The 121,532-nt window shown below is 38.0% G+C and overlaps 7 protein-coding genes across 8 annotated transcripts; 5 read left to right on the top strand and 2 right to left on the bottom strand.

The window, feature by feature from the left end:
- Positions 1-2,054: 2,054 nt before the first annotated feature.
- Positions 2,055-15,226, top strand: LOC139949489 (O-acyltransferase like protein-like). Its single transcript, XM_071947855.1, has 15 exons — positions 2,055-2,578; positions 3,554-3,720; positions 4,283-4,361; positions 5,426-5,495; positions 7,831-7,963; positions 8,625-8,847; positions 9,254-9,421; positions 10,082-10,178; positions 10,544-10,817; positions 11,668-11,747; positions 12,540-12,644; positions 12,867-13,011; positions 13,652-13,832; positions 14,351-14,493; positions 15,084-15,226. Exons 1-15 carry the CDS (start codon positions 2,071-2,073, stop codon positions 15,210-15,212), a joined length of 2,502 nt encoding a protein of 833 aa, XP_071803956.1. The 5' UTR covers positions 2,055-2,070; the 3' UTR covers positions 15,213-15,226.
- Positions 15,227-19,805: 4,579 nt separating this feature from the next.
- LOC139949490 (uncharacterized) lies at positions 19,806-23,763 on the bottom strand. Its single transcript, XM_071947856.1, has 4 exons — positions 23,599-23,763; positions 22,524-22,613; positions 21,971-22,201; positions 19,806-20,912 (listed from the first exon to the last, which is right to left on the bottom strand). The coding sequence occupies exons 1-4, from the start codon at positions 23,614-23,616 to the stop codon at positions 19,806-19,808; spliced, it is 1,446 nt and encodes a 481-aa protein (XP_071803957.1). The 5' UTR covers positions 23,617-23,763.
- Positions 23,764-26,432: 2,669 nt separating this feature from the next.
- LOC139950107 (uncharacterized) lies at positions 26,433-32,099 on the top strand. Its single transcript, XM_071948735.1, has 5 exons — positions 26,433-27,015; positions 27,982-28,151; positions 29,535-29,610; positions 31,171-31,240; positions 31,772-32,099. Exons 1-5 carry the CDS (start codon positions 26,490-26,492, stop codon positions 32,097-32,099), a joined length of 1,170 nt encoding a protein of 389 aa, XP_071804836.1. The 5' UTR covers positions 26,433-26,489.
- A 354-nt stretch (positions 32,100-32,453) lies between these two features.
- LOC139950106 (nose resistant to fluoxetine protein 6-like) lies at positions 32,454-44,075 on the top strand. Its single transcript, XM_071948734.1, has 11 exons — positions 32,454-32,504; positions 33,825-34,029; positions 34,761-34,928; positions 35,517-35,613; positions 36,789-37,062; positions 38,153-38,232; positions 38,569-38,673; positions 39,294-39,447; positions 40,792-40,975; positions 41,647-41,789; positions 42,476-44,075. The coding sequence occupies exons 1-11, from the start codon at positions 32,454-32,456 to the stop codon at positions 42,593-42,595; spliced, it is 1,581 nt and encodes a 526-aa protein (XP_071804835.1). The 3' UTR covers positions 42,596-44,075.
- Positions 44,076-45,561: 1,486 nt separating this feature from the next.
- Positions 45,562-62,315, top strand: LOC139949650 (carbohydrate sulfotransferase 11-like). Its single transcript, XM_071948103.1, has 4 exons — positions 45,562-45,711; positions 48,624-48,715; positions 49,513-49,707; positions 61,289-62,315. Exons 1-4 carry the CDS (start codon positions 45,621-45,623, stop codon positions 61,958-61,960), a joined length of 1,050 nt encoding a protein of 349 aa, XP_071804204.1. The 5' UTR covers positions 45,562-45,620; the 3' UTR covers positions 61,961-62,315.
- A 119-nt stretch (positions 62,316-62,434) lies between these two features.
- On the bottom strand, positions 62,435-87,737 carry LOC139949647 (O-acyltransferase like protein-like). 2 transcript variants are annotated; one of them, XM_071948100.1, is made up of 17 exons: positions 87,672-87,737; positions 81,247-81,345; positions 79,707-80,429; positions 79,123-79,292; positions 76,872-76,947; positions 76,079-76,148; positions 75,509-75,644; positions 74,523-74,727; positions 73,892-74,059; positions 71,902-71,998; positions 69,704-69,977; positions 68,872-68,951; positions 67,839-67,943; positions 67,116-67,269; positions 65,787-65,970; positions 65,211-65,353; positions 62,435-63,832 (listed from the first exon to the last, which is right to left on the bottom strand). In XM_071948100.1, exons 3-17 carry the CDS (start codon positions 80,188-80,190, stop codon positions 63,701-63,703), a joined length of 2,478 nt encoding a protein of 825 aa, XP_071804201.1. In that variant the 5' UTR covers positions 80,191-80,429; positions 81,247-81,345; positions 87,672-87,737; the 3' UTR covers positions 62,435-63,700. The 2 variants fall into 2 exon arrangements, with proteins under 2 accessions (XP_071804201.1, XP_071804202.1); XM_071948101.1 differs by lacking the exon at positions 87,672-87,737 and adding an exon at positions 82,199-82,275.
- Positions 82,352-100,759, top strand: LOC139949648 (O-acyltransferase like protein-like). Its single transcript, XM_071948102.1, has 16 exons — positions 82,352-82,746; positions 83,128-83,291; positions 83,704-83,782; positions 86,802-86,871; positions 87,686-87,815; positions 88,400-88,592; positions 89,091-89,258; positions 89,921-90,017; positions 90,589-90,862; positions 92,763-92,842; positions 93,077-93,181; positions 94,028-94,181; positions 96,371-96,557; positions 97,717-97,859; positions 98,905-99,071; positions 99,905-100,759. Exons 1-15 carry the CDS (start codon positions 82,368-82,370, stop codon positions 99,061-99,063), a joined length of 2,382 nt encoding a protein of 793 aa, XP_071804203.1. The 5' UTR covers positions 82,352-82,367; the 3' UTR covers positions 99,064-99,071; positions 99,905-100,759.
- Positions 100,760-121,532: the final 20,773 nt, after the last annotated feature.

Genomic DNA, 121,532 nt, shown 5'->3' with positions numbered 1-121,532 from the left:
AAGCCATTGGACCCTTTCGGTAAACAGTACCGTCCAAGGCCCACACTTCGTGTATCACAACTTCTATATCAAATAACAAACCTGTGAAAATTTGGGCTTAATCGGTCATCGGAGTCGGGAGAAAATAACGGGAAAACCCACCCTTCCGCGCATTTCGCCCCACGTGTTTAAAATAAATCCGTAATTCACGAGAATTGATATTGTTTTATTGTTTTCTCAAAAAGTAAAACATTTCATGGAATAATATTTCAAGAGAAGTCTTTCACCACTACCTTCTGTAAACCCTGTGAGTTATTTGTAAATCTGTGAATTACCGAAAGGGTCCAATGGCTTTAAAAGTGCGGAGATCAGGTCGGCCGGGCTGCACATTTTTTCCCCTAGTTCCTTCTTCTTCTGTGTTCGAGTAGATGTCTTAACGATAATTATGGTTGGCAATAAATAGAATAAGGGGGATTTTGTGGGCGGAATTATTCGGATGGTCCGTCGGAAATAGTATTGACACCATAGAAAGGATCTATTCGCCCCGATGTCAGTAGTTTCAGATAAAACACAAAATTAAAAACTATTATTTTTTGTTATAATTAAGGGCATATCATTAATGTTTTTCATTTCTTCCTTGAGAGCATAAAATTAAGCTAAGCGTTATAGATTTAAACTTTCCCTTTTTTTAAACGATAGTCGGTTTAATGTCACTATAAGAGATTTTGATGACCAGTCAGCATGTGATATTTGCGAAAGAGGTCTAATACCTATAGTCGCTGTTTGATTAAACCAAGAGTGATGTCATGTAGGCACAATGCTCTGTGAGTTTTGGTTGTGCATGCTGCAGCTTTTGGGCATACAATGGCAACTTATTTGCTGGCAAACATTTAGAAGAAGGCAACCCTACTACAAACAGTATATCAGTTCGGCTTCAATGTGTTTAGAAGATAAAGGAAACACACGGTTCGACGCCGTAAGATTAATCTCAAAACCATGATTTTGAACAGAAGAATATTGACGCCAATTACTTTCTTTTAGATATCTTTAATATTATTGTTTGGGAAAAATAACGGCAAAAGAACGTAGAAGGTTTCTCTGGCGGTCACTCTCTTAATTTAAAAGAGTGACAATGCACTATGTGAAGAGCCATATGAAGGACAACTCTTTTTCGAGTGGTCTTCCACTCTTTTAGATTGAACTTTGCGTCTTTTTGAGTGATTTTTCACTCTGTCCTGGAGTGAAACCCCTCTATAAGAGTGAAATAACCACCACTCTTTTTGAAGAGACGTATGGAGGACAGGTATTTTTTAACTCTTTTACTGAGAGAGATTATAATCTTGTTGCTTCATGCAATTTTAGACTATACAGTACTTTACTAACTTATGAAAAAGAAGTGTATTTATTTTGAAGATTAATGAACAAATCTGTTTTACGGTGTAGGAACTACGCTCACAGAGAGAGGCGTTTGGAAACATTTCTGTGATAATAGATGACACTTTTTTGAGAAGTTAGTTGAAACCTGTCCTAAAATCTTGTTTGAAATCTCTGAAATAATACAAGTCAGGAAAGAACCTCGAATTAAAGGAATGTTAATAAAATGTAACACTTTACCCAGATAAGGCCAAATTTGAGTTGTGGGTGAGTAGGGGGGAGGGCGTGCCCCGTGTGCCACCCGTTTACGACTGCTATCAAACGGATAGTAGATGCATGTTGACTTAGTTCGGGATTTTACTACTACGTTTTAGAATCATATTTCTTGGTTTTACTGAGTCTAAGTGATTACTTAAAAAAAAATAGGACCCTACGGAATGATTGCGACAGGGGCGTGTCACGCCCACGAAAAAAAACTTTCCAGAGGAGTGGAAAAAATGACTCAATAAATTCAATGGGTATTCGACAAAAGCAAAAGACAGGTTCGTGTTGATTACGTAATCGCTATTTACTTTTCGGCTATTCTGTCTCACTACTAAAGAAATAATATGAACGTTCATGTGACATAGGCCCCATTGGCTTTTATGTAACTTTATATAAAAACCATTGGACGGAGACTGAACAAGCTGATGTGTGCGTTTTACTCGGTTGGAGTGTATGTGTTTCCGAATTCATAACTGCGCTCAAACATCAGAAATAATGGCCAAATTCCAAATTGCTTCAGCAGTTTTTATAGCATTGTTTTTAACTCTGGCTGGTCGGGCAGAATGCATGGATCCAGCGCTACAGATGCAAGTTCTGCAGCAACTAGGGATTGATGGCATTCCACAGCAGCTGTTGATAGATGCATTGCAATCAGTCGACGTCCCCGCTCTAAACGTGACCGAAATAGGGGAACTTGTGGTCGAGTTCCTCAGAGATGTAGCGGTCAACTCGACCGTCGTGGCTGACTTGCTTCGCTTGTATGATGACTTGGGTATCTCGAACCCTCTTCAGCCCGGAGGGTTGGATGTGGTGGGGCTGGACGTGATATTGCAACAGTTTGAAATTTTCGCGACGCAGTATCTCGCTAGCACCACGTTCAGGAATGTGTCGGCGCAGTGTCTGGATGATATGCAGTTGTTCTTGTCTGATCTGATTGAACAAGAAACCTATGCTAGTCAAAGTGAGTTTAAAATTCCCCTTTCTCTTTGATCATCATTGGTTTGCTAGTTTTCAGTTAACAAAAACAAACAAAAATTTGCAAAAAAAAAGAAAAAAAGAAAGACAATAACGCATTAGGTCGAAATTACGCATTAGGTCGAACTATTTTAGCAGCAAATTAACGACATCACTTTAGTCTAAGATTAAGCATGATTATTTTGTTCCCTAAACTATGGACAGATACACATTTTGATTGTCCAACCAAGGTATAGTCACTTGGATGTAAGAGAAATGAAGCAGACAAAGCAAATTGTTACAAATTACGCCTAAGTTTATGAAGGAACTGAGCTCTCAAGTTTTAGATGCTCCTTTAAATGCAGCTCAAAGTTTGCCCTAAAAGAAAACCGATGTCAAATCATTGTTTCGATTGGTTGTGTTGTTAGCAAAGCGGTCAACTGTATTGAGCATGATTAATACCATGCTGTGATATTATTTGTTGAAGGGGAATGAATCAAGTTTAAAGTATGATTTGGTTTTACTATATAACGACATAATAAACACTGTAAGGCCTTTACCCAGTGCTATTCGAGTATTGCAGTGGAAGCAGTTCACAGATGCCGACTGGATTCGAACCCATTACCGTCCGCATGCGGTAATGTCTAAACTTTTGCACTAACGGAGTAACTACGCGAAATGATTAAAGCTCAAATCCAATTAGCAGCTGGTATCGCAAAATGACTGAGGGACGATAATAAGCAACAGCAAGACAACGGCATTCTGCGAAATATATTTACACTTTTTTAGCGAGAAGCTTTTTTGCTAATTAGGAGCACAAGGATAACAATGTGGGGAATAAATAATGTTTTACACTGTAGTAAGTAATCTGACAACAACAGAACCAGCCATGATAAATTAATCAACAAGCGGCTATAACATTATTTCTCTAATATGCAAATTGTTCCACTATCCAATGGTTTCTTATTTCTTTTTTCCCCAGTGCTGAATTCCTACGGCAGTATTCCAACTCTCAATGATTTACAATTTTCCTACAATGTCAGACGGTATGGTAGTATTGAGCAGTGTCAATACGTCAAGGAATGGAACCCGACTGCACCGTTCGAAACGGTGTCTTGTACGGTCGGGTACCCTTTACCCGTTGGAGGGGTAAGTAATCAAGCTCATAGCAATATCAGCCCCCCTCCCCCTTCCAGGTGTTTTGATCAGAAATTTTCATTGGGGGTTGGTGGTCAGAAAGGGGCAAGTGAATTATTTGTAGGGAGTTGGGGATTGTAAACTCACTCATTTTTAGCTACAATTTGTAATGTTCCCCTATTGTGGGTATTAATAGCAACTTGTCTCGAAGTGGGTTTCAACAAATTATTAAAATCATGTTGTTTTTCTGAGAATTTTTGTTTTCTGGAGGAACAAAGCAATCCTATAATATGGAACTATAGTCGTACAATATTGATGAAGGAAACTCAACCTAGATAACACATTTTAGTATTAAAATATGAATCGTTTTAATGTATAAAATCATGGATGTACGATCGTTCTCATGTTTTAAATGAACTTAACATGTTCTGATTTTTTAATATTTGTTATTGTCTTTAAACAAACAGTTTTCAGTAAAGAATGTTGTGTCGAAGCGCTTGTTTTTCAAAATGATTTGAAAATTTCTTATGAACTAATCAAAAGTTGTCATAAATTCTTCCTTTCACTTTTTCAGACTTACGGTTATAATGGTATTTGTGTTCCTGCCTCATGCTCCAATGAAGACCTATTTGAGATGACCGAGGAAATCCCACGTAAGAAACATTCTTCGTTGTCATTTTAATCATAAAGTGTATTTGCCTACCTATCCAAAATTACAACTCTAGAAAGAGCACTTAAAGGAACACGTTGCCTTGGATCGGACGAGTTGGTATATAAAAAGCGTTTGAAACAGTTTGTTATGAAGTGTGGTTGGAAAGATGTTTTAAAAGTAGAATATAATGATCCACTCAAGTATCACTCAAAATTGTACGGTTTTCATTTTACGTCGCGAATTAACACGGTCGGCCATTAATGGGAGTCAACTTTTTGACTCCCATAAATGGCCGACCGTGTTAGTCGACGAGGTAAAACGAAAACCACGCAATTTTGAGGCATATTTGTGTAGATCATTGTATTATACGTTTACAACATCTTTCTAACCATATCAATTTTATAACAAACGGTTACAAACGCTTTTCAAAGACCAACTCGACCGATCCAAGGCAACGTGTTCCTTTAAGCATGGACACATGGGCAAACCTCTCTTTGACGTTGTGTTTTTTATGTGTACAATTTGCACCTGAAAGCGGGCCCGTAATTTTGTTCGTTACTATTGTAACTTGCACGCAACTACTAGTGAAACGAGGAGAAATTTGTAGTAACAAGTGTGGAAACAACCTTACATAGGAAAACACCAGCTGAAACCCATCCACGTGCGAGGCTTTGGTCCGAGCAGGGATTCGAACCGGGGTCATGAGAAGTAAAAGGGAATAAAAACAGAATCCAATAAGTAAACCTGTTCAGCAATATAACCCGATGAGTGTTTCCTATAAGAAGCAGTGGCCTGCTATGTGAAGAACCAGAGTTTGACATAGTAAGTAGGTCTCGACGTTTCGAACAGCATTCTGTCGTGGTCTTCATTTTGTTTGAGCCTTCACACAACTCAGTTTCGGTTCTTTTTCAGAAATGCCATTATTTATTCTTGTAATGTATTATAATTCGCTTGGTTATTTTCCATCAAACTAATAATTTCTTGCTTCATTCAACAATTTGTTGTCTTTCTCTATTTTTTTCAAAACAGTAATTAGAATTAATATTTTTATATTTTTGATTTTAGTGGTTGGTGAATATTTGAAGTATGAATGTATTGTCGACTATCCTTGGAACTTAGGTGCAATTGTTACAGTGTAAGTATACACAATTTATGTTTACCAAATAATTACTTTAAGATGTTTTCCCTTTGATTATTGGTGATGTTTACTTTTGTTATGTTTTGTATTTCATTGCCGTGCCTGTGAGACATGTATATACTTACTCATAATTAACTTCCAACTCTATTTGTTTTGTACAAAGCCCGCTCTGCCTACAAGCTTTCACGGTAATGGGCAACGTCTCATACATTCATTATTTGAAAAAAATGAAGTACTTTAACTCAGATTGAGAGCCGTTTCTAACAATGTTTTATTATTACCAGCTCTCCATTGCTCGTTACCAAATAAGTTTTTATGCTACAGAACAAAATGTTTTGAGAAATGACCAATAGTGTGCGGTACCTTTAAAGGGAAGGTACACGTTTGGTAATTACTCAGAGCAAATTAGTAACTTAAAAACTGACTTGGTAACGAGCATTGGAAAGCTGTTGATGGTATAAAAGATTGTGGGAAACGACTCCCTCTGAAATAACGTAGTTTTTGAAAAAGAGGTAATTTCTCACTAAAATTATTGTTAAAAGACTTCTAGCCAGAAGTCTTTCATTCCTATCTGAAAGCACCCAAATTCGCCCAGCAAGGGTGTTTTTTTTATTTGTCATTTTCTGTCCACCTCGATGACCGATTGAGCCCAAAATTTTACAGGCTTGTTATTTTATGTTTATGTTGGGATACACCAAGTGAAAACACTGGTCTTGGACAATTACCAATAGTGTCCAGTGCCGATTAGACAGAGTATCCAAATGGTTAAAGGCAGTGGACACTATTAGTAATTAGTAATGGGGAGAGGTTGATGGTCTAAAACATTGTGAGAAACGGCTCCCTCTGAAGTGCCATAGTTTTCGAGAAAGAAGTAATTTTCCACGAATTTGATTTCGAGACTTCAAATTTAGAACTTGAGGTCTCGAAATCAACCATCTAAACGCACACAACTTCGTGTGACAAGGGTGTTTTTTTTCTTTCATTATTATCTCGCAAGTTCCATGAATGATTGAGCTCAAATTTTCACAGGTTTGTTACTTTATGCATATGTTGAGATGATACACCAATATTGTGAAGGCTAGTCTTTGACAATTACCAACAGTGTCCACTGCCTTTAACGCATTGCACCCTATATCAGAACCTTGGTGGCGGCTATCTTGCGTCAGCATCATGTGGTCGTTGGTGTTTCTAATCACCTTGAGAACCAAATACTTCTGTCAATATTTGACAAGATCTATTACACAAGTACAAACGCAATGCATCTATTTGTTGTGTTTTATAATTAGATGAGGTTTGCGGTAGCACCGCTTTTGAGTATTGTTGGTTTCTGAAAAGAACCGTTGGTTGACAAATCAATGTTTCGATCGGTATGCTCTGAATCGGCGACGGAAGAATTTCATCCCCAGAAGATGATGTTACCGCATACCTCACGTGATTAAACCATTCAACGGTTCAACTCCTACTTGTTTGTTATGATTGTCCAGTGTTGACCATTGAGATTTGAGTTTTTAGCGGAAATCAAATACAAACAAATTTTGAGATTGGATCGCAAGGACTCGGGGGGGGGGGGGAAGGGGGGGAAGGGGGGGGAAGGGGGGGGGGGGGCTAATGAGGGCAAGCACCACTACTTAAGGTAAGTTAAAAGTCAAGAAGCATTGCAAGTAATCTGCTCTTTTTGGTATTCATGGTGAGTTCCGAAATGAATAAATAAGTAAAATACATACGAATGTATTTTTTTCGCAAAGTAGGCAAACCAACACATCTTAGCGATGGAATTTTCAGTGATCTCACCATTGAAATGACACGAATGATAGAGCATAATATAGTTAGTTTGTTCATGTTGTTTCTGTTTTAGCGAAGGTTAAAAAAATTACAGAAATTACATTTCCACAAGGCTCCAGTGACAACCTACAAACATCTAGTTTTCTGTGCTGCTTTTATTTCCAAATATTTAACTAATACAATTATTCGTATGGAGACTAGATACGACCAATTACAACGAAAGCTTGTAGGCGGGGATGCATTGTACAAAACAAAACAAAACATGGAAAGTAACTCTATAATAGTACTACTCCCCAAGGTACAGCAATTACATACAAGACAGCAAAAGTAAACACAGTTTCTTTTTTGGTACGCGAATTTTTCAATGTACAAATCTGCGATGGCCCGCTATAGTCAAATAATAAGCTGTAATTGCATCACAGTCGAACAGTATTTCTCATAACTCATTTGCATCTATACTTTCATCATCAATGTCATAAATCCACCATCTACCTCAGTAATTACGTGTTTTGGTGTAAAACATTTCTGACTTTACTGTTGATTATTACAGGTGTATTTGCTTCGCCTTTGTTATGCTGGTAACCATAGGAACCGCGTATCACATGTTGGCACACGGGAGCATTCAGGGTGTCATCTCCAAGACGGTTGAGATGTTAGAGAAGGCAAAGAGTCCCCCAGTAGTGGTAAGAAAAATAAGAATGGTCCCTATTCAAGACAGAACGAAAATACTGACAATTTCATTCCATCGTTACATCGTGAACTCACAAGCGTATAATAGACTTTTATTTATTGTGGTCATCTTAATTTTACTCCATTCCAACTCATTGTAACCATGGAGGAAGGAATCTATTTCCTTCCTCCATGTTGTAACCAAACTGAGGTTAGACGAACTAATAACATGGTGCCATGCACAATGGATGTTAGCATTCATTACTGTTATAAGGAACAGGGAACATGTCCAATATGGTGACAGCGTGATGAGGGTCTATAGGACTAACCCCACTTTATAACACAGTGCAATTATTGAACAATACATGAAACATACAAGTCTTACAGCTTTTTACGATGAAGGGCAAATTATTCATTAAACATTCATCCCCTGTACAATTTAATATGCGGAGTCCATGTGCCCGTCGAGATTATTCCCCATCCAAGACAAAACAAAACACCTCTACACTATATCTAGTGCAACTTTCCAAACATCTGAGCATCAATATTTAACATTGTCCCTACAACAAGTATGTGGTCTTCCTCAGACCATAAAGAGGATGTGGTAAAAAGTATTTCTTTTTTATCAATGATTTCAGTACTTCACAATGATTGCTATTTGTACCACATTTACAGCCCACTGTTTACCAGAAACATCTGACGTACGGCACGACCAACAAGGGATTTGAACCAATTGCTGAGGAAACCGTGGAGCTCGAGAAAGGACAGACAGAGGACAACGAAGACAGAGAATCGGTGAAGAAAGGAGGGATGAATCCCAGTGATAAGAAGCCCGCTGCGACTAACCCAGAAGACGATGATGAGGTCGCTGTATACAAAAACTATCTGAAGAGACTAGGTAGAGTAAAAACACACCCACAGTGACGGAAATGACTTCCAGAGGGATTTTGGTTCCAGAGGGGCCCAGACCCAATACCCTTTCTACTCTAACTAACCACTCCTCTATAGGTGTGGGTTCGAATCCCGCTTCACATCACCCAGGGGTATAAATGGGTATCTGCAAGGGTGATACCGAGTTGGAAAAGGCCACTGGAGCGCACGGCAGCTCGGGGCTTGTATACTCCACAGGGAGCTGAGAAAAATTACAGAAATGTTATGGCCCAACAACCAGGGGTGGATTTCACATTAGTCTTTGTGAAATCGACCCCAGGGAGCATTGATACGGTTATGGTAAAATTCACTATTTTATTATTGAAGTTTTGAAGGCTCATATTATTTATAATGCGGCACTTTATTTCTTACAGGTTTCGTTGACAGACTCCTGATGGGTTTTTCGTCCATCAGTAATGGGGCCAAGATCCTCAGCACCAAGGAACCTGCAGGGAGTCTAGGGGCACTCAATGGTATTCGTGTCATCAGTATGTTCTGGATCATTCTAGGACACACCTTACAGTTTCAACTTTCCTACATAGGTAAGCCGGGCTTCGGATGGGACGTTAAGCCGTTGGTCCCGTGTCTTTCTTAACAAGTAATATTAACACTTATCGCTAGAAGGGATTTGCCCCGGTGTTACTGGTTGTGGTTGCTGAATGCGCCGCAGCACCATGCTAACCATTATGAGGTGCTAAAAAATTGGGTCTCAGAATTTATAACATCAATGACATTTCTCCATCATCTTTCTGTAAAAATATATATATACTATCGCGCCTTGGTTATCTTGTTGGTAGATACGTGTGCTAAGATTTCGATTTATTTTTGATAATAAAGTTATAAACATGGTTCGTTTCGAAAATTATATCATTGACTTCAGCAACGTTTCCTCCACGAGGCACAACAAAGTTTTGATTGTGACCTCTGGCTGTAGAGGAGTTCAACTGAAGACGAGCAGAATATACTACTCGAAACGTCGATACCACACCGGTTCTTTTCAGAGCCAACACTCCCACAAAAGAGATTTACACAAAGTTGTACCCCAAGTTTACTATTTATTTGTACAGAAAAAGTCTATTTTTAGCATGTTTGCCCCATATGCTCGAAATGGATGCAAATTATGACTTTCAAGAAAAGACAAACAAGCCCGAAACATACTCCATGAGTTGATTGTTTTTTTATTACCATGTTATTTTTAACAGAAAACCCCCTGTACCCTCTAATGGAAGTTGTTCCCACCTTCATGTTTTCCATTGTTCTCAACGCTACACTATCCGTGGACACATTCTTCATGCTCAGGTAAGCATCAACACTTTCACTTATTTGTTTAGTTAAAAAATTGTGCACAAGCGACCATTCAATTAAACCAACGTTTATTTCGATATCGGTGAAAAAATGTTGATAATAAACAAATTAAATTCAGTTGTTCAAGTCAAAGACAGTCAAGAACAAACTTTTTGGTTGGGAACGTTGGGAATTCGGACAAATCATTCATTATTTGATCGACTTCTGAAGCTACTTCTTATAGCTTTTAAGAAAGTTCTCTTCACGTATATGAGTATTGCTCAGTCAAGTAAAAGTTTTTGATAAGCAATAGTAGTAAACCAATCAATATATCAATTTCTCCAGTATTTATACTATCAACATTTTGTTTTCACCCACAGTGGCCTACTCCTGACATACCACACCCTAAAACACCTGAAGAAAACCAAGGGCAGAATGAACTGGGCCATCTTCTACTTCCACAGAGTCTGGCGCATCACCCCAACCTACATGATATCATTGGCTATATTCGCCAGTCTCGCTATTCACTTCGGCACGGGACCAACCAAGAACTCTCTATTCGAGTACGTGGGGAAGACGTGTCAAGATTATTGGTGGACCAACCTGCTGTATATCAATAACTTATACCCGTTCCCTGGTACTCTGACGGCACAGGTAAAGTGCAGACTTTCCCTTGGCAATACCTTGAAAGACCAGTTGCAAAAAGTAGTTACGATTGAGACCTTTATAAAATTGTGGTTTACTGCATTTTTTAAATGTTTCAGTGCAATCACCTTTTTATATTGTATTATTATATTTTTATCGTTGGCAGGGGTCTGGTTTTACACATCTTTTGATGACAGTTTTATACTTTTGTTTTAACCTTGGCAGCCCCTGTACAACTTGTAACTATTGTTGATGTCTAAAGTTTTAAAATAAATTCACGGTATAAAAACACCCTTAAAAAACCCCAACACAAATCACCAATACAAATTTCATCACACTAATTGAAACTTTCTGTGGACACTAGGTGAAAGCAGACTCACAAGTCCATTTGATTTACGCACCTACTTTAGAACTGCTATTTACTGGATTCGGACTGCCTCTAGCTGCCGGGCAATCTCGGTGGTCTAGTTGGTATGACACTGCTCTAGAATTGCAAAGGTCGTGGGTTCGAATCCCACCCGAGTAAAAATGCCTGTGATTTTTTTCACAGGACTCGGGAAAGTACTGAGTATACAGTGCTACACACATCGGTGTATATGGGTAAAAACCAAAAATTAATATTCTTTATCCCCGATGCAAATTTAACATCTATTAAATGCTATTTACTGGATATGTTTCTTAGTAATGACACATTTTGTATGCTGAGCTAACACTGTTCCCGATGCTACTGGTATCATTTAGTTAAAATTCCATTTTGAATTTACTACAGTTGTACTTGTGGTAGTTTTCTCAGCACACGCAGTCTATATAATATTATGCCATTACTTTCAAACTGTTATTTGTTGATTTTTATTTACAGTGTATGGGCTGGTCATGGTACTTGGCAAATGATATGCAGTTCTTTGTCATCAGTCCATTTCTACTTTATCTCTTGTACAAGTGAGTAATATTGCTCCAAATGTTTGTAAAGTTGAATCGTTTAATCACATGACAAGTTGAGTCGTGTATAATAGGTTCCTTTCAGAATAACCAATAAGCCATGAGAGTGACTCGTAAAGTGAGTATATAGATACCAGCCCTGACCAGATGTCCGGATCCTAACATTGTACCTTTGACTTCGCTTCCGTTTCAGTCAAATCCTTCTAAACGTGTATACATAAAACAACTTTACATGCATGTACATGTACATTACAACCATTTTGCATGCTGCATTCAGACTACCAAAAGGGCAGCTAATAAAACAAACAACACCTCGGACCAATCAAAACCAAGATATGGAAAGCATACATCACTGCACGTTCATCCAATGAAATCTACGTATCCAATAAAATCGAGGGGCGTGCAAGACCATGCTTGTCATTATCTTTGCGGAAATAGAAAGACAGGGGACCAACCGTCGATTTCACCAAACTCTTCCTAACTTAGGATTAATCTTAGGACTTAGGACGGGTTCAGTTCCGTATCCAAATACGTAGGACGAATTGAACCCATCCTAAGTTAGGACGGGTTACCCGTCCTAACTCGAGTTAGGATTAATCCTAGCGTTTCGTGAAATCGGCCGCAGTCTATATTCTTTTGACCTCTAGCCGAGGGCGCCATATTAAAGTGAACACTGAGGGCGCACTTGTTATCTACACTAAACGGTTGTGTGACTATCTTCCTTTCCTGATGCATTAATTTGTACCAACAGCACCCCTTCAGCTATAAAAACACAATATATTTTTTTTCCAGGAACGCAAGAATTGGTCTTGGTGTGATTATTGTACTGTGTTTTGGTTCAATTGGTGTAACAGCGTACCTTGCTCTGTACTCCGGAACCCCAGTTGGAGTGCACCCGTAAGTCATTTAAATAAAAGAAAAAGAAATAACAATGATAGCAAGTTTAGTTTGGCTCTCAGCCTCAGGCGTGTATTGGAATGATGTGACACAGTTTACTGATAACAGCAATAATGGTGTCCGTTAGAAATAAAAAAATAAATAACAAATTGAGATGAAAGTATCACAGAGTAAAGTACAAGGCTTATAAAATGACTAACGTTTTCTTTATTGCCTCGTTAGATTTTATAACAACAATACCCTTGGCACCGAAGATGCGGACATCATCTATGGCAAGCCGTATTGCCGCATACAATCATACCTGGTTGGCATGATAGCTGGCTATGTGTTCTTCAAGATCGGTGGCAAGCCCTTTAAAATGAACAAGGTGCGTAAACAATAACCTTCCTTCGAGAGTAAAACCCCTTGCAAAGTAGGGGCAAGACAAGAAGACAAGTAAAGTCGCTTATTGAAAGTTTACATCTTAAGAAGGAGCTTGAGTTCATAGGGGTAATGGTTTTGGTGCTGTAGTGCAGTTTGCAGCCAATCAAACCAGGAACACCGGGGCAAACCCATACTCTTTTCGATAATTACACTGGTATGTGCGTTACACAGCACACGGGGCCATTGGCTGTACGTCCCATTCGAAGGATGAAGCATCCTGCTCAAGGACGCAGGTATCACCACTGGGACTCGAACCCATACTCTGCTGAACAGAAAGTTTAAAAGGGAGAGTTTGAGCAATACTACCACTAAGGGGTTAGACTTGTGGACAAGTCGTTAAATGGCTGTCGCTGTTATAGCGTTCGGACTCTCTCTGTGATTCAAACGACGACACTGGTGACATTTTCGGGTAACTGCTGGCTGTGCGAGACTAAAACTGCTCTCTCGCGTTGTGTAGTCTCGGAGTCTGCAGCCAGCAGCTTCGCGCAAGAGAGCAGTATTCGATCGCATAACAACATTTACGACTTGCCCAGCAGGCTACTGAGGGGTTAATTCAGCATATTTTTTGTTTTCTTGTTTTAAAGCGGATGAACGCTCTATTGTGGTTGACAGCTTTTGCTATCGGATTCAGTGTTGTTTTCGGACCATGGAGAGAGGATAACGATCTTCCACAATCACTAGCAGTCATTTACATTGCAACGAGTAGGTTTGCATTTGCAATTGCTGTGGCGTTGGTGGCGTTTGCTTGCGTTGTGGGATATGGAGGTAAGTATTGTGTGCAAGTCAACATTGTTTAAATGCACTGGGGTGGATTTCACAGAGGTAGTCCTAACTTAGGACTAGTCCTAAGCAATGCTAAGAGATAGGACCAGTCCTAAGTTAGGACCAGTAACTCATCTTAACTTAGGACTGGTCCTATCTCTTAGCATTGCCTAGGACTAGTCCTAAGTTAGGACAACCTTTGTGAAATCCACCCCTCTGGACATGTTTGGTTATATTATTGTCGAAGACTAGTTATGGTACTTGCTGTATCCCAACACTATACATAAAATAACAAACCTGTGAACATTGGGCTCAATTGGTCATCGAGTTTGCAGGAGAATGATGAAAAAAACCCCACCCTTTTTGCATTTTTTTTTCTGCCTTCAGACGCATAAAGTCTTCAGCTGAAGATTTGTATTATTTGAGTGAGAAATTACCCCTTTCTCAAAAACTACATCTTTTTTGGGGGGTTTATATGGCCCGATTTGATACTTATACTTGTGTTTATGTTTTGCTTTCAGGACCAATTAATGCCCTACTGAGTTGGCGCGCTTGGGCTCCCCTTGGCCGTCTGACCTTTGCCGCCTACCTTCTACATCCCATAATAATCTTCGTTGTCTACTTGACAAAAAACTCGTTGTATCACTTCACCTACATGCAGTATGTGAGTATACAGGGAAATTGAGAGACTTTAAATTTTCTTCCAGTTTTACAAGTACTCTATCTAATTAGGAAATGAGGGTTTCACGAGATGAATATGACATTTTATTTTGAGCCCCAATTTACCAAAATTATTTGTAAGCCCTGTCCCTTTCCCTAACGTTTTGATTAAAGGCAGTGGACACTATTGGTAATTGTCAAAAACTAGCCTTCACAGTATGTGTATCTCAACATATGCATAAAATAACAAACCTGTGAAAATGTGAGCTCAATCGGTCATCGAAGTTGCGAGATAATAATGAAAGAAAAATAACCCTTGTCACACGAAGTTGTGTGCGTTGAGATGGTTGATTTCGAGACCTCAAGTTCTAAATCTGAGGTCTCGAAATCAAATTCGTAGACAACTACTTCTTTCTCGAAAACTACGTCACTACAGAGGCAGCCATTTCTCACAATGTTTTATACAATCAACCTCTCCCCATTACTCGTTACCAAGAAAGGTTTTATGCTAATAATTATTTCGAGTAATTATCAATAGTGTCCATAACCTTTAAACGACAGTGTTGTCTACTTTCTTTCTTTTCTTCCCCACAGGCATATACGTTTGTTGCACATTGTGTTTTCTCGTACCTGGCTGCCTTTCTACTCTCCATCTTTGTAGAGGGACCGATGATGGGCCTAGAGAAGACTTTACTCGGCGGAGTAGCCGCCAAAAACAAATAAGTCAATATGGAGGTTTATCACGCGAACGGATACGCATACGCATTGTGACAGCTTATACGTGTAGCAAGCAGGAACTCAGTGACGTATGCACGTAAAGCGGATAGCTATAGTAGCGTATGACGCCATACTGATGCCGTATCCGTCGCACTAACAGTATCCGTTCGCATGCGAAACCCCCATTATGTGAGCATCGAAACGAGTATGTGACACTCATGGGATTGAGACGCTATTTTTCGAAATATTTTGTTTACCTGTCACAAGTATTTATAAAGGCTCGGCAATGAATGTGAACTCGTTATAGTTGTTCCGTGTTGTAATGCCACACCGAGGGCGTGTACAATATCTCGTAGGACTCTGAAGTAAGGTGTTCTTTAAGTAACTGTTGTAATTAGAATGTGCTCCACATTGTCTTATTTCTCATATTTTATAGAGCTATGATTGTTCACAGGAGTGGTTTCGCCGCCCTTGTTTTCTTTTGCGGTGATGAGTCTGGAGAAGGCTTAACTCGGCGGTGCAACCCCCCAAAATAAGTCAAGATTGAAAATTGACACGAGTGTTAAGTAGTTTCTTTAATATTGTTTGAGGTTTCCCTCTTGTGCGTTTTGAGCACCTGAATTTGGTGGATGTTGCATTGGCGCCATCTTTAGTAGAGGCTCGGCAAAATGCGAACTTGTAAGTAATTATTCTGTGTGGTCACACAAAATGATTGGACAAAATCTCGCTGGACTCTTAAATGAGGTTTCTTCACGCATTGGTGATGAACAGTTTTGTCTTTATTATCGTAATGCTAGAGTTTTTTTTTTGAAATAACTGATGTGAATAAACATCAGATAACACATAGAAAAACAATTATAAAGAGTAATAGAAGTTAAAGGCCCTGAACACGTTTGGTAATTGTCAAAGACCAGTCTTCTCACTTGGTATATCCAAACATATGCATAAAATAACAAGCTTGTGAACATTTGGCCTCAATTGGTCACTGAAGTTGCAAGAAAACTATAAAAAGAAAAAACATCCTTGTTGTAAAAAAAAAGTGTGCTTTCAGATAGGAATAAAAAAGCTTCTGGCCAGTAGTCTTTTATTTTTTTTTTTAGTGAGAAGTTATCTCTTTCTCAAAAACTACATTACTTCAGAGCGAGTCGTTTCCACAATGTTGTACTATCAATTCAGCTCTCCGTTGCTCGTTACCAAGTAATATTTTATGCTAATATATATTTTGAGTAATTACCAATCGTGTACAGTGCCTTAAATACAGTTGTTGTATTATTAATATGGGCTACAAAAAAAACAAAAAAAAAAACAGTATCAGCATGCAAAAATAATGGCTTCAGTAAAGGCATACAAATGCCAATAACAATCCGAATAATCTCCGGCCATTTACTTTCGTGATGATTGTATACTTTCACCCGTTTTAAATCAAAGAGGTTGTTTCAACTTTTGATACAAGTACACAGGGTGAGTCAAAGAGACGTTGACCGGGTTTTCTGATTTTTCCAAAAACAAATAAGACATTCAAAAGTTAATTAAAGCATACTTTTAACAATCATTCTCTCCTGCTTAATAGGACGGAAAACAATGCCAGATGACAGAAATTGATCCTTCCTATGAGGAGTTATGTCTATTTTAATTAAGGTACTCACTTTGCAAGCTGCCCATGGAATACTTTACAAAACAAAATAAAAGTAAGCATTTTAAGCTCTGAGATTCAGTCTTGCATTGCTATTCCATGGACAGCTAACCAACATGAGTGCTTTCAGTAAAACAGGCATTACTTCTCTTATAAAAGATCAATTTTGTTATTTTGTTTTGTTAAGATAAGCAGAAACGAATGCATGTTTTATGTGCTTCTCTGGGGGTTTAAGTGTCAGTTGTTAATTTGTTTTTAAATCCTAACCTTGGTCATTTTTTTTTTACTTACTCTGTTATGTACAAAATGTCTCAAAGTATTAAATACACTGTCAATGGTAGTTAGTGAGACAAAAATAAACTTTTTCAGCAATAACATCTTTTTCTTTACAAAGTAACTTGTGTCTGTACTCGTATTCTTTATCTATAAGTTTATACCAGCACGCGGATGGTAAAACAATTGACAGAGACTCGAGTTTAAAGGCACTGGACACCTTTGCCATTTTCCAAAGACCAGTATTCTCACTTGGTGTACCCAAACGTGTGAAAAGTTTGACTCAATTGGTCACCGAAGTTGCAAGGGAACAATGACAGAAAAACCCCGTGATGAACACATGTGTGTGCTTTCAGATGTCTACATAAATACTGCAACACATCAGGCCCGAAGCCTCTTAATATTTTGAGTAAGAAATTACTTTTTCTAGCTATTTCAGAGGGAGCCGTTTCTCACAATGTTTTATACTATCAATAGCTTTCTCGGTTGCTCGTTAACGAGTAAATTCCAATGCTAGAAACTACTTTGAGTAGTTGCCAATAGTGTCCAGTACCTTTAACAAAACGTAAACCGGTTATACTTAAAAACATCCTACTCCAATTTGACACTATTTGTTGGTAGTCCTGTTTTTATCAAGGAAGATAGTTTATGCTTAGCACATTTTTGTGCTTAGTATAGTTCTATGAAATTTTGCCCTGTTTCTATGCAGTTTTATGAAATTTGCGCCCTCTGCTGATACCGTGAGATAATGTAAGGTTCTAAACAATACTCAGTTGTATCTTTTAGCTTATTAGTAATTGCTGAGCGGATTCAGCAGTCAACCATCTCATATGAAATTTTGAGAAAAGCGAAATTGCTTACCATCCAAATAGATCTATGGTTTAAATGCAAATAGAAAGTCAACGGCATGATGTTTCGACCCTAGCAGAGTCTTTCTCGAAGGCTAACATGAGAGAAGCATTCGAAAAAGACTCTGCTATATGTTCGAGACGTCTGATCTTCAACTCTCGTTTGCAGATGAAATTTTATAACATCCTAAATAATGTGTGTCTTACAACAGACATTCAGTTTCATTAAAAAGTGAAAGGCAATAATCTCCTTCTTCAATCAATTAAAAATTGTTTTGAACGCTTATCATATTCAATGTATATTTGGGAGTAGGAGAGTGCCTGGCTGCCCAATTTGCATTGTTTTACAAGTGGGTATGGTGCAATATGCTGCCAATCTAAAAAGGTTCACCGGGGCGAACCCCTTATCTTTTCGATAAGTGCACTTGGTTCTTTTACGTGCGTTACATAACACACGGGACCAACGGCTTCACGTCCCTTCCGGGTACGACGCAATGGTTTAGTCTTGCTGAAGTGTCACGACTGGGACTCGAACCCACATTCTGCTGATCAGAAACACCAGGGTTTGAATTCGGTGCTCCTAACCGCTCGGCCACGACACTTACCAAATTTTTCGACCGAGACACTTCAAATAGCAATAACCTACAACCGACTGCGGCCACTCCCATCCCCTGGAGGGTTATTAGAGTGCATACTTAGGAGTCCTGGGATCGATTTCACAAACAACTTAGGACTAGTCCTAGAGGTTACAAACTTAAGTCAAGTCCTAGCTCGTCCTAACTCGACACACGACTAGTAATAACTCTTTGTGAAATCCAACCCATCTCCGGAATTGATGCATTAAATCAACACAACAGCTGGACTTTATCCTAGTGACATGTAAGTTTAACTATTAATCTACGTTTTAACTTTAATGGAAACTCATTAGGATCGGCACTCCATCGTCTGCTCAGGCTCAGGGATGTTCTTACACTCCGTATCTGCAACCCTTTGCCGAAGGTTTCCTCTCAGATGTAGACTTCAACACTGTCCTGCCTCTCTCGAAGTCTAGCTCTTCCATTACACGAGCCAACACCCTGAATCTACTCTGTGGCTCATTGGGAAAGCGCCTGTTTTCCTTTGTCATCAGACTTTCCATTTTACTCTTTTATCACTTGCTCCAACATGGTTATCAAGAAGTCAGCATGAAGTTGTTTCCTGCCAGCACTCCAGTACTTCCCAGGTTGCTCAAATATATATGTCTTTCCCTGGTGTTGTTCGTTTCCCTACTGCATGTTCTTGACTCAAGAAGCCCAGATTGACAGCTTGCCTTCTTGTACTGGTCAGCTTGGCTGTCTCGTGACCAGGTTGAGCCACTGGTGGTCTTCTCTTGGATACACCACTCTTCGTGTCGTATTCAGTAAACCATTCTGGTTTCGTTGGACGGGGTATATTTTGACAGGTTCAGCAACTGCATGTTCCTGCTGCTGGCGATCTGCTGTTAAAGAGTGACTATATCGCTCCTTCTTTAGATTGTCCTGATTCGGATAGGGGAACAGGACATCTGCAGATGCGAGCATACTGGCGTGAGCTTTCTCAATCTACTCTTTTGGACAGCCTGAAAGAGTCAGCATCTTCTGGAAATCTTTGAGCACTGGAAAGTCTTGGACATGGAAGAAAATGTTTTCCAGGTTGTCTGATGTCCTCACGTCCTTTAGCAGTTTGTCCTTCCTAAAGGTACTTGTTCGTTGACTCTTCGTCTGCTTCACTGCCATGGCAGATGATCGACTATTCACCAAAGGGCGACCAGCACTAATTGATATCCCTGCTGCTTTTACTTTAACTCTTCGGCAGTCAGCTCCTGTTTCACACCAGAGGTTTCAGAGCCTTTTCTTCCTCATCTTCAAAAGCCTTTTCGAGAGCCTCGAATTCCTCCAACTCTTCCAACTCTTTTAGTGCTGCTGGACTGAGGGCTATTTTTGCAACCTTTCCCTCAGAAATACCTTCAAGTTCCTCATTTTCCTTGGAGTTATTTCTCCGGATATTAACAACATCCTCACTCTTTTTCAAATCAGAACAACCGACCTTCGGTTTGTGCTTCTCTCGTCTTGTAGCAGAATCGAAGAAGGTACTTTCTTCTTGATGCCTAGTCCTACCACTAATCTTTGGTCTAGTAGCCATCTTAGATACACCTTGCTTGGTGTTGATTTCAGAACACCGCAGCTGTTTTGAGGTGTGGGATCTCCCAGAAACCTCAGGTGTTTTTGTGCTGGTACCTTCTTGCCTGGAGACGTTTTGTGACTTTTTGAGACTTCTCTTTCTGCTTGCTGCCAGTCTTATCAGGTTGGTCATGCCTTCACTCACATTCTCAGTCCTCTTCAAAGAGTCACACAGTGAGGACTGATCGTTCATTTTGGGGGATGCAGGATCAGATCGTATGCTTTCTTCTCTCGCCTGTTTTTCTTCATGCATAACATGGCTACTTACACGAGATGGTTTCGTATGAAGAAGAAAACCCGCTGTAGTGTTAGATTTACTGTCGCCACGACCAACGAATCTTGAATTACCACTCTTGGTGAGAGATTTACATTTCTTACTCTTACCAGTAAGAATCTTGTCTTCAGGTGTGCAATCCGGGTATTCTCCTTGTAAGATGTTACACCTTTCCTGGCTGCTCTGAAGACATTGGTTCTCGGGAGTAAGATCTTCTCCAATCACCTTACATTCAGATGTTGGGAGCTCTGTCTTTTTATTGGACAAACAATCATCCACCTCCAAGTCGTGAAGGATCAAATGTTGATCACCTGATTTATGTGCATCTGATTCATGTCTCGTGCAGGGAGTGACCTCTGAGTCAGGCATAGGGGCTACTTTACCCGTACGTCGTTTACTTCTGCAACAAGTAAATCTTTGAAAGAACGACCGTTTTTTCTTCGAAGGATCCACTGAAGATCCAAGAGCGTCAGATGTTTTCTGAGGTAGGAAAACGTAAAACATTGCATGAACATTGCGCCATTGCTTCAAGTCAAAATAATTGTTGTAATAGTATAAACCAAACAGGAAACAAACTAGGTACATTTAAACTGTTTTAAATGGAACAGAGAAAACTTGACTATATAGACCTGCGATCTAAAGACCTCGTCACACGAGGCAACTTTTACAGGCTACTTGGAGGCAACCAACTACAGTGCACGCTCCAAGACAACCTAACAGTATTATAACATTGTCTTACGATCCCCAAGCAAAATGTGAACATTCAAATGTGAGTGAATTATCTTCTTGGTGATGCCTGAAACTGGTTGCTTGAAATTTGACTCGGGTGTTACATTATGCAATTTACAGGCAAGAATACAGGCAACATATCCAAGAACAAAATAATATCATCATGTTAATTTCATTGTAATTTTCTTAGGTCAGGTAAGATAGCGTTAAAAAATGGTTTGGTGTAGAGCCGAAGTATTATTACTTTTTGCATACAATGATGTGAAATTGCCATGGGGCTTAAAGACAGTGGACACTATTGGTAATTGTCAAAGACTAGTCTTCTCACTGTTTTTATCTCAGCATGTGCATAAAATAACAAACCTGTGAAAATTTGAGCTCAATCGGTCGTCGAGTTTGCGAGATAATAATGAAAGAAAAAACACCCTTGTCACACGAAGTTGTGTGCTTTCTGATGCTTGATTTCGAGACCTTAAAATTCTAAAAATTCGTCTAAAATTACCTTTTTTTCTCAAAAACTGCGTCACTTTAGAGGGAGCTGTTTCTCACAATGTTTTATACCATCAACCTCTCCCCATTACTCGTAATCAAGAAAGGTTTTATGATGATAATTACTTTGAGTAACTATCAATAGTATCCACTGCCTTTAAGAGTTTAATAACGTGTCGGCGTTCTGCCGATTGATCTATAAAGCTTTATTATTTGTAATCAGTTCATTACAAGTTGTAAATGTTTTTTTTTATACAACAGTAAACAGTGGAAGTAAAAAAGAAAAATATAATATACCGATAAATGAAACATTAACTCACCATCGATCCATGTTGTTTGCAAGGTTCAACCAGCTCAGTGTTCATGGTTTTGCCGTTGACATCTCCTTCTCTCGCAGCAGGGAAACATTGCCCTGTTGTGCAGCCTTGCCCTGTACTAAGGCCTTGCACTTTAGGGACGCCTTGCCCTGTAGGGAAACTTTGCCCTGTAGACAGGGTGTTCCCTCGGGAGAATGGGTTGAACCAGGTCTCCCCCTTCGTGCCCGAAAGCACCTGATAAAGATAAAGACAAAGATACATTCATACAGTTCGACTGCGTTAGTATACTTTGTTTTGAATCTGTATTTAAGTAAACCAGATAAGATAAATGTTATTATTTGAGGAAGCGTCTCTATAGCAGAGCAGAGAGTGGGTTCGAATCTTCAGCCGTGACACCTGTGTCCCTAAGCAAGACACTTAACCATTGCTTCGTCCTTCGGATGGGACGTAAAGCCGTTGGTCCCATGTGTTGTGTAACGCATGTAAAAGAACCCAGTGCACTCATCGAAAAGAGTTCGATATCATCATTATTATTATTAAAGTTTACTGAGCTTACCTCTACTCTCGTATGGGTCACACGTGACGCAGCCGAAGGCCGCAAGTGTTCCCGAAGCCAGGCACATAAGCCTCGGCTGGGACCGGATTTCTGCGAGAAAACACGGGATTGTAATTACACAAAGGAATAAAATAGTGAGCATTCATGCAACAACAAGAATTATTGTGAACCAGTATTAAATACAGATTATACTAAAATATTTGAAACAATTCATGTACAGCAAGTTACAGAGTTTCAACAATCTTCAAAATATTGTATTTCACTGGCCAAAACCAACCCCTAGACATTTGAAACAAACAATATATCAATCATAGAAAAAAATGCAGTAGGCTTACTTGTCAATATACAGTAAATGACAACATATATACTATGCATAAGCATCAAGTTGCAGAATTTGCAACAATAATATTGTTGCATTTTCCATTTAACTCCATCTTTTACTTGTTGCACAATTAACAATGCACGATATACAGTTAATCATTTACACTCCTATTTAGAAACACAAACAGTAAATAATATACCACAATTAACTCATTGCGCAGGATAAAATGTACATGAACAAATAACGAAATGTTCCGAGGACAAGCCTGAATTGAAAACACATTATTACAATCAAAAGGTTCAACTTTCGGGTAGAAGAGAAAACATATCTCACAAAATCAAACTAACAGAAAAACAAATCAAACAATTTTACAACCCTACGAACTAACAAACAACAAACAGACACTAAACACCCTACAACACATTAAACATCAAACAGATCACAAAAAACTATGCAGAGAAATAGTAAACAGAAAAACAGTACAAAAGTCTACGCATAAAAGGAGCCAAAAACATTACATGTATAGTAATAAACTCAGTAAGAACCAATGAGAGAAGGAATCAAACGTGTTTTTTTTTCAATAATTAGTTTAAAACACACAAGAGGTGGAGGCAAACTTTATTTTGAAGGGGGCACCACAGGATCGTGGAATGACAAAGAATACTTTAATATAGGCCTAGTAAAACAATACACGACGAGATTAAGCTCGGCGAAATGATTTTTTATACAATTCGAGGCGAGATAGACACTTACCGGTTTGGGGTTGGACATATTCACCGATGATTTGGGTACAAGGGTGAAGTAGTTTTTCTCCCACAGAGAAAAACGATAACTCGTAGTAATAAACTCAATTCTCAAGAAAGATTCGCAATCGATGCTCGCTATTTGCTCACAAGATCAAAACTGTGAAGTATCTTGTTAAAGTATTGTTTACATTATAACATTGTAACTTAGGAAATTATGTGTGTGTTTCTTTCGCCGCGTCATCATGGGTGCGTCACAAAGGAATTAAGTGCAAGCACCTACTAGTTCGTAACAATGAAAACGCGCGTTGTGTGCCGATGCTTCGAATTGCGCATTCTCCTTGACTGTCCCATAGACCTTATCGCAAATACCAATGCGCAAGCGCAGATGGTTGAATGAGGTGCATTGTGGGATAGATATGAATCAAATTTTGCTACCAGCTAGACCACAATGCACCTAATTCAAAGCTTTACGCGCGCGCCCCAGTATTTGCGAAAAGGTCTATGAGAATGTTGAAATACATCGTATTATGACGTCACAAGACATTGTAAGTGCACGCGTCTAGACGTGGCGGGCAAACTCATCAGCAGGCATGGGAGTGTGCAACCTCGTCCCCATGGTTTACTTTATTGTCAACCATGTTTACAATAGTAAACCCTGGGATGGTCCTATCTCGCAGCGAACAGTACAGGTTGGGGATGCCGGCTGCCGCACAAACGTTTTCTGACGTTAGGCGAAGGGACTGAAAATAAAAGGTCTCTCACGGGATGTGGACTTAATTCAAGTTTAGCCAATGCAAGGACCGCAATCTCCCAACCTCGTTCCTACTGGTGTCCATCTCCCAGCGCAATTTGTCTAACTTTCCTAGAATGCCTTGTTTGATCCAATAGGAGACTTTCTGGGACGACAGGTGGCAGCAGACTTATCAGGTAGAGTCCATATTTCTAGGGAGGGGGGATCGTGCCCTCCGTGTCCCCCTTTTTGCTTCTACACTGGATGTTACCTAGTAATTTTAGCAAACTCCCATTGTTTCTACGTGTAATTAGTTTCTGTTCCTAGGCAACTTTTATTTTAAGAAGAGTTTTGATCCTGTCATTATGAATCTATAATCTAATAAAATCAACATAACGAATACTTTGCTTATCGCTTCTTACTGCCCAATCAACGCCCAGTGGGTCAGAGTTCGGTAATATATGTGGATTATGTAACAACTACATAACGGTTTTAAGAAAACATAGGATAGGAATATTGTTTGTCTTATTCATTTTATTCTATCAACTTAGTAACAACACAAAACAAAAAACAGTTACCACGGGCAATAGTTACCCAGTAGGGACTACAAAACAATGCACAAGAAATTTGAGTATCCAAACAATATAACTTAGTGTAGTCTATGACAGGTCGCAAGTTGTGTATCCTTGAAAAGAAGAAAAAAATACGCAAATTATTATGCAGGGTGACTGAACAAACAAATACTCTTAAAAATGTTCCCATAGATTTATTGGGTAGCAATAAAGCTAGCTAAAGCCCTGATGTGTTCGTGTATACTTTTAGATTCATAGTTTACACACAAAAAACCCCGAGCCATTTTAAAAGAGGTCACGCACTGCAGCTTTCAACAAACAAAAGAAGCCAATTTCATAGAGCACAAAAATAAGCCAACAAAACAAAACTATGATTACCAGAAAAAGGTTACCAGCCAATACACCATGTCTCATGTACAATCTGTGACTGGTGTCCTGCTTATTTTAATGTTTAGCAATATTTTTCTGCTTAAGCAGCTCTATGAAATTGGGCCCCGTTTAGAAACTCTGCTGCCACCAATATCCGTTGCAGAAAGCGCCAATGATGGTTTGTTTGGTTTGTGTTTCTATGCAACTGTGTTTTTGTTTAAATGAGAGATGATCTAGTATTTTTTTATGAAGCCATAATCTAAAAATCAACATGACGAATACCTGGCTTGTCTCTCCTAATACCACCTTGTCAACGCCCGGTGGGTCCAGTGGTAATTTGTTTCTTTTATAATTACGGAATGTGGAAGCTGTTTTGGAAAGAATTGATGATTGATTGTTTTTTTTTTTTTTTCATTCGAAAATTTAAATGGTATGTTTGAGTGGGTTTAAAACGAAATGTAAAGTGTTGTGTAGTTTTTTTCTGTAACTTACTAGAAAAGAGCCGGTTTGGTCTCGACGGTTCGATTGGTATACTCTGCTCGTCTTCAGGAGAATATTATACAATGTGGTTGTCAAACTGAACTGAAAAGTATCAGCACTAGAAGTATTACGAGTGGTAAAGTCATTCAAGAGAGTGGGTCCAGCATGAGAACAATGACTTATCGCACATTGATGTCCTATTCTAACAAGCAAGTATTAAAAGATCTAAGAGATCGCACAGGAGTATGGTTTTTAAAAGTATATAGGAGCGGAACCATGTACATAAATGTAATCAAATAGAAGGAACAGACGTTTAGAAGCAATACGAGATTGGATTGGTTGCCAGTAGAGTGGCTTTAGTACTAAACTCTAAACTCATAACTAAGTTCCAACTTTACGAAAACTTTTGAGGACTCACAATTTTTTGTTTTTTCTATTTGTAATACCCGAGGGCATTAGAATTCGGTTCCGATATTTACATGCCAAAAACAGATACTGTGACAATCCTTTGTGTCAACTTTAACAATTATTTCTGTGCATTGTTTCTATGGCATAGTTTTAGAAACAGGTAATGCTTTATAACATAAGTACATGATTAATAAAGATCATAACTGATTACATTGGGTTGGAACCTAGTCAGCTATACATGAGTCATCTGTTTCAATATTACATTGGCAATCGGGGGGACAGAGCACTGCGGTATAAAAAGCGGCGTAGGTTTGTAAATTGACATAAAGGTTTCAACTTATGGTGAAATATAAGTGGGCCGGCAAACTTCGTATTGCAACCATGAAGTTTACAATGGAATGGACATGCGTAATGCTTATGGTCCTCACTCTAATGCACCCGATAGCATGTACTGGAGTCAATGATGATGACTTCGCTGCTAAAATGGAGCTGGTGCAAAGAATGAGCAACTTCAATGGAATGCCAGACTTATACAATGCAAAGAGTGCTCAGAAAAGTGACACCCCAATTTGGGGCGTTGATGAAGTGGACGGTATCTTTGATACGTTGCTGGAGCGAGCCGCGGCAATCAAGTCTACAGCACTGGTGGATCTTCTGAAACACTTTCGTAACTTGTGGAAGCCAAGTCAAGAAGATGTATTCAGAGACAGTGAATTCAATCTGGAGGAGACGATACGTGATCTTGAGAAAGAGATTAAGATGTTGGTTGGGATCTGGGCCTTACAGAATGTTTCTGATACATGCCTGAATCACATGGAACGGTATCTGGAGGACTTTTCAAATAGAGCTACATACGCGCGGCAAAGTAAGAACCCGTATTAAACTTTTTTCTCTCATTCATTTGAAAAACTTTTAACATTACGCATCTTTTAAAACTAATAATAACAACGCGTCATTTGTGCAACGCACGTTAAGGAACCCGGTGCACTTTGATCGAAAACAGAGGAGGTTCGCCCCGGTGGTCCTGATCTGGTCGGAAGCATATTGCGCCATTGCACCGTTTCACACCGTGATTTAAGGGTTGTAATTCAGAAATAAGTTCCGACCTCTGTTTTCTTTCAACCTCGTCACAGTTATACGTCCACGGCTTTGGCTTTGGAGGTGGGTTCAGCCTATAGCTTGGCCCCGCGAGTGTTTTGATATTTTGCGCGTGGCTTGCGTATACGTGCTAAGGGCTTCAGACGAGATAAAGGAGTCTGAAGCCGAATTCAAAGCCGAAGCCGTGGTTTCGAAAATGGCCATCATTAATTTATAAGTGCCTAAATGAAATGAAAGGTTTGCCCAAAGGAGCTAAAGACACATACAAAATAAGTAAGTCATCGATAATAGGCCTCCTGAAACAAGTGGGCTTTCAAAAGAGAGTTGAACATGTTGAAAGATGTTGTGTCCCTGATGTGATTTGGGAGTTTTATAAAAGTTTTGGCCCATATACTTAGAAGGTTCTATCAGCAATACGGGTGGCACATCGACAAATCCAATTCAAATTTAATTGAATTCAAACGTACATTTATTTCTCTACCGCATGAAGTACAAACAATTTTGTTTAAAGGAATATATAACCAGCACACAATGCTATTTTACAAAGCAGATAAAAAATATATAAGTATGGATGCATCATCCAGAAGCCGAGGCTTGTGGTGAGATGCCTGGAGACATACGGAACATAAACAGGGACAAGAACGTACGGACAGACAATTACAACAAAGACAGAAATGATGAAGACAACAATATGATGAGAATAATACTAAATACAAATCTTTTTTGCCGACAGTGGTGCACGCTTATGGAAGTTTTCCTAATGCAGCAGACTTAGAGTTCTCGTACAGAACTGACACTATTGGAAACATAGAGGAGTGTCAGCTAACGAAGGAATGGAACCCAGAGGCACCGTTTGAGGCAGCGCACTGTGTAGTCACTTATCCAATATTTTCTACCGGTATTGTAAGTAACGTAATTAAACAGCCAATAAAGGATATGATCTCAAATATATAGATTTTACAGTTTTCTAATAGCTGGAGTCCATAGGAAACATACACAGAATAATATAACGAGTCTCTTACCGCGTTAAAACATGGTAAAAATGACTTTTCTCCAGAACGCTACAAGCCAAATTTCTGAAAAACGCGGGGTCAAACAAACCCGCGCGACAAAGGAATCGTGACGTCAGTGGCGGCTATTTGATGTGGAAAATAGCGCCCTCAGTTTGCCAAAGCTGGAGAACTGTGTTCAAATTCAAGTTAGGGGAATATCGTCACTGGCGTCAAGAGGTCATTATAATAGATAAGCCGTTTTTGACTCTCGGCTGAAAAAACCGCGCGGCCGGGTGCATTTTTGACTCGACTAAATGCAAATTTTGAGAGTACAATGGTTAATAACCGGTATCTACGATGTCTATTTGGCCATAAAAAGGTAATAGTTGAAATATTGAGATCATCCTTTATTGGCTCTCTAAAGACACTGGGCACTATTTGTAATTGTTAAAGACCAGTCTTCTCACTTGGTGTATCTCAACATAGGCCTATGCATAAAATAACAAACCTAGGAAAGTTTGAGCTCAATTGGTCGTCGAAGTTGCGAGATAATAATGAAAAAAAAAAGAAAAGAAAAAAAAAACACCCTTGTCACACGAGGTTGTGTGCTTTTAGATGCTTGATTTCGGGACCTTAAAATCTAATTCTGAGGTCTCGAAATCATATTCGTGGAAAGTTACTTTTTTCTCGACAACTACGTTACTTCAGAGGGAGTCGTTTCTCACAATGTTCTATATCATCAACCTCTCCCCATAACTGGTTACCAAGAAAGGTTTTATGCTAATAGTTATTTTGAGAAATTATCAATAGTGTCCACTGCCTCTAATACATGTTAATACCTTTGAAGGTCAAGTTTTCATCAAAAACAAGAATTCCTACTCACTGTAAATGAAGACATACCATGTAAAATGATTTACCTGTAGAATGTCAAGTTTTTGAGAGGAAAAAACACACAAAGCAATGTTTTCAGGAGAGACTCGTAGAATCCGTTGTACACGCTAAAATAGTTTTGTTCTCACGGAGATGAAAAATATGTTCCTGAAAGTGGTTTACTAATTTCCACAAAAAGTACGGACTTTAGTAAGTAACGTTGTAAGCGAACTACTATCATTATGTTTACACAAGTTTGATGTAAATCCATGAACGTTTGTGTCTTACAAAAAGTTCCCAAAACCTTTAATGTCAAATTAACAGTGTCTTCGCTCGAGATATCAATAACAAATAATCAAATTTATAACAAAATAAACTGTAAATGTTTTTTTAATGTTTAGTTTGTTTTTTGTCATTATTTTAGTATGTGAAAACTGGACTTTGTGTACCCGCCTCATGTAGTAATACTGATCTCTATCTGATGACCGAAGGAATCCCACGTGAGTATCAACAATATGAGACTTATGGAACGCTATAGGTGGCAGCAGACTTAATACCAGGTAAACTTTCATTGTTTACGTAGTTCTGAGCACACGTACATTACCAAGAATAACACATTTACCTGGTGAGTCTGCTGTCAACTAGCATCTCAAAATGTACACCATTAGTTAAATCAACAGTCTAGTAAATGCATAGTTTTCTAGACAGAAAAAATGAAACTATTTCACTCATTCATATAATACATTTTTTTCCGATTACAAAAACGAAAATATAGACGTGCAAAACATTGCTTTTTTTTAATTTTTGTATAGTGGTCTAACACAATGGGTTTACTTTCAGAAAACAACAGAAGTGACAAGTTATTAACTAAAACTCAAAGTTTCGTCGAGCCTCACACATTCTACGGCGGATCAAAATGTAATATTGGGATGAAATGTCTCCATGGCCGATTGCAAAGTTGTAAAGTAAAGTCTGTCGAGAGGCAAGATGGCTCACCAAGTCGATGTTTATATCCGGGCTCCTATGTATTAAACAACTGAGACTATTTTCTACCCCCCCCCCCCCCCACCACCGCCATCTGGACTGGATGCCAGTCCAGGTTTATTACACGCCGAAGTTCTCGCTAGTACCCATTTGTACTCCTGGGCGGAGGGAATCATATATGATCAGGACACAAGGACACAAAGTTTTACACGTCACCAGTATGCAAGCAACCAATAGCCTTTTGTTAATGTATGGAATACATTATAAGTGCACTGTTTGGTTTGGGTGTCTACAGACAAATTTACCCAAAGCCACTAATGTCATAATTATCGTGTCCACCATACCTCAAATTGGCTTATTTACATTAATAACCAGAAATTAAAACAATAAAAGAGGCACCAGAAATAAAAACATTCACAGAGGCAACTTTCGTTAAACTTACCCTATCTTTCTGACTTGCGTTGAGGTAGTTTTACACGAAGACATCTCGAATAATTAGGGGCCACTTTCTGAAATGTAACAAAGTGCGACATGCTGAAAAATTACGGTGTAATGTTGTGTATTTCCTAATATGTTGTTTGTTTGTTTGTTTGTCTGTTTGTTTAATTAGAAGTTCCCATCAAGTGAACTCGGCAAACTCCCACAAGGGGATATAAACGCCAAGCCGACAACAACGAATCTCTGTTATACAAACATTGGCTTTACGTCTATTATATGAATTGCACACAATAAATTGCGATTCACTAACTAGACGATAGTACTTCTAGTTTAACTAAGGGAATAAATGTGTTTTCAACTAGTGGTTTAATCCCAACGAGGCCTGGTTCTTGATAATTTTAGAGTACATTCACATAGGTTTGTACACCGAATATCAACGCTGCTTTTTCGATATGGGATATTCGCATTATACAACCCTATGTGAACGTCCGCTATCCAATATCATTATATCAACAATGTCACTGTTTTGCCCAAATTTGACAATGCCTCCCGCCCTGTCTTTGCTCTTTTGTAGAGGTTTAATAACGAATTTGGTGTTAAAAACATCTGCTGATTTATTGATAACGTTCTCATTCTAGTTCTCGGCCCGGAAATGATGTATGACTGTACGGTGCCGTACCCATGGAATGCTGGTGCTATCGCAACATTGTAAGTTTCAACATCTCTTCAGTTTTTATTACCAGGGGGTTGGGCAACAGATCCTGATGTTCCAATCATTTTCATTTAGTCATAACTGTCATTCATCTTTTTTAACTTTGTATTAAGACCAACGATATCTCTGTGGTACCGTTTAACCCCCCTTTTGTACGTTGTTTCTTTGAATTGGTGTGTTTTTATGTGAGCGAAAAAGGCCAAAGGAATTTCCCATGCAGGGAAGTTTAATGAATTGTAATGTACTATTGTTATGTATTTTATTTTATTTTATTGTGTTGTTTTGCATTGCATTGTATTTTATTGTTTTATTGCATTGTACTGCATTGGTTATGTTACATTGTATTGTATTGTATTCAATTCAGTTCAATTCAAAAATGGTTTATTAAAACATGTCTCGTAGTTAAAAACTGAATTGCACATGTCAACATCATAATATGTTTTAAAAACAAAATTATTGTAATGAATTGTGTTGTGTTGTATTGTTTACTTTGAAAGTTGATTATGTTGTATCATTTATGAATACAGGTGCATCTGCTGTAGTTTCCTGCTAATAGTTATAATCGGCACTCTGTACCATGTTACTGCCCACAAAAACATCCAATATACTATGTCGCTAACCATGGAAGTAATCAAGGAGGCAGTGCAGAAACAACAAGTTGAGGCTAGTATAAGAAGGAGAAGACAGGGTACCAGTCACCTCGGCACCTTGCCAACTCGTCACCATCATGAACTCGGCACCTTGAAAACTATGCACCCCCAAACTCGGCACCTCGACAATTTTGGTGCCGAGTGGGTGCTGAGTTTACGAGGTGCCGAGATTGCTGGGTGCCGAGTTTGCAACTTGCCGACATAACCAGACAGTGATTGTCATTTATTTTTTAAGCACGTCAGCCAATGCAATTATTGCACAGTAAATACATAGCATTAAACCAAATCTAATCTAATCTTATCTATTCTAATCTACACAGCTTCATAAATTACAAAGTTAATAATAATTGAGTATCTCACCTTTTGGACATGGTGAAACTAATATTCCATATTGAATCCTTTCGGCCTATGTCGACTGCTGTGGCACTCAAACCCAATCTTCTTTACCATTTTTGACCCTAGCTCAACGTACGAAATACCTCAAGCCCGCCTGACCACAAGGCCTTTTGTTACGCCGCTGCAGTGTTGTCTATGTTCACAACCCGTAACCAAGTTTACTATGGGTGTGTTCGATTCGATTCCCTCCGTCGACCCCGTGGTGCTCACTCGGGTGAGCCCCTGACAAGAGCTAATCGAACGACCACACACCCTCTCGTGGTGACGGCATGCACCTTGGGCCAGCCCCCAAGTGACCCACTCCACAAGCAGGGCACTTGGGGATGACCCGGGTGAGCCCCTGGATTGACGTCAAAGCTATTCGAACGTATCGGGGGCAGACTGGGATCGACCAAGGGAAGCTAATCGAACGCACCCTATGGTTGAAAAGAGAACGATCGGACTTGTGCAAAAACAGTACAGCTTTGTAAGGCTACTATTATGCAATACCTTCTCAGGTGGATAAAGTTCGTAAAAGGCTCGCCTCTCACCAATGTTGCCCTGGTTCGATTCCCGAGGCTAGACTTGATAACAAGTCGTTAGTCTACCAGCTATTACAAGCGACATGCATGATCAGAACACACACACTACCACTCATTTTGCGACATTTTACAGTCACAGTGCGATTATACAACATTGTGCAACGGTCGTATCTATAGAGTGACTCAAACACATTAGAAATTTGAGGATGTGTGCACGTCCCCGCAGCTGGGGGCGATATAAATAAGATCGCCCCCAACAATCAACGACTTGAATTCAAGACTAATATGCGGAAGGAGTTGTGCATTTGTTTTTCTCTTTTGCCTCATGACGTTTTAACTTAAAGGTTTCCGGTTTTGTTCTCCCTCCTGAAAAATCAAACAGTTTCGATTTCTGTAGTATCTAAAAGCACATAACTTGGGCGACAAAGGTGTTTTCGTTCTACTATTCTCTCGCAGCTTCGACGACCAATTGAGCTAAAATTTTCACGGGTTTGTTATTTATACATGTAAAGGTGTCCATGCATTAAAGTTCTATCCCCAGACACGCCTGATCTACATGGCATATTACCCATTGCTTAAGGGCTTGTAATCTTTAGTTTTCCTCTTTAAATGCAGTGGACACTGTTGGTAGTTACTCAAAATAATTAACTTGGTAACGAGTAATGGGGATAATATAAAACATTGCGAGAAACGGCTCCCTCTGAAGTAATGTAGTTTTCGAGAAAGAAGAGTAATTTTCAAAGAATTGATTTCGAGACCTCAGATTTAGAATTTGAGGTCTCGAAATCAACATCTGAAAGCACACAACTTCGTGTGTCAAGGTTTTTATTATTTTTTCATCATTATCTCGCAACTTCGACGACCGATTGAGCTCAAATTTTCACACGTTATTATTTTATGCATATTGTTGAGATACACCAAGTGAGCAGACTGGTCTTTGACAATTATTACCAATAGTGTCCAGTGTCTTTAATTATCCTCTTATTTTGTTTACTTTGCATGTCATATTACAGAACGTTTATGGGTCCGCTCTGACCACTGATGACGCTGAGGAGGTTAAAGGAGTCGATGTGGTCAAAAGCAAGGATCAGTCTGAACCAGAACTTCAAAATAGAAAGGGCGCCACCAATGGACATGCTATGCACGTTGAGATGGTTGAAAGCAACGAACACTTCATTGTTGATATAGATGCAGCCAGAAAAAGGTTGAAGAAATTAGGTAAAATGCGTGTTTTTACATCATAGAGAGAGAGAGAGAGAGAGAGATTTAAAGGATACGTGATGAACATTGAACATTATATTACAAGGGCTCGGCAACACACATATAAAATTAAGAAATTGTTAAAGAGGCTTTCCTCCTGCAGTTGAGTAAAATAGGCCAGAAAGCAAGAAGTAACACATTTCATTGATCAAAGTGTGTTTTTAAGGCACTATACAAAATTAATTTATCAACATAATTGTTAGCATAAAAACAGTGGTAACGGAGAGCTGTTGATTGGGTCAAACATTGTGAACAAAACGGTTCCCGGAGACAGAGGTAATTTCTCATTCAAACATTACAAAACTTCAGGCCCAAAGCCTCTTATTTAAGGTATCTTGAATCTAGTGCAACAAGGGTGTTTGTTTTCTTTCGTTATTCTCTTGCAACTGCGATGACAAATCGAGTCAAAATTTTCACAGCTTTGTTATTGTGTTGTAGGTACACCAAGTGAGAAGTGAGAATAACAGTCTTTGACAATAAAATCACCAAACATATCCAGCCGTGGATTTCACAAAAAGTTAAAAAGTAGGCTTAGCTCGAGTTAGGACGAGTTACTCGTGCTAACTTAGGACGTGCCATACGTTTTTAATATCTCGTAAGACTAGTAGGACTAGTCCTAACTCTTTGTGATATAGACCCAGTGCCTTTAACGTGCTCAAAACGAACATCAGTCATACTTTTTCTTTCAGGGTTTATCGACACACTCCTGATGGGTTTCTCGTCCATCAACAACGGCTCTAAGATCTTGAATACTAAACAGACTGCGGGAAGTCTAGCTTGTCTGAATGGTATTCGCGTCTTCAGTATGTTCTGGATTATTCTAGGACACTCCATCCAGTACCAATATGGATTAATAGGTAAGTCATCCTTTAAAGGCAGTGGACACTATTGGTAAATACTCAAAAACATAGCCAAAAAACTGACTTGGTTACAAGTAATGGAGAGCTGTTGATAGTAAAAAACATTGTGAGAAACGGCTCCCTCTGAAGTAACGTAATTTTCGAGAAAGAAGTAATTTTCCACGAATTTGATTTCGAGACCTCAGAATTAGAATTTGAGGTCTCGAAATCAAGCACCTGAAAGCACACGACTTCGTGTATAAACAAGGGTGTTTTTTTCTTTCATTATTATCTCGCAATTTCGACGACCAATTGAGCTCAAACTTTCACAGGTGGGTTATTTTATGCATATGTTGAGATACACCATGTGAGAAGACTGGTCTGTGACAATCACCATCAGTGTCCAGTGTAATATCAATGGCACATTGTTTCAAATAACAAAATAATACGGGCTTCTTTTACATAGCGCACGACTGGCGCTGTAATATACACTATTTTGTGCAAGATGTGAAGCTGCGTTTCAATTAAGGAGCCGCTTTTCTGAAATGTGGAAATAATATTTATAATAAACTAAAACAAGGTTGTTTCGACATCTCTTTACCACAGATGACGTAAGGTACACAGTCGATGTGATAATGCCATCGTTTGCGTTTTCATTCATCATCAATTCTACGGTCTCTGTTGACAGTTTCTTCATGCTAAGGTAATTATTTCGTATTTTGAAATGTATTTTTTAGGAATTAGTAAAACAACTCCACGAAAAACATTTTCGTCACGGTGTGAGCCAAAATTTGTTACAGCGGATTTACCCGAATCCCCCGTAAACATGCATCTGTTGATGTTCACTTGTTGTTGTTAAAAAAAACATGAAAACTAATGAAGCTGAAACTTCTACATACATCTTCATGCACAGTAAGTTGGGATTCATAACTTGCGCTACACTTCGTATCTTAATGTTTTTCTGTAGTTTTAAAAATAGTATATAGTATAATTGTCTTATGCACAGTAAGTTGGGATTCATAACTTGCGCTACACTTCGTATCTTAATGTTTTTCTGTAGTTTTAAAAATAGTATATATTATAATTGTCTTATGCACAGTAAGTTGGGATTCATAACTTGCGCTACACTTCGTATCTTGTTTTTCTGTAGTTTTAAAAATAGTATATATTATAATTGTCTTATGCTCTGTAATTTTAAACGCAATTCAGCCTCTGGATGCCAAGTTTGAATATATATATATATATTTTTGTTAATAAACAAATCAGTAATAATAATAATCTGTATTAATTCATTCCTAGAAGTATATAGGGGTGTCTGCGCATTTTCTGTTGCGGCCCTGGTGATATGGAACAGTCTTCCCAATACATCATCAAACGATCACCCACAATACAAATTTAATAAGTTGTCACTCAAATCTCACCTGTTTACGAGAGCGCAGTGTAACGGCACCATGGGCAATGATCGATTGAAAGTGGGGCCAGCCAAATTGTTACGACTGATTGAATGAACGATTGATTCAAAACAAGCACTCTATTCATTCACAAACTATACAGAATTTACATAAACATAGTAATGTAAAAAGTTATGTAAATATACCTGTTACAAATAACAAGTCGGTAGCTGGGATTGAAAAACTCCCATCAGAATTACCACTTAAGCAAATAAGGATGAGGAAAAAAATTGCAGAGTCCATTCAATGTCATTATCAGTGATCTGGTAACATGATCCAAATTCTTGATGACAAGGGGAACATTGTTCTGGAGCTGGTAGTAGTGGTACTCTAAATTGATTGATCGATTGGTTGATCAATTGATTGATTGACTGACTGATTGATTGATACAAAACCCCCTTTTATTGAATTTTGTTTGCATCAACAGTGGACTGCTTCTGACTTACCTAACACTGAAACACATGAAGAAAGTTAATGGAAAGGTGAACTGGTTCATCTTCTACTTCCATCGGCTTTGGCGAATCACCCCCACGTACATGATAGCATTGGCCATATGTGCTTCTCTGGCCATACATATGGGTGAGGGAGCGACCAAAGTGTCCTTCTTTGAGAGAGAGACGGATCTTTGCAGGGAGCAATGGTGGACAAATCTGCTGTACATCAACAACCTGTACCCATTCCCCGGTAATTTAGGTGCCCAGGTAAGAACAATGGCCGTGGAAACAACACTGTGGACGATCAGGGACTAATTTGATTTTGTTTAAACACACTGGCTGAATGCCACTTAAGGACGTTGGCTAAAATCCATTTTTTTTCCAGGGGCCGTTGCCACCTACTCCTGGGGTTTGAACAGGGTTCTCATGTGGGCTTGGTTACCCCCCCCCCCCCCCCTTTACAGTCAATGAGGATGTAGGCTTGGTTATCATCCATCAAAAGCCCGGCTGGTAGAGCAGAAAGCACTACCTCCACAACTTTATGAAGTAACCATCGTTAAGTGTCTTGCTTACTGGTTATAAGTGTCACGACCGGGACTCGAACCCTGCTGATCAAACACCAGAGCTTGAATCCGGTAGACCATGACATGCCAATTGATAAAGCATGTATAAGCACACAGGCACAATAGTATTGCTAAACAAGTTGCCAGCCAAAACTACAATTAGTTTTTGACTAGATGGAACTTTGCATTGGGGATAAGGCACTGCCCTGGAACTGCAAAGGTCTCGAAAACTACAGTACTCCAGAAGGAGCCGTTTCTCACAATTTATATATATTTTGTTTTACTATCAACAGCTCTCCATATCTAGTTAAAGGTTTTATGCAAGTAGTATTTTACCAAAAGTGTCCAGTACCTTAAATGCAGTGGACACTATTGGTAATTGTCAAAGACTAGCCCTCACAGTTGGTGTATCTCAACATATGCATAAAATAACTAACCTGTTAAAATTTGAGCTCAATCGGTCATCAAAGTTGCGAGATATTAATGAAAGAAAAAAACACCCTTGTCACACGAAGTTGTGTGCGTTTAGATGGTTGATTTCAAGACCTCAAGTTCTAAATCTGACGTCTCGAAATCAAACTCGTGGAAAATTACTTCTTTCTCGGAAACTACGTCACTTCAGAGGGAGCCGTTTCTCACAATGTTTTATACCATCAACCTCTCCCCATTACTCGTCACCAAGAAAGGTTTTAAGCTAATAATTATTGTGAGTAATTACCAATAGTGTCCACTGCCTTTAAATACCACATTTTTTGTTTAAACACTTATACTTATTTTTTTATTTTTGATAACAGTGTATGGGCTGGTCCTGGTACTTGGCTAATGACATGCAGTTCTTTATCATTAGTCCACCAATATTGTATATGTTGTATAAGTAAGTATACAGTGGCAGTTCCTACGATAATACAATGCTAACCCCACTCCTACATGTACCATCCAGCACCCTATCGTTTCAAGTTCATGCCAAACTCCTTTCAGGCGTAACTTCTCGCAGAAAATTATCATATTGTTTCCTTTTTTCCTTTTAGATAAAGCAGGAAAGTATGCTGGTTTATTATGTGCTTCACTGGGGTTTTGTTTTGTTTTTAAATGATAAATCGCTGTCAACTTTTGTTTTGATCAACCCCGTGAGGGTATCCGTAGGTATGTTAATCTATTAAACAAAACCAAGGAACTCAAGAGAACATTCTTTTTTTTCTTTTTTTTTCAGGAAGCCTAAGATTGGATTGGCAGTGATTGCTACTTTGTGCCTTGGATCCTTTGGCATAACGGCTTATATTGCTACGTACTATGGGGTGCCCGTATGGCTTCACCCGTAAGTATAAGAAGCGTTCGTACCGCTTCATTTAATACAAGCTCGTAAAAACCGGCTAGTGAGTAAAGCTAAGTGTTTTCATAAAAACAAAAACATCAAAATCGAACCCTCAAATTTCAAAGTCTTCCATTCTACAGACCGTGTGAGCTTTGTTTACAATAAGTGTGAACTTGTGCATTCCTTGGGTTTCCTGGCAGGCAAGATACTGCATTGGTCATTATGGGGAAGTTTACATTTTGTTTCATTATTTCTACATCAATCCAAGTGTTATGCAAGTAAAAGCTTGACAAGTTTTGAGATGTGCCCCGTCATATCAAGAGTTGATAAGAATTAGACAGTGTAATCTCCATAAAATATATGATTTTATGTTTTCTTCCGTTGAGCTGTGTACAAATCGTGCCTGCAGGAAGTCCAGGCTATGTGGCTCTTTTTTAAATATGTGATGTCACAGGTCTCATCGTCTATACTACGGACAAACAGTGTATTCGGAATATAATCCCTGCCCAGAAAACGGGTCTGGTCCTAAGAAAGAAAAAACTAAACTTTTCCCGGTAGATTCGGGCACATTATGGGTTTTGTACCAAGCATTGAAACTTTCTTTTATTTATCCCAATCTTTAGAGCCTACAACAACAACACCCTGGTTGTGTATGGAGATGTTGGAGCTGATATTATATACGGAAAACCATATTGCCGTATACCAACTTACTTGGTAGGCATGGTAGCCGGCTATATAATCTACAAACAGAATGGGAAACCAGTTAGGATAAGCAAGGTACGTAAGGTATCGTAAGGGAAGCAAGGTTTGTTTGTATGCAAATCGACAGACACACACCGCCTGGAGGGCAACTTCAAGATGTTGGCCCACAATCTGGGTTTTTTTTTTTCACGGGCAGTTGCCACCTACTAATGGGGCTACAACAGGATTACCCCATTTACAGTTCATAACACTCTTAAAACTAAAGAGTTGAATCCATCACTTGCATGAGTTCGGTGAGTGACTACACTTTGAAATCCAGCATTTTATATGTTAAACCCAGCATTTTAAAGTATTCGGTCAACAATTTAAGTACCAGTTAAACGTTGAAAAAGCTGATTAAACAATTCAAAGGAATTTCTTTTTGAGAAATGTTGAAATAACACTTCAATTGTTGAATAACCCTTTTCGCGTTGGCGTTGGATAAAATTTTTTTTAAAATGCTAGAGATAACAAACAAAACTTTCAAAGTGTAGCCACTCACCGAACTCATGCAAGTGTTGGGTTCAACTCTTTAGTTTTAAGATTGTACATATGAACTGTAAATGGGGTAACCCTGTTTCAGCCCCATTAGTAGGTGGCAACTGCCCATGAAAAAACCCAGATTTTAGGCCAACATGTGTATGTAGGCTTGAATATTATCCATTAAAAGGCTGGCAGGTAGAGCTGAAAGCACTACCTCCCCAACTTTACGAAGCAATCATGTTTAAGTGTCCTGAGGTGGATTTCACAAAGAGTTGAGACTAGTCCTTGTCTCGAGTTAGGACCAGTTACTTGTCCTAACTTAGGACTATCCATTTGTTTCCGGTTTTTCTAGTTTAACAAAAATAGTTTCCGGTATTTCTAGTTAAACAAAAATAACGTCGTGTTATTATATTTTGCTCGATATTGCAAGCTCAACCCCTAAGAAACATTTGCTGCGAAAACAGTAGTTTACGTCAAATTTCGCATCGCATTCGCATTCACAGAGAGTATGAACCGGGCTTAAGTTGACACTTTACTCAGCTATAGATGCCGAATCCAAAATGGATACAATAACGTCCTAAGATTTGTTATGATTTGTAATGGTTACGTCTGTTCTTGTGTGCTGCCGTCGATTTCACAAAACTCTTCCTAACTTAAGACTAATCTTAGGAGTTAGGACGAGTCTCAACCCTGCAATGTAGCATGTAAACCTTTCGATTAGTCCCAAGTTAGGACGAGTTACTCGTCCTAACTCGAGGTAAGACGAGTCCTAACTCTTTGTGAAATCGACGGCTGTATTGTCATGTAGCCTTCGAAAAAGACTCTGCAATGGTCAAACCGTCGGGCCATTAACTACCTTTTTGGATTTCTAATGGTGTCCTTTCTGTGTTTATACAGCTCCTCAATGGGATTTTATGGATACTGGCTATTGGTGTAGCACTGAGCGTATTATATGGCCCGTACAGACAACCTGGGAACGAGTTTCCACAGTACGCATCAGTCCTTTATAATGTCTTCGCCCGGTTTGCCTTTGCATCCTTTGTTGCATGGGTAGCGATTGCGTGTGTCTTCGGATATGGAGGTTAGTGTACTGTACAGACGTTACGAGTGCAGCTGCTGCGGAAAACACCACATGAAGCCATGGCTCACTCGTTACCTGTAATCTAAAAAAACAAAAAAACAAAGTCCCACATCTACACCTAGCCACTGGTAACATATCTTGTTACCATTTGGGGGGGAGGGGGGGGGGGAATCACTTCTACGCTTAATATGTCTTCTTTTGCATACTTGTACAATGGCTGTTAGCAGTGCCCTGGTTAAAGCAACCTGTACCCCACAAGGGCATTTTTTAGAAGGGGATTTGGTAGATCAACAACAGCAGAACCCCACAACGGATTCGTGTGAGGTTTTTGTGTCCGCAACCCTAGCTTGTCGACGCCCGTAACCGTGGACTAACTATTGAGCCCTCTTTTGTTTACACTAACTTTTTTTAACTAACCGCTCCCATTGTTTTTGTGCACGTTTTCCACTGAAGACCTTTCCCGAATTGTGGACTCCATTGTCTTTTTTTTGTTATAGGTCCCCGGTTTGAATGTGTATACCTACTCAAATGGCTTTAGACTTGCCCTCTCATCACCTACAATATGTTAATACTCTTACGCCGTTGCTCACTTAATAAAGTTATTAATCTCAAAAAGAAAATATATATATTGATGTTATAGGATTGATTTTAGTTTTGTTCCTCTTTGACAGGACCGGTGAATACTCTTCTGAGCTGGGGGCTTTGGGCTCCTCTTAGCCGCATAACCTTCGGTGCCTACCTCCTCCATCCGATGTTAATTTTTGTCATCTATCTGACAGCACACACTTTTTATCACGTCACCTACATGCAATGGGTAAGTACTATGCCGTTGTTGATTTTGTTCGTACCCTTTGCTCGGCCCAAGCGGCCAGGTCTGTCCAGGACCGCTGGAATGGGCTACAACTTCGCTCGGCCCTAGCGGCCTGCCAGATCCAGGACCGCTGGGATGGGCTAATCGCTTGCACAGATTCTTGTTCAGGAAGTACGTCATGCGTACAGTGCATATATAAAATGTGGTGCTGTGTGAGTGTGATGCATGATGGGTTGCGCATTATAAACCAATGACAGTGCATGATACGTTTGCCCATCCCAGCGCCTTTAGTTAAAGCAAGGCGCTGGGGACGAGCGAAGGCTACAACTTGGTCAGATTTATTGCCCAGGTAGTAGGCCTACGTCATGCGTGCTGTGTATTTCTATGGCGCTGTGTGATGAGTGTGGTGCATGATGGGGCTGAGCATTTTCTGGACAGACCAATTAGCGTGAACTGTTGAAGTAATAAACGTATGAAGAAAAAGAGAAGGAATACCTCTACCATAATCACATACTAAGTGTGTGACTTGGAATCTACCCCATGTTTAGACATGACAATCTGGAACGGGCAGACGTTTCAAAGAAACTGCCTAAAGAAAAGCGTTCGGTTAAGAGTAAACCGCCTACAGATGTTGTGACAGGTCAGGTTTGAATGTTGTTGTTTTTTTCTTCTCACAATTTTCTTTTCAGGCCCTGACCTTCATTTCTAATACTGTGGTGTCCTACTTTGCTGCCTTCCTGCTCTCACTGTTTGTGGAGGGACCGGTCATGAGCATCGAGAAAGTTTTGCTCGGTGGTTTAAAGAAATAATGAGAAAGCAAAATAATGAGTGATTCTTCTAGCTAAAAAATTTCCCGAAAAACATTATTTGACTCTTTCTCTTCATTTTGCTATAGTTTTGTTTTACCTTACTATCATTTCCAATAATTTATGACAACAGGCATTGCAGTTATTGCGCGTGTTAGAACATAATGTTCCTGACGATGACTAGAGCAAGCTAGTCGAAACGTTGAGACCAATTTCAGAACTGATTCCGCGGCAGTACAGTTAATTACGATCCTATAAGCTAAAGTAGTAGTCCAGTCTAGTTTCTATACCATCCGCCCTGGTAATAGTTAAAAAGCAGGACAGTTCTTTTCAGAACTGAGAAGTCTCCCGAACCTCCAATTATCTGCTCCACGGCAGTAGAATAAAGCAAAACAGTTCCCTAAGAACACTCTACCTGACAAGCAGATACACACATGGTGTTACCGTAAACCATTATACATTGATACCTCACCATGCAATGCCTCAAATCCTATAAACATAATGTGGATGGACTAATTTACTGTGTAAGAGACCCATGGTTTTCTAATTATGGGTTCCAAAGTTGACATGTGAAAGTTCTGAGTGTGCACAACATAACAAGGACAATGGATTTAGGAATTGAGTCTGCTGCCACCAAGCGTCCTTAATCGTATGCAAATCTATTTGCTCCTCACTGTTTGTGGAGGAACGTGATATCGAGATAGCTTGCTCGGTGGTTGCAATGAATACATTTTGTCATCACATAATCATGTGAAGTTTGTCATATTGATTACTAGTATTTTTTTCCAACACACAAAGAATAAGTGATACCAGTTACATTATGTTATACTAATCACGAAATTTAAAGACACAAGGATAATTGTGTGAGGATTGCGGTCTCCATAAGCATCAGCTTGTCTAGTTGAGAGACCCAAATTAATACAATAACAAAAACCAATACAACAATATAATTACATTATTAAAACTAAATTACAACTTATATATTAGTATAGCTAGTTTAAAGGGAAGGTACAGGTTTGTTAATTGTCAAAGACCAGTATTCTCTCTTGGTGTATCCCAACACAAGCATAAAATAACAAGCCTGCAAGAAGTCTTTTATTATTTTTCACTTAGTTACCTGTTCATGTTTGTTGTGTTGTCATTTAGCCTTCGAGAAGGACTCTGCTAGGGTCGAAACGTCAGGCCATTAATTTTTTTTTGCATTTATACTCTTGGTCCATTTGGTTGGTAAGTTGTTTGCAACAGCTGATTCTATTTTCTCATCTTTTATGATTTTAGTGAGAAATTACCTCTTTCTCAAAATCTATGCTACTTCAGAGGGAGCCGTTTCTCACAATGTTTTATACTATCAACAGCTCAGCTCTCCAATGCTCATTACCAAGTCAGTTTTTAAGTTTATATTTGTTTTGGGTAAATACCAAACGTGTACCTTCCCTTTAAAGTAAATTAGAGGTTGGAATAAACGTAAGCCTGTCCATACATATTTGCAGATCAAGAGGTTTTTTAATTTCCGCATGAATACGAATAAACTCAACATTTCTCTCAAAGAGGTATCAAAGGATATATACAGCTCGGCTCTTCTCTTTATGTTGGACACATTTCTCTTATCTAGTGTGGTACGAGCATAATTGACGATGAAAGTAGTGAAGCCAATTATTTGTTTTTGAAAATTGTCCGTATTCATGACCCGTGATCGACCCGTGGCGTTTCGAGGAGGCCAAACTAGATTAGGAGAAAACAGATGGTCATCCTCGTAAGCTTTCAAAATAACCTATACAGACAGACCTGAGTGCTTAATAAAAGGGGTAAAGTACTTAAAAGCAAATTAAAATCAGCCATTTTGAGATATTGAGGACACATAACACAGAAAGGTTCAGGTACATTTTGTGTGGACACATAAACGAAACAGTGAAATCCCATATAGTGACCACCAAACTTCAACAACAGGGAGGTTTAGCTGCACGTGAATACGCGAGCAAAAACGTGAACGCGAACGACAGAAAATTGTGTTGTTTCTAGGTGACGTCACTTCCTTGGGCTTATTTCACGATCACGTTTGACGTCTGCACTGACGTACCTGACGTGAGAAATTGTAACCTCATGTATGGTTATAACGTACAATTTTTTGTCGACTTTAAACTAAAGATATTTGTGATGTAATGGGCCCTTGAAAATGATTCTATTCGCCGAGAGTTGTGATATGAATGCTCGCGGACGTTTATCAAAGTTGTTAGAGAGGTTTAGCTGCATTTAACGCGAGCAAAAACGTGAACGTGGGAACATTTTGTTGTACACTTCTCACGTTTTAAGAATACGTGAAGTTACCCATTTTTCACGTCAGGTACGTACGTTTTGCTCGCGAAACGTGCAGCTAAAACATCACGACTACCCCTGTGCATGTTTGTTCTTCGTTAGACTTGTGTACAGGTCGTTATGTCTGTCGCGGTGATAGTGTTCCGATTCTTTTCCGAGTCTCCCCGCGATATTCTCACTAGCTCCCCCCCCCCCCACTACGGTCCCATTTAATGGTGAGTAGTAGTCTCAGCAACCAGCAGTTCGCGCGAGAGCGGTGAGTCTCGTCAGAGCAGTAATCATTGTCGGAAACGTGAATCATTACGACACCGCCACAACTCGACTACCTCACCGCGACAGATCATTAACGACTTGTGCACAAGTCTTGTTTTTGGTAGGAGGGAGAATACAGTTCAAAAGGTGTTGGAAACAATTCAATTGATATGGGTATTAATTGTGTGCACCCCCCGCCCCCCCCCCCCCCCCCCCATGTACCCACGCTGCTGTTAATGACAATTCACTATGAAATTCTGTCTAGGCCATTCCCACTAAAAATATCGTGGGATATATGATACATCCCCGCCGTACCTTCTGCGCAGATGCAACACCGCAACCATTGTCAGTTGACCTTGGATTATAAAATAAGCGGGTAGACCAACCGTGAAAAAGTAGAAAAATGGCGTGGCCGGGTAAATACTACAGTCTTCCCAGATTGATTCTGTTCTTCGTGACGACGATGGCAATTACAGATTTACTGTTTTTTGTGTTTGGTCAAACAATTTGGGAAAGTAGCGTAGATGATGAACTTGGGAACGAGCTAAGGATCGGTGAGTTTGTTTGTTTGTTTGGTTTGTTTCAGTTGCACAACTTGAAATAAATAACGTACAAATGGAGGTAGCATCCGGGGGAGGTATAGCCCTCCTGTAATGGAGGACATATACTCTGTCTGTAACTGTTTCTTGTTTTTTTTTTTTTTTTGAAGTAATAAACCTTTGATACTAAGAGTCAGTTCAGGTAATTGACATAAATTGTGTGCTCACGATCAAATATTTTTTTCTTTTTATACTTAAATTTGTTGGTGGAAGGGCCTTGGGGAGCAAGTAAACATAGTTGCATTTTCATTGCCATATACATCCCGTTGCCATGGTTACAGCTCATTTTTTGTTGTCATTTTAGGCCGATTTTGGGGTCGTATTTAGCTCATATTTACAACTCCAGACCACCCCACCAAGATGCAAAATTATTTCAAAAAACCCAAATTTATATCCGTACAAAGTATCATCTTTGACCTTCCTTGAAAAAAGAAAGTTATTGCTTTAAATATCATCCTTATGCTATTTTTGCATCATGCATTAGAGTATGTTTTTAGAACTTTTTACCCTATTTTTGATCCCAAAATATCAACTTGCCAGGGGTGTCAGAAAATTGTCATTACAGTTGAGATTAGGGCCAACATTGGTCTTTTTATATCGGGTGAGAAAAACTATCCTGTTGTGACTGTACTACCTCAAAACTAAATAAAATCACCCAAAACGTGAACAAAACGCCTTTTTAAGGGCAATTTCACATAATATGACATTACGTGTCCACGGTAAAGAAAAAGAAGATTAATTGTGAATGGTCGGGACTTGGGGTCCAATTAAACAAAATTGAAATATCAAATCATAATTTTATATCACTTTGCCATGGTAACAGCTCATTTGTATTTAGGCGATTTTAGGCCGATTTTGGGGGTCCGTTTGAAAAACTGTTTTTTTTTAGTTAATTCCTTATAACTTCACCCCACCAAAAAACAAAAATATTTCATGAAACCTTTTACATCACTACAAAGTATCATCCTTTGCTTTACTTGAAAAAAAAAATCGCAATAATTTCTACTCTTAAGAGTATGTTTTTAGAACTTGCAAAATCAACATTTTTTGTCCTAAAAATTATATTTTTCATTTAGGGGTCTCAGAATATTTTCCTTTCGGCTTTGATTAGGGCAAAATTTTGTCTTTTTATTTCTGGTAAGAAAAACTTGGGCGAATGTATCCTGTTGTAACAGTACTGTATACAAAGTGAACAAAAGTTACTCCCCCCCCAAAAAAAAAAATATATAAAAATAAAAAATAAAATAACAGGGAAAAATGCATTTTGAAACGTTTTCTTCATTTTTAGTTTATAACAGTAAAAAGTAATAATTCCATCAATCTGGCAGCTTTTCCTATGCACTATGTAGGCTTAGTACATTACCCAACATTATTCAGGACTTGTTGATGACCTAAATCTGAGAATTTGCCCGGCCCCGGTCCCGCCCAATCATATTTCTGGACATTGCATAAAACAAAGTTTTGTGAGCAGCGCCTCTTTTTTGAAAGTCACATTTTTTAAGCACCCTTGCACATAATTAATAGTAACAAAGTTTGTGCTGTCTTAAGTTTTAGCGATTCTCAGAATATTTCCCTTTCGGTTGTGATTGAAGCGATTTTTGGTGTTTTCATGTCTGCTGAGGAGAAATACTTGTTTTTTTTGTATCCTGTTGTGACACTTCTGCCTCATTTTTTTTTTCTTCAAAAAGAAGACATTGAATAGGAACAAAATAACTTACAACAACAACATTTATTTAACTAAAATGAAAACATCGGATATGTATATTAAAAAGAACAAGACTGTGAAATAACTAGCTAAGCAAAATTGGGTTTAATTCAAAAAAGGGAATTTAACATAAAAAAAGCCTATGTTATGCCTAAATGCATTTTGTAGTATGTTTGTAAGAGTATGGTTGTGTATTGAAATGCATTGACATGACTTTATAGTCACCCCAAAATCTGTATGCTCTATTGATTCCTTTAGATTTTGAACACAAAACGTCGATCGTGATTGCAAGTTGGCATTTGCGTTGTCTGAACCGAACATTACAGAATGTGTGTCTGGCAGTGTAATCACTTTGTTGGAACTGACAAAGTCATGTAGAAGTTTGGGATCGATCGGCCATCTGGGTTACAAGAAAATAGCAAGGAAAACCGATTACTTTAAAGTCACCTTGAAATATAATTTTTTGTCTTCAAGCATAGAGTATGTTCCTGAATAATAAAATATTTTTTGGAGTAATTGTTTTTAACGATTTATATGTTTAAAAAAAAAAAAAAAAAGTTGTGTGGGGTGACTCCGCCTACCCCTTTTGTGACGTCAATCGAGGCAGACTTTGCCTCGATGGAATTTTGGTGTAAATTTGTAACAAATTACAAAAGTTTTTACTTAATAATTATTTGTCAATACAATCAAACGCAGATTAGGCGTCGCTTCACGTGCTTTGCTTTCGCTATTTATAGGATTGTGTCTAATCGTATATGATTATGTGTTTATTAGGACTAAGACCACAAAGTACTTACATTGACAGCAACTGTTTTGTTAGCTAAAACGAATTATCTATGTTCCTTTAAAAGATGATTCACTTGATTTTAACGAGGTGTAGGGGTCATGGAATATGGGTCAACCTTGACCTCTAGCTACTGGGCAATCTCGGTGGTCTAGTTTGTATGACACTGCTCTAGAGTTGCAAAGGTCGTGGCCACGCGTGGGTTCGAATCCCATCGAGTAATGCATGTGATTTTTTGTCAAAGAACTTGGGAAAGTACCGAGGATACAGTGCACAGCACACATGCGTCAAAACCATAATGAATATGCTCTATCCCTGATGCCAATTTAACAACTATTAAATAACCTAAAACTGTTTCATTCGCTTTTACTTGATTAGGTCTTATTGCTGAGTCGCCGAAATTTCTCCGTATAAAGATAGGGGTGAAAACCAACCAGACTCTGTCAGTACAAGTGCCCCCCGAACAACAGGTATTAACAAGTTAATTTAACATGAAGACGAGCAGAGTATACTGTTCGAAAAGTCCACAGATATACATTAAACTTACACAGTTTGAATCTAATTAAACTAGAGGGATTCCCTTTAAATATAGTTTTTGAGAAATGGGTAATTGTCATGGAAATACGATTTACATGCTGACGAAATTATATTCGTGACTTTTTTGTCCAATTTCTCAAAAACTATACAGCACCTTAATAATATGTATAATACAAAAAAACTCCTTAGCAAGTAATGTTTTAAAGACACTGGACACTATTGGTAATTTGTCAAAGACCAGTCTTCTCACTTGGTGTATCTCGACATAATACGCACAAAATAACAAACCTGTGAAAGTTTGAACTCAATTGGTCGTCGAGGTTTCGAGATTAGTGGAAGAAAAAACACCCTTGGCACAAGAAGTTGTGTGCTTTCAGATGCTTTCGGGACCTCAAAATCTATGTCTTAGGTCTCGAAATCTAATTCAAATATTTTATCTCGAAAACTACGTTACTTCACAGGGAGCCGTTTCTCACAATGTTCTCCATTGCTTGTTATCAAGTATTTTTTTTCTGGCTAACAATTATGTTGAGTAATAACCGATAGTGTCCACTGCCTTTACCATCGTTATCTTCAAACCGTTTACGTTTAATGTAAGTCTGTGGACACTGTGTTTTGTGTCCTACAAAAAGTACCCAGACCCTTTAATAACAAGTTGCTATAAAGAATGATGATTAGGCCAACCTTGTGTTTGATAGTACTATAAGATTTATTTTTCGTAATGACGCAGGAAGATTCTGCCGATGAAGTCGGGTACCTGGGCTTCATGACACAGCAGGGTTCCGTGCAACTCGAGCGGCGCGCACACCTCAAACAGGCATGTGCAAGATATCCCGAGCTGTCACAAGGGGGCCTGAACAACTTTACACTCAGGCACCTCTACGCACACGAGAAACATAAAATCCTCTACTGCTTTGTACCTCAGGTAAGAATCAGCAAGCAACAAACATAGACTTTGGGGGACTAGGGCCCTTTGAATCCACGGCTTCGGCTTTGGATTCGGCTTCAGGCTCCGTTTTCTGGTCTGAAGCCCTGAGTGCGTATAAACGCAAAGCTCGCGCAATATTGTCAAAACAACTGCAGGGCCAAGCTAGCCTGAGCCATATCTGGAGCCGAAGCAGCGTTTTTTTCTTCAATTCAATTCAATTCAATTCAATTCAATTCAATTCAATTCAATTCAATTCAATTCAATTCAACTCAATTCAATTCAATTCAACTTTCATTGGTCCTACCATGGAGGAAATTCATTTTTTTTAAATGGCTTGTGTGATAGATGTCTGAAAATGGTACCCATAGACTTCCACCAGACCAGTCCCTTGTCTTTATGACAGGCAGTGGTCTTTACATGCCCAACGATATCAATGGTTAAACTTAAAGTGGCTGCTTTTTGATGCAAAATAGGGAAATTTATAACATAGTTAGGTGTTCGGGCCAACAGCCCGGAACACCTCTTATTTTTGTTTTTTTTTTTTTTTAGGTGTTCGGGCCAACAGCCCGGAACACCTCTTATTTTTGTTCGGTTTTTTTTTTTTTTATTGATACTTCTTCTTCTTCTTCTTCTTCTTCTTCTTCTTCTTCTTCTTCTTCTTCTTCTTCTTCTGTACGTCCCTTGTCCCCCTACAAAAACATCTTTCCAAACATCGTATGAACTTGAAACTTCACACATAGTTAGATATTTATTAGGAGAAGAAACCGTGTGAGTTACGTCATGATGACGTCATCAATTCTTGAGTTATGAATATTCAAAGTTTATTAATTCAAAAAATCATAACTTTTGATCTACATGAGGGATTTTTACAATCGAAACATCATCGGAATCGTCATTGAAAACTCCGTAAACGCCTCACAGACATGACCCCATTTTGATGTTGTCTCCCGGCTCAAAAGAGAGGTTGAAAATTTCAAAATTCACGTCTAAAGAACAACGTAAATCCCCATTGGTATGTGCATAAACATTGCACGTGTATTAGCGGTGCAGCAGAGCACGCTCCAGTGATAGTCCATTCTGCTTATTAGCGGCGATTGTCCGCTAAAAAAATCACACTTCCCAAGCACATATAAAGTTGAAACTTCACACATAGTTAGATATGTATAAGGAGAAGAAACCGTTTGAGTTATGTCACGATGACGTCATCAATTCTTGAGTTATGAATTTTCAAAGTTTATTATTTCAAAAAATCATAACTTTTGATCTACATGATGGGTTGTTACAATCGATACATCATCGGAAAGTTCGTTAAAAACTCCGTAAATGCCTCGCAGACGTGATCCCATTTTGAGCTCGTCTTCTGGTACAAAATCGAGTTTGAAAGTTCACAATTTCTTGTATAAAGAACTACGAAATTTCCCCATTGGTTGTGCGTAACACTTGTGGCGTACACGTGTAGTGTATTAGGCATAATTTATTTGGTGGCATGCTGCCAAGTTTGTTGTACTCTGTGCCATAGCGTGATATGCATAGAGCTATATAGCTATGCAGAACGCTGCGAAAACGATTTCATTTCAATCTTCAGCGTAAAATTGTTCAAATGTTACCCTTCTGATGGCTTAGTGGTCAATGTGGAATTGAAGACGAAGTTTCGCTGAGATGGCCACCTACTTCAGTGATTCATGGGACTTTTAATTATGTGAGAAAACAACAGTACAAAATGACGAACATTGGTCATGTTTTGGTTAAACACCGAGAAGAATAGAGACGTTACATCGATCGACCACTCCCCCCGGGTGAAGGGCGTTTTGGGCCCACGGAATTCACGTCAGTATTACGATATCTATTACTTCTTGAACTTAGCATAATCATCAATTGTTTTGATTATTTGTTAAAACAAGTATCCAAGTTATTTTGAGTTAAATATTTTGAAGAAAAAAAAATCTCTGAAATAACATAAGCCCTTTCAAACTTTCTCTAGTAGGAAAGGACGTTACGTAAACTAATCTATTTCTACCTCCATGCACAGACATGGATGTTACAATACAAAACATTCAAAGAAAACAGAATGGTTAAAGCATAAGGCCCAAGCAATTAGGAGTGGTCTTGCTAAAATAAACTGCCGGATTAAACAAAACTTTAGTACAAACAAATCAATAAAACAATCCAGATTTTCATCTTCTTCTTCTCTTCGTCCCTTGTCCTCGAACAAAAGCACACTTCCCAAACTCGCATGAACTTGAAACTTCGCACATAGTTAGATATGCATTAGGAGTGGAATAATGTGTTAGTTAGGTCATGATGACGTCATCCATTCTTGAGTAATAAAAATTCAAATTATTATTTCAAAAAATCATTATTTTTGATCCACGTTTTTTTTTTTACTTTTTTTTTTTTTTTAAATATTATCAATAGAGCGCGAAAAAGCTTCATGAAGAATAGTCTTCGTTCAAGGCGGTTAAAACATAAATGCCCCTTACAGTCTTTTCTTCAGTCGTCAGTCAATATTTCCTAAGTTCATATTTCCTAAACTACATAAGCTATTTTGACAATCTGTACATCATATGAAAGGGCTTTACGTACTTGACAGAAATGGATATGTTGGTGAACTTTCGTTGACCTTTTGACCTGTTTAGACGGGAAGTGACTGTGAAATGATTTGAAAGGGCGTGGTTTATTGTCTTTTAGGTCGAAATAAACATCCTTTGATGCTTTACCATCACACCATACAAGTCTGGCAAAGGTCTGGTTTAAAACAAATATTACCGATGACGTCACCAAACATACACTTTTACTAGATGACGTAATCATGTGGTTTTGACAGTTTTTGTAATTTGAATCATTTATTACAAATCTTGAGAACAAAGCAAGGTGTAATATTTGTTTTTTAATCCAGGCTTTTACTCCCGGAAACCGAACACCTTGAGTTTGTTCACAAACTCTCAATCTCTAGTGTATTTTTAAGTTTGTTCGGCCAACTCAAAAATACCTTGTCCGCTAACAAAAGCACCTTTCCCAAACTTGTATGAACTTGAAACTTCACACATAGTTAGATGTTTATTAGGAGAAGAAACCGTGTGAGTTACGTCATGATGACTTCAACCATTCTTGAATGATGGTCATTCAAGGTTTTTTATTGATATAAAATCATAACTTCTGATCTACACAGGGGATTCTTACAATCAATACATCATCGGAATCATCATTCAAAACTCCGTAAACGCCTCGCAGACATAATCCCATTTTGACCTTGTCTTACGGTTCAAAAGTAAGCATTTGTATATTTTCTTGGCCTAAGTGTTTATGCCTAACGCAGCATACCCCTCGCGACTATAGCTTGTTCAGACTTGTTTACACATTATACGCCAGTGCCATGTGCGTGCACATGGCGGGATTTTCCATTGATAAGTTTTGACTGGCAAAAGGTCACCTACGGAGCTCCAGGAGTGCCATCCGACATATCGAGTTACCGACATACGTTATCTCATCAAGACGACTTATTTCGTGGAATCAGTTACTTACCGACATAATATTTTGCTAAGTCGACTTATTCAAAACAATCAGTTGACTTAACAACATAATTTATCTAACCAAATCGACTTAGATAAAATGGTAAGTCGACTTACTGACATAATTTATCTCACCAAGTCGACTTACAGTAACTAATTTAGAAGTTTACTTATACACAGCCTGCACACGTTAACCTTTTAAAAAAGGTTAATGGCTGTTAGCAAACTGCGTCCAACTAACATTGCATGGTGTACATGTACTTGGAAAATAGTGTTACTGGCCTCACGTTTTGACCCTACTAAATAGCTACATGAGAAGAATGAGACAACAAATCATGAATTCAGTTCAAAAGGATAAAAGTTTGTTTTCGTCATATTATTCATCAAACTATAAGCCTTTACACAATCAAAATCTTCACAACAAAATGTATGTATGGAAGGTACCAGACAGTACGTCACGAAGCCGAGTTAAAAAGTGACAATAGCAAAGTGCAACCAACAGCCGTGAAGTTACATTATATATGATGGTTGTCAAAAGGATAAAAAGGTTGTTGTCGCCACAACCAACCCCCTTACAATCAACGAACCATGTGAATCTATTCAAACAAACGAAACCTTCTAAAGAAAATCCATGCATAGATTTGTCAGGTGCATAAAATTATGTCCCAGCCAGCACTGTGATTTATGTGTGTGTTTTACTAGTTTCCTCACTCCCCAACCAAAGTGACTACAATACGTCTCTATTGAATCACAATGGTATATTTCGACATGGTTTTTTATTTTCAGCTTTTCCATAGATCCTGTTTTTTATGACTCCCAAAAATGGCTGACCGTGTTAGTTCGCAAAGTAAAAGGAAAACCACGCAATTTCGAGGCAAATTTGTGTGGATCATTTTATTCTACTTTTACAACATCTTTCCAACCATTAGGTATTTATAACATACGGTTACAAACACTTTTTATAGACCAACTCGTCCGATCCAAGGCAACGTGTTTCTTTAACGCATATAATGTTATTTACATAAAATAAGAAAATACTGGAACCCAAAACCGGGCTAAGCATACTAATTATGTATCGTTTGGAACCTCCTTAACATCTCCTGCCCTAGTGGTGCCCGATCCAAGGCGTCAAACATGACTTAAAGCAATTTGACCCTTTCGGGTAACAGTATTGCCCAAGGCCCACACTTCGTGTATCACAACTTCTATAACAAACCTGTGAAAATTTAGGCTCAATCGGTCATCGGAGTCGGGAGAAAATAATGGAAAAATCCACCCTCGTATCCGCGTGTTTCGCCGTGTCATGACTTGCCGTCAGCGTTTTCACGAAGTAGCACTCTACGTGCTTAAGGATTTTTTTACACATTTTTATTTTTTTAAATTTCTGTTGATAATGCACAAAGACCTACAATTCCATAATGTTTCGAAGCTCAGACAGCTTTACTTTTTTAATTAAGCTAATTAGTGTTTTCAATTTTGGCACAAACGTGGCATTTTTTGCTTTCACGAAGTAGCACCCGAACCTCTGTTTACCGTTGTATGCATGGCACGCACTCGAGTCAAAGTGTGGTAAAAATGTTTTCACGAAGTAGCACGCAAGTTGTGTGATCTGAGCGCGGGCGCGCGCTGACCTAGTGTCATAAAGTAACACAAAATGCTGTGTTGTAGCATAGGCGAGTGCTACTTCGTGAAAACGCAGTAAGACATAGTTCGCACTTTTTTGGTTTCACGAAGTAGCACGGATCTTCTATTGTGTCTAGTTTCATAATTTATTATGCAAATGAGTCAAAATTAGATTAATTGTTAAGTTCAAGTCATCAAGTATCTACATTGAGAAATTTAAATGGAAATACTTTGAAGTTTTGAAGGGAGGCGGGTTTCTAAAAAGTGTTCAACTTCAGAGGCCGTTTTCTTTTATTGTTGTTTTTTGCTGGTATAGCAGTGAGTGCTACTTCGTGAAACCGCTGACGATGTGTTTAAAATAAATCCGTAATTCTTTTGACCCAGAGGTGCTCGGTCCAAGTTGTCAAACATAATGATAATGAAGTAAATTTAATCACAAACAATGGAACCCCCATGAGCGGGCTAAGCCACACGGGCTAATCATACTAATATTCTGGTAGCACCATGTAATGCTTTACAAAACATTCATATCAGTTGTCGCCCGACGTCCGCGGATATTCGGATATTAAAGAATATCCGGTTACTCGGTTGTAATTACAGAATTATCTGGTTTGTAAATAGGTATTCGCGCCCTATGCAGATATCCGGTTAAGAAAAAAAAGGCATTCGCGGTTACGGAAAGGAAAACCTATTCGCCATTAACCGGATATTCGAATAATTCGCCCAGGCCTATCACAGACATGACCCCTTTTTGATCTTGTCTTCTGGTTCAAAATCGAGGTTGAAAATTCTAAAATTCATGTATAAAGAACTACAAAATTCCCCCATTGATTGCGCGTAAAGATTTTACAATTAATGTACATGTACTTTGTCACCACGTGTAAGCATGCGGTGCATTGCAGTCACCACGTGTAAGTATGCGGTGCATGCATTGAGGAGCATAGTCACGCTCTGCACCACGTGTTGATCGCTTTAGTCTGCGTTTGAGGCGTTCTCAACATAATGTCAGTTTTCTTCAAAAGTAATTAATTGGTGTTATCTACGACCATACTGCGTTGATAACACCGGTTCTTGTCCGGTCACTGAAGTTAAGTAAATCGGGCCCAGTTAGTATTTGGAGACCACTTTGCGGCCAAAATTTGTATTAGTTATTTTTGTTTTTAATTTTTTTTCTCCTATAAATAGCTTTGTTTTAGTCTGTTTTCAAGGTGTTTTCAACAAACATTTCCCTTTCGGTTAGTTAGTCTCTTCTCCAGTCGTCATTATGCATAAGTTCCTATGTCCTCAACCACAAAAGCTATTTTGACAATCTATACATCATATGAAAGGGCTTTACGTACGTAGTCTGTTTTCAAGGCGTTTTCAACAAACATTTCCCTTCTGGTTAGTTAGTCTCTTCTCCAGTCGCCATTACTCATCAGTTCACGTTTCCTCAAACATAAAAGCTATTTTGACAATTTATACATCATATGAAAGGGCCTCACGTATTCCACAAAAATGGGTATGTTGGTGACCTTCTTATGACTTTTTGACCTTTTTAAACTGGAAGAGCCTGTAAAATGCTTTGAAAAGGCATTATTTAAAGGCTTTTAGGTTGAAATGTACACTTTTTGATGCTTTTTCTATAAAATTATAATACATCGAGAAAACTGTTTGGTTTTGATTTCTTTGTAATTTGACGAGCTATTAAGAATACTTGTTTCATTTATTCAAACACTGAGCCAACAATAGCCGAACACCTAGTGTTTGTTTCTACAAACACTATATCTAGTTTTTATTGATACTTCTTCTTCTTCTTCTGTACGTCCCTTGTCCCCCTACAAAAACATCTTTCCAAACATCGTATGAACTTGACACTTCACACATAGTTAGATATTTATTAGGAGAAGAAACCGTGTGAGTTACGTTATGATGACGTCATCAATTCTTGAGTTATGAATATTCAAAGTTTATTAATTCAAAAAATCATAACTTTTGATCTACATGAGGGATTTTTACAATCGAAACATCATCGGAATCGTCATTGAAAACTCCGTAAACGCCTCACAGACATGACCCCATTTTGATGTTGTCTTCCGGCTCAAAAGAGAGGTTGAAAATTTCAAAATTCACGTCTAAAGAACAACGTAAATCCCCATTGGTATGTGCATAAACATTGCACGTGTATTAGCGGTGCAGCAGAGCACGCTCCAGTGATCGTCCATTCTGCTTATTAGCGGCGATTGTCCGCTAAAAAAATCACACTTCCCAAGCACATATAAAGTTGAAACTTCACACATAGTTAGATATGTATAAGGAGAATAAACCGTTTGAGTTATGTCACGATGACGTCATCAATTCTTGAGTTATGAATTTTCAAAGTTTATTATTTTAAAAAATCATAACTTTTGATCTACATGATGGGTTGTTACAATCGACACATCATCGGAAAGTTCGTTAAAAACTCCGTAAATGCCTCGCAGACGTGATCCCATTTTGAGCTCGTCTTCTGGTTAAAAATCGAGTTTGAAAGTTCACAATTTCTTGGTTGTGCGTAACACTTGTGGCGTACACGTGTAGTGTATTAGGCATAATTTATTTGGTGGCATGCTGCCAAGTTTGTTGTACTCTGTGCCATAGCGTGATATGCATAGAGCTATATAGCTATGCAGAACGCTGCGAAAACGATTTCATTTCAATCTTCAGCGTCAAATTGTTCAAATGTTACCCTTCTGATGGCTTAGTGGTCAATGTGGAATTGAAGACGAAGTTTCGCTGAGATGGCCACCTACTTCAGTGATTCATGGGACTTTTAATTATGTGAGAAAACAACAGTACAAAAAGACGAACATTGGTCATGTTTTGGTTAAACACCGAGAAGAATAGAGACGTTACATCGATCGACCACTCCCCCCGGGTGAAGGGCGTTTTGGGCCCACGGAATTCACGTCAGTATTACGATATCTATTACTTCTTGAACTTAGTATAATCATCAATTGTTTTGATTATTTGTTAAAACAACTATCCAAGTTATTTTGAGTTAAATATTTTGAAGAAAGAAAATCTCTGAAATAACATAAGCCCTTTCAAACTTTCTCTAGTAGGAAAGGACGTTACGTAAACTAATCTATTTCTACCTCCATGCACAGACATGGATGTTACAATACAAAACACTCAAAGAAAACAGAATGGTTAAAGCATAAGGCCCAAGCAATTAGGAGTGGTCTTGCTAAAATAAACTGCCGGATTAAACAAAACTTTAGTACAAACAAATCAATAAAACAATCCAGATTTTCATCTTCTTCTTCTCTTCGTCCCTTGTCCTCGAACAAAAGCACACTTCCCAAACTCGCATGAACTTGAAACTTCGCACATAGTTAGATATGCATTAGGAGTGGAATAATGTGTTAGTTAGGTCATGATGACGTCATCCATTCTTGAGTAATAAAAATTCAAATTATTATTTCAAAAAATCATTATTTTTGATCCACGTTTTTTTTTTAACTTTTTTTTAAAAATATTATCAATAGAGCGCGAAAAAGCTTCATGAAGAATAGTCTTCGTTCAAGGCGGTTAAAACATACATGCCCTTACAGTCTTTTCTTCAGTCGTCAGTCAATATTTCCTAAGTTCATATTTCCTAAACTACATAAGCTATTTTGACAATCTGTACATCATATGAAAGGGCTTTACGTACTTGACAGAAATGGATATGTTGGTGAACTTTCGTTGACCTTTTGACCTGTTTAAACGGGAAGTGACTGTGAAATGATTTGAAAGGGCGTGGTTTATTGTCTTTTAGGTCGAAATAAACATCCTTTGATGCTTTACCATCACACCATACAAGTCTGGCAAAGGTCTGGTTTAAAACAAATATTACCGATGACGTCACCAAACATACACTTTTACTAGATGACGTAATCATGTGGTTTTGACAGTTTTTGTAATTTGAATCATTTATTACAAATCTTGAGAACAAAGCAAGGTGTAATATTTGTTTTTTAATCCAGGCTTTTACTCCCGGAAACCGAACACCTTGAGTTTGTTCACAAACTCTCAATCTCTAGTTTTTATTGATACTTCTTCTTCTTCTTCTTCTTCTTCTGTACGTCCCTTGTCCCCTACAAAATCATCTTTTCAAACATCGTATGAACTTGAAACTTCACACATAGTTAGATATTTATCAGGAGAAGAAACCGTGTGAGTTACGTCATGATGACGTCATCAATTCTTGAGTTATGAATATTCAAAGTTTATTAATTCAAAAAATCATAACTTTTGATCTACATGAGGGATTTTTACAATCGAAACATCATCGGAATCGTCATTGAAAACTCCGTAAACGCCTCACAGACATGACCCCATTTTGATGTTGTCTTCCGGCTCAAAAGAGAGGTTGAAAATTTCAAAATTCACGTTTAAAGAACAACGTAAATCCCCATTGGTATGTGCATAAACATTGCACGTGTATTAGCGGTGCAGCAGAGCACGCTCCAGTGATCTCCCATTCTGCTTATTAGCGGCGATTGTCCGCTAAAAAAATCACACTTCCCAAGCACATATAAAGTTGAAACTTCACACATAGTTAGATATGTATAAGGAGAAGAAACTGTTTGAGTTATGTCACGATGACGTCATCAATTCTTGAGTTATGAATTTTCAAAGTTTATTATTTCAAAAAATCATAACTTTTGATCTACATGATGGGTTGTTACAATCGACACATCATCAGAAAGTTCGTTAAAAACTCCGTAAATGCCTCGCAGACGTGATCCCATTTTGAGTTCGTCTTCTGGTTCAAAATCGAGTTTGAAAGTTCACAATTTCTTGTATAAAGAACTACGAAATTTCCCCATTGGTTGTGCGTAACACTTGTGGCGTACACGTGTAGTGTATTAGGCATAATTTATTTGGTGGCATGCTGCCAAGTTTGTTGTACTTTGTGCCATAGCGTGATATGCATAGAGCTATATAGCTATGCAGAACGCTGCGAAAACGATTTCATTTCAATCTTCAGCGTCAAATTGTCCAAATGTTACCCTTCTGATGGCTTAGTGGTCAATGTGGAATTAAAGACGGAGTTTCGCTGAGATGGCCACCTACTTCAGTGATTCATGGGACTTTTAATTATGTGAGAAAACAACAGTACAAAATGACGAACATTGGTCATGTTTTGGTTAAACACCGAGAAGAATAGAGACGTTACATCGATCGACCACTCCCCCCGGGTGAAGGGCGTTTTGGGCCCACGGAATTCACGTCACTATTACGATATCTATTACTTCTTGAACTTAGCATAATCATCAATGGTTTTGATTATTTGTTAAAACAACTATCCAAGTTATTTTGAGTTAAATATTTTGAAGAAAAAAATCTCTGAAATAACATAAGCCCTTTCAAACTTTCTCTAGTAGGAAAGGACGTTACGTAAACTAATCTATTTCTACCTCCATGCACAGACATGGATGTTACAATACAAAACATTCAAAGAAAACAGAATGGTTAAAGCATAAGGCCCAAGCAATTAGGAGTGGTCTTGCTAAAATAAACTGCCGGATTAAACAAAACTTTAGTACAAACAAATCAATAAAACAATCCAGATTTTCATCTTCTTCTTCTCTTCGTCCCTTGTCCTCGAACAAAAGCACACTAACCCAAACTCGTATGAACTTGAAACTTCGCTCATAGTTAGATATGCATTAGGAGTGGAATAATGTGTTAGTTAGGTCATGATGACGTCATCCATTCTTGAGTAATAAAAATGCAAATTATTATTTCAAAAAATCATTATTTTTTATCCACGTTTTTTTTTTACTTCTTTTTTAAAATATCAATAGAGCGCGAAAAAGCTTCATGAAGAATAGTCTTCGTTCAAGGCGGTTAAACATACATGCCCCTTACATTTTTTTCTTCAGTCGTCAGTCAATATTTCCTAAGTTCATATTTCCTAAACTACATAAGCTATTTTGACAATCTGTACATCAAATGAAAGGGCTTTACGTACTTGACAGAAATGGATATGTTGGTGAACTTTCGTTGACCTTTTGACCTGTTTAAACGGGAAGTGACTGTGAATGATTTGAAAGGGCGTGGTTTATTGTCTTTTAGGTCGAAATAAACATCCTTTGATGCTTTACCATCACACCATACAAGTCTGGCAAAGGTCTGGTTTAAAACAAATATTACCGATGACGTCACCAAATATACACTTTTACTAGATGACGTAATCATGTAGTTTTGACAGTTTTTGTAATTTGAATCATTTATTACAAAGCAAGGTGTAATATTTGTTTTTTTAATCCAGGCTTTTACTCCCGGAAACCGAACACCTTGAGTTTGTTCACAAACTCTCAATCTCTAGTTTTCTTTTAAATTACAGTTTTCAGCCTGTAAAAGATATCTCATATTTCAAAGCATAAAACCATCCAATTTAAGATATCAATTTGTTATTGGTGTCATTTTAATAGGTTGGATGCAGTAACTGGAAGAGGGTACTGATGGTATTAAGTGGTCAACGAAACACTACTGATGAAATCTCAAATGACGATGCCCACTTTAAGAACGGTATGAAACGTCTCAGCGGACTTAGTCCGGCCGAGCAACAGCATCGCCTCAAGACCTACACAAAGTTCATGTACACACGACAGCCATTCCTACGCATCCTTTCAGCCTATAGGAATAAGTTTGCAGATATCAAAGTCTACAGGAACGAGCCATACTTTCAGGGGATAGCCAGGAGGATCATGAAGAGGTACAGAAAAGACGCCACGGCCAGGGAACTCAAGACTGGAGAGAACATGACGTGGTACGAGTTGACAAGCTACCTCACCAACCCAACTGAGAAGGCAAACTTTGACGACCACTGGCAGGAGATCTACAAGATGTGCTCCCCGTGTAAAGTCAACTATGACTACCTCGGGAGGTTGGAGACCATTGGAGATGATGCCAAATACATGCTGACTGCGTTAAATCTCGAAGATACAGTGTCATACCCAGCTAAAGCAAACAGTCACCCTACAAATAGTTCTGAAACGTATAAGTTCCTGAGTCAGAATACTAATAAAACAACGCTTGGCAAACTCTGGGAGGTGTATAAAATGGACTTTGAACTATTTGGCTACCCGAAACCGGACTTGTAATGTTGTTATTATTACGTTGACCCTATCGTCGTCAGAAATTTCACGAAGTGCAAACAATTCGTAAAAAAAAAAAATAAAAAAAGTTTAAAGTTTTGGGTCATACTATTTAGTGCTCGATTTGTGCAGAACTTAATGAGCTTTCATATGGTGCAAAAATCTTGTACGTATCAATTATGGTTCTCCAGAAATATATATTTGTTATATTAAAAGTAGGCGTACATGGTAAATTTCAAGTTCTTACAACCTTTACTTTTTGAGAAAATTGTAAATAAGGTTCAAAAACAAGAATCAGACGTAGAAAACCCATACAATTACATTAAGTTTTTGGATGTTTTCCGAACAATAACACAAAAAACACAATTTTCACTTTTCTCTTCGTCTTCCCAGTTTGCGATCAAACCAGCCCCATACACCTGCACCCCCCCCCCCCATTACACGCATACAAAAACATTTATTATCATACATTCACAGTGCAATGTTACACAACTCATTACAACTTTATTGTTACCACAAAGAAAATCTCTTTAGCCTTTGACACATAACACCAAAACAAAGTACCGAAATTAAAAACAGTTTAGGGCAACAGAGAAAAAAGGTACGATAATAGAAGGTTTAAAAGTATACCCTAGAAAGATCAAAAGGCAGATGTAAAATAACATATTATTTGAGCTGTCTTAACTAATTCTGTCTGTAACTCTGCGGCATGCTGATAGTACAATTCCTTACATGGTCAAACTTCTAAACGAAAACTGTGTTTCAGTTTTTAATGTTTTCCAGTAATATTTTTCTATAGACGATGTGACCTATGTTTACATTCAAACCTCCCTCTGTTGACAAAACACTGTATACGTCATGCTTCGCCGGGCAAAAAGACACGTAATCATGGTAAGATTGCATACACTTTCTAGCTGGCTGCCAAAACACAAAGGTTTTGCCCGGCGGTATGCGCGCGAATCATGTTATGGTTTTCGAGTGTCGTCAGAGGTCACATCGTCTATACATTAAACACTAAGTAGTCTGCTTTTGTGAATTTGTATGTTCCTTTATTAATGTGAGACCCAATTTGCATGCTCTGTCTGTAATTTTCACGCTTTAACTGTATTTTGTGTGTGTAAAATCAATGAAATTTTGCCCGTAGCAACCAAATTGAATGTTTTGTATAAACAATGAAAATGTTACAACTACTACTACTAAATGATTTACTATGTTTTCATAAATGATTTTGGTTGAAATGAAGGTGGAACAATTTTTTTAGCAAAATGAAGTTAAAGAGTCGAAGTATAAAACGAATTTATGGGTAATGTTTGTAAAAACCACTCTTCTGCAGACCCTCTGATGGGGGTGGGGGGTGGGGGGGGGGTGTTGAGGGTGTTAAGGCCCGGTCCCACTGAAAACGATAACGATCACGACGCAAAGAGAACGCATTCTATTGGTCGAATTGCTCCACGCAAAATACGCACACGCTCATCCAACCAATGGAATGCGTTCTCTCTGCGTATAGTTATCGTTGTCGTTCTCGTTATCACTGCAGTGGGACCGGGCCCTTAGCCTTTGTATCGTGGTAAAAAAAAAACACTTTAAACTCCAGGTATACGATTTCCAAGACTGCTATAAACTCTAGTATGGGTCTCTTCGTGAAAGATCAGCGATCACATTACTTGTCATCCAAGTTTAATAGGACACCTATTAGTGCCGTAAAATGACAATGACAACTTCTCCATCTTTCTGTGATTGCAGAATTTATTTTATCTTTTTCTTTCCAACACCACCGAGCAGAGCTTTCTCGATGCTCATGACCGGTCCCTCCACAAACAGCGAGAGCAGGAAGGCAGCAAAGTAGGAGACCACAGTATTCGAAATGAAGGTCAGGGCCTGAAAAGAGAGAGTTGTAAAAACAATCAATATCAAACTTTTATACTACTAATAATAATAACCACCATTTATAAAGCGCAGAAAGCATCGGCATCCATGTGCTGTTAACAGATATGAACAAGCAATACGAGACAATTTTTAAAATATTTTAAGCTCATACAATAAAATTTATATGAAAATGGACGAACAATTAAAGTTCAAAAGTACCAATATGTCGATTGACTAGTACTGTACTCTGATTCTTAACTATTTCTTAGATGTCACTCTAATGATGAGAGTGAACATTTTACGAAACCACATTTAACACTTAGGCCTAATTTGCTTATACATTCGAAACGAATCTATACTTAGGCCTTACTGTAGGTTCGTTACAAACTAAACTACTAGTGATATTTCAAATTAAAATGACTGTCTCTCCGAATTGAAAGATAACTAGATGTTCAAAACACAGCTTAAAAAACATGTAAATATTTTAGCGTCCAAAAACATATTCCAGTTAATGAATGTACTTTTAGTAAAAACATTTGATTATTCTAAACTGATCAAAACATGATACCCATAAATGTAGCAAGCACTTTAAAAATATTATGCTTATAAGTTTTGCAAAATAGAAATGTGACCAAAGGTCGATCGACAAAACACAAGTTTATGGAAAATAGTGCAAGTCAGAGACAAGACTATAATCAAATCGTACAAACTGGTATGTCATGATATCCTACGATGGACCATACCACCGTCGCAGAGGGGTGGTCAATCAGCATGGGAAAGTGGTTTGGTCAATATAAAAAGTGTAACACTATACCAGCATCCTTGTTTTACAACAAAGTTTGTATGTCATAAAACAATGTCTGTCTGTCAATAATATTGTCTGTCAATTATAGTTGTCAATTGGCAATGTCAACTGTCAATCAGTGTCTGTCTGTCAGTGGTCATTGGTAGATGAGCAAAATTAAAGATAACAATTAATTAAATATTCAAAACAATTAGATGAGGTTACAGTTTAATATATAGGAGGCAATTATCTGGACAATTATTCAAACTAAACGAATATTAAGAAAATCATTTATTGTTATAGGGAGACAAGTGTCACGATCCAACACTACAATGACTTTAAGCCGCCAGACCTTGAATTCGATGCTCTAAACCACTCGGCCAAGACACCCTATACAAAACTCCCCACCAGCAATCCATATTTAATTCAATTCAATTCAATTAAAATCAATCAACATTTATTTCCATGATTGGTGAAAACAGGAGAGTAGCAACCAAATTCAGCACAATTATAAGTCAATGACAATCAAGAACAGGTCAAGGAAATAATAACTGGAAACGAAATCTAATGAACCCACAACAAAAACAACAGTAGGCCTATACTCACATATTGCATGTAAGTGACGTGGTAAAACGACTTTGCTGTAAGGTAGATGACGTAGATCAATGTTGGATGGAGGAGGTAGGCACCGAAGGTTATGCGGCTTAGAGGAGCCCAAAACCCCCAGCTCAGAAAAGCATTTACCGGTCCTGTCAAAATAGAAACGCTGATAATTAATGCTACAAATTAACTTGGGGAGTATTAGCCCTGGCGGCATACACTTTCGTATTGTACGACGTTCAGCACAGATGAAGTGTCCTATGTAGGGCTAGGGGAGTAAGTGCTTTCTGCTCATCGAAGTTGCGAGAGAATAATGAAAGAAAAAACACACCTTTGTTGCAAACATGTTTGTGCTTTCAGATGCACAATAAAATACAGCAGCTGAAGTCGTTAAGTGAGTGAGAAATTACCTCTTTCTCAAAAACCACGTTTACTTCAGAGGGCGCCGTTTCTCACAATGCTTCATACTACCAATAGCTCTCCATTACTCGTTCCAAGTAAGGTTTGATTAACAATTAAGGTTAAAAAGTTGTTAGTAATTACCAATAGTGTCCAGTGCCTATAAACCTCCGTACCACTTACCTCCGTATCCGAAGACACAAGCAAAAGCCACCCATGCGACAGCAACCGCAAAGCTGAACCGGGAGAAGACCAAATAAAGGACCGAGGCGTATTGTGGAAACTCGTTCCCAGGTTGTCTGTACGGACCAAATAACACGCCCAGGGCTACCCCAGTGGCCAGTACCCATAAAAATCCATTGAGGAACTGTAAATCAATGAAAGTACGCCTTTGTTAAAGCCATTGGACACTTTCTGTAAACAGTGTTCTCCAAAGGCCCACACTTCGTGTATCACAACTTATATATACAATAACAAACCTGTGAAAATTTATTCTCAATCGGTCATCGGAGTCGGGAGAAAATAACGGGAAAACTCACCCTTGTTTCCGCACATTTCGCCGTGTCATGTTTAAAATAAATCCGTAATTCTCGATATCGAAAATTTATAGTGTTAATTCTTTATCAAAAAGTAAAGCAATTCATGGAACAATATATCAAGAGAAGTCTTTCACCATTAACAATCTGTAAACCCTGTAAGTTATTTGTAAATCTGTGAACTTTTAATTTTTTTTCTGTTCCGATAAAGCACCCGTCTAAAGTTTATACAATACTACTACTATAAAAAAAAGAAATAGTAATAATATTATGTTACAGAGCGCATTTCAGTTCTGGGAGAACTCTCAATGCCTTTTTCACATAATACAATAACAAATACAAGTGTAATCTACAAATTAACTTCAATTAACACTCAAATATATTTTGTTAAAACACAACTATATAAGTCCAATACAGTCAGAATAGGGGCATTTGCATAAAAGCCACAGGAAGGCTTGTTTTGTAATGCCAGACTATACACGGAAAGATTACAGCAAAAAGAAAGAAAGGAAAACAAGTCTTAATAAAACTAAAATAAAGGTGGTATGGAACAACACTGAGGGCGGAGTTTAGGAGAAGGAACAAGGCACAAATGCATACAAGATTACTATGGCCCAATTTCATGGCTCTGCTTAATACCGTAAGCAAATGATCAGCGCTTGTGGACACAGGGAATGATGTGCTTACGTCAAGCGTATTTCAATTTAATTGAATACAAAATGGTTTATTAAAATATGGAGCGAAGTTAAAAAAAAAAAACAAAAAAAAAACGCACATGCAAAAGTCAAATAATATGTTAAAAAATACAATAATTAGAAATTAAAAAAAAATCGGCGCTTGCACCTATGGCGGAGAATGTGATCTTTAGAAGTTGCACATACCCCCAGCTTTTGCAAAATCATTGTTGCTTCTTTGCCAAATACAAGGATTTCACTGTTTGCAATTTTGTTTCTGTTATTCCCCAAAAAGCACGTACCTTGCTCATCTTGACTGGTTTTCCATGCTGTTTGTAGAATATATAGCCGGCTACCATGCCTACCAAGTACGCTGGAATGCGACAATATGGTTTTCCATATATGACATCAGCATTTGGATTTCCGTATACAACTTGTGTGTTGTTGTTGTAGGCTCTAAAATAGGTTAAAAACACAAACAGAAAAAGGTGTGAATGCGTTGTGCAAGTAACATGTGCCCGAATCAACCCTTAAAGACACTAGACACTTTTGGTAATTGTAAAGTCCAGTCTTTTCACTTGGTGTATCTCATCATATGCATAAAATAACATTCATAATACCTCAGACAGTTTCGCTATTCCTATTGGTGGAGAGCGCGTCATCAAGGTTTTGTGAGAAACGTATTTTTGACTCCATGTCACGGCGACGTGAAAAACGTTAGAATATCAATCATATTTGCCCCAAATGATTTGTAAACATTAGTCCGATCCAGCTTTTGAGGGTGTGGGGTTGGCTTGAATAAAAATGTTGCTTTTATCGGTTGGAAGCAATGGGAGACTTTTGGGACGCTTGGTGGCAGCAGACTTACCTGGTAAAATCCATTGTTCTCGTTCATGTGCGCACGCTCAGAACTACGTAAACATTGGAAACTTACCTGGTAAGTCTGCTGCCACCTAGCGTCCACAAGTCTCCCATTGTACGTTTTTTTTCTAATGAAGTGGTAACACATTTTTTACAATACTTACGGGTGGTTCCATACGGGTGACCCATAGTAAGTAGCAAGGTAGGCCGTGATGCCAAATGATCCAAGGCACAATGTCGCAATCACTATCATTCCAATCTTAGGCTTCCTGAAAAAAAAACAATGTTACTATTAAATGCAACATCAACAATAATCAATGAGAATACTTTATTGATTTATATTGCGTTTTTTCCATAAATGTACACACTACAAAATGCATTACAGACATATATTAGACAATGACCAAAAAGCTAACAACTCGTAAAAAGCAAAGAAATACCACAATCCCAAAGTATGAAAAAAACAAGACCCTTTAAATAGGATTTCCCGAGCAGTAAAAATTCAATATAAAGACAGTAGATACAACAGTAAAAATGCATTAACATCAAGACTGTAAATACAACAGTAAAAATGCATTGACATAAAGACAGTAGATACAACAGTACAAATGCATTGACATAAAGAGAGTAGATACAACAGTAAAAATGCAATGACAGAAAGACTGTAGATACAACAGTAAAAATGCAATGACATAAAAACAGTAGATACAACAGTAAAAATGCAATGACATAATGACAGTAGATACAACAATGCAATGACATAAAGACAGTAGATACAACAGTAAAAATGCAGTGACTTAAAAAATAGTTGATACAACAGTAAAATGCAGTGACATAAAGACAGTAGGTACAACTGAAAAAAAACAAACATTGACATAAAGACAGTAGATACAACAGTAAACATACATTGAAATAAAGACAGTAGTTACAACTGTTACAGTAACAATGCATTGACATGAAAGTAGTAGATACAAAATCGTATTTTAATAATAATGGTTGAAACTGTTGCTGAATAAGTATTGCTTGAAGCTTTGCATGGTGTGGAGAAAAAGGAAGAAACTGTAAATAAATAGTAAACTTGTGGGTACAACCATGTGTAAATCTCTTTTGTGTGAGTGCTGGCTTTGACTTAGCCGGTTTGATCTCAACGTTTCGAACAGTGTACTCTGCTCGTCTTCAGGAGAACTAGATACTTACTTATACAAAAGATACAGGATGAATGGACTGATGATGAAGAACTGCATATCATTTGCCAAGTACCAGGCCCAGCCCATACACTGTGATAACAAAACGATATAAATCAGGTTAAAAATGTTTGTTGTTTTCAAGCGAAAACAAAATAAATCAAGGTTCAATTCAAAATAACTCATTCAAACAATCATAATCGAAACATTATTAAAAAACACAAATTGCAGCTCCGGAAAGCAACTGGGCACCGGGTAGACAATTTAATCCTAAAAAGAAAATCAGTTAAAAAAAAAAAAAAAAAAAACACGCGACAATCCTTTAGACAAACAACAATAGATTATTGTTTTAAAGGCAGTGTACACTATTGGTAACTACTCAAAATAATAATTATCCTAAAACCTTTCTTGATTACGAGTAATGGTGAGAGGTTGGTAGTGATAGTATACAACAACATTGTGAGAAACAGCTACCTGTAAAGTAATGTAGTTTTTTTAAAAGGAGTAATTATCCACGAATTTGATTTTGAGACCTCAGATTTAAAATTAGAGGTCGAAATCATTCACCTGAAAGCGCACAACTTCGTGTGACAAGGGTTTTTTCCTTTCACTATTATCTCGCAACTTCGACGACCGATTGAGCTAAAATTTTCACAGGTTTGTTATTTTATGCATATTTTGAGACGCACCAATTGAGAAGACTGGTCTTTGACAATTACCAAGACTGGTCTTTGACAATTACCAATAGTGTCTAGTGTCTTTAACGACTAAAACAGATATATACGGACATAAAAGGACAGACATGAACAATACCGATATACGGACAGAACATTTTGAGATCATACCGACGCATTAAGATCACCGGGGAATGGGTACAAGTTGTTGATGTACAGCAGATGTGTCCACCATCGCTCCCTGCATAGATCCGCCACATCCTCAAAGAAGGACGTCTTGAGTGGTCCCTCGCCCATATGTATGGCCAGAGATGCCCATATGGCCAATGCTATCATGTACGTGGGGGTGATTCGCCACAGCCGATGGAAGTAGAAGATGAACCAGTTCATCTTTCCATTAACTTTCTTCATGTGTTTCAGTGTTAGGTAAGTCAGAAGCAGTCCGCTGTTGATGCAAACAAACAATTAAAAATTAATTAATAACAATGACATGCAATGTTTAAAAAAAAAAAGTTACTAAAGACACTGGACACTATTGGTAATTTTCAAAGTCCAGTCTTCACACTTGGTGTATCGCAACATAATAATTATGCATAAAACAAAAACCTTTGAAATTTGAGCTCGATTGGTCGTCAAAGTTGCGATATAATAAGAAAAAACACCCTTGTCACACAAAGTATTGTGCGTTTAGATGGTTGATTTCGGTACCTCAAATTCTAAATCTGAGGTCTTGAAATCAAATTCGTTAAAAATAACTTTCAATTCTCGAAAACTATGTCACTTCAGAGGGAGCCGTTTCTCGCAATGTTTTAAACCATCAACCTCTCCCCATTACTCGTTACCAAGAGAGGTTTTATGCTAATAATTATTTTGAGTAATTACTAATAGTGTCCGCTGCCTTTAACTAGTTCTAATCCTACCCTTTCATGTTTCCCTGCATTGTTATCGAACAACACATTTACCACTTTATGGTCCAGTAATCCATCCTTTCATACTGAACATCCTTTGCCCTCACCACGTTACTCATATTATTTGTTCTTAGCCACCAATTGTTTCTAAAAAAAACACCTTGATTGGCTATCATTTTGCCGTTTTTTGTTTTCTTTTGGATCCTTCCCTTAGTCCCTTTCCCCTCTTTTTTTTCTATAAATGGATATGTATTTGGTGTACTTGGTTATGCCTCTGAAGAAGGTCCGGTTTGAAACGAAAGCTAAGGCCATCTACCGGTACCCTACTCATTTCCAGCTTTCCCCGGGACCCCGCACCATGACACGCTATGGCGATCGGGCCTTTCCAATCAACTTTCAAATCTCAACTTAAAACCCATCTGTTTTGTCAATCTGGTTATAGCGCTTAAGAAAACATCCGTATTTAGCGCTCTATAAATGTTGTAATTATTATTAATATTATTATAAAATATTAAACAGTTTTTATATAGTACATTTTTTAATAAGTCTCAATGCGCTTTACATTTAGTAGCATCCCCTGGCCAATGTACCAATAACACCCCTTTAATCTTCACCTATCTGGGGAGTACACAACTTGGGCAACACAGAATCGGCCCGAAGATTTTGTCAAGCCCAATATTCAGCCTCCAACGCTCGCAGTTACGCATTTATACCCCTGGGTGAAGAGAAGTATTTATAGAAAAGTATCCTGCTCAAGGACTAGAAACAAGTGTCTCTACCGTATGATTCTTACTTGGCCTGCCCATTGATGGAAATCGGTTCCCAATTTGAATTCTGAATTGAATACTTCGGGCCGGGAGACAGAAGCAGTCGTTAGAACAGAGGTGTCCGCCCCTTGTATTGGCCGCCATCTTTGATGAAACGAGAACCCCGTGAAAGACCATCATTGGCTGAGAGTCCTGCGCAGCGCGTACATGCGTTCACTGTTCCATACGCCTCTCTTAATATTTATGCATTACGTCATAATTCTTACCCAAAATGAGGCTATGGGCGCACGTTCCCCATCACCTGCAGTGGCTGCGCCCATCGCCTCGTTTTGAATTAGCATTGTGACGTACCTCATGCATAAATATTAAGAGAGGCGTATTGTGTTACATTCAAGATGGCGGTCAATGACGCCATAGGCAATCTATTTGCTGCTAAACGCCTGTGTACCATATTATGATCTTCCTTACGAATCTTACAACCATTACAATTTTGTTCTCAATTCAAGTCACATTACGTCCTTACTGTAAAAACCACATCATTACAGAATGCATACAACATGTAGTAGCGCAACAGAGTAGTTTAAGAATTAAACAGTCAACGAAAATTAATAGTATGGAATCCGATTTGAAAAAAGAGGCTTGTAGTAATCAGCCTATGGACGGAAGAGAGACAAGTTTAGCCTTATAATAGTACCTAAGCATGAAGAAAACATCAACAGAGACCGTAGAGTTCACGATGACGCAAAACGAAAACGAGGGGAAAATCACATCGATTGGATACCTATAGTCATCTGTCAAAAGAATAACAAACACAAAAGTTTTAACCAAAGATTATCAAATACAAACGTTGTATCGAAAGAATATTAATCACAAAAGTTGTAACAAGTAATATCAAACACAAACGTTGTCACAAAGAAAATCAAACACAAAAGCTGTAACAAAAGCATATCGAAGACAAAAGTAAGTTGTAGTCAACAAGTATCAAACACAAACGTTGTTACCAAAGAGTCAAACACAAAAGCTGTAACAAAATATAATCAAACTCAAAAGTTGTAACAAGTTATATCAAACACCATAAGTGTAAAAAACGAATATCAGCACAAACGCTGTAACAAAAGAATACAAAAAACAGAAGTTGTAAACTAAGAATACTAAACACAAAAGCTGCAGCAAGAGAATATCAAACACCAACAGTGTAACAAAATAATATCAAACACAAAAGCTGTAACAAAAGAGTATTAAACACAGAAGTTGTAAACAAAGAACATCAAACACAGAAGTTGTAAACAAAGAATATCCAACACAGAAGTTGTAAAAACAGAATATCAAGCACAGAAGTTGTAAACAAAAAATATCAAACACAAACGTTGTAAAACCAAATTATTTTGGCCACCACCCCCCCCCCCTAACAAAGATGGGCACAATATAAATGTATGAATTATATTATTATGACCAAATATAAGGGAGACCGTCAACTAGATATCTAAGTTGGTCGAGAGCCAGTGTCCAAGATTGCTCGGTCAATTAACTCCAACATGAACGGTATACCGGTGTCCCAGGGAAAATTTCGCTCGTCCCCAGCGCCTTGCTTTAACTAAAGGCGCTGGGATGGGCAAACGTATCATGCACTGTCATTGGTGCAATAATGCGCAGTCCCATCATGCATCACACTCACACTGCACCATATTTCTATGCACTGTACACATGACGTACTTCCTGAACAAGAATCTGTGCAAGCGATTAGCCCATCCCAGCGGTCCTGGATAGACTGGCCGTTGGGGCCGAGCGAAAGGGAAAATCTGTCCCCATATAGGAAATCAACATAGGCTGGAGGAGAATGTTTCAAAAGAGGGCGCTAACAGATGAAATTTGTACACAGTTTGCCATAATGGGGGACAGAATCTCAATGGGACATAATCGCCTGCATAGACCAACGGAGCTTAAAAGGACATTGTCTCATTTGACTTGATTTATTTTATTTTATTTTAATTTTTATTTACCCTGGGGAAACCTCTTAGTGAACCAATGTTTTTCAGAGGTACCCAGCAACTGCTAACACATTAAAATGTTAAAATTTTATTTATATCACAATTTAAAATAAACATATTATTAATAGCAAAATTAAAAATAGAAAAAAAAACAAATTTAAATAAAGACTACGGATTTATGACAACAGCACAAAATCTTTACAACTAAGCAAAATAAACAATAAAGACAAAGGTTAAAAATCTCGTGCAGCCACAAAAAGTACCACATTCCCCATCCATTACAAATTCTTGGACTGTATTTTAAAACTTGCTACCAGTGCATGGCAAGGGATTTTTTAGTATAATGGGCAGTTGGTTAAATGAGTTGACCCCACGAGCAGCAAATTTCCGTTTTTCTGAGTTGGTTGTGGTTTTAGGCAGTGAGGGAACTAGATTACCTTGTGAGCCCGATCTGGTGTTGTATGAGTTGGCAGTGGCGGCATAATTAAAAACATTCCAAAGTTGAGGAGGCAGTGTGGAAGTAAGACTCTTATAATATACTAAAAAGTTTAAATGACAATTTCTCCTGGCACTTCTTGAAGACTCCCACCCAAGAGTATAGATAAAATAGTGTGTGTGTGCAAGTTCTCCGGGGGGAGGAAAAAGATAGCTTTTACCAGAGCACTGTTTTGGATTGTATCAAATAGTAAGACTTACCCATGAAACCAAGCTGGAAGCTGAAGGTGTGGCCTAGAATAATCCAGAACATACTGAGGACACGAATACCATTCAGACAAGCTAGACTTCCCGCAGTCTGTTCAGTATTCAAGATCTTAGAGCCGTTTCTGATGGACGAGAACCCCATTAAGAGTGTGTCGATAAACCCTGAACAAAATATAACAAAATATGATTAATAAAATGACTAATGACGCTGTTCAAGTATACACATGATAATGTATTAAAAGCACAGGAGACTATTGGTAATTACTCAATTAATATGAATTGTTAGCATACAAACTTACTTGGTGACGAGTATTGGAGATTGATTGATAGTACATGTATAACACATTGTGAGAAACGGCTCCATTTAAAGTACCGTAGTTTTTCAGGAGGGATTTTTTTCTCTCAAACGTTTAAATAGTTCAGGCCTGAAGCACTGATATTCATCTGGAGACACACAACTGTGTGCAACGAGGGTAGTTTTTCTTTGATAAGATCTTGCCATTTGAAGACCAATTGAGTCAACATTTTTCACAGGTTTGTTATTCTATGCACATTATGCCGAGATCTACCAAGTGAGACTACTGGTCAAAGGGGTTCACTTAGTTTAAAAAGTACAAGATCTTACCTAATTTATTCAACCTTTTTCTGGCTGCATCTGTATCAACAATGAAGTGTTCGTTGCTTTCAACCATCTCAACGTGCATAGCATGTCCATTGGTGGCGCCCTTTCCATTCTGAAGTTCCGGTTCAGACTGATCCTTGCTTTTGACCATATCGACTCCTTTAACCTCCTCAGCGTCATCAGTAGTAAGAGCGGACTCATAAACGTTCTGTAACGTGACATGGACAAAAACAATTGGAGCATTACTAAGGATGAAAACTATGAAGGATCATTGCATAGAAACATTATGTCCTACCTTACCCTAACTTCATAGAGCTGCAGCACAAAGGTAGCTAAGCACAGCATAACTTTGCTAACCAAAACTGCCATTTTATATGTACAATTTGTATCTGGTATCCTGCTCAATTCTGCTAAGCATGAACTTATTAAGCAATATTTTTTTCTTAAAGGAACACGTTGCCTTGGATCGGTCGAGTTGGTCTTTGAAAAGCGTTCTGCAACCGTTTGTTGTAAAATGTATGTGGTTAGAAAGATATTGTAAAAGTAACATACAATGATCTACACAAATATGTCTCAAAATTGCGTGGTTTTCTTTTTACCCTGTCGACTAACACGGTCGGCCATTTATGGGAGTCAAAATTTTGACTCCCATAAATGGCCGACCGTGATAGTTCACGACGTAAAAAGAAAACCGTGCAGTTTCGAGTGATACTTGTGTGGATCATTATATTCTACTTTTAAAACATCTTTCTAACCATATGCATTTCATAACAATTGGTTTCAAACGCTTTTAATAGACCAACTCGACCGATACAAGGCAACGTGTTCCTTTAAGCAGCCCTGTACAATTGGGCATCTGCTGAAAGCACACAACAAATTTGTGCAACAAGGGTATTTTTTCTTTCATTAATCTTGCAACTTCGGTGACCAGTTGAGTCCAATACTGATACTAAAGGAGTCCAGTGCCTTTAAGAAAGTGCCAAACTAACCTCAACGTGTCGTTTCTTTATTGCTTCCTTGATTACTTCCATGGTTAGCGACATGGTATATTGGATGTTTTTGTGAGCAGTAACGTGGTACAGAGTGCCGATTATAACTATTAGCAGGAAACCACAGCAGATGCACCTGTAATGATACAACACAATCATCCAAAATGCTGATTTTATTTTAAAAAGCACCGAAACAGTTATTATAATACATATAATTTATATAGTGCTTATGTTAGTGCTTTGAGAAATCGACACCTGGGCCCAATTTCATAGCGCTGCTTTACGGTAACAAGTTGCTTATGCCCAGAAAAATTGGGCGGCCAAATTGCGTGTTTACCGTGGATTTGCATTGTGACGTTATTTATTTTCGTGCGGTAAGCACCGACTGGTTAGCATGCCTTTTCGTGTGCTTACGGTTACTCGGGTGGGATTCGAACCCACGACCCTTGCAATTCTAGAACAGTGTCTTACCAACCAGACTACCGAGATTGCCCGGTAGCTAGAGGCAGTTCGAATCCTATGTTTGCAGAGGGTACTGCAACGATATAATGAAGAGATGTTGATACTTACAATGTGGCGATAGCACCAGCGTTCCATGGGTATGGAGCCACACAATTATATATCAATTCTGGGCCAGCAACTGGAATAAAAACGTAAACAATAATTAACTAGCAGAAAAAAAACATTTTCCCGCAGGCATGTGGTCTTAGAGGCGGCGGCCACTTTTAGTAAAATAACGTCAAATACCAGTATACTGCAATAACTTGGTGTAACCAAACATTATGCACACAAAACAAATATGTGAAGATTTTGACAATGATTGGTTGTCGAGTTTGCAAGAGAATAAAGAAAGAACAATGATTAATGGTCTGTTAAGATACACCAAGTGAGGAGACTGGCCTTTGATAGTTACAAAAGGTGTCTAGTGCCTTTAAAGGAACACCTTGGATCGGTCGAGTTGGTCTTTGAAAAGCGTTTGTATCCGTTTGGTATAAAATGCATATGATTAGAAAGATGTTGTAAAAGTAGAATACAATGATCTACACAAACATGCCTCGAAATTGCGTGGTTTTCCTTTTACTGTCCGAGCTAAGCACGGTCGGCCATTTATGGGCGTCAACATGTTGACTCCCATAAATGGCTGACCGTGTTAGTCGACGAGGTAAAAAGAAAGCCGTGCAATTTCGAGGCATGTTTGTGTGGGTCATTGTATTCTACTTTTAAAACATCTTTCCAACCATACGCATTTTATAAAAAAAAAAAAACGGTAACAAACGCTTTTCATAGACCAACTCGTCCGATCCAAGGCAACGTGTTCCTTTAACTGAAATCAATTGATTATATATATTGAGTTAATACTCACGTGGGATTCCTTCAGTCATTTGATACAGATCAGTAGCACTGCATGAGGCGGGTACACAAAGTCCCGTCACCACATACTAAAACAAAAAATTATTTACAAAATTAAATATACAAAACCCATTTACAACTTATTATATATGATGTGAATGATTATAATGTTCGTATTGCAAACGTTATTTTACCGTTCTTTTGTTGGTAAAACAAACCGCGAGTTTGTTGGCATGGACGGCCGAATGTTAGTAAAATATTTAAAGGAACATAACGTTGCCTTGAATCGGACGCAATTTCGAGGCATGTTAGTGTGAATTATAATATTCTACTTTTAAATTATCTATCTAACCATTTGCATTTTATAACAAATGGTTCCAAACGCTTTTCAAAGACCAACTCGACCGATCCAAGGCAACGTGTTCCTTTAAACGTGTTCATCATGTTTTTACCAAGTTTTCATGTTTTTTGCAAACTTTCAGTCAAATAAAATTATTTTGCTACAAACAGTCGCAAGCTGTGTTTTGTTTTGCGTTCATGAGTTTCTATAGTTTCTAATCTCGGTTGGCAAAAACTCGGGCTGTGATGTTGCCATAGAAACTTCTACAGGGCGAGTCAAATGAAGTTGACCAAGATTCATGATTTGAAAACGAAACACTATAACTGACACTCAAACCCCAAGTGAAGCAAACAAGCATTCTTTGTTTGCCTATCTGAAAACAAAGAATGAAACAAGTCGATCCATTCTTGCCTGTTTTACTGAAGGTCATTTGTGTCCATGTAAGGCCTAACAAAAAATGTTGGATTGCCCTATCCCGACCGACCGTAAAAGAAGCAAAATCTCGGTCGCGGTTTTTGTTTTTTCCTTTTTTTTCCGTTTTTTCCCCCCACTTTTGTTTACTTCCGAATTTTGATTTCATGAATATGTTATGCTTTGAAAATGGTAGATTTGACACAAATATGAGTATTTGGCCGACTACTTACGGTCGACAGTATTATGTTAATGCTTGACTGAATCTATAATCATCTGTTTATGAAGTAGAAAATGGTTTAAAATATATTTCCATGGATAGCTTGCAAAATGAGTACCTTTATTAAAATAGACACAACTTAGGAATGATCAACTCATTTCATTCGTCTTTTTTTTCTTCTAATAAGCCAGAGAGAGTGTTGGTTATAAATATAGACTTATTCTTTTAATGTAAAAGAGTGAAAAACACCACTCTTTACATTTCGAGCTGTCCCTCATATGGCTCTTTAAAAAGCGTGGTGGTTATTTCACTCTTTGAGCAGGCTTCCTCTCCAGGACAGAGTGCCAAATCATTCAAAAACATGCAAACTTCAATCTTAAAGAGTGGAACACCACTCGAACAAGAATTGTCCCTCATTTGGCTCTTCAAAGAGTGCTTTTCACTCTTTTGCATTAAAGCCACTATACACTTTCGGTACAGAAAAAAGTTCACAGATTTACAAATAACTTACAGGGTTTACATCAGGTAGTGGTGAAAGACTTTTCTTGAAATATTATACCATGAAATGCTTTACTTTTTGAGAAAACAGTAAAACAATATCAATTCTCGATAGCGAGAATTACGGATTTATTTTAAACACTAGTCATGACACGGCGAAACGCGCGGATACAAGGGTGAGTTTTCCCGTAACGCGCGGATACAAGGGTGGGTTTTCCCGTTATTTTCTCCCGACCAATGAACAAATGTTTATATGTTCCACCAGTTTTGACGAAAAAAGTCATTTGGCGAACACAGCTTCGCTCACACTGCCTGGAACAATCTCCCGGAACATTTTAAATATCATTGATTCCATTTTTAATTTTAAGATTGCTTTAAAAGACGCACTTATTTAACATTTAACTAATACGTTTGTTTTTTATTCTTTGTGCACCTTGTATCTAATATTTTTTTCTACAGTGCCTTGGGGCCATTCATAACAGTCAATTATTACAAAGTTCGAAAATGTGGGTGGGTGGGTCAAAAAAAATAACTGAAAATCTAAATTGCATGGGTGAAAATATCTGCTCATAGTATCCAAATAAACGTGTTGTTCAAAGTGTTGTGTGCTTGCCAATTTCATGTTTAAACAACGAAGTTGTTAGTTAAGCCAGAAACAAGTATTAGAAACTTCTGATGTTGGAGACCCTTGACCTAAAACACCGGAACACAATTGTTAATTATTATAATTTGTTTGTTTTGAAAAACAATCACCAATCACGGTCAACTTCTTTTGACTCACTCTGTATTACTTACCACACCGGTATCGAACAATGGATAGATGACGATGCAGTACGATGCTTCAAATGGTGCATCTGGGTTCCATTCCTTCGTTAACTGACATTCCTCCATGTTCCCCAGACTGCTAGTTGTGTACAGAAACTCGAGGTTCTCAAGACTTGGATAATCTCCGTAGGAGTGCACCACTGTAGGCAAGAAGAGATCGAAATGAAATCGTCAGTGAAACTTCCATTTTGCTAAACAAGTTAGTAATCTAAATTTGTTTAAGATTGAATGTGAATAGGCTGAACACTACTGCTAACCCCCAAAAACCGTTAGCGTAAACACTTACTTGGTAGAGCAATGGAAAGCTGTTGATAGTATAAAACGTGTTAGTTCACAACGTATAAAGAAAACGAGGCGTATTTTCTTAGGATCAAGGTTTTACTTTCAAAACATCTTTCTAACCATATCTTTCTAACCAAATGCATTTTATAACAAACGGTTTCAAACGCTTTTCATCCAATGCAACGTGTCCCTATAAATACGACGTAGTGCTTAAATTGTTATGTTTTTTGGCCTGAATGTGAACAAATTTAAATAGCATAATTTATACTCACTTTGCCGCGCGTATGTAACACTATTCGAATAGTCACTCAGATACCGTTCCATGTGATCCAAACAAGTTCTGGACACATTCTGTAAAGCCCAGATCCCAACCAACATCTTAGTCTCCTGCTCAAGATAACGCATCGTCTCCTCCGGATTGAATTCACTGTCTCTGAATACATCTTCTTGACTTGGCTTCCACAAGTTACGAAAGTGTTTAAGAAGATCCACCAGTGCTGTAGACTTGATTGCCGCGGCTCGCTCCAGCAACGTATCAAATATACCGTCCACTTCATCAACGCCCCAAATCGGAGTGTCACTTTTCTGGGCACTCTTTGCATTGTATAAGACTGGCATGCCATTGATGTTTCTCATTCTCTGCACCATCTCCATTTTAGCAGCGAAGTCATCATCATTGACTCCAGTACATGCTATCGGGTGCATTAGAGTGAGGACCACAAGCATTACGCATGTCCATTCCATTGTAAACTTCATGGTTTCAATGTTGGGTATCCCGGCCCACTTCTATTTCACCATAAGATGGCAACCCTATGTCAAATTACAAACCTACACCGTGTGATTTTTGTTTTGTTTTACACCACAGTGCTCTGTCACCCGGGTCCATATGTATTCAGGATCAGATGACGCATTTGTAGCTGACTTGGTTCCAACCCATTGTAATCAGTAAGGATCTTCATTGGAGGCTTATTATTCAGCACTATCCGAAACTCAAACTAGAACAAATTAATACAAAGATAACTGTTTGAAGTTGACAGAAGGGATTGGTGCGGTATCTTTGTTTTGTAGCAACTCGGTGTTGATACTTCGATTTGGCGTTATGATGTAATGACAATCTGATCTGGAACAATGTCACATGACTCTTAAGCAACGGCTTTTTCCTCGTCGCCATTTTGAATTAGTATAAGTTCGGCGAATAAGTTCAATAAATTCGACGTTTGTCACCGATTTGTTGTAATGCCGCACTTTTGTCGCGCGAAAATCATTTGAGTTCGACACGGCAAAAGAGCGACGTTTGAAAAAAATAACAATTGATGCACACATTTTGTGTGTTTTCAGTCAGATGCCTAAAAAGGCTTCAGGCCTGAAGTCTTTTAATGTTATTTTAGTAAGAAATTACATCTTTCTCAAATACTATACGATACTTCAGAGGGAGCCATTTTCAGTATAAGTTGTTTACTATCTACAGCTCTCCAAAGTGTTCGTTACCAAATAAGTTTTAATAGACCTTTTCGCAAATACCGGGGCGCGCGCGTAAAGCTTGGAATTAGGCGCATTGTGGTCTAGCTGGTAGCAAAAATTGATGCATATCTATCCCACAATGCACCTCATTCAACAGTCTGCGCTTGCGCATTGGTATTTGCGATAAGGTCTATGCTAATTTAGTGATTACAAATAAGCCTAGTGTCCACAGTGCCTTTAACCAAGCAAAGTTTTAAGGTAATGCATTTTCGGACGAGTTATTATCGAAGTTATACCCTTGCTTGAAACCACAGCATTTGAGTGATTGTAATCAAATAATTAATGTGCTACCTTTGCATGAAGAGAGTATCAGATGAGAGAGTAGAGTATATTGAGTTCAGGGGCAAGGACAACAGGCCGAACTTGTTCACAATTGTGATCCAATATTACCTGTAAAAAGAGGAGAACAAGTTATTTTGTTTAACGAGTCAAATGGAGTCTTTGCAGTATTTTAACCAACTATCTCAAACTGTGTTTTGATCATAGGTGGCCAAATCATAACATGTTAATTCGGTGTCGGTCTACAATGAAGTGGTCAATGCTATAAAGTTGGTTGGGTCTATAAACAAAACAACACATTCATGCGGGCTAGACCTTTTACTTAGATACCATACCGTCATTACCAAGATAGTAAAATATATATATTTTTTTTAGGCAAAGTATAATTATTACCATCTACATTTGATTATAAATGTCAGTCAGTAAAATACATACTCTGCATGCTCGCTGGTCTGGGAAAAACTATGTAAGAGGTCACATGTTTTTATAAACATTAAAATGCGTTTAGTTCATACACTGTTTGGTTACCGTTTAAATTTTAGGATAATTTGGGCGTGACGGTAGTTATAAACTTGTGGAAAAACACTGTGTGCAGTGCAATGGAATAACAAGTTTACCAGTACTATATGAATCATAGCTTAAAAATAGTCGTTATCAATTTACAATCAGTTAATGATGGATACTTATTATTCTGGTGTAAATCTGACTTTATCTTTGCTTGCGTTCCAATGAGTCCTATGTAAAGAACAAATAAAGTTATCTAAAGCAGGTATCTTATCGTTTGGAGGCTTAACATGACATAACGGTTTTTGTTTCTTTCAGTTTCGACCCCACGGCTTGTTCACATGATTCCCAAACGTCATGCGCAGTGCTTTGTGCATTAATGTTCTATACAGTTGCGTGGCCTGTTCATGTGCCGGAACATTCGACCACAAAGCTATTGTTTATGCACAACCGCAATCACCTGTACACTTGTTTGGTTGCAAAGAAACCAAAAGAACAACATATAAACATTGAGAAACTCTTGCAACCAGTAGGCTGGAAGTCTAGCTTAGACCAACACTAGTCATCAGTTGACAAACCGATTGTTTTTCCGGAGCAGAAATTTCACTGCGAGCAAACCAAAAACCAAAATGGCCGACTGTCGGCTTCTGGTAACAGTTTTGATACTTTCAATAACAGTCTTTCCACACGCTGTGCAATGCTTCGAGACTCACAGCCCCAAAGCGGTAGATCTTTTCAGCATGATACAGCGTATTGGTGGGGGTGCCATGTCGTTGATAGAGCAGAGTGCATCAGCGAAGCAGGCGGCCCTTGGATGGGACAGTATTGACCAGGATGAGCTTGAAGAGTACTTTAATGGCGACGTTCCGGGTATAATGCAACAACTTAAAGTTCATGTGATGCAAAACAGAGACACTGGTATCTTTCAGAACGTGACGAGTGCCTGTATGACCAACGTAGACATGTTTCTGGACGACTTAGAGCAGTCTAAGACTTACGCAAGGCAGAGTGAGTATTTTACAGACGGGTGCAAATTTATATTATGTACATCAAAATTGCTACTGTCTTAGTGCTTTTCATTGGGGGGGGGGGGGGGGAGGTCTAAATCGTTTGAAAAAGAGAGAGCCCTGAAAACCATTTCTTTTAGGGTGTCAATTCTATACCACAGATAAAAAAAATGCCATACGGGTAAATGATAACACGAAACCGAGAAGTGCTAAGTGCAAACAAGGTAGCAGTTTACAAGGATTAACACGCTCTTAAAATTGAAAACCTGTGTCTTTTAAGTAGTGAAATTATTACGAAGGAAAGAATCTGTTATCGTCAATTTATCAAACTCTGTCTTTACGTTTTTGGTCTATGTTTTTTTTCTTTCCATGATTATTTTAGTGGTCCACTCCAATGGAGGTCGCAACACGCTAGCTAATTTAGAGTTCAAACTCCTTACGGCAAACTATGGCAATTTTGAGGAGTGCGAGCTGGTTCGAGACTACAACAAAGACGCGCCGTTTGATACCATGTATTGCTCAGTTCTTTATCCGTACCCGCTAACTGTAAGTTCTCTCAAGTATTTCTTTAAAGTCATTGGACACTTTCTGGACCGAACAACAATTAAAATGTCACAGATTCACAAACATCTTACAGGGTTTACAGAATGGTGAAAGACATCCTTTGAAATATAATTCCATGGAATGCTTTACTTTTCTGAGAAAACGTTAAAACAATATTGTCAATTCTTGATATCGAGAATAACGGATTTATTTTAAACACATGTCCTGAAACGGCGAAACGTGCGGGAACAAGGATGGGTTTTCCCGTTATTTTCTCCCGACTCCGATGACCGATTGAGCCCAAATTTTCACAGGTTTGTTATTTTATACATAAATTGTAATAAACGAATTTGCAGCAAACATTTGTTGTTAACTACGAGTGACTAATCACGTTTTGTTTCTTTGCTTGTTATAGACTTATGCACGAACATCGCTATGTGTGCCGGCGGCTTGCTCTTATCCTGAACTGTTCGAGCTAACCAAGGGAATTCCAGGTAAGCTTCACTTGCTTTCATCGCGCGGCATTTTAAAGGAATGTACCTTTACTTTTTTTCTTTTTTTTTCGGAACAAATTTTGTTGGGCTAAATAAGTGTCCTGAATGAATTTGAATGTTTGGATCTCTTTGTGAGCGTTACAATAAGTGCGTTTTAAAATAACATTTGTTTTGTGACACTTTTATCCGACGGTAGTCTTTGCATGGTGACCTGCTGGCAGAGCTACACTTCGGCTTTTTGTTAAAGAAAATAATTCGTTTCAAAGTGCTCACACTAACAAACTTATCAATGCTCACGATCCCTTGACACATAAAGCGGTAATGTCCCGGATGTACAAGTCTTCGACTCCGCTCTTCATAAATCGTTTAAAGGGATGCTGCAGTGAATTAAAATAAAACAGTTAATTTTGCTGTCTTTTTTTCTGATATATGTATTGAACATCAATAAAATGTGTTTTGTTTTTTCCCCGACATATCTCACTTTCGTAATTAGCGAATAAGTCATGCCCCCCCCCTTTTGTGGATTGTTACCGCCCCCCTACCATCGACGTCACGTCGGGAATTCAAACATATCGTCGGCAAAAAGAGTCTGGTTCCTAACTACACGCGCCTAGGTACCAGGCCACACAATGCACACGTCTCTATATGCACACAGCCGGGGGACCCGACGGCTCGGGTTCCCGACATGACGTCGCATGAAGGCTCCCTTTTAGGGGCGGGGTGGGTTCCCCTAATCTCTTGAAAACCACTTTTAAAATACTTGCGCATTAAATAAAAAATAGTAAAAAATATTTCAGGTTTAAAAAGTCATGTTTAATCGTTTAAATTAAAACACACACACACTGACCCCACCCTTTAACACTATACAACAGTATAACGTTAAGGGGCTACCATTACATGCTATTTACACGTTCTACAAAGTTTGTGAGAAAAAAAAGTGCATACATTTGTCATATTTAAAGTCATTATATACTTTCGGTACAGAACAAAAACAGTTCACAGATTTACATATAACTTACAGGGTTGACAGAAGGTAATGGTGAAAGACTTCTCTTGAAATATTGTTCCATGAAAAGCTTTACTTTTTGAGAAAACACTAAAACAGTATCAATTCTCGATATCGAGAATTACGGATTTTTTTTAAACACATGTCATGACACGGCGAAACGTGCGGAAACAAGGGTGGGTTTTCCCGTTATTTTCTCCCGACTCCAATAACCGATTGAGCCTAAATTTTCACAGGTTTGTTATTTTATATAGAAGTTGTGAAACACGAAGTGTGGGCCTTGGAAAATACTGTTTACCGAAAGTGTCCGATGGCTTTAAGTTTTATGTTTATGTATCCTTCAACGGTGACCGATTTTACATTGACCGGAGTTGAAGGCAGTGCTACATTTATGATTTTTATCTTAGTATTGTCACATCATGCCAGACATTTTTTGTTTACATTATGGATTAATGCCAATACAGATAGAGTCGAATTTCATAATTATAATTTTTTTCTGGTAACCTGGTCAGCCATTTCGTACATACCGTATATTTTGTTATGTTTGATCCAATATTATGGTTTTATGGGAGGTTGGGCATTATTTTGTCTTGTTGGTGTAAGGATCAGGAGACTTCTCATTTTTGCTCTAGGGTGTACTTTTTGCTCATAATACAAATCACAAAGGATTTTATCAACCAATTTAAGTATACATGCAAACAATTTTGCAAACTGCGCGTTTTAGTTTGTTCCCTTTGAACATAAAAATCTATGGTGCATGTAAACAACAATAAATAAAAAAATCAGCCGTTACCTTTTGCGACTTGCAGGAATTTAATTCGCTTTTAATTATTATACAGTTTTTTTTTTTTTGTTTTTTTTTTTTTTTTGGGGGGGGGGGGGGTACCCGTCATTACAGTTACAGTGCTTAAAATCTGCTCCGTAATTTCTTCACGACAGAAACATCATAGGTAACCATAGCAGTGATAAAGCGACACCTTTATTTCTGCTGAAAACCTGTTTGGTTTTTAAAAATTCTATAGCATAGTTTAGTTGGTCATCACTGGACACATTTGGTAATTGTCAAAGACCAGTATTTTCAGCTGGTGTATTGCAAGCATCAAATAACAAACCTGTGAACATTTCGACCCAATTGGTCGTCAAAGTTGAAAGAGACGAAGGAGAGAAAAAAAACACATAATTGCTCAATTTTGTGAGCTTTCAGATGCCTCTTAAAAGGCCTCGTGCTGACATGACATACTTTAAAGGCAGTGGACACTGTTGGTAATTGCTCAGAATAATTATTAACATAAAACCTTACTTGGTAACAAGTAATGGGGAGAGATTGATAATATAAAACATTGTGTGAAACAGCTCCCTCTGAAGTAACGTAGTTTTTGAGAAAGAAGTAATTTTCCACGAATTTGATTTCGAGACCTCAAGTTTGGAATTTGAGGTCTCGAAATCAAGCATCTGAAAGCACACAACTTTGTGTGACATGGGTTGTTTTTTCTTTCATAGTTATCTCGCAACTTCGATGACCGATTGAGCTCAAATTTTCACAGGTTTGTTATTTTATGTATGTGTTGAGATACACCAAGTGAGAAGACTGGTCTTTGACAATTACCAATAGTGTCCAGTGTCTTTAATCTCTTTGAGTAAGTATATCTTAAACAAAAAAACTACTTTACTTCAGAAGAAGCCGTTTGCGACATAATTCTAAACTATCACAAGCTCTCCATTGCTCGCTAACAAGTAACTTTTTTGGCTAACAATTATTTTGAATAATATTATAAATAAGTGTCCTTTAAATCTGCACAGCAATTTCTTTTCAACAGACCATTCATTGCCGACCAAATAGAAGACATTTTTTGCGGTTTCAACAATTAAGGGTTATTTGTTATCTCTGTGTTTAAATCATCTTCATCTGTACAATAAATTCCTAAACTGATTCATTGTATTGATTCCTAATATATTCTTGTAATCCAATAATCGATCTGCCGATATTGAATAAACGTATTGATTATTTTACAGTGATCGGACCTTATCTGTACTACGAATGCGCAATTGATTATCCATGGTATGCTGGAGCTATTGCCACCGTGTAGGTACACCCTTTCCATTCTGTTATTTTTTAGTTCACACTACAATTTTTAAATAAGACTTTAATATGCAAAATGGTCAATGTTCATTGATGAAAAACAACAACAATAGGAATCGCTTTATAATTGATGAACCATGATTTTGTTTCATGACATAATAATGGCACCTTGTGACCTGTCACCAGTATTCCTGGAAAAGGTCAATGAACAAATTCAGAAAATGTGATTTGATTATGGAATCACTTAATTCTTACAAATCTTTATAGTTTCATAGTTCCTAAAAAAAATCTAATAATTTCTGCTAAACAAGTTTTTAAACACACCTGGACAATGGTTAAAACAAAGTAGAGGTCAAAGCAGAAGGTTAAATACTGATTTAAAAATCATTCAATCACGACCCAACAAATGCAAATGAAGCCAAAAACTCTACTAGCGTTTTAATTTACCACCCTATACGAACCGTTGCATTGTCTAGGCCTTAAATAAAGGGCACGCCGTGACGGCAACCCCATATGTCACTCAAGAAAAAGAAGTCAACCGAAAACTATAAGCCAAACTTTTCTATGATTTGACGTGCTCTGCACTTTTTCCTGCACCAAATGCTTCTTTCTGCTTCATCTGACTTGGAACTGATTTGGAGTTTGAATCATCACACTGGTGATTGTTTTTGGAAAGGGCCACCCACATTAAAAGTAACTAAAAAGAAAAACGTAATTTGAAAACATCTACTCAAAGTTGCAAAATGACAAAAAAGAACTCGTCCGGTTTTTTTTTTGTGGTGACGGCCAATCTTTGTACGTACCTTCATTGTTGTAGATGCGTGTTATGTTTCTTTCTTGTGGTGGTTACGATTGGAACCGTTTATCACATTGCTGCCCAACGGAGAATCCAAGAAAAGATTGACACGACAGTGGAAGACATACAGAAGCGAGTGCAACCTGAAGAAGTAAGTCATACATCAGTTATTATAAAAAGCAACGTAAAAACACTCTTATAAGAATTAAAATTCTTATTTGATTCAAAGGGTTTACAACATAGTGCGCCACCAATAGTTTGTATCGGAAATGTTTTTGTTACGAACGGTAAATATGAAGCTATTGCAATATAAAAGGTAGCCTGAACACGTTCGGGGCTTCGAAACCTGATAATGTATTCCAGTGTTTATTAAAATATAAAGCAAGACAAGTTCTCAAAGAACATAATCTACATGCATGGAAATACAAAATAATGGTGTTCTAAATATTTGGTTTACGGGAAATAACGCTAACCACATATTTATTGATACGTCACCATGCAATTCCTGAACTCCCATCAGCCTGTTTTTTAGGGTTGGTGGACACCCTACAGAGGGAGTGCACTGTTTGATTTGTGTGTATACAGACTAGTTTTCCAAAACTCAACAGTGTCATAGTGTTGTGTAGGCGTTACACCTTAATCTCAAAACGGCTTCATAGACATACGTTTATATCGAACATTGCAAGCAACACAAGCAAGGCCTACGTTATTCATTTTAGAAATATCTATTCGCAGAATATTTACGAGAGCCTGGACGAAGAGGCAGTTGAGGTTAAAGCTAAGACTCAAGTGGACAGTGAAAAGGCCGAGGGCCGTAATGGCAAAATGGTGGACCTTGACATTGAGGAGAAAAATGGTGACGTCAGACGTCGTCCAAGTTACTCAGGGGCCGATACATCGGCTGCAAGGAAACAGCTGAAGAAATTAGGTAAACATTTTAGAAGGCTTGTTAAAAAAGCAAAAGGGCGCAGGCAGATAAACAATTGTCTTACTTGTGAATGAACTCACTAAAACTGTTACTTTACCAACTCAAACGGGGGTGGGGTCGATGAAGTTAAACAAACTAAACAAAAAATACTGATTTATAGTAAACACGTGTCATGACACGCCGAAACGTGTGGACACAAGGGTGAGTTTTCCGGTTATTTTCTCCCGACTCCGACGACCGATTAAGCCTAAATTTTCACAGGTTTGTTATTTGATATGTTAGATGTGATACACGAAGTGTGAGCCTTTGAAAAATACTGTTTACCGAAAGTGTCCAACTGCTTTAAACGAAATTTGCCACAAATGATTTCTTTACAATGTATTGCATGATGGCCATAAAACTTTCCATTCAATACAAGGCCAATACAATACAGAATAACTGTTTCATTTTCTTAATTATTACAACAATCATTTTTAGTTTTTTTTTTTTCTGCTGCAGGTTTTCTCAATAGACTTATGGTGAGCTTCTCGTGCATTAACAACGGTTCCAAGATCTTGAATACTGAGCAGACTGCGGGAAGTCTAGCTTGTCTGAATGGTATTCGCGTGATCAGTATGTTCTGGATTATTCTCGGCCACACCCTCCAGTTTCAAGCTGCGTATTGGGGTGAGCAGCGCCGGTGGGCAGGAGATTCCCCCACCCCGGAGATTCGGCCCCATATGTAAAACTGTGTACAAACTTCCTCTGATAGCGCCCTCTTTTGGCGGTTACAGCTAGGTCTACGGCTAGAATTTCAATTGCAACAGCCATAGACATAGCTTCAGAAGCTAATTCGAAGACGGTCCTACAACAATTAGTTACTGGGCTACGCCAAACTGCAAACCACCTCAACTCATATTGACGTATCTCCACAATTAAGTAAATTGTTAATTTTCAAGGCAATTATATATTCGACTCCATATTTTCAAAGGAAATTTTTTGAATGTATAGGCCTAGCTGCCATTTACTAAACACGAGCTTAGATGTTGTAATCGTTTTGTAAATATTTGTCCGACTCCATCATAGTTATAGCTATAGATGCATGACTAGTGTGCTTGGCTAGCCCTGTTATTGTGCTTGCCTCTAACCCTGTTAGTTTGTTTGATCTGTAAATTTCTTTCCATCTTCTTTGTAGTTGTGTCATTCTCTCGACGTTTTACTTTGTTGTACATGAGTGTGTATAACTTTCCCCGTAACTTGACTTTTTGTTTCGAAGAATAACTAAATAAATAAAATTTATAGTTTTAGGAAAAACTAAACAAAATTGTTTATCCTCCCTCTTTATGCAGATGATATTCGACAACCAATTCAACAAGTTCTGCCTGTTTTCCTCGCCTCTGGACTCCTTTACTCTACTGTCTCCGTAGATACTTTCTTTATGCTCAGGTAACCTCTCATCTTTTTGCAATCATTCAACAACTGTTAAAGGCAGTGGACACTATTGGTAATTACTCAAAATAACCTGTAACATTAAACTTTACTTGGTAATGAGAGGTTGATAGTATAAAACATTGTGAGAAACAGGTTCCTCTGAAGTGACGTAGTTTTCGAGAAAGAAGTAATTTTTGACGAATTTGATTTGAGACCTCAGATCTGGAATTATTTTGTCGTGTGACCATGGTGCGACAAGGATGTTTTTTTTTTCTTTAATTAATATCTCGCAACTTCGATGATTGATTGAGCTCAAATTTTCACAGGTTTGTTTTATACTTCATGCATGTTTAGATGCACCAACAGTGAAGACTAGTCTTTGGCAATTACCAATAGTGTCCAGTGCCTTTAAGGTGCGCAATAAAAGGCTTCATGAAGTATTCATCCATTTTCTTGCATTATTTATTCTCTTGCAACTTCGATGACCGATTAAGTCAAAAATGTCAAATTGTCTCGACCCTAATCACAACTATACAAATGTTTTATTTTGGTGTTCTATTCATTGCCTCCCGTTTTCATTCTGCAGTGGTCTTCTGCTGACATACCACACAATGAAGCACCTGAAGAAAACCAACGGCAAAATGAACTGGTTGATCTTCTACTTCCACCGTCTATGGCGAATAACCCCAGTGTACATGCTGTCACTGGTGATCTGGGCGTGTCTCGCTATACACTTGGGCAAAGGACCCGTTATGATAGGCTTATTTGAATTTGCAGCGGACGCGTGCGGAGAGTACTGGTGGACAAACCTGCTGTACATTAACAACCTGTACCCGTTCCCTGGGGACCTTGGCCTACAGGTGAGTATCGAGATGACGGTGTGGGGGACACTAGCTGTACCATAAAGCCAGCCTCAGGTCGACCTTGCGTCAACATAAAAAACAGTCGGCGACTGACTTGTCAGGACCACACTGCGCCTTTGCTAAAGACCACCACTTTTCAGTCGGCGATTATTTACGACCTGAGAGTAACTGCGATGATTTTAAGACAATCTGAAACAGTCGCCGCTAGAAAAAAATAACAGTCGCAAGAGTAGAACAATTTGAACTTGTACGACGTGATCCCGACGGTCGGGAACTAATCGCAGGCGCACGATTTCTCAGTTGTTGTAACCTGAGCATATGTTTTGTCTGCACGTTGCCGACGGTTTGCTGCGGGCGCAAGAACATCGAATGTCGACCCAAGGCCGGCTTAAAGTGCACCTCCAAGTTACTGAGAGAAAGTGTACCTCCGATCTTAAAAATAAGATGTATTACGAAGCGCATTGCCGTCACATGAATAAAACAAAATTCCCTCTTATTTAAAGGCAGTGGACACTATTGGTAGCTACTCAAAATAGTTATTAGCATAAAACATTTCTTGGTGACGAGTAATGGGGAGAGGTTGATGGTATAAAACATTGTGAGAAACGGCTCCGTCTGAAGTGCCATAGTTTTCGAGAAAGAAGTCATTTTCAAGGAATTTGATTTCGATACCTCAGATTTAGAACTTGAGGTCTCGAAATCAACCATCTAAACGCACAAACTTCGTGTGACTAGGGTGTTTTCTTCTTTCATTATTATCTCGCAACTTTGATGACCGATTGAGCTCAAATTTTCACAGGTTAGTTATTTTATGCATATGTTGAGATACACCAACTGTGAAGGCTAGTCTTTGACAATTACCAATAGTGTCCACTGCCTTTAATACACGTACGGATTAAGTTTAGACTTATCGTGTCTGTACACGACAAGATGTTTTTTTATTTATGCGGCGGCAATACGATTTCGTACGAAAAACTCTTCCATCTACTACTTTAAATACACTGCAGCCGATTTCACGAAACGCTAGTATTACTAGTTCTATCCGAGTTAGGACGAGTAACCCGTTTCTCCAGAGGGAGCCTTTTCTCACAACGTGTTTTTTTATCAACAGCTCTCCATTGCTCGTTATCAAGTAAGTTTTTATGCTTACTTTGTGCGCAGTTACCAATAGTGTCCAGTGCCTTTAAATGTCTAATCTACCACTTAAAGTCACCTGGAAATAGAATATTTTGTTTTCAAACATAAGAGTATATGCTTACGAACAATAAAACAATTTGTTTAGTAATTGTTTGTCACGATTTATATGTTTAAAAAAATATATAAAGTTGTTTGGGGGCTGACTCCGCCTACCCCTTTTGTGACGTCAATCGAGGCAGACTTTGCCTGCAATGCGTATAGTAAACATACGTGCAAAGTACATGTACGTCCAAGTCGTGAGTTGGTACATTTCAAAAAGTGTTTTTCTGCATTCAGCAGCAAAACACCTGGTCGGCATTGCCGAAAGAAAAAAAAACGTACAAACTCACGATTTGGTCCGTATAATTTATGTATTTTGCAATTGTGTTTACTCTACGCATTACAGGCAAAGTCTGCCTCGATTGACGTCACGAACAGCGCCCTTTCGGGTCGGGGTCTACTCTTAAATTTATAAATAACATAAGAACTGATTTTTTAAAACCTTAGTTAACTGTTTATTCACATTCCACTCATCAAAACAAATATATTAGTGACAAAAGCTTTATTTTGAAAAAATACCACTTCCAGGTGACTTTAAATGCCATACGGTTTTCGAACGAACCGTGTGGATGCTATTAGGAAGAGTAGTCTTGTCATTTTAACAACTTAACAATTAATTTTGAGATATGTTACCAGTGTGTTTTACTATTTTTATTAACAGTGTATGGGCTGGTCCTGGTACTTGGCTAATGACATGCAGTTCTTCATCATTAGTCCAATAATCCTGTACATTTTGCATAAGTAAGTAAATCTATTGTTTTTTGTTTGTTTGGTTTGCGTCTTATTTGTTTTGTAAGTTTCGTAAAGTCATCGTTTAGAAATTATGCATGGTATCTTGATTTCCAAGTGAAAAAAAGAAGCACGTTGTTTCACGCCATGGGGATATCGAGGCCTTTATGGACGTAGCTCACAATATTTTATAGACCAACGATTTGTACTTCTGTTTATTTTGTGAATGTGTTTTATCTGTTGCAGGAATTCAAAGATTGGGATAACTCTCATAGTTAGTCTTTGTCTCGGGTCGTTTGGTATCACAGCTTACCTGGCGACGTACTTCGGTGCTCCTGTAGGACTACGTGAGTAAGTTGATCCTCCAGCATGGCGCCTTGTGACGTAGACCAGTTTCACGCCGTAATGTGTGTCTTGTTTTCTGTACAAACAATGATAAAAGTATCGTGCTTGTTAACTAATTTTTTTTTTTATAATCAAAGGCAAGTTTACTTTTTCTTTTATCTCTATGTCTCGTCCAAACAAGATTAGATTCTTGAGTTATTCAAATGTTACTCTGTTCTCTCATTGTCTTTGAGCCTTTTTAAAGTAACTGGACACAATGGGTAATTACTAAAAATAATTGTTATGATAAAAACATAATTGGGAACGAGCAATTGGGAGCTGTTCATAGTATCATAAATTGTGAAAAAACGGCTCCCTCTATTTTTTTTTTATTTTTTTTTTTTAGTAACATAGTTTTTTAGAACGATGTTTTTTTCCATAGGCATTAGAAAGCACACACATTATTTCAACGACCAACTGAGTCCACATTTCTAGATTTGTTTAATGCATAAAATGTTTGGATACACCAAGTGAGAATACTGTTCTATGACCATTACCAATGGTGTCCAGTGCATAATCAACACCCCTTCAAAGATGTAACTCCAGACATGGCACCACCCACCAACGGACAAATGAAGCCAGTTAAAGACACTGAAATTTTAGGTCTCGAAATCAAGCATCTGAAAGCACACAACTTCGTGCGACAACGGTGTTTTTTCTTTTCGCAACTCCGACGACCAATTGAGCTCAAATTTTCGCGGGTTTGTTATTTTATGCAAATGTTGAAATACACAAAGTGAGAAGACTAGTCTTTGACAATTACAAATAGTGTCCATACAGTTACTTTAATTTAACTCCTAACTTCATGTGTAGGGCCTACAACAACAATACTGTAGTCGTGTATGGAAATCCGAGTGCGGACATCATCTATGGCAAGCCATATTGTCGGATCCAAACCTACCTGGTTGGAATGATAGCTGGTTATATCTTCTTCAAACTCAATGGAAAGACTGTCAAAATGAGCAAGGTATGTTTTTTGTATTTAAGCCAATAGTGTTTAAAGTTTAATACAAAACTATACTTGGTTGGAATGATAAAGCTGCATATTTTTTTTTTTTTTTTACAATTGGAAGTCTATGAAAATGGGCCGGGTATGTGTTAGTTTGCATCTAACTAAAGTTTTTTTGGTTGAATACACACCTAATTGGTTGGAATGATAGCTCAATATATATGTGTATTAATCGTCAGTCTAATAAAAATTAGCAAGGTATACACGAGTTCGTATCTAACATCAGTTCTTTATAGTTAAATAACAATCCAGACCTACTTGGTTGGAATGATAGCTGGATATATATTTGTTTTACAATGGAAAGTCTAACAAAATGAACAAGTTATACAATAGTTTGTAACCAATGGTGTTTAAGGCACAGCAGCCGATTTCACGAAACGCTAAGGATCAATCCTATCTCGAGTTAGGACGAGTAACCCGTCCTAACTTAGGATGAGTTCAATGCGTCCTACGTACTTTGATACGGAACTGAACCCGTCCTAGGTCCTAAGTTAGGAAGAGTTTGGTGAAATAGACCGCTGGACACTAATTGAGTACTCAAAATAATTGTTTACATACAAATTTACTTGGTAACGAGCAATGGAGAGCTTTTGGTAGTATAAAACATTGTTAGAAACGGCTCTCTCTCCAAGAGAGTTCAATTCGTTTTGTGGATAAATATTTCTCCACCCCTCATCCCACTTGTCCCCAAATAAGGTCGACAAAATGCAGCCCCTCCCCCTTTATGAAAATTTCTGGTTGAGCCACTAGCAATCTGTGCGTATTACAGTCATGTTTAATGTAGTGCTTGGGTAAACAAAACATTACAATATACAAGGGACTGTGTGCCAGACCCACAGGACAGCCGGGCGAGAGCCCCCGCCAGCCTCCTTGGTGCAGCGACTTCATGTTGCGTGCACATGGCACATTGCACTCAAATCAACAGTCATTGGTCATGTTCAACATTAATTATCCATAGTAAAACTTGTTCTTACCTTGGTTTTATCATGGAAACAGGTACAGAGTCCAATACATGTTCTTCAAGCTGTCGTGAGCTTAGTACAGTACTAATACCCTTTCAATACATGATTTAATATCATTCGCATTGCCTTGTTACACACACGCCATCCACACATATCTAACTGACATTGATAATAGGTCATGGTTCTACCACAGGCTACCATTCATATAGCCGCCATGATTGCATCGTTGAATTCACTTGTAAAGAATGGCAAACAGCAAAAGGAGCAATGCACGTGACAATTTGTTACATCATCATACGCCCTCTGTTGTAAACAAAATAAACTTGGTTGTGCTCACTTATTTTTCTGCACGGGCATTGTTGTTTTGAAATATCCACCTCAAGATTATTTTCACAATTCTCATCTCTTTATTCTATAATTGGATATCATTTAATATAAATCTTGAATTATTCTACTCGTAAAGACTTGCTTGTTAACAAATTTATAGGCGCGGGACACGTTTTTTGTAGTTTTCCAAAGACTAGTCTTCACAGTTGGTGTATCTCAACATATGCATAAAATAACAAACCTGTGAACATTTTGACTCGAAGTTCTGTGATTTCAGATGCGTGATTTCGAGACCTCAGCATCTAATTCTGAGGTCTCGAAATCAAATTCTATCTAGAAAACTGCGTTACTTCAGAGGACGCCGTTTTGTCACAATGTTTTGTACTCTAAACCTCTCCCCATTACTCGTTACAAAGTAAGGTTTCATGCTAATAATTATTTTGAGTAATTACCAAACTTGTCCAATACCTGTAGATGAATACGCTGGTAAAAAAAACACAAAAAAAAAAAAACCAGTTGTCTAAGATCACAGTTTTAAATTAAACTTACATGGTCTAAAGATGATGATATTATATTTTTTTTATGCTTTCTTATATTTCAGTCTGAAATGTAATATATTTGATGAAAAATAAATACAACTACTTTGCATGTCTTGCGAAATGTGTATTCGGCTGTTTTGCAATTGACCCAGATGGCTGATCGATCTCAAACTTCGACAGGTTTGTCTGTTTAATGGTGGATTACATAAAGTGCTTAAATACACCGCCAAGCAACTGTTTTGTAAAAAAAAAAAAAAAATCTGTAATGTTCATTTAAATGACAAATTCATAAAAAACATCTTTGTTTTCTTGTCAACAGTGGGTGAACGCCTTGGGGTGGCTGATTGCAGTTGCCCTGGGTATGAGTGTGGTTTTCGGGCTCTACAGGTCGCCAGATAACAACGAGATTGAATTCTACGCCGCCGTAATGTACACAACTTTCAGTCGATTTGCCTTCGCTGTGGCTGTGGTCTGGGTGGCATTTTCTTGTCATTTCGGATACGGAGGTAGGTTTGGGTCAAACAATTTTTTGTGTACATTTTTTAAGCGTTAAAAATTGACACCATGGGTGCTCTCACATACCCTCAACCCCTTAAAAAAAAAACCACACATTTACATCATAGGGTGTTAAAGCCTTATACACTTTCGGAACAGAAAAACAAAAAAAAAGCTGACAGATTTACAAATAACTTACAGGGTTTACAGAAGGTAATGGTGAAAGACTTCTCTTGAAATATTATTCCATGAAATGCTTTACTTTTGGAGAAAACAGCAAAACAATATAAATTCTCGATATTATCGAGAACTGCGGATTTATTTTAAGCACGTGTCATGACACGGCGAAACGTGCGGAAACAAGGGTGGGTTTTTCCCGACTCCGATGACCGACTGAGCCTAAAATTTCACAGGTTTGTTATTCTATATATAAGTTGTGATACACGAAGTGTGGGCCTTGGACAATACTGTTTACCGAAAGTGTCCACTGGATTTAAAATAAAATCCAAATGTGCTCATTTCTAAACCCACACCATCGGTGGAGAGTTCACAAACACTAATGCTATCTCGAGTTCGGATGAGTAACTCGACGTTACTTATTAGGGCTAGCCTTAACACTCATAGGACTCATCACATTTAGGAGCATCACACGTCACGGCAGTGAACACATGGCTAAAATCAAATATGACACGTGACGTGTGTTCGTCCAATCGATGACGAGGGTCTGTGTGTGCGGTAGTACATGTTTATTTACACATGTACCTTCCGTTATCATTTGATCCTCTTTTATCTAAGAAATGGGTGTGTTTGTTGCTTGTTCTGGTTTATGCCTTCTGAAAAAGTTCCGGTTTGGATCAAAAGCTAAAAAACCGTCTCCTCTACTCATTTTTATATTGGTATATAATGAGTAGGGTAGATGGCCTTAGCTTTCGATCCAAACCAGACCTTCTTTAGAAGCATGGAAGAGACCAAGGGGCCGACCTCGTAATACTTGGGTGTGTCAGCTGGAAGCAGACTTTTAGTCTCTCGGGCACGGAGCGATGGCAATCTGTATCGTATCGCATTGGTTGGGTGGCTCTATGCGTCCCCCATGATAGATGCAGAGCATGATGATGATGATGATGATGATTATATTGGACTGATCGGTATGCTTATTATATTATTCTACAGGACCAGTCAATACCTTACTAAGTTGGGGATTTTGGGCTCCACTGAGTCGCATAACCTTCGGTGCCTACCTCCTCCATCCAACACTGATATACCTCATGTATGTTACGTCTAAATCACTCTACCACTTCACGGTTATGTCATATGTAAGTATTTGTGGAGTCACCTGGGCCCACGTGTTCGTCTGATTAAGCAGAAATTACTGCTTAACAGTTTTCTGCTTAGCAGAAATGAGAAGGATACCAGTCATAGATTTTACACGTGATATTGTAACTTGGCTGTTAACCCTGTTTTTGTTATAACAATGTTGATGTGCCTAGCTCCATTTTTGTATAAGCTCTATGAAATTGGGTTTAGCTTTTGTAAGATGACACTAGCTTGCAAATACGGGGCCAAAGTGGAACGGTGTGCTGCTATGGGGGATTTTCCAGTGGCATTTCTATACAACATTCAGCTATTGTTGTGTTGGAATTTAGTCCGACAGCGCCCTCCTTTGACTCAATTTCATTTCGTCCATTTCGTTACAGGGACCAGTTCCATCATTTATGTAAATTATTTAAAGCACAGAAACTTGTAAATCTGAAAACAGTCTATTAAGAAAGTTCCTGTAAAAGCCAAGTTCAGTTAATGTTCTTGCATTTACCGTAACATAAACTAGGACACCTCATACGGGATTTTGGTCATCAGTTTGTTTGAAGTTGGAATGTTTTAAACAATGAAACTGCGTCACACACAAATACAAAATGGTTGTCCTATAGACGATGTGACCTGTGACATCACATGTTTACAAAAGAGCCACATAGCCTGGACTTCCTGCAGGCATGATTTGTACACAGCTCAATGGAAGAAAATATAAAATCTTATATTTTATGGAGATTGCACTGTCTAATTCTTATCAACTTTTGATGAGATGAATGGGGCACATCTCAAAACTTGTCCAGCTTTTACTTTCATAACTCTTGGTTTTATGTGGAAATATGACACAAAATGTCAACTTTTCCATTGGACCAGTGTAGTACAGTGCCTGCAGGAATACTTAAAGAATGTACAAGGTCACACCTATTGTAAACAAAGGTCCCATGGTCTTTACGTTCGCGCATTCAAGTTGGGTTTTATTACAACTCTGTATACCAGTTGTTGACCAATTCTTAACAAAATTTGTATTAAAAACTCTACATATTCAATCTCCAGATATGTGTCTTTCTTGGCAACGTGGTGGTATCGTACTTTGCGGCTTTCCTAATGTCGATCGGTGTTGAAGGACCGCTTCTAGGCCTTGAGAAAGCCGTTCTTGGCGGCGCTGGTGATCAACCAATCAAACCGAAGAAGTCTACTCCACCAGCAAAATAATCAACTAGGTAAGATTAATGCATGCACAGGTTTAACTTTTAAAGGCAAAATATACCTTTGGTTTAAATTAGATATAAATGGAGATGCATGCTCATACCACACTACTGGTTTTCATTTGTAATGCCGCAAAAACAAGATATGTTTTGTTGTCTTTCACTTCAGCGTCCGCCATTTTGGGTATATAGAGAGTCAAGAGAGCATTCAACAACTATTTACATACAAACTTAGTTTTTACCAGGAGCCTACCTTTACCTATTGCAATCGGTGCAACTTTGCCTTGATCACTTTGTGCATAGTAGTGTTGCCGCTGTATCTTAAATGCAACAGTGGACACTATTGATAATTACTCAAAATAGTTATTAGCATAAAACCTTTCTTTGCAACGAATAATGGGGAAAGGTTGATAGTATAAAACAAGGTAAAAAACGGCTCCTTCTGAAGTTCTGTATTTTTCGAAAAAAGAAGTAATTTTTCACGAATTTGATTTCGAGACCTCAGATTTGAATTTGAGGTCCCGAAATCAAGCATCTGAAAGCACACAACTTCGTGTGACAAGGTTTTTTTCTTTCATTATTATCTCGCAACTTCGACGACCAATTGCGCTGTAATTTTCACAGGTTTGTTATTTTATGCCTAATGTTGAGATACACTAACCGTGAAAACTAGTCCTTGATAATTACAAGTAGTGTCCAGTGGAGCAAACAACTTATTCTTTTACAAAACCACATTAATTCGAAGTTTAAATTTTGTTGCCACTAGTTATAAGAGTTATTACAAAAACGTTTACATTCCTTTATTTAATATCAGTTTTTGTTGTTTCTCTTTTTTTTTCTCTCAACAGACGTTTCGTTGATGGACTAACAGGGCCGTGTGAAGATGTTGATACAATTTACATTTCTTTAAGTTTGCTTTTAGATTGGAAACATTTTTCTTTTCTTTACAATTTAAATCGAACTCTCAGAGTAAACTTTCAAATTGATTTTATTTTTTACAGAGTACTGTAATTCACATAATTATATTAATACTATCACAATACGACTCTAAAAAAAGTAACATTTAAATTTCAGTTGTGTTTGTGTCTGTGTAGATAAAACACTCCATTTAGTCGAATCGTATGAATTAACAAATAATGAACTTTGTTTATAGATATAAAAATAAAAAAATAAATCAAGTTTAACATTATTTTGTATTTTGTATTGTAAAAATACATTTTGGGGGGCAAACAAAAAAGCCCGATCCATTCCATTAAAAATTTATTAATTTCTACGTAAGCGATTCTGCATCAGCAGTGTCGTTCGTCATCCATATTTCTTAGAGGCTCTCTAAACATTACGTTCATTCTTAGAATATACATTTTTTTTTATAACATAGTGCCCTACTCTAGGGCCTTTGTACTTTTTACTATCACGGTTCATTCAGCTTCAGTTTCAGGCTCAGGTTTATTTCCATAACATTTGTACATGTACAATGTAAGGGAAAACTAATTATAGACCTTAATAATAGTATGGGGAGGTCGAAGAGAGGAAGCCAAGGGTTGTACAGGGTCTGGTCTCTTAAAAAAAAATACAAAGAAGAAAAAAAATTAGAAGTTACAATCATGAGTTTTAAAAATAGAAAAATAAGCAATATTCATCAATAGGCAATGTGGTTTCAACCTTCGAACTGTTTTCATCGAATTTTGTTTTTAAATAAACCATTTCCATTTCAATACATTGGACAGTTCCAAAACCTTTGTGTCATGTTGTTTCGTGAGTTTTTCTGGGTGTTCCCTGTTTGTGTGCTTTCTTAACGATAATTCTTTCTGTTGGCCTGCCAGGTACATGAGCTATGTATTTTTTTACTACTAACTTGACACCACTGAGTGGCTCTTCGCATGTGTTTCAGTTTGTAGTACAACTTGTTGCAATCGATGTCGAAGAACATACAATAAGTGAAATGTTTGTTTGTAACTAATTTACACAGCCATCGCTTCTACCAATCTCTTCCTAACTAGGAATGTTAAATTTTAGGACTAATGACGAGTTACGTTCCGTATCCGTTGACGTTAGTGCGCACTAAACCCATCCAAAGTTAGGACGAGTTACTCGTCCTAACTCTAAGTTGGATTAATCTAGCGTTTCGTAAAATCGGCTGGCATATCTCAATAATGACTGTCCGAAAACGAAAATGGTTGACCGGAATTATCCTTCGTTTGCTGATACAATGCTACCACTCATGTTATGCTCAAGGTTATGCAACATTCCTGACAAAACACAAACAAACAAACAAACTGGTTTAAATTTCAGTGCTTTTAATAATTAATTACAGTTGTGCTGATAAATTACATTTAATGAAACTCACTTTGTACCTAAAACCAAGATGAGCCCAAGATGACAAAATAGCAAACCGAGACAATCTCTCAAAACAATTAATTAAACGAATAGCTTAATAAATTGGGGTAAAAAAAGTCAAGCAACCTTACAACCCATAGTGAAATCCAAGTACCAAAATAGCGACCACTGTCGTCATGCTTCTTCTACATGTTATTACCACACTCACACCCTCTTTGTTGTTAAAGGCACCTATGGATCCACAGGGTCTGAAAGGCAGTGGACACTATTGGTAATAACTCAAAATAATAAATTAGCTTACAATCTTACTTGGTAACAAGTAATGGGGAGAGGTAGATGTTATGAAACATTGTGAGAAACAGCTCCCTCTGAAGTGACGTAGTTTTCGAGAAAGAAGTCATTTTCAAGAATTTGATTTCGAGACCTCAGATTTAGAATTTGAGGTCTCGAAATCAAGGATCTGAAAGCACACAACTTCGTGTGACAAGGGTGTTTTTTCGTTCATTATTATCTCGCGTTTTCGACAACCAATGAGCTTAAAATAATTTTCACAGGGTTGTTATTCTATGTATATGTTGAGATACACCAAGTGAGAAGACTGGTCTTTGAAAATTACCAAGTGTCCAGTGTCTTTAAACTACACATAACTTTTTTACTTAAACCGATTTACAGAAGGAAAAACCTCAAATTCACGACTCATCTGGACCCCAAAAATCAACACGTTTTTGTTAGGCTTCTGAAACTTAATGGTGGCCAAAGTACAATAATGATCAAAAGTGTAAGGTAGGTTTTTGCTAAGAATCGTGACTTTTTATAGTCATTTCCTGATTCAAAATTGAACCTAATTTTGATTTGCTGGTCCAGTCGACACGGTTCGCAGAGCACAGTAGACGTAATTAGCAATTCGGCACCTCGAGCCGGATGGTGGAGGTCGAGTTTTATTAAGAAAAAACAACATCACTTTGGTTTAATGATACGGTGAGGACGTACATTTACATTGATGGTCTTTCTAATTAGTTGGCACAATAACTGTCCCATCTTTTTTTCCATTAATAAAGAATCTGCTTGAACATAATGTCAAGTCGTAAACTTTGCTGAATTTCATTTAAAATGACTTCAAGCAATGAGGAAATCGAGTCATAGGACTATAAATAGATTTTTGTATTGTGTAAATAAACCACAATAATTTCGAATACCTTTTGGTTACGAACAATTCAGAAGTTTACACAATATCAACATGTGAACTATGGACTAAAATCATTCATACATGGCTCAGAGAAAATTAACTCTGTGTTAGTTGAGGCCATAAAAGTAACGAACCAGCTCGGTTTCGGTGTAGTTATGACGATAGAGGTCAGGGTAGATCCTTCCACGTCTTGGACTGCCAACTCGAAGGGACCGTTATCGTTCGTGATGATGACTGGTACTCCGATGTACTTCTCGCTTTTATGCTGAGTTTTCCACATTTGAGTGGAGTTTTCCCGTCCGAGGAAGATCACATAATCAGGGCCCAATTCTGCATTCAAGTAGTTACAAGTAATCACAATATCACAAACAATGCCATCAGTTATTAACATTGCCCATCGAATTTTAACATAAAATGAAGTCTTTTTTACTGATAACATTTCAGTAAAACATCAATCAATTTCATTACACGCTTTCAAAACCACACATTTCAATTTCTTTTCTTAACAAGTTCGTTCCTTTTAGCTATTAATAATGCATTCCTTTTTTGTTTAATCCATTTTTTTCGCGCATACACAATTTCGTTCGTCTCATTCAGATTCTTTATTCTAGTGTAAATTATGGGCAATCAAAACCATTTAAAGTTTAATTTACACTTTTTAACAGCAGATGGGATTGAATGGATTACCAACAATAATTGCAGATGACTTGTACAAATAATGAAATTGATTGATCTTCATTGGCCAGTGAATGCTAAACTGGTGAAATTAAATCCCTTTTTTTAGCTAGATGATAAGTGTAAATACCACTATCCCTGAAATTGACTTAAACTTCCCATGCAATCTTAACAAGACATGTTAAACCGACCTAAACCGAGTGCTATGATGAAAGTCCGTTTTCTCCACTGAGTGGTTGCTATTAGATAATACTTATTGTTTAAAGACACTGGACACTATTGGTAATTGACAAAAATCAGTCTTATCACTTACTGTATCTCAATACAAGCATAAAATAACAAACCTTTGCAAATTTGAGCCCAATCGGTCGTCGAAGTTGCGAGATAATAATACAAGATAAAAACCCTTGTCACACGAAGTTGTGTGCTTTCAGATGCTTGATTTCGAGACCCCAAACTAAATCTAAATCCGAGGTCTCGAAATCAAATTCGTGGAAAACTACGATACTTCAGAGGGAGCCGTACCTCACAATGTTTTATACAGTCAACCTCTCCCCGTTACTCGTTACCAAGTTAAGTTTTATGCTAATACCTATTGTGAATAATTACCAATAGTGTACACTGCCTTTAATTATTAACTTTGGTTGACCTATAGAGATGGTTTATTCTTACCTATCCCGTACAGTGCTTCATCAAAACCAGGACCATTTGGGGAGAAGTACACTCCCACTTTCACATTGGCTGTGAACTTAAGTCGCATTGGTGACGTCATCAGCACATGACGCTCCGTGTTACCAAATAACTGATACGTATTTTGAGCACAAAGTGAAGTTTCATTAAATGTTGTTCCTGAAATTTAGAATAAAAAGGGCATAATAATCGAGAAAGTAAAAAAAAAATACATCTTTTAGCTTACATCTGTTAGTAACTTTATTTCCACCACCGTTTTGTTTAAAAAAAAGGTACACGTTTTGTAATTACTCGAAACTCATATTAACTTAAACACTGACTTAGTAAGGAGCATTGGAGAGCTGTTGATAGTATAAAACATTGTGGGAAACGAGTCCCTCTGGAGTACGTAGTTTTGAGAAAGAGGTAATATCTCACTAAAATATTAAAATACTTCTAGCTAGTATTTTATTTCTATCTAAAAACACACAAATTCGTCCAACAAGGGTGTTTTTTTCTTTCATCATCTTCTCGCATCTTCGAAGACCAAATGAGCTCAAATTTTCACAGGTTTGTTATTGATGGGATATATCAAGTGAGAAGACTGGTCTTTGACTACCAAACGTGTACAAAATTGTTTGCAAGGTTTGAAGTGGGAGTCCATATGTGGCATACATCGGGTAATTTGAGTAAGGTATTATAATTCCACTGTCCTTATTAGTTACAGCAATCGTGAGGGTTTTATTCTGCTCATTTCTGTTTTGGGACTCACTCTGGTACTGCTGTGATTATTATATTCAGTACTTTTCTTTTGTTTTCCTTTCCATAAATAAAGCCCCTTTTAATAATAATTAGCTTAATGGGGGAGAGGTTGATTTTATAAAACATTGTGAGAAACGGCTCCATCTGAAGTGACATAGTTTTCGAAAAGAAGTAATTTTTCTGCGAATTTGATTTCGAGACGTCAGATTCAGAATTTGAGGTCTCGAAATCAACCATCTTAACGCACACAACTTCGTGTGACAAGGTTTTTTTTTCTTTTCATTATTATCTCGCAACTTCGACGACCAATTGAGCTCAAATTTCCACAGGTTTCTTATTTTATGCGTATGTTGAGATACACCAAGTGAGAAGACTGGTATTTGACAACTACCAATAGTGTCCACTGCCTTTATTAAAGTAAAAACATTACTGGTTTTCAAAGTTCATTATTATACGCCATACTAAATTTCGGGTCAATATGACTCGTTTTGGGTTAATGTTGACCCATGATTCCATTTATCAGCGAGTACTCTAACCAGTGGTCGCTGCTTTGAATATTAAATATTAATGAATTCAGATTGATGTGTCATAGCGTTATTATGTCGACCTATACGTATAAGCAAAGCGAATGGGCATAAAACATGTCTGCTCGTTATACCTTCCAGGTTAGACTTGACACGGATTCCCTTGTCTCAGGGGGCGAATCATTTTGGGGTCAGGTTGACCAGCCGACTGGACGGTACTTTAGTTTGAATTTTGCTTACGTTTGACTCGATTCTGTGTCTTTTTAACCCAGATTCCGAGTAGAATTTAGCCCCAAATGGGTGAGTCACACCGAAGGGAAACGAGTCAGAATTTGAGTCTGATGAGCCGGGAGTTTTGTTAATGAAGTGCACAATAGTCTTTATTTGTCGTGTAACCAATAACCACAGTTCTGTCCACTATTATAACAAAACCAACATCAACTGATCCCTACCTGCTGTATCCCCTGTGCAGTTAAGTGACGGTACATGAATCTGCCCCTGCTCGTTGACCAACACAGGAATGCCATCAAGCTGCTTACCGTGTGGATTCATGTTCACCCCACCTAGGCGAAACTTGGTACATTCACACGGTGTATCCTCGGTTAATGACCAAGATGAACGCTTAGTAGCTCGGTTCAGGTTCTGAGTCACGTAGCAGACGCGTCCACAAACTGCAATCAAACACATACAACAATTATAATTTTGTTTTTCGCAAACATGTTAAAACTACTGAAGAAACACTTTCCGAATCCGTACTTATTTTAAACAAAAACATGTATTTTTGATGAACGATTTGTTTTCATAATGATGCTACACTCATTTTTTCCCAGCGTTTTCTTATTAAAGCCTGTATACTTAACTATCTAAATCTTATTTATCTTTACAAAAGCAAATCCGTTCAAATGAGGGAAGGTTGAGTTTCACAGATTATTGAAACGCTGCGTCTTTGGATCAACGGTTAGGTGTACCGACTAATGCAGCAGGTCTAATGGATGAAAAAGGTTATACGCTGTCTGGCTTTCTACCCCCCCCCCCTCCTGCCTAAATTAAAATATAGAAAAATGTTGGTTTTGTGATTACGTTTTTTTACTAACGGGTGGACGTCAATCATCACAAGGTTCATTCGAATCCAAAAAACTGGTTCCGATAGACCACTCAATATTAGGTGTTTATATGATGCTCAAAAACGAAAAATATTCATGGTTTCTTTGAAAAAATGTACTCCTTATAACACATTATGCTTATAGGCCTATTTTGCAGCCAAAATAATCAAACGAGGCTGGCGTAAAACAACAATAATTTACCCCTTTTTGCATATTATCTTTCAATCTATTTTAGAAGTGTTGAAAAGTTAACTTTGTTCAAAATAGCTGAAGTAAGAAAACAACAACATGCTCGATTAAAAAAGATAAACGCCAAATTGCGTCACTTAACCTAAAAGTAGTTATATTGATTACTACTTACCTTCCAGAGCGGCTGTGGCTAACAGCAGCAACAGTGCCATCAGAGCTGTTTGATCTGGGGCCATCATTATAGGGCGCAAGATGTTGGTCTTAGATGATCTTTGAATTCTTTGCTATCCACCAGTCGCTACCACAACAGCATCTCTTGACCACCACTCAATACACCTCCCTCAGTAATGAAAAACTGAGCAGTGCCGCTGTACGGAGGTGGATGGTGACCCACATTTTCTAAATTAATTATAATATTACAATCAAATTTGCGCAACAAGTTGGCCTGGGGAGAAAAAAAACACGGTTGTGTCGTGCCGAGGGTACCAACCCCATCCTCCATAAATTAAATTAAATTGAAATTTAATTGTATTCCAGTTTCAATGCTTATTAAGTAATGACAACGGAAACCATGGGAACTTCTCGGCCATACCGATAATGGAGAGCGGTGGTTTCATCGAGCCGTGTGATTCTAAAGCTTTCTTGGTGACAACTTCAAGGTTCGTGCATGTGGTTCGTGTTTGGTTAAATACACGTCTATTTAGATTCCAGGTTAAAACCAACTTAAATTTCCATGCAGCAGAGTAAGTTGACAGACCTGCTTTGGGTATCACGCCTTCAATTATGCAGAAAAACACAGAGTTCTATAGGCATATTACGTTATATCCAAATAAAGTGTAAACAAAAATACAAACTAAAACAAGCACACGTCGCCCCCCCCCCCAAAAAAAAAAAAAAAAAAACCTCAAACAAATTAGTAAACTTGTACCGTCACTGCCAAGACATATTACACAGTACACAAACAAGTAAACAATGCGTTTAAATGACCTACTATTCCACCATTTGTACCTATGTTGGCAATAACATCACCTAAATTCAAAAATCTTTTCTGAAACAGACTGTCAAATGCTGTGAACCTTGTTCAATCTGCATGTAATCAAAAGGTTGCTAAATTGTATACCTTTGGTTCAACTTAAATTCTAGTAACTCATAATTTGGCTTAATTGTTATAAATCACGACTGGATACTACTCACTTTTTTGGCAAGACTCTTGGAAAACCAGGTGTCCATAATCTAGGCAGTTAACAACTGATAACTGCTGGTTTGACTGCAGAAACCTTTCGGTTATTACATAGAGTAAGGTTATTAACTGCTGCAGTGGTGAAACATGGATGATACAACCACGTGTGTATCAAAAACACTACCGTCAATAGAGGACGCTCTTTCAGCTACAGTGGCAACAATTAAAGGTCATTCGCTCAGTTGATCAAAACACCATATAACCCCTACCCAAAACCTGCTTGAAAATACGCGCACAGTCTCGCAGAACTCTGGGCGAAATCTTGTTAATTATAGTGGCTTGCTCTATGTACCTTTTAATTTTGTTATTACATGTTTATTCATGTTGTGTCAGCCTTCGAGTTGTTTGCATCAAATTTGTATTTAAAGGCAGTGGACACTATTGGTAATTACTCAAAATAATTATCATCATAAAACCTTTCTTGATTACGAGTAATGGGGAGAGGTTGATGGTATAAAACATTGTGAGAAACGGCTCCCTCTGAAGTGCCATAGTTTTCGAAAAAGAGGTCATTTTCCACGAATTTGATTTCGAGACCTCATATTTAGAATTTGAGGTCTCGAAATCAACCATCTAAACGCACACAACTTCGTGTGACAAGGGTGTTTTTTTCAAATTTTTCATTGATAGGGACTTTTCGTTTTCGACGACGGATGGTTTTGCGACGGTAAAGATGACATTTGGCGTCATCTGCGCATGCGTCGGCTTTGAGAACGGTCGTCCCTCAATTTCTACGACAGTACTTGGGATGAATCTTCGTTGTGCTGAAAACGACAACGTTTAGCTGAACAACCGTCGCAGAACCATCCGTCGTCGAAAACGAAAAGTCCCTATTACTCGCAACTTCGACGACCGATTGAGCTCAAATTTTCACAGGTTTGTTATTTTATGCATATGTTGAGATACACCAACTGTGAAGGCTAGTCTTTGACACTTACCAATAGTGTCCACTGCCTATAAAAAAACCAATCCCATTTCAGTATATTGGACAAGAACTTTGTGCCATTTATTTTATCCGTAATTTTTTATATTCTCTGTTGATGTTTTTTTTCTTTTCTTAACGATAGGCCTATCTGTTGGCGTGCCAGGCATCTGAGCTATGCATTTTTGATTAAAAACGTGACACAATTGCGTGGTTCATCGCAAATTTTTCACATTGAAGTAGATCTTTCTACAATTGATGCCAAAGAACATCACAACAATAAATGGTTAAAACAAAATTACATTTCAATATCTAAAAGAGAGTTTATTTAAGATCGACCACGCGCACATTAAGCTACACAGAGCCGTCGACTTATATTAAACCAAACTCGTCCCAACTTTAATTAATCTTAGGACTGATGGCGAGTAAATTTCCGTATCCGTATAGTCATTGGGGCGCAATGAACACATCGTAAGTTAGGACGCGTTACTCGTCCCAACTCCAGATAGGATTAATCTTGGTGAAATCTGCTGCCAGATCCAGTAGTGGCTGTCCGAAACGAACATGATTGACCCAAATCGTCGTTTGCAGATACAATGCTACCACTCATAACTCTTGCTCAAAGGTTATGCAACATTCATGACAAAAAACGAATAAACATATTTAGTTAAACTTAAGTGCTTTATTAATTTCTAATTACAGTTGTGCTGATAAATTACAATTAATGAGAACTCACTTTGTACCTAAAACCTTGACGAGCCCAAGATGACAAATCGAGAAAATCTCTCTAAAAATAGATAAATAAATAAGTTTATATAATGGGTAAAGAGCGACCTCTGTCTTCTTACCTCTTCTATATGTTTTATGGTTACCCGTTACATTGCATCACTCGCCCACGTTTTGTTATTAAGGTTACTTTGGCCCCAAAGAGTTTTAAACTACAAATTACTGTTCACTTGAACCGATTACAGAAGGTAAACACATTTTTATATCAAACGATTACTAAATGGATTTTGTAAACGCAACACAAAATGTAACAACTTTAAAGTTAACTGTTTGTTAGTTTTACGATGTTGATGCATTGCTCAAGTATAGGTTTGTTGATTCTAGTACATAAATTAGTTTCATAGGTTATAGACGTGATAAGAAAAAACTAATTTATTGTTTAAAACGTTAAAATGTTACAAACTAACCCTCTACCAACAACTGTTTTAATAAACATAGAACTGTCCCTTCACAGGCACTGTACACCCTATGGTTCTTATCAAAGACTAGTCTTCTCACTTGGTGTATCTCAACATATGCATAAAATAACAAATCTGTGAACATTTATGCTAAATTTTTTCTTTGAAGTCGCGAGAGAATAATGAAAGCAAAAACAACCCTTGTCACAAATGTACGTGCTTTTAGATGCCAAAGATTTTAATATTTCAGTGACAAACTCCCTCTTTCTCAAAAACTGTGTTACTTCAGGGGGAGCTGTTTCTCACAAAATGCTTTATATTATCAACAGCTATCGTTACCAAGTAAGTTTTTAAGCAAAACAATATTTTGAATAACTACCAATAGTGTCCAGTGCCTCGAACCATTTGCAAAGTCTTACCAAATATATTCTAGAGTTAAATGCGTTAAATCATAAAATTGGGGGTATTTAACAAAGAAATATAGCTATATGGCGTAAGATAACTTTATCACAGAAATAACACAATCTAATAAAAAACGATTAACAGTTTGTTTTCGAAGGTGCTAATAAACATCACTTAAAAAAACAAAAACTGGTTTTCAGATTAAAGTAAACGGACAATTCTCTCCAATGAAGCTTCAAAAGAAAATGGTTGTCGCAATTTTTAGATTATAAATTTATTTTTCATGTTGAGAAGCTTTATTCCTTCCATCTTTCATTGTGATTAAACAAACTAAACGGACTTATGTTCGCACGTCCTTATTAAACGACACTGGCAGCCTGGTGACGTTTTAACGTTATGAATGTGTTTTATCGCCAAAAAAAATACAACAAACACATTTTTGTAAAGAAAGCTTTGGACTGGAACTCAACAACGTTGAGTTGTTTAACCTGTATCATACGATTTATCATTTTGTGTGTGTGAAAAGGTATGGTAGTTACGAGATTCGGCCTCTCATCAACTAGTTGAAAAAAAAACTTCGTTTGCTCAACTATCTATAATTTGTATACTACTATTTAAAATATTGTGTAAGAAATTAAGAAGACACAAAGTTCTGCATTATTTGATATATACATCAATATATAACCATCCACTCGTGTTAAAATCTGCGCAAGTTTATCACGAGCTTTTGCTCTAACTAGGACTTCTGTGCAACTCGAATAGCATGCGCTGTAGCGTGTATTCAAGCAGTTGTTTTTAGAAGACAGAACGCCCCCAGGTAATAGCGGTGTTTTTTAAATACTCCACTTAGAAAGGCTACGGTTTGACCAAAATAAGCTAAATTGTATAGTTATTAATTTATTTCCAACGATTTCCAACTCTCGGAAAAATGTAACTGACCTTATTTTTTCGCTTCACGTTTGACAAAAGATAACACGCAATAAAACGACGGTCGTAGTGATCCCAGACGTACACGCGTTCAACTTCAAGCGTTAGAAGTAGTATGGTACCCCCAAACCGCGCAAAAATAGGACGTCGTTGTCATGGCAACGCCATGCAACATCACATAAAGTACTAGCGAAATAAAGTTTGTTTTGACGCTTTGAATCGTGATCCTAGTTTTTTTCCACGATATTTCGGTTTGTTGGTGCGGCTAATCGACACGGTTCGCGCAGTACAGTTAGGGTAATTCGAAATTCGGCACATCAAGCCGGATGATGGAGGCAGAGTTAAAAAAATATATATATATATAATTATTTGTTTGTTAACCTTAAACAAGTTGGAACCGTGGGCTGAAATCATTAATACATGGCTCAGTAAAAATGATCTCCTCATCAGTTTTGGTAATAAATGTAACAAACCAGCTCTGCTGAGGTGATGCTACGTCTTTGTAGATCAGGGTATAATGTTGCACCTCTTGGACTTCCACCTCGAAGAGACCGTTATCATATGTCCGCATGGTCGATAGGCCTACTTCCATGTAGGTTTCGGTACCCCACTGAACGGATTTCCACGTTTGACGGAAGGAGTCCCATTTGTTCAAGTTCACTAGACCAGCGCGCAACTCTACATCAAAGAATTCAATCACAATAATTATCATGAGTGATGAGACATAAAGAAAACACATTATATTTCAGTTAAATTTCATTGACAAATCATTCAATTTCATAAGCACGCTTTCAAAACCATGCCTGTCATACTTCAATCCACTGGACCACAATGGCTTCCTTTTAGCTATTAATGCCATCAATTATTTGAAATCCATTTTTTTTTTTTTTTAGTTTGTTTCTCGTGCAAACACCATTTCATTAGTCGCGTTCAGATTCTTTACTCTAGTTTGTGGGCTATCAAAAACATACGTTGCATGTATGTTTTCTCCACTCAGCGGTGGCTATCAGATGATGCTAATTGTTTGAACTGTTTTTGATTGCTTTTGGTTGACCTTCTCTTTTCAACTCTATTTACTTGATACTTACCCATTGTGTACAACGCTTCACGATTATCAGGACCACTGGGGGAAAAGGTCACATCCACGAATGAATCCGTGTTGATAGTGAATTCTAGTCGTATTGGTGACGTCATCGGCACCTGAAGCGCCATGGTGCCCTGAAACCGATGCGTATTTTGAGCACAGAGTGAAGGTCCCTCAAATGTTGTCCCTGAAAATTTGTAATTTTTTTTAAAAAGCTTAAGAATCGGGAAACCGGCAGTTAAGTAAAAAAAAAAAATTAAAAGCTTATTAGTAACTTTATTTCCACCCTCTTTGTTTCCATATCAGAATATCCAACCTGTCGTTCAAATTCGGCAACACCGTAAGTGCATAATAGCTCCAACGATATGTTTTGCAATGTTTGAAGTGCACGCCCATAATGTGGCATACATCGGGTAATTTTGAGTGAGGCATTATAATTCCGCTTTCATTATATTACTTACAGCAATATTGTGTGGGTTTTACTTTGCTTTTTCTTTAAGGACATACTCTGGTGTTGCTGTGAGAATTATTATTAAGTACTTTTCTTTTATTTTCCCTTTTCGTAAATAATGTTGTTATCAGTGATTAGTGACCACGTTGAGAAAACAAGTAATCCCTGCCCCCTGAACGCGCCATAGCACCTTGTAAACCCTTATAGGGGGTACATAATTGGGTCTTATAGTAATTCATCACTTCAATAAACTACCTTTTTGAAAGTTTGTCCATACTCAGCGCCTTGAGTACCTTGTTGGTAGATACGTGCGCTATATATTATTATTATATTATTACAAACTCCCAGTTAGATTTGACCCGGATCCTGATGGGAATTTTGCTGAAGTTTGACATTTGTCTGTGTCTTTTGAACCATGGTTCCGAGTAGAATTGACCCCAAAATGGGTCAGTCCCACCGCAACTATCGAGAATATAAGTCTGAACCGGGATTTTTTTTTTAAAGTGCACAACAGTCTTTATTTGTCGTGTAACCAATAACCATAGTTCGTTCCACTAATATGATAAAACCCACATATTCAATGATTCCTACCATTTGGATCCTCCGTGCAGTTAAGTGATGGTACTTGAATCTGCCCCTGCTTGTTGACCACCACTGGAATGCCGTCAAGCTTCTTACCGTGTAGATTAATGTTCACCCCACCCATGCGAAAATTGGTGCATTCACACGGTCTCTCCTCGGCTAATGACCACGATGAACGCTTAGTAGCTCGGTTCAGGTTCTGAGTCACGTAGCAAACTCGTCCACAAACTGCAACCAAACACATACAATAATAGGAAACAAACGTTACAACTACTGAGGAAACACTTTCCATTTTAATACAATTTTTTAAGGCAAAAACATGTATTTTCTGTTTTACTTTCTTGTAACCAATTTAACGTCTTTATTTTGAGCTAAAATCAGCTGTCTCAGCAAAACACTTAAATATGGAAACAAACTATCTTTGAAAGTTCTCAATTTAATTCAGCCGGGAAAATCCCATTACATTTTTCTTTTTCAAGTAAACTAACCCAGCAGTATGGGTTATTATTTAAAAAAATTCATCACTATGGTGTTGCTATACTGAAATATTTTTTCCCCCAGAGTACTTATACATTTGCAAAGTGTTATTAAATGTAGGCCTACTTTGTTTCTAACTATAAAATACTCACCAACAACAATCCGTAAACTTGAGGGAAAAGGTACGTATACACATGTATTGAAATGTTACAATTCTGAAACAACGGTTAGGTGTACCGACTAATACAGTAGGCCTAAACCTGAATGAATAAAATTAACCCAGCGGGGTCTGGCCCCCAACCCCTCTCATGTGTTAAGCTCTCAAGCTATTTTTCATGGCCGTATTTATGCTCGATCAGCCCCACTGTCAACACAGCGGACACGCGGGACTCTTTGAACTAAAAACAATAAACTAAAATATTGCTCCATTCTTTGTAACTTTTTATCCATAATCTGAGTACATAATATCTTTTGTCAAAACCATGACTAATTGTAAGTAATTCAAAAACAGATTTTAACTTGGTGCTGTGAAACAATTATGTTTTATACGGGTGGTGGAAATAAACCTAAAGTTCAACGACCACAAGGTTCATCCGAACCAAACAACTGGTTCCGCAACATTACGATATCAGTTTTGTTGTGCTGAAGAAACGGAAAATAATCATGATTTCTTAATTAACTCTTAGGAGACTTAACTATAGGTTTGCGCCTATTTTATAGCCAACATAATCAAACGAGGCCGGTTTCAGGTACAATTGTGTCCGCCATGCAATACTGTCCGCTCCGGACACTTTTGCATATGCAATCGTGTCCGGGCCTATGCAAAATCCGTCTGGTGAAAATGTACATGACTGTACATGTATGTGCGCGCGTAAGCGCGCGTGCATGCACTGAACAGACGTACATTACATTCAGCATAAATTTTAAAGTATTTTATGATTGCATGCAGCGAATAATAACTAACGGCCGAACATTTCCCATGTCATTCATGACATGCACTTAGCTTGCAAACAAAATGGCGAACGTATTCCGTCGACCAAAGGCGTTTAAGTTACTGCAAGGACGGTTTTGCATGGGGTGGACACAACTGCACATGCAAATACGTCCAGGTGGACACAATTGCATTATGCAGCAGCATCCGGGCGGACACGATTGCATATGTTAAACCGCGGACATTATTGCATATGCAAAACCGCGGACATTATTGCATATGCAATAATGTCCTCCGGATAGTATAGCATAGAGGACATAGGTGCATGCGACACCGGCGTAAATCAACGATAGTTTTCATTTGTTTTATAAATTATAATATCTTTCATTTTAGAAGCACAAGTTGAGCCACTACGTCCCTTAAGTGTGAACATGGAAACACTGTTAATGATTTGTTAACTTTCAAAATATCAGAAGTAAGAAAACAACACAAGTTTCGATTAAAAAAGGTAATCGCTGATTGCGTCATGTAATCGAAGGGTACTTATATTGACTACTACTTACTTCCAGAGCGGCTATGCCAAACAGCAGCAGCAGTGCAATCAGAGCTGTTTGATCTGGGGCCATCATTACACAAATTAGTTAGCGTGTTGGTCTCAGATGAGTATTGATTACGTGGTAGAACTATACCAGTCGCTACCACAGTAGAAACTCGTGACCACCACTCAAGACACAAACTCCAGTGAATATGAATAACCGAGCAGTGCCGCTACAATGTTACCTAAAAAAAGTATGTGTGTGACATATATTTTCTGAAATATTATAATATTTATACGATCAATTTGGCGCAACAAGTTGGCCTAGAGAACACGATGGTGCGGTGTGGCTGTCGACGCGTCACCTATACCCATAATTGATTTTATTTTAAATCAAAATGCCTGTTAAGTAATGACTAAAGAAACCATGGGAACTTCTCGGCCATACCGAGAAGGGAGAGCGGTGGTTTCATCGAGCCGTGTGATTCTAAAGCTTTCTTGGCGATACCGTCAAGGTTGGTGTTTGGTTATTATACCTCAGCTAATTTATAGGTTGAAAACCTGACATTTTGACAGCTGAAAAGCACGTATGACGAGAAGTTTGCCTTGGGTATCACGCGTTGAATGGGTAGCAGCAAAACACCAAATTCGATGAAAGCCACAGTTGTTTCGATTCCTTTTGCGCATTTATATTTAAAAAAAATCAAGCTTGTATTATCAATAACGAATCGATAAAAAAGAAACCACAAATTTAACATTTCACAAAAATAATAATTTAAAAACGCGCAATAAAACCATAGGCCCTATTAAACTTTATAGCAGCAAAACACAATCATGTGAAAGGCATTTTCTATGTTCCGTTCAACAAAGTATTGTGTATCCTTGTGCATATAAATAAAAAACGTTTCCATACAAACCAAAACAAAAACATCACCCCATATAAGCACAATAACAATAACTTTAAAGCGCCAATTAAACACACTTAAAAACTAGACAAAATGAACACCACGACATTGATTGACTGTTTTGCATTTGTTCAACTCGAAATGCGGCCTCACTCGAACGGGGGCAACTTAAACCATTCCAAAAGGGCAAGTTTGACCAAAACAAAGGGGCAAGTTTGCCCTCAATACCCAGATGCACTACTTCCGTAGCAGGCTTGCCCTGACTCACACTAGAAAACACACACACACACACACAGGAACCTTGTCACCAGGTATACACCTCTCTTAGTAGGCTACAGTTCTAACCCAAAACGAGGCCATAGGAGCAGCTACGGCAAGTGGTGGCGAACGTGCGCCTGTGGAGCTTTATGACGATTTGGCCATCTTGATTTTACACCATTCCAACTCATTGTAACCAAACTGAGGCTGGCCAAATAGCAGTCTGGTGTCATGCGCAATGAACGATAGCATTCATTACTGTTATCGGAAATAGGGAACATGACCAAGATGGTGATAGCGTGACAAAGGTCTATATAGCCTCATTTTTCGTAAGAATTATGACGTCATGCATGAATATTAAGAGAGACGTGAACACCAACGGGCAGCTTGCTTACCCTATATACACGCAATTAGCTGATCACCCCCTACCACACTCCCCCGCACCTCCCCAGCTTGCCAACAAGTCAACAAGACTAGTACTTAGCAGCTTGCCAAGGCCTATCTCGCATGCGCAGTCCATAAATCATAGTTTGGCTGCAGGTCGAGCAGGCTTATGCATGGTAAATTGTTATATTGTTAAATTTTTATTATCACACGCGCGGCCGAGTTATGGGACGCAGACGCACTGTTTTGTTCGTACTCCACTCGCGCTTGTGTGATAACTTATAATTTTGTCGAACGAGCCTATGAATCGGCATTCTTTTATTCAGGGGTTTGAAGAAGTACTCTTTAATTTATTTATTTATGCATGGTAGGTTGACAATGCCTATTTCTAAGCAGTAAGAACAATAATTGTAGTTGGAACAAGTATTAAATACTTTGTATCAAAGTTGGGATTAGCCTCATCTGTGACCAAAATAGTATTTGCTCATAATATTCGGCCTTAGTTTCCCTTGAATATGATTGCGAGATCGCAGGGATATGTAAAGTACCTTGCGCTATTTATATCGTACATTTTGTACCCATCGTTTTAAAAATTTTATTGGGTTTAAACTTAAAATCAAGATGTCACATTTCAGGCTCTTTTAGATGACACAAATATTGTGGATTGTTTTGTGTTGTAGCTTAGGAAATATTATGATTTTTTGAAAGAGCCTTTGATTTTATGCTTACGTCATCAAAATGTTTTTTTTTCTTCAGTTGTATTGCGCTTAATATAAATAATCAATGTTTTTATATTAAATAAATGTTGTTGTTTTTCTAGACAACGAGAGCTGTTGATGGTGCGACCGTCAGAAACAGCTCCCTCAGAAGTGTTGTAGTTTTCGAGTAAGAGGTAATTTCACACTAAAATAATGAAATACTTCACACTTTGTGGAGCAAGGGTGTATTTTGGTTCATCAGTCTCTTGCAAATCCGATGACCAATTGAACCCAAATAGTCACAGGTTTGTTATTTTATGCGTATATTGAGATACACCAAGTGATAAGACAGGTCTTTGACAAACCAAGGGTGTCCGTGTCTTAACTCATTTCCGATTGCTAGCAGCCATTCTCGCAAGGCGTAAGTATTTACACACAAGGTCATAGAAAGCGTCACCTGGATCGTAGGCTAAATTGCAATCAGCGTATCAGGGGCGCTGCACAGGTGTGAAATAGGACAGCGTTACATAAAGTCACAACTGATGGCCGAGGAAGTAATTTCTTTGCAATTTTCTTTATGGCAAACCGGATTTGTTTTTAAAGTGTGTGTTTGGCGCACTGCACACACCTCTCAGCCAATGATAGCCTTGTGGGCGAGCACGTTTCAAAATTAAAGAGCACGTTCGGGAGAGTACTACAGCCAGAGCTAGCCGTATAGGACACCACTAGCAACTGTGACGTAGCTGTCGAAATGACCATAGTCGACCAAGCTCTAGTGCTCGGTTCAAAATAGTCAATCTCCCTGTGCTCTATGATGTCATGGACAGTCGGTAGACAACAAGTCTATGTCGCCACCCGAACTTGCTCAAAAATGTAGATCAATGACGTCATTTGCCATTCATCTTTTACTCGAGGTAGGCCCTACTTGCCCCCCCCCCAAAAAAAAAAAAAAAAAAAAAAGACGAGAGAAATATATATTTTTTAACAATAGAAAAGGAAGAAAGGATAATTCATAAGGAACCTTAATTAAGGAGCTTTCCAATACAAGGTCGTACTTGTATTATTACTCTTCCATAAAAGGGATAATAATTTGTATGGTATCATTACGACCGTGAGGAAAGATAATTCGATTTATAATAATTTTTTTTTTTTTTTTTTTTTACACAAATCATGATAACCAATCCTGCCATCTTTGTTGTCTTATGTACGTCTCCTCAGATGCATTGTTACGATCCCAATCATTATTCTCTCAAGTGCACAAGAGTCCATCAGAAAAAAGTAATACATGAAACCCTGCCTCAATATCCTAGTCATATACCTTGGGACAAACTGAAGGCCCTGTCCGAATAGCGGCTACAGTTAGCATGGTATACTTCATACACAACAAGAAAAAATCATGCAGTGAGATTGATAAAACTAGGACAGTGGGATCAACCTATAAAGATACCTTGAACTGTCCTCTCAATGCCTTCTCCCCCACTCACTTGCCTTCCAATTAAGTTATCTCCGTTTGTTCCATTCGGTCACGTTGCACAACTTGATTACAATTTCATTCTGCTGCCCTGCTTTCCTACAGAGGGCAAAAAGTTCAATACAAACATGTTGAAGAGAGTGCATGAAAAAAAAAAAAAAGAACTTGAAAATCACCATACCATCAGTTGTCATCACATAATTCTAACAAGCAAATCAGTCCACTTTTTTTTTCAAAAGAACATCAAAAAGTTCCAGGTGAATGATATGGATCAGTGTGTGCGGAAAACTAATTTAAATTCATATATCATCGGTTTGAACAGATCAGTTCAGATAAAATTATTAGGCACTGTGGGGCCCTCCCTATATGTTTGACAATATTGTCAAAGACCAGAGGCTTATCCTCATTTGGTGTAGACCTATCCCAAATGAATAATCAAGTTTATCAATCTGTACAATTTCCAGCTCAATTTGGTCAATTCTATCTTTATTGGACATGATAATTTGTTTTCAGAGTTACGAGAAAAGCTTTATGCTTGAATGTATATATATCATACAGGTGTTGTGAATTTATTTTTTAACGTTGTAAACCAATTTTCTTTATTTTTATTTGATGATGTGAAATAAACCATCATTGTTGGATTGAATTGAATTGAAACCTTTTTTTAGAGTCAAACTTTTGCGCAAATTATTACATACATCTATAAAACTCTACATTTAGGCTTAATTCAAATGGGGTTGTCTCTCTTACAATTGTTTTTAATATCAACAGCTGCTCTTTACTGGGAAGTTTTTATGGCAATCAATTTTGTGAGTATGTACCAAAAGAACCCTCCCTTAAACTACAATTAATGGGATTTTCGATTAATTAACCGTGGGTGTATTCTACATTGTTCATGGTTGGAATCTTATTGTGTTCCACAAAACGCTTTGGGAACCGCTCTGCAAAAACAGGCCCCAATGTCATACATTTTACTTTATTCGGGGTTACATATCTGGGATCGAAATGACATACTTTAATTTGGTGTAGGTTGGAGCTCTTTAGTTGTTTGCATTATTGAGATAAACCCAAGTTTACAATTTCAAATCAAGACATCAGCCGCTCCCGCATGCACTCACCGGTCCCAGGTCGGTTTTTGTATCTTCCAATTTCAACACAATTAAGTTTCTAAATCCGTAGCCTACTTCTTGTGGATTTGAATGATCTCCAAAGTACATGACAAGATAATCAAGACATTGAAAACAAAGAAATCCGAGGCAAGTTTGTCCATCAAAGCGCAAAGCTCATCCCGACTGGATGTCTGGTTTCACCCAAATACAATCATTACAGCAACCTTGCTCTGGTCGTTCTGTCATTCCTCTTTTAAAAGTGATGTCATCATTAGTATTATTATTTTGTTTTTGATAACCTAATGCTGATTTGTAGACGAACATTTCTATAATACGATAGTATCATCCTTAAGCACTTCAGTTGATTACAGTTCGTCCTTGTTGGGAAAAACAACTGTGCCCGCGTTTTCATCAAAGATTGTTGTCACGCTTGGCGAGGTGACAGCTAGATTGGTCATGTGTTGTTTAGACATTAATTTTATTTTTGTAATTATTATTGGCAACAATAAACAAAAGCATCAAATCCAATTCAAGCATTATACAGTCAGGTGAGTCGGTGCGGGCGCTGTTGGTGAAGTGGCTGTTGGTGTGCGTGAAAGGAAAACGAGAAACGTCTTGCACCAAGACTAATGTTCAAACTGATGGGAAAGTTCGAGCAACGACCATTATTTTGTCAATCACTTTTAGTCAATGTTCGAATGGTAGCAGACACAATCACAGAGTGGTCGACAATAGTCAACTAGACCTTTATATTGCAACGTCATAGCCAGAGTTTTTGACAACCCAGACTGGAAAACTATGGAAAGCCATAAGTGCAAAAAAAAAAAAAAAAAAAAAAAAAAACAGATTTAGTTTGTAGGAACATTACACATGTATACAACAATTATATTGGTTTTGTATCAAACAAACCATAAGAGATACTTCAGCGCACAGATCTTTCCAGAATATGTAGAGCTTGGTCACAATTTGTTTTACTACGATGGATCGTTTTGCTAACATTCGGCCGGTCATGCCAACCGATGCGCTTTTATCAACACCATAAATGTGTATAAACTTATTATAGCCCTCTCGATCAAACTGAGACAGCGTGCAACTGAGTTGGTCACATTATGAGGGCACCATTCAAAATGACACCATCACAGACGCTTCCAATAGTCGCCTGCAGGCGATCTTTGGAGAATCAAAATAGTCTTACTTTGCATGGATTTCTAATCAAGACCAGTATTCTCACTTGGTGTATTTCAAAATTTACATTAAAGGCAGTGGACACTATTGGTAATATTTACTCAAAATAATTATTAGCATTACACCTTTCTTGATTACGAGTGATGGGGAGAGGTTGGTAGTATAAAACACTGTGAGAAACGGCTCCCTCTGAAGTAACGTAGTTTTCGAGAAAGAAGTAATTTTCCACGAATTTGATTTCAAGACCTCAGAATTAGATGAGGTCTCGAAATCAACTTGCATCTGA

This window comes from Asterias amurensis, chromosome 17, assembly GCF_032118995.1.
Source record: "Asterias amurensis chromosome 17, ASM3211899v1".
NCBI lineage: Eukaryota > Metazoa > Echinodermata > Asteroidea > Forcipulatida > Asteriidae > Asterias > Asterias amurensis.
This window is presented reverse-complemented; position numbering and strand designations above follow the sequence as displayed.

Coding starts and splice junctions, on each gene's coding strand:
- LOC139949489 (XM_071947855.1), top strand. CDS start 2,071: ATGTGTTTCCGAATTCATAACTGCGCTCAAACATCAGAAATAATGGCC. Junction 5,496..7,830: donor TTAGGTGCAATTGTTACAGT/GTAAGTATACAC, acceptor TGATTATTACAG/GTGTATTTGCTTCGCCTTTG. Junction 7,964..8,624: donor CAAAGAGTCCCCCAGTAGTG/GTAAGAAAAATA, acceptor CCACATTTACAG/CCCACTGTTTACCAGAAACA.
- LOC139949490 (XM_071947856.1), bottom strand. Junction 22,202..22,523: donor TGACCCATACGAGAGTAGAG/GTAAGCTCAGTA, acceptor TATCTTTATCAG/GTGCTTTCGGGCACGAAGGG. Junction 20,913..21,970: donor GCAAACAACATGGATCGATG/GTGAGTTAATGT, acceptor TTCCTACCTCAG/AAAACATCTGACGCTCTTGG.
- LOC139950107 (XM_071948735.1), top strand. CDS start 26,490: ATGGTGAAATATAAGTGGGCCGGCAAACTTCGTATTGCAACCATGAAG. Junction 27,016..27,981: donor AGCTACATACGCGCGGCAAA/GTAAGAACCCGT, acceptor TTTTGCCGACAG/TGGTGCACGCTTATGGAAGT. Junction 31,241..31,771: donor GCTGGTGCTATCGCAACATT/GTAAGTTTCAAC, acceptor TTATGAATACAG/GTGCATCTGCTGTAGTTTCC.
- LOC139950106 (XM_071948734.1), top strand. CDS start 32,454: ATGGGTGTGTTCGATTCGATTCCCTCCGTCGACCCCGTGGTGCTCACT. Junction 40,976..41,646: donor GTGTGTCTTCGGATATGGAG/GTTAGTGTACTG, acceptor CCTCTTTGACAG/GACCGGTGAATACTCTTCTG. Junction 41,790..42,475: donor ACGTCACCTACATGCAATGG/GTAAGTACTATG, acceptor TTTTCTTTTCAG/GCCCTGACCTTCATTTCTAA.
- LOC139949650 (XM_071948103.1), top strand. CDS start 45,621: ATGGCAATTACAGATTTACTGTTTTTTGTGTTTGGTCAAACAATTTGG. Junction 48,716..49,512: donor AAGTGCCCCCCGAACAACAG/GTATTAACAAGT, acceptor GTAATGACGCAG/GAAGATTCTGCCGATGAAGT. Junction 49,708..61,288: donor TCTACTGCTTTGTACCTCAG/GTAAGAATCAGC, acceptor TCATTTTAATAG/GTTGGATGCAGTAACTGGAA.
- LOC139949647 (XM_071948100.1), bottom strand. CDS start 80,190: ATGAAGTTTACAATGGAATGGACATGCGTAATGCTTGTGGTCCTCACT. Junction 71,999..73,891: donor CTTCCAGCTTGGTTTCATGG/GTAAGTCTTACT, acceptor TTCTTTTGACAG/ATGACTATAGGTATCCAATC. Junction 68,952..69,703: donor CCGGTGATCTTAATGCGTCG/GTATGATCTCAA, acceptor TTGTTATCACAG/TGTATGGGCTGGGCCTGGTA.
- LOC139949648 (XM_071948102.1), top strand. CDS start 82,368: ATGGCCGACTGTCGGCTTCTGGTAACAGTTTTGATACTTTCAATAACA. Junction 90,863..92,762: donor CTGGGGACCTTGGCCTACAG/GTGAGTATCGAG, acceptor TTTTATTAACAG/TGTATGGGCTGGTCCTGGTA. Junction 93,182..94,027: donor GCTCCTGTAGGACTACGTGA/GTAAGTTGATCC, acceptor CTTCATGTGTAG/GGCCTACAACAACAATACTG.